Source organism: Medicago sativa, chromosome 4 (assembly GCF_051527215.1).
Source record: "Medicago sativa cultivar Bolivia chromosome 4, Bolivia_mono, whole genome shotgun sequence".
NCBI classification, from domain to species: Eukaryota; Viridiplantae; Streptophyta; class Magnoliopsida; order Fabales; family Fabaceae; genus Medicago; species Medicago sativa.
This window is the reverse complement of record NC_140752.1, coordinates 24,390,278-24,505,428: the sequence shown is the minus strand read 5'-3', so window position 1 is coordinate 24,505,428 and position 115,151 is coordinate 24,390,278. Positions and strand designations below refer to the sequence as shown.

At 34.0% G+C, this 115,151-nt stretch overlaps 5 protein-coding genes, 2 long non-coding RNA genes, 1 other non-coding gene and 6 pseudogenes across 19 annotated transcripts; 10 read left to right on the top strand and 4 right to left on the bottom strand.

Moving 5' to 3' along the window:
• Positions 1 to 6,482: 6,482 nt before the first annotated feature.
• LOC146927183 (pectinesterase inhibitor 9 pseudogene) lies at positions 6,483 to 7,298 on the top strand (annotated as a pseudogene).
• Positions 7,299 to 8,581: 1,283 nt separating this feature from the next.
• On the top strand, positions 8,582 to 19,804 carry LOC146927182 (short integuments 2, mitochondrial-like). Of its 2 annotated transcripts, none has more exons than XM_085700538.1 (7): positions 8,582 to 8,738; positions 13,802 to 14,097; positions 14,310 to 14,529; positions 14,948 to 15,018; positions 16,590 to 16,686; positions 18,653 to 18,867; positions 19,469 to 19,804. In XM_085700538.1, exons 2-7 carry the CDS (start codon positions 13,828 to 13,830, stop codon positions 19,715 to 19,717), a joined length of 1,122 nt encoding a protein of 373 aa, XP_085556664.1. In that variant the 5' UTR covers positions 8,582 to 8,738; positions 13,802 to 13,827; the 3' UTR covers positions 19,718 to 19,804. The 2 variants fall into 2 exon arrangements, with proteins under 2 accessions (XP_085556664.1, XP_085556665.1); XM_085700539.1 differs by lacking the exon at positions 8,582 to 8,738 and adding an exon at positions 9,375 to 9,498.
• Positions 19,805 to 28,010: 8,206 nt separating this feature from the next.
• LOC146927181 (uncharacterized) lies at positions 28,011 to 29,522 on the top strand (annotated as a pseudogene).
• A 1,392-nt stretch (positions 29,523 to 30,914) lies between these two features.
• LOC146927180 (pectinesterase inhibitor 9 pseudogene) lies at positions 30,915 to 31,771 on the bottom strand (annotated as a pseudogene). The gene has a single exon (XR_015005604.1). The product of XR_015005604.1 is annotated as a pectinesterase inhibitor 9 pseudogene (transcript).
• Positions 31,772 to 45,067: 13,296 nt separating this feature from the next.
• LOC146927178 (N(6)-adenosine-methyltransferase MT-A70-like) lies at positions 45,068 to 48,923 on the top strand (annotated as a pseudogene). The gene is made up of 5 exons (XR_015007942.1): positions 45,068 to 45,686; positions 45,802 to 45,825; positions 46,090 to 46,170; positions 46,528 to 46,700; positions 47,053 to 48,923. The product of XR_015007942.1 is annotated as a N(6)-adenosine-methyltransferase MT-A70-like (transcript).
• LOC146927179 (uncharacterized) lies at positions 47,797 to 48,373 on the bottom strand (annotated as a pseudogene).
• An 8,313-nt stretch (positions 48,924 to 57,236) lies between the features above and the next one.
• On the bottom strand, positions 57,237 to 58,003 carry LOC146927177 (uncharacterized). Its single transcript, XM_085707027.1, has 2 exons — positions 57,680 to 58,003; positions 57,237 to 57,629 (listed from the first exon to the last, which is right to left on the bottom strand). The coding sequence occupies exons 1-2, from the start codon at positions 58,001 to 58,003 to the stop codon at positions 57,237 to 57,239; spliced, it is 717 nt and encodes a 238-aa protein (XP_085563153.1).
• Positions 58,004 to 64,572: 6,569 nt separating this feature from the next.
• On the top strand, positions 64,573 to 65,526 carry LOC146927176 (putative N(6)-adenosine-methyltransferase MT-A70-like; annotated as a pseudogene).
• A 3,757-nt stretch (positions 65,527 to 69,283) lies between these two features.
• Positions 69,284 to 69,872, top strand: LOC146927175 (uncharacterized). The gene is made up of 2 exons (XR_015005602.1): positions 69,284 to 69,378; positions 69,724 to 69,872. It is a non-coding gene; the product is annotated as an uncharacterized LOC146927175 (long non-coding RNA).
• Positions 69,873 to 73,534: 3,662 nt separating this feature from the next.
• Positions 73,535 to 74,483, top strand: LOC146927174 (protein FAR1-RELATED SEQUENCE 5-like). The gene is made up of 2 exons (XM_085707025.1): positions 73,535 to 73,630; positions 73,749 to 74,483. The coding sequence occupies exons 1-2, from the start codon at positions 73,535 to 73,537 to the stop codon at positions 74,481 to 74,483; spliced, it is 831 nt and encodes a 276-aa protein (XP_085563151.1).
• Positions 74,483 to 75,748, top strand: LOC146927173 (uncharacterized). Of its 2 annotated transcripts, none has more exons than XR_015005601.1 (2): positions 74,483 to 74,672; positions 75,493 to 75,748. It is a non-coding gene; the product is annotated as an uncharacterized LOC146927173 (long non-coding RNA). The 2 variants fall into 2 exon arrangements; XR_015005600.1 differs by lacking the exon at positions 75,493 to 75,748 and adding an exon at positions 75,026 to 75,128.
• Positions 75,749 to 82,275: 6,527 nt separating this feature from the next.
• LOC146927172 (sucrose synthase-like) lies at positions 82,276 to 88,585 on the top strand. Of its 4 annotated transcripts, none has more exons than XM_085700529.1 (9): positions 82,276 to 82,492; positions 82,858 to 82,953; positions 83,293 to 83,402; positions 83,699 to 83,761; positions 83,870 to 84,062; positions 84,730 to 85,622; positions 86,013 to 87,354; positions 87,680 to 87,800; positions 88,088 to 88,585. In XM_085700529.1, exons 3-6 carry the CDS (start codon positions 83,311 to 83,313, stop codon positions 84,850 to 84,852), a joined length of 471 nt encoding a protein of 156 aa, XP_085556655.1. In that variant the 5' UTR covers positions 82,276 to 82,492; positions 82,858 to 82,953; positions 83,293 to 83,310; the 3' UTR covers positions 84,853 to 85,622; positions 86,013 to 87,354; positions 87,680 to 87,800; positions 88,088 to 88,585. The 4 variants fall into 4 exon arrangements, with proteins under 4 accessions (XP_085556655.1, XP_085556654.1, XP_085556656.1 ...); XM_085700528.1 differs by having other exon boundaries at positions 83,287 to 83,402; XM_085700530.1 differs by lacking the exon at positions 82,858 to 82,953.
• A 562-nt stretch (positions 88,586 to 89,147) lies between these two features.
• LOC146927171 (myosin-4 protein (DUF641)) lies at positions 89,148 to 94,139 on the bottom strand. Of its 5 annotated transcripts, none has more exons than XM_085700526.1 (3): positions 94,039 to 94,139; positions 93,704 to 93,762; positions 89,148 to 90,716 (listed from the first exon to the last, which is right to left on the bottom strand). In XM_085700526.1, exon 3 carries the CDS (start codon positions 90,641 to 90,643, stop codon positions 89,384 to 89,386), a length of 1,260 nt encoding a protein of 419 aa, XP_085556652.1. In that variant the 5' UTR covers positions 90,644 to 90,716; positions 93,704 to 93,762; positions 94,039 to 94,139; the 3' UTR covers positions 89,148 to 89,383. The 5 variants fall into 5 exon arrangements, with proteins under 5 accessions (XP_085556652.1, XP_085556650.1, XP_085556651.1 ...); XM_085700524.1 differs by having other exon boundaries at positions 89,148 to 90,709; XM_085700525.1 differs by lacking the exon at positions 93,704 to 93,762 and having other exon boundaries at positions 89,148 to 90,709; positions 93,954 to 94,139.
• An 8,442-nt stretch (positions 94,140 to 102,581) lies between these two features.
• On the top strand, positions 102,582 to 102,688 carry LOC146927170 (small nucleolar RNA R71). Its single transcript, XR_015009069.1, has one exon. It is a non-coding gene; the product is annotated as a small nucleolar RNA R71 (small nucleolar RNA).
• The last annotated feature ends 12,463 nt before the right edge of the window (positions 102,689 to 115,151 follow it).

Genomic DNA, 115,151 nt, shown 5'->3' with positions numbered 1-115,151 from the left:
GTTTCTCAAAGAATCATTTGTCAGCGGCCATTTCAGAAAGACATGTTTGTCTTTAGATGCAATGTTGAGAGCAACTTCCCTAACCATATTATGCATTTTAATTACCTCACATTTACCAGATTCTCTCAATAGACATGATGTCTTCAAAGAACCAATCAATACATGTAGGCGATGTCTTCCATCTCACAGTTTTTATTATTTTCAACACGCTTAAGCCCATTACCACTTCTAAATACATCTCCACTTTTTGAAATCCCAATACCGCGATGAGTAAGAGGAGTGTCCTTGCTTCATCGGACTCTAATGAGTTGTAACTCAACTCCAAAGGAATATAAACTGAAGCACCAATCTCCTCTGAACCAACATCTTCTAGTTGTCGTACCACATTTTCCCAATACTTGATATCTTTGTTTACTAATGCCCGTGGGACCGTTGCAATGGCTAGAGGCAAACCTGCACACTTCAATGGTAATTGAGGTGCTAAATTTTTTATCATGTGATCAATAACGTCACTGTTTGCCCTTTATATGACTATTACCAAGATTAATCAAAGAAATCACGGTCGAACGAAAGAGTTGCTTGGAGATTTGACAGTATCCGTTTGATCGGAAGAGTTCCTGTGTAATAAAAAAGGTGACAATTTACCTATTAGCTTACTTTTATTCATAAACAAAAATGCAATTGAACATATCAAATAATTCTCTAATAATAAGCTATGTTAATTTCTTTCATCTCATTATAAGACAGATAAGTTAGGATTAAACGTTTATTTAAGCTGATACAATCCTAAGTCATTCTATTCTCTTCGAAACATACCGGGCCGCCCTAAACGGACCGGGCCGCCCTTTTTGACAGCTCTGACATGGAAGCTTAATGACTTTTGGATTGATGCATGGAAAGATCAATAACTCATACTATAACTAAAGGACACATGTCATTTAGACATTGGTTGTAGCTTTTATTCATCTTTTTCCTTCTTCATCACTCCTCTTCATCATGATCTCCTTCAAGAACAACGGACAAACCCAAAATAAAACCCAACAAACAAACATTCTCTTTTTCTTCTTCATCATCATCATCATCATCATAAGCCTTCATGAAAAAACACAAAAAATCAATTTCAATCAAACCAAAAAAGTATACTTGTGAATAGCAGAGCCATGAGAGAAGAACATTCACAACCTTAGATCAGAAATCCCATTAAATTTAAGCAAATTCATAAAAACATAGAGAAATTTGGAAAAGTTTGAAAATTTAGAAGATGGATGGAAAGATGAGATCTTTTATATTCTCTTTGTCCTTGAATTTTTTTGCTTGTTTCTGCATTTGATTAGAAGAAGACAAACTGTACTACTCTGGATCTGATAATGACATTCTTTCAGAAGACGACAAACTGATTCAGAGTTTTCAACTTCTAACTCCACTCTCAGATGCTTCATCCTTCAGAGGCTTCAATGTTTCATATGCTTCATTCCTTCAGACACTTCTGAAAGTTCTCTTATGATCTGGATGTTGACTTTTTGATTGAACTTTTTTTCTTCTTTCAAGTCTTGTTCCAAGTCTTAATGTCTTCTCTTTTGCTTTAGATGCACTCTCATGCATTCAAAGTCTTCTTAAATTTCAGTGTCAATGATAGTTAAATTTGAATATTTTAATATAAATTTCATAATTTATATTACAAAATTCATTTTAAATAGCTATATTTTATCTCATTTAGTAGTTTTTAAAATATTTCAATTTTTATTCTGTATTTTTTCATATTTTATAATGGTTTTAAAACTATATGTTAATGCAATCACAAAACCTAGTTGTTTGCGGTGATGATATTTTATGTCGAATCTCGGGTCACTATTTTTTTTCTTTCCGGTGTGTATTTTTTTAATTATGTGTTGACTTCTAGATCTATTATTTTTATTTTAGTAAATATGCATTAATAATTAATAATTTTGATTATATTAAAATGAATTCGGAAAGGACAAAACTTACCTACAGTACCCTAAGTCTTGTTTTTACTGTTCCCAATAAAATACAAACACGTGTACTGTTTTATCTTTAGTTTTTATTTTTATTTTAGGCAAATTCTATGGTACACTCAATATATTTAAGTGTACCGGTACACTTAAATTAACAGTTAAATGAGTTGTTTTTTTTGAAGAAAAATATTATTTTTTTATCATTTATAATTATAATAACTAAATCTTATTCATCAAAAATGTCAACGAAATAAAATTATTTATTTTTGAATTTTTATCACTCATAATTGAGAACATTCATTATTTTTTATGATAATATGTAAAAAAATTACTATGGTTCTTATAAACAATGAAATAATGTTTTTTCTTACGAAATGATGTTCTATAAAATATAAATATTGACAAATAGCTATTTATTACATAAAAAATTATCGTTAATTTATAAAATTATGAAGCAAGAGTACCGGTACACCTCACTTTGTGAGTGTACCGTAGAAATTCCCTTTATTTTATTATCTTTTATTGGAGCATGTTAACTTCCGTTTTCCCTTTTCCCTATTCTGAGGCGAGAAATTCTATTATAGGCACAAACACAAATGTATAGTATTTGGGCACACACACATTACAAGATTTTTTTAAATAATGAAAAAGAAATTGATAATAAAATGATTTAGTATTTTAAGAAATGACATTTTTATGTGTGTGTGACCAAACACTATTTATTTGTGTTTGTGACTATGGAAGAATTGCTCTTCTGAGGCAATGAAAATCAACTACTGTACAACTCTAACATTATTTCCCTTTTCCCTGCATGAGTATTTTGCATGGGAGCAAACAATTCCAGCTTTCTTGTTCTTAAACTTGTCCTCTCCAACTAAGGATACATCTGAAACTCAAATACTCAAATGGTAGAAATAGAATAACAGTATTATAGTATATCTCATTTGGCTGATACATGACATTTTTTTGATTTTTAACCGATAATGAACATGCAAATAATTTCATGTACATGGTAGTATATGCATGTATCACAAGCAGAGGAAAATCATCAAGAACAACATGAAAGATTTGTTCAAAACGTCTAATTCTAAGGGGTACAAGAATCTAATGAAGTAGTAGCTTTTCGGCTAGGACAAACATAGACTAGAGATAGAAAAGTTTGGCACGAGGTTTTAAGAGGGTTTTAAGGTAGCATATATGAGAAACTGTGAAGTGGGAGCCAAAGAGAGCAATTTTGAAACAATTGCTGAGTTCTTGTTTGGCTTTGCACAAATTATTATGATTAGATTAAGTGCTATATGTGTAATTAACAAACCACCTTTGCTTTATAATCCATTATTGTATGAGGAAAACTTTGTAATCAAGTGTCTTGTGTTGAGTTAATGCCTCTATTTTGGGGTTGGCAATGTGATCATCATTACAACTAAGAAGTTAAGAAATTTAAATTTGTCAAAGCTCATATTTCATCCATGTTTTCCAAAACATGCAGAAATAAAGACAATGGCCTTCTGATAGAGACTAAAGAAAAGTGGGAAAGCATAGGTTAAATTTGGTTAAAACGCAACACTTGTGGTTTTAATATCCCCTCAAAGAAAGTATGTTGAAATTTTAGAAATAGAATATAATTTGTGAACACAAAAAGCTCTAAATATGGACGGTCTAAATTCTAAGGAAACAATGTGATATCTCAATTATTCAAGATATATGACTTTAGATTAGTTTCTCAAAGAATCATTTGTGGACCATTTCACATAGACATGTTTGCCTTTACATGTAAATAAAGACAAACATGCCTTTGTGAAATGACCGATAAATGAATCTCTGACAAACTGTTCAACAAGTCATCTTGAATAATTGCGTATTACCTATTTTTGGAGCTTTGTATGTTCCAAATACTTTATTTCTAAAAATTCCAAATACTTAATTTGAGTGGATGTTAAACCTAACGTGTTTTGTTTAACCAAATTTAACTCGCGCCAATTTCCCATTTCTATTTGGGTAGTCATTGTTCTCGTTTATGTGTTTTGGAAAATATGGATGGAATATGAGCTTTTACAAATTTACAGTTTCTTAGCTCCTTTAATTCTTCGTTGATCATGTTGTCAAGTCAAATAAGGGCATTAACTCCTCCAAAGAGACTTGATTGCAATCAATCTGAATTTTGGACTCTAAAGAGATCCCACCCAATGTTATATCAAACTTGAGTGAACAACACGAGTTGAAGTGCAGTAACCGACTTGAGTGGTGATTAAAACCAAATGTTGTAGATGTGTAAACAAAATAACACAACACACAAGGAAAACCAGAGATAATATCTGAATCACTAAAGAAGAAAGAATTTTAAACACTGTTTTGATTATGATTAAAATCCACACATTCCAAGTTTAAAAAATTGTTTTCACAACCAGGAAAAAGAATCACTTTTTTTTTTTTGTAACGGAAAATCATTATAAAAGGAATAACAAAAAAAAAAGAATCACTATAAAAAGAAAGAAAAAAAGGTGATATGATAAGAAAACAAGGTTTCGAAACATTGTTTTAATTATGATTTAAACCCACACATTGAAGACTGCTGAGATGGGTTGAAAAGGTAGAGAAAGAGAAAGAACACAATATGAAGCTCACCGTTCCTATTGTGCTCTTCCCTTTCTCTATTGTAATGTGCTCACAAAATAGCATAGTAGATGAGAGAAACTTTGACTAACCCTCACCCTCTACTGAAGGCTCTAGATGAAATGTATTGTACTTAAAATTGGGTTGTAACAGTACTCCTAATTTCTATTTGGTGTGCAATATATTTTAGTCATGTTTAGGCAACCTTTACTATTGAATGCATTCCAAATCAATTGCGAGTGCATTTTTTTATAGTACAATTTTTTCGATTGATTTAGCATTGCTTCTGAGTGTTTTATTAGTATATTGTGTTTATTACTTGATATTTCTTACTTGTGGTTTTTCTCTTTTTGATGTTGTCGAATGAGGAGAATCCGGTATTGAAGATTTGTAAAGCTGGTGTTACTCAACGCCCATATTCAGTAGGAGCTTCATAATCAAATCCACTAAAGTATCTTTGGTTTTGCCATCATAAAAAAAGGGAGAATACGAGTGCATTTCTCTTTTGTAGTGTTTTGCACGATGTCAAATATAGAAAACATAGGCTAAGTTAGATTTTATGTATATTGGAGCGATCTCTTTTATATTAAATGCTAACACCCTTAGGAATGCTTAAATATGCTCTCTTCGTTCGATATGTACAACGTATGGATCGATACATGTTTTAAGGATTTTAAAATATTTTTGACGAAGCGATTTTGGATTGATACATGTATGTATGGATTGATCCATAATGAACAAAAACTGAGAAATCTATTTTTTTTTTTTAATCAATGAGAATAGTTGAAAATAAATGACATCTTGTAAGTAAAATAAAAATGTGCTAAAATTAGAGCTCGCTCGCCTTTGTTGGTGTGGTAATTGTCTAAGGACAATGACCTGCTGGACGTGGGTTTGATGCTGGTAAAATAGGGGAGTTTTGAATTCAATTCTATCGTACTCCTTTCGGAATGAAATATAAGCTAAAGTTAAAATACCTCTCATTTTGGACGTGGGTTTTCTTATATTTTCCTCGATAAAATTTCTCAAAGGTAGTGCATAATCAACTGATTTCATTTAATACATTTTTCTGGATTTAATTTTCTTCTTTGAGTTGAATTTGAAACCCCTTTAAAAGCTGAATTTTCATCTCGTAAATGATTTTTGCTTTTATTTGTTTTGTTTTGTTTTCAATTTGTAGAGATTTTTTGTTTTTTGAGGAAGTAGAGATTTCGTTTTGTTTTCAATTTGTAGAGATTTCGTTTAATCCACTGAATAAAAAAGTTTTTTTTTATTACACTATATGATATTTTATTCTATCATCATGTCTCTCTTATGTCCGTTTTTTACAATTGTGTCTCTCTTAAAACAAAAGGTTTGACCAACAATATTACTTCACACACCACTTCACTCAAATAAGAAAAACATGCTTCTTAAAATGGGAATTTACTCCAAATCAGTATTAATAATTTCTTGGTATCTCATCAAGGAGGACAATCTTTCCCATGGGTCTAATGAATATCTATTATATATTCTACCTCATTGTAATATATAATGCATGCTTAGTTAACACAATAACACCGATGCTAATATCAGATTTTTGACCGACTAACTCTTATTAGTATTTTTTTTATGATAGTCATATTTGTTTCTCTTCTTGCTTAGCGCAACTCATTGCACGTATAATGGACTTCAATAAACTCAACATGGGACAATTACAGCAAAGAAAAGAAACAAAATAGCTAAGCATAAATTGCATGTGGGGATTTGACCAAAATAATTATGCAATGTGGGAACTCTCTATATAAGCAACAAACCCCATTAGCATTTTCATCAAATTTAAGCTTTGGAAATTCTCTTCTTTCATCATATCCCATTTAACTAACCAACCTAAACAAGGTTCAATTGTAACACAAAATGGCACAAAAATTCATTCTCACATCACTAGTCATTTTCGTCTCTCTCTTCATAGAGTCCTCCTTAGCCAAACATAACTCTCAAACAATAAACTACATAGAGTCATCTTGCAATGGTACCCTCTACCCTGATCTATGCATTCGTTGCCTTAACAAATTTTCCAGTTCAACCATAAATGGGCCTCAACACTTAGCTCAAGTTGCCTTATCCGTTAGCCTCTCTAGAGCATTGCAAACAAGAGGATACCTTTTGAATGTGGCCAAGGAACTCAAAGCTATTGATCATAACAACAAAGGGATGTACCTAACTGTGCAAGATTGTGTGAATCAAATCAATGATAGTGTTGATCAACTTAGTCAAGCCATCAAAGAACTAAAAAGGTTGAACAAATTTAACACCATCATTAATGATAAAGTGTTGTGGCACATAAGTAACGTTGAGACATGGGTGAGTACTGCCTTAACTGATGCTAGTAGTTGTGTACAATCGTTCCCTGGTCATAGAATGAGCAAAAGGGTTGCGACGATTAAGATTAAGGCGAAAAATGTTGCAGAAGTTACTAGTAATGCACTTGCTTTGTTTCAAAGTTATGCTACAAGGTATCGACAAGCAGCGGCTAGGACTGTCAAGAAGCCATGAAAATCTTTTAAATCGTACCTTATTTTATCACCCCTTGTTCGCCCATGTATATGATATACATGTTTTTTCTTTGGGTGGTTTTACATAGTTCTTCATCTAGTGTAATATGGATGTATATGAATGTATGATTAACTTCATTATTATTTATGTTAATAAATACTTATGCTGGTTTAGTTTAATTATTGAGTATTTTCATGCGTTGGTTAAGGTTAAATAATCTGAGGACTTCTAGCTAGCCACATTTTACATGAAGAAAGCTTAAAATAAAAGAAAAAAATTGTAGGTATGATTTCTCTTTTAGTGTGTGTTTGGTAGGGGGATAGATGGTTATCACAAATAGATACGTGAGACATACAAATCTAAAAGGGTTAAATATGTTTTTGGTCCCTATAAATATACTAACTTTTCGTTTTAGTCCCTCAAAAATTTTCCATTAACTTTTAGTCCCTAAAATTTTTTCCATCTTCACTTTTGGTCCATCTTTTAAAGTAAACTCATATATAGAGTACATATTTTTGAATAAAATTTTGCATATTATAAGAATCTCTCCCAAAAAAAATTAGAACTTTTTAACAAAATATGAATTTAATATGAATTTTTATATGTTTGAAGGTTAAAAACTCATAATTAATTTATGTTTTATTAAACAATTCTAATTTTTTGGGGGAATTTTTTTTACAATATTCTACACATTTCATAAAAAATACAAAAATTAACCTAAAAATAGGGACCAAAAGTAGTGATTGAAAATTTTATAGGGACTAAAAGTTGAAAGAAAATTTTATAGGGACCAAAAACATATTTAACCCTTTTAGTATTGTTAATTTATACTCTTTCCTAAATCATCTTTATTTCAACCTTGTTTTTATCTATCTCTAAGATTGATGACCATATCATATGGATTGATTTGAGACCTAATAACTGTTGTAGTGTGCATTGGGGGATCATCTTCAAGGAGAATGCATCATATTAGAGTGTTAGATTATAAAGGAAGGCACAATAATACTATTATGGAATCTTATTTTAAGTATGCTTTGAACTTAGTTAAAGAAGAAACTAATCTTCATTGTCCTTACGTCTATTTGATTAACCGCACTTGTATTTCAAAATGTTAATGTTAATTTATGTCCTTACGTCTATTTGATTAACCGCACTTGTATTTCAAAATGTTAATGTTAATTTAAACCCATATAAATAATATTCACCTTTGTGCAAAATTGATTGAATTCAACAACAAATCTCATACGATTGTCACAAAATGATTTTATAAACATCATTTCTCTAAAATAAGGAGGTAACACCTGATTTCTTTTTATATATAATTTTTTTTCTCTGTTTTTGAAAGATTAAATATGCATTTGATCTTTATAAATATTTAGAATTTTGTTTTAAATACAAAAAAAAATAAAATCATGCTTTATAGTCCAATAACGTTTTCCTTTAACATTTTTAAAGATAAAAAATGCTGACAATTCTTTTACAAAAGCTAAAAATGTTGATAAATTCTTCTCCCAGCCAAAGCAAAGCCACCGAACAACATCCACCACAACACCACCGTCGGCGAGCCGCGACCACTCTTCTCCTTCTCCATCCATCACCGCCGCATTTAATATTCTGGTAATGATTTGTAATTGTGTATGTGTCTTTAATGATTTAGTAATGTGAAATTGAATTTTTATAGTTTTCGATTGCTACTGAATGCTACAGAACTCTGAATGTTTTAGTAAGACATGAATGTTCTGCTTATTTATTATTATGGTTTAGAACATGAACTCTGATTGCTACTGAACTGTTACTTGTGTTTAAATAATTGTCTTGAGTGTGAGAGACTCAGTTTTAAGAATTCCAATTGAAAGCCTCTGTTTTAAATAATTGTCTTAAACAATAGTAGAATATGAAAGCCTGATAACTAGTTTTAGAGTTATTATAGGTAATTAAGAAAAGTTAACTTACTTCCTTTGTTTAATTTTTTATGAACCACATCGAAATGGGTCGTATTGTATCTATGAAACACAGATATTCTCGAATTAGGCGCGTGTCGGACACGCGTCAATGTCCGACGTGACACCGACACGACACCAATAATTACACTGTATTATGTCATTTTCTCAAATTATTATCTGTGTCGACGTGTCCGTGTCGCATCCGGTGTACGTGTTTGTGTTCGTGCATCATAGTATTGTACATTATATGATTTATATATTTTAGTTTATTTTTATAGCGGCCACCCCAAAATTTTAGGTCTGGCACCGCCACTGGCGATGACTCAATAACTTTTCTAAAAACTTTTCTCACCGTCGTCGACTCACCGCCGTTACACTCCGACGCAAGAGCACCTCAGTCAAGAACACAAAGCCATTGCACTTCTCTTTCATTTGTAATTTTCATGCTTATTCATTTCTTCATTCTTGTTATAACTTCTTTATTTCCTCGTTGTTTGAGTTTTGTTAATTTTGTGGTTAAACACAGTTTTTAATGCGAAACTAATTGCTGTGTGGACTAGTTTCTGTTGATAGTGTTCATTAGTATATAGTTATTATTTTGGTATATGATTGACTTTTGTACACAAGGTGTTTGTTGAAATGTTACGATGAATCTTCTTATGTTGAATTTGAGTAGAACTTGTTTTTAATTACTGTAACATGGTTGCAAGGTGATATTGTTTGTTGAGTATTGTTTTATCTTGGTTTTCGGGTGTCAAACATTGATTACGTTTGAACCTTTTAACCGGTGATATCTTATTTTTTCTTGGGAAGGGAAAAAGTAAGCAAAACCCTTGAGAATCGAGGTCCGGGAGTTGTTTTCGCTACGGGAAGGTGTTAGGCACCCATAACGACTATAGTATCCTATAGGAACCGTCTTTAATTTCTACGCGCGCGCTTTATTTTTAAATGCTATTTTGAAAGTGTTTATTTAAACCTAAGAGTTTCTAAGTGAAGAATTGGAGGGAGAAGAATGTTTTTGGATTTTTTATTTTAATTGAATTGAAGGAATTTTGTTCCTTGCCTACGTACCCGTTTAAGGGATCAAATCCAGCGTAGTTCTCTTCCAAAAATGTTTTTGTTTTTGTTGGTTGATTTTAAGTTTGAAAATGGGATTTTGAAGAATAGAGATTGAGAGGCCTCAAGGGCATGAGAATTAAGAAAAAGTGGGGTTTGATTAGTTATTTGCAAAGTATGGTCTAAGTATGGTTATTTTCCATTGAAATTTGATTAAGAAAATGAAAAAGGAAAATTCAATGGGATTTTGGTCCCAAGGTTTATTATGAAAATGATTTGAGTGAAGTTTGTTCATATTTTTTGGAAAGTTGATTTTTCTAAGTGTGAAGCCTAAGCATTCATCCAAACATACAATCCTAAACATACATCTAAACATGCATATTCCATCTATATACCTAAAGTGATGTGTGTGCATGTGTCGGTGTACATTATTAGAGTTCATTGTCCTTATTACATCATTGGTCTAGATACATTCTATGGTCTTGCAAGAAATTTAAAGCATAAGGAAAAAATTACAAAATTCCTAGATTTTACATTCTAAGTCTTACATGAATTAATATGGCAAGAAATTAAAGTGCAAGAAATAAGAGATGAAAACAAGATGTGAAGTGCTATGAAATGGGACATGAAACAAGAAAGGTTAGTAGCACACATGAAATAGAAGCTAGTATTGGAATGCATAATAAGCTATTGTAACTTGCAAGGAAAGTAAACTAACAATTTTAGCAAAAAGTGGCAAAAAGACTTGAAATTCAATATAATCCTAAAGCAAGCTCAAGACCTAAATTCTCACAACATTGGAAATTTTAGGTGACTTATTTTAAGGAAAGAAATATGAGAATCAAGGAAAATCACATGCCAAAGATTATAAGATTTTCAAGTCCTTTATGCACTTTATTTCACAAAAGCACTTCACATTATTTACAACACAAAGTCCACAAAAACCTAACTCAAAACAGCAAGCACATACCACATTTAATAGGCAAATTCACTCCAAGAAATCACATGTTCAAAGCCACAATTATGTAACAAAATTTCAAGTTCAAAACCACATCAAAACTTCACAAAAATGTTAACAAAAAGTGGCAAAGATGGCAAAAACAAGCACACATTATTTTTGAAGTAGGTTTGAACATGTAACTACATTCCAAAGAACAAGTATCAAGTGCTAAAAATTGACCATATCGACATTCCAAAACACTTAGAAATTTTTATCAAGATTCGAGTAAAAATGAATACAAAGTACTAATCAAGAATCAAGATAAAAAAATTATATATTGTGATCAAGATTTGGCATGTAGGATACATCAAGAACTATCAACAAATGCGTCAAGAAACTACTAGAATTTTTTGTGGAATTTTTAGAGAGGTTTTGAGCATAAGCAGGGGCATAAAAAAAAGCACTAGGCAGTGTGGAACTAGCAAAAAACATGGAGGAAAACGAATTTGTAAGGGACAAGCCCAGGCCCAAGGTTAATATGGGTCGGTTTGCACATGGGTTGTGGGTCAAAGAAAACCCAGGTTTGGCTCAATGTATGAGCACGTGAACAAGAACTCCTTCATGAAAATTAATTCCTCTTTCTATTGTAAAACAAGAATAGTCTTCTTCCTCAACTCTCACGTTTCAAACACACAGTCCCCTCCTTATTTCTTCCCCTTTCTTCATTCTTTTTTTTAAGAAATTGAAGCTCAAATTCTAAAAGATCTAACAAATCAATATCAAAACGAAAATCAGGAACAATACCTCTCTGTTCTTTGTTCGGATCTTTACCGTTCATGCGACCTTGAATTCAACAATGGCGGATCCTTCTTCGATCTGGACGGTACGTGATGAACAGCGGTGATTCTTTCCCTGAGCTCGGATTTGGATCCGATTCGAAGAAGAAGGAACTCTGATTTACGGTTCGAAGCTACGAATTGATTACGCCGAGTGAGTTAAAGCCGATTCCATTCTTCTCCCTCCTGCTGCTGCGATTCTGGTCTTTTGTGAGATTCGATCGGAGCTTGGTCTCGACTTGATTCTGCTCACCATCTTCTTTCATGTGTTCCAGCCTCCAATTCGTGGGTGTTGCTGCTCGTTATTGTTGTTGTACAGGTTCGGTTCCCTTGTTCCTTACGAGTCCAATTCACTTTCTTTGCTTTCAACCTCAATTCTGGATTCGGTTTGCTTGCTACGATTGAGGACGAGACTGATTCGCTTTCGTTCGTCTTCTTCACCACTTCGGCTTGATAAAGCTCTGAACGATTCGATGTTGCCGTATGAAGAAAACGAATTCGAGAACAGTCATGGTTCAGTCACCGATTGGAGTATATGTGTGTGTCTCGTTCTTGAATCTTGTGTTATTGATGGTTGAGGTTTGATCGATTCAAGAAGGAAAGGAAATTTTTGAGGATTGTTGATTGGATTTGTGAAAAAGTTTTTGAAGCTTTTTGGTTATGGAGGAATGTTATGGATGAAGATGATGATTGTGGTGGTTAGGGATGAAGATTGAAGGTGGTTAAAGGTTGTTGTGGTGGTTGAAGGTGGTGGAAGTGGTGGAGGGAAGTGGTTAAAAGTTGGTTATGGTGGAGAAAGAAATGGATACGTGAGAGAGGGAAAATTGATAGAAAAGTTTTGTGATTCTTTTGGAAAATGATTGAAAATAATTAGTGTGAAAAAATGATTAGTTGTAATTGACCTTGACCAATGACTTTGACCTATTTATAGATGACATGGTAAGCTTGGACCAATGATGGGCTGCCACATGGCACTTGACTTGTAACAAACCTTTAAGGACCAATAGCATTTGGACACATGGCACTTGAACTTAACACACCTAAAAGGGATTAAAATGCAAATAACAAACGCACAAGGACAAATATGAAAATTAAAACTAAAATTGAATTGAAAAAGTAAATTGAAAATTAACGTAAAGCGAGATGATTAGAAACAACGAAGCAGACAAGAGTTTTCTATGTGAAATGACCAAAACGTCCCTAGGGACTAAAACGACTAAAAACGACTCAAATGCAATTTTAAAATGGTTTTTTAACAAGGGATTAAAGCAAGAGTTTATATAAGCGAATTAAAAGACTCAGAGACAACATTTAGAATTTACACAGAGTTTTAACACATGAAAAGACTAAAATGCCCCTAGGGGCTAAACTGACTCAAAATGACTTCAAAAGCAATTTTTGAAATGGATTTTGACATAGAATGAAATGAAACTTATTCAAACTATTTGAAGGGACTCAACCAAATTTTTAAAAGACTGAAAGAAATTTTAACATAGGAAATGACTAAAATGCCCCTAGGGGCTAAACTGACTAGAAAATGACTCAACTGATATTTTTTGAAATGAATTTTGACATGAGATTAAAACAGGGACTTATGCAAACCAATTTAAAAGACTCAAACAATTTTCAAGGATTAAAATGAGTTGAATGCAGGAAATGACTAAAATACCCTTTCATGTAAATTTTGCAAATAATATTGAAATAAAAAATGCAAAGAAAGATGTAATTGATCAGAGACAAATCAAATGACAGATAAGAAGAAATGAGTTAGTATTTTTAGGTCCAAAATTAGGGTATAACAAGTATGCATAGTTTATTATTGATAACTTTGTTTCACTAAAAACTCACTTTTATATTGGGCCATCAGTTTGTTGACAGTTATAATTATAACTTCTGGGTTTTCAGTTTGTTCGCCGGCAGAGAAGAAGAAAATGGGGGCATTGAAGGGGTTGTTGAAGAAAGGTTTAGGAGAAATGGACTTCAACACCGGCGGAGGACTCATCAATTGGTTCCCAGGACACATGGCTGCCGCTACACGCGCCATCCGTAACCGTCTTAAACTCGCCAACCTTGTCATCGAAGTCAGAGACGCTCGTATTCCTATTTCCTCCGTCAATTCCGATCTTCAACCTCACCTTTCGTTGAAACGACGTGTCGTTGCACTCAACAAAAAAGACTTGGCCAACCCCAACATCATGCATGTAATAATCATTTTCTCGCAACACCGACACTTCTAATCAAATGCAGTGTCCTCGAACCCACACGTGTCACGTATAATTGATGTGGACGTGTCAGTGTTTGGTGTATGTGTTGATGCTTCGTAGCTGACCATTAACTAATTAACAATCTATTTTCTGTTAATGATTTGCCTAAATTATTGATTAATTGTGATTATTGTTTGATTACGGTGTAGAAATGGGTGAATTATTTTGAGTCGTGTAAGCAAGATTGCATTCCTATAAATGCTCATAGTAAAAGTTCTGTTACGAAGCTTCTGGAACTTGTGGAGTTGAAATTGAAGGAAGCGATTTCAAAGGAACCTACTTTACTTGTTATGGTGGTTGGTGTTCCTAATGTTGGCAAATCTTGTTTGATTAATTCTATTCATCAAATTGCACATTCTCGCTTTCCCGGTAAGGGTTTTTGATAATCTTGTTGTCATTGTCATTTCCAATTTGACTGGCTTGTTTGATTATGCTTTGGTTTTTCAATTTTGTTTTTTTAACATGACCCTATTTGGATTAACAACTTAACTAAGCGCTTATAGCATAAACACTTGTCATATAAATGCTTAATTATAAGTTATTTCTACAAGAAATGATAAAATAAAGTCTTCAAACTGTTTTCATAAGCTATCCTGGACAGCTTATGGAAATAAGCCAAATGTCATAAGCCTCCCAAACAATCTCACAAGGGCTTATTCCATTTAAAATGTTTGGTTTTAAAAATAAGAAAAGAATAAACAATTTTTTTTTAACAAAATAAGTTGATCAAACAAGATTTTTTTTATCAAACGTGTCCGTAGTAACATGTTTTGAATTGCTTTCTTAGTGCAGGAGAGGATGAAGCGAGCTGCTGTTGGTCCACTACCTGGTGTCACTCAAGATATTGCAGGATTTAAGGTATGGTAATATCTGTTTCTGTTGTCTCATTATTCACTCGGTGACTTTGTTCATGCGTAAATGAAATGTTCTTATGGAGGAACTAAATTGAAGTGTTTCCTTAGAGCATCACAAGTGTTGCATATCGTTGGCTTTGGATTCTTGTTGATTGTTTGCTCTGAAGCCCCGATACTCCAAAAATGGTGAAGTATCGTATCCGACACGTATCCGATACCGATACGCCCCGATACGTCCCGATACGCGTATCGGAAAAGTATCGGGCAATTAATATTTATTTTTTTGAAAAACAATGACCGATACGTGTCGGATACGTCCCGATACGCGTATCAGAGAAGTATCGGGCAGTTAATATTTATTTTTTGAAGGAAAAAAATGACTGATACGTGTCGGATACGACTAACTTGTACTCCGACACAGCTTACTTATACTCCGACACCTATACTTTTGTCTTACATATTTCTTTTAAAAAAAAAAGAAAAATAAAATAATAAGAAATAAAACTACAAGTCTGGCAGCGCTATCAAAATCATATTGTCTCTTCTAACCTAAAAAAATAGGGTTTCTCGTCACCACATAGCAATAGCTATTCCCTCTTCTAACCATTACCACTGATTGAATTCTACTCTGTTTCTCTTCTCTCTAATGTTATGTTTCTTCTGCTGTTGTTTTCGATATAAATCATATTGTACTTATGATGTTCTCTTTGGATGGTACTAATGATGTTTAGCTATATTCTATCTAATTTGTGCGGAAAAAATATGTAATTGTCACTTGTTTTGATCATTTTCATGTGAATGTTTGTTTATTATCATTTTTAGTTACGTTTATACATTGTGCGCTTTACTATTAATTTTAAATTTAATTTTTTTAATAACGTATCGAGGCCGTATCGTATCGGGAATTTTGAAAATTTTCCCGTATCACCGTATCGGTATCGTATCGTATCGGTATCGTGTCAGGTATCGGGGCTTCATAGATTGTTTGCTATCAAGGTTATTTTGAACTGACTTATGAACTGAAAGTTTCATGAACAATGATTTGAAAGGGCATAAGATATATTTGTGTAATAAACCATTACTAAGTACAACTAGTAAATTCTTTCAAAAAAAAAAAAAGTACAACTTGTAAATGTAATCATCAAAATTTTATGAAGTTTAGGTCTTGGTAGTTAAAAAATGTTTAGTTTTAAGGTCATTATGCTGAATGCATAATTGATGTATATTTGGCATTGATAGCATTGTGCCAAACTACAATTTGTTTGCGTATTCCAAAGAGTATTGCACACCTGGTCATTATTATGTTTGGGAAAACAGTTGTATTTTTTGTTTAGTTAGAATTCCTCCAGAGATTTAATTTTAGTCCTTCCCTAATCCTGAGAATTTGTGGTAATAGATTGAATATTTAAAATATGATGAAATATTATTTGAAGAGTATACGGAGACAAAAGGCTGCATATTCTATCCTTCTCCTTGATTTTGTTTTTATTATTAGTTTGCCATCTGTTTCTATTTTACGTTGATGGCACTACTGCCTATAATGAAACCATGAATTTCTTTGACATGATGTTTCAGATAGCAAACAAGCCGAGCATATACATCATAGATACCCCAGGGGTTCTGGTTCCAAGTATCTCAGACATAGAGACAGGGTTAAAGCTTGCTCTTGCAGGTACTGTATCAATTGATTGAAGTTATCTAGTAAAATTTAACATTTCTTGTTATTAATGCATCACTTTATTTTTTAAAAGGAAGTGCTGAAATTGTATTTGTTTAATTTTCACATGTTTGATTCCTGTAGATTTGTTCAAAGCTTGTTTAGACCTCTGTTGTGGAAACTGAATTATGAAATGGAATTTGGTAGACGATTTAACTTGTTTTTTATTGTACCTATCTGTTTCTCTTCAGTCTGCAATATAATTTTCAAATAGGTAAAAAGCTGAAATGATTACTATAACGTTAGGAAAATGCTAACGAGTTCCCCCTGGGACACTCTTTAAGGACCTTAAATAGTAAGTCTTTATGAAAATTTGTATATTCAATGCATTGGAAGTAGTAGTATTTGACTTTTTTAATAAATACTCCATCCGTTTCAAAATACATGTCCAAGTCAACCACTTCACATATGCCAATGCACAATTTTGACCGTTAATATCTTTAATTATCTAACGTAAAAAATTATAAAAATTTAATATTTTGAAAGTATTTGTCGAGACAAATCAAACATCTTACATGCTAATATTTGTATTTATACATTAGTTAAAAAGTATGGTCAAAGTAAGTCAAGTGAATAGTGCACATTGCAAAAATTGGACATGTATTTTGAAACGGAGGGAGTAATATCTTACTTTAGAAACCTTAAAAGTGTTTCAGGGGGCACTCGTTAGCAAGACCCATAAAGTTATTATGAATGAGACTTGATATTAATGTTACAATGGTAGTAGTTGTCTTTTTTAATAAATAATTTCTCAATTATTGTTTATTATTTGTGCTGTCTCTTGTTCACATTTTTTGCTTGCAAACACATTATTTGGTGTTTTCTGTTCTTGTTTGCATTTTGTCAGCTCGCAAGGTTACAATTTGAATTTGGTGTTTTATTTGTTAAACAATGCTTCCAAATTCCATTAACATTTGTACTGCCCATCTGTTCTCATTTCCGTGGCTTTAATTTTGAAGTTAAGATTACTGTTTTATTTAACTTGCTAGGTAACAATTGTTTATTGATTGGTAATTACTTGTAGTCCCATTTATTTATTGAGATTCTGTTTAAATTACTTGTATTTTATACAATCAATGTATTGGTCCCTATTACCCAATTTTTGGTGACAAAGTGATAGGAGGATGGTTCCCTATCATGTTGATGAAATTGTCATATTGCATATGTGGTACCTGAAACTGTCATTTAGAAACACTACTGAATTTCACTTCTAAAATTTAATAATTGTTGAGGTTTTAAATAATCATCATGATAACATCACAGCACATAGCTGGTTTTAATGTGTGAATAATACTTTGTGCCAAAAGAGGAAAATCATTCAGCAGTATCTTACTCTTGATTCTTAAACATAAATAGGCGTTAAGGGCACTCTGGGTCAATTAAACTCTATTGAGGAGGCATTTTCAATGACATTAAGGACACTCTGGGATAATAAACTTATTTTAAAAGAAAAACAAATTATGACATTTCAAACCACTGCGTAATTTGAAAAGGTGTTTTTTCTTTTAATGACGTTTATGATTGTCAATTAGATGGTCCGTGGATATGGCATTTTTGTTTTGTTTTTAAAATGACCAATGTTAGTAATTAGGTTAGTATTTTCCTCCTTTGCCTTAGAATTTGGACCTGGGACCTCCAACTCCTTTAACCCTTAGCTCAAACAAGTTGAGCTACCCAACCCTCTTGATATGGCATATTTCATCATTCTATTAATAAACCATCTCAAGAACTAGCAGTCTGGTTAGATCTTGATTGTTCTTACTTTTGTCTTTAAATCTCTCATTGTTATTACTATATTTTCACAGAACAATTTTGGCATTTAAATACCCCATCTGCATCTGTTGGGTTTCATTATATGATATAATCTGCAACACTTGTCTGTGTATACTTTGTCATGTAAACTTGGCCGTTTCATTGACAGGGTCTGTTAAAGATTCAGTGGTGGGTGAGGAGCGTATTGCTCAGTACTTCTTGGCAGTTTTAAATACCCGGGGTACTCCACTTCACTGGAAACACATAAACAACAGGCAAGTTGATGGGATTAACTATGAAGCCAAGGAAAATGATCGATACAACCTGAAAAATCTTAAGCAAAGGAGAGGTTCGCCTAATAGATCTGACATAGTATATGTGGAGGTAACAAATAGCAATAATGGAATTGACACTTTGAACTACCCATGCTGGAAATGTTCACACTGTGGTTGTCAAATTCCAAATATTACATTTTATCATGTATTGTTGTCTTGAATGATGTTAGGTTAATTGCTTTGTGGGATTTAATTTAAATCGACTGATAGTGTAAAATCTAAAAGGTTTTGATCTGTTTTGCCTATTTGAAAACTTTTAAAAGCTTATTGTAGTAATTAAAAACCTTAGTTTTTACTTTTTACAAATGCTTTACAATACTTTTATTTACATAAGTAGGGGATATCTACTGATGTAGCATCATTTCTGTTAATAGCTCAACGTGAAAAGAACAATTTGTTGTTGTGGGTCGAACACATGTTCGAGTGTGTTTCATATATATGCTCTTTGTTTTGTCAGTAATTGCAAATAATTTAGTCTTTTTAGGTTGATGAACCTTAGAAAGGTTCTGTTGAATTACGTTTCTCACATTTAATGTTGCAAGTTTGTGATGATGGGTCTTGGACAGTATATCAATGCGAATAGCTATCCTATTATTGTGATTTATTTTTGTTTTGTTGTTTCTGACTCATTTGTTCTTATTCTATCATAGGATGTTGTGGTGGGAGTTCAGAATGCACTCTATTCGACTCTAGCAGAATTTGACGGCAACGTAGAAGATGAGAGCGACCTGGAAAACCTGATTGACCAGCAGTTTGGTGCACTGCAGAAGGCATTAAAGATACCTCACAAAGCTTCAGAAGCACGGTTAATGGTATCCAAAAAGTTCCTTACTCTATTCAGGGCTGGTAAACTAGGACCTTTTATTCTTGATGATGTCCCCGATGCCAAACCTGTATAAAACGATATATATGATTCCTCTTATTTGTCTCCCACATGTTATGGCAATTTTTGTTGTAACTTGCAAACAACCATGGATTTAGCAATAGTTTGAGCTTCTTTCCCGTGGGTGTGTGTGTAATATGCCACATTCCTGCCTCCGGTCTCGACAAGATTGATAACCAATATACCCCATAACTATGCAGAACCTTAGAGCATGCATATTAGCATAGCTAGAAAGTAATGCCGGTGGATCGTTTGGGATTAGAGGTGTTTGCGCTTTGATTCGGATCGACTTTGAGATAAAAAAATATTCGATCTACATATGAAAATAACATCCAGCTTTGAGATAAAAAAGATTCGAACTACATATGAAAACAAGATCTGATCAATTAAGTGCTGTTTGAATCGGACCTGTTTATACGGATGTATAATGAACCAAATATTTACGTTAGAAAGTGGAGTAACAAATATGCAAAATATATGAGTTAAACAGAGCATAATCATTTGTAAAAAAAAGAAAAAAAAAGTGCATATTATAATCTATGTACATACGGTTTTGTTTTAAGATGAATTCAAAAGTTGATTCAATCCAAATGATTTTTTATAAGAGATAAAAAAGTTCAATAAAATTAAATTGTATTGGATTTATTTATTTTGGTTCGGATTACAATTTTTATTTAAATCGATGTGGATGTAATTTTGTAAACATCTTTTGTATAAATTTCCTACAAAAACAAAGTGAAGGTTAGCCTGGCGAAGTCGATTTATTACACCATTTTTTTTTTCTTGGACAGAAAACTCGTGTCCATTACACCATCTATTAATAAGCATTCAATCCTTAGTACTCCTTTCGTTTTAAAATGAGTGTTGCTTTAGCTAATTGCACACAGATTAAAGAATGAAATAAAGTAGTTAAATGTCATAACAATTTTACTAAAATAAGCTTACTTTATAAGAACAAGACAAACATAAAGTTGCATTGAAAATTGTGTGAAAGAGAAAAGTTGGAGTATTTATTGAGGGTAAAGTTGGAAGAAAAAAATTAAAGTTGTATTGGAAATGTAAAGTGACATTCATTTTGAAACAATTATTTTTTTGATTAAAGTGACACTCATTTTGAAACGGAGGGAGTATTTCATACAAAGTTTTTAAACGAGACTCGTTAGTCATCTATCAATAACTATATATCATTACAACTATATATCATTACATTTTATTTTTTAATATTAAAAATGAATGGGACCTGCATATCAATGTGATATTTATTTGAGGAGTAGTGATATTTTAACAACCATTTTGGTACAACCTTTGAGACAACTTTGTTGTTCTCTCTTCTTATTGGTCAAAAAGAATAGAGAGAAAAAGTAAGAGAGAAAATAAAAACATAATGTGAGTATGAGAGAGAAAGTTGTACAAAAGTTTTACCAAAATGATTGTACAAATATCATTTCTCTTATTTGAGACTTTCAAAAGTTGTACCAAAATGGTTGTTCAAATACTATTGTGTGTTGCTTTACAAAATTATCCCCTAATAAATGATAGGGAAAATATAAATTAAAGAATTGATAGAAAAAAGAGTAATAAACAGTTAAGACCTATTCAACAAGTTGGGCTCCTCACGTCTTCTTGTTCCGAAATGATATTTGCTATACTTCAACAGCTAGATATTCCTCAAAAACAAAAATTTAGAGTCATTTTATGGAGCAATGTGGAAACATAGAAATGACAAGGTGTGGAATAGTTTTGTGGAAACGGTGCAACAAATTAGTGACCGAGCTGAAGCTTTTTTTAGTTGTTGGAAGCATGCAAGAAGTGTGAAATTGTGGTCTTTCTAACAATGTGCAAAGCGAGATTGTAAAATGGACTAAGCCAATTGTAGGGAGATTTAAATGTAATGTTGATGTCGTCCTTGGAGCTTGTATACGAGATGCAGAAGGAAATTTTGTTATAGCAAAAACTGAGTGGATTACTCCTATAATCGATGTCGATGTGGGTGAAGCCATATGTCTTTTATTTGCAATACAATGGGAAAGAGAGCTCAATATGATGAATATGGATTTCGAGACGGACTTTAAAGTCGTACTCCCTCCGTCTCACAATAATAGTCTCTTTAGCATTTTTTCTTTTTCTCAAAAGAATTGTCACTTTAGAATACCAATGCAGCATTTATTATTTTTTCCCATTATTATACCCTTATTTATTGAATTTCATCCAACTTAACTATTCCACTAACTAAAATTGATAAGGGTATTTTAGTAAATGATATTAATTTTACCATCGAAATCAACACAATCAATCATTTCCTTAATAATCGTGCACAAACCTTAAACGACTATAATTTAGATACGAAGGGAGTAGCAGATAGGATATATGGAGGGGATGGTGTTTTTGATTTCATGGCAATAAGTAATGATTGTAGACACTTGTTGGCCATTGATTTAGCGAACTGTAGACATGTGTTGGCTACTAATTTAACAAACTCTGATGTAAAGTTCATCAAGGGACAAACCAATGGTATTGCTCATAGTCTAGCCAGGGAAGCACCACATCATGCTAGTCTCGAGATAAAGCTTAACATTCCACATTATATTACCACTTTGATCAACAATGAAAAGTTATAAGCTTCTTTATGTAAAAAAAAAAAAAAAAAGTTAAAGCTATAATTTGATAAAGCAACATTAATGTTTCATTGATATTGTAAATTGACTTATAATTTGACACAATTTTTTTTCTTCAAAGCGTCTTATAATTTGGGATGGAGAGTATTGCTCTGATCAGATGTGGGTCTCATTTCTCCATAAGTAGGGGTGGCCCTAAGCATTGATGGGAGGGACGGCCACCCATGGCACCATTTTTTAGGGGTAGCAAAATTATTATTTTTACTTAGTAATTAGTATACATAATTTAATTTTAACCCACTTCAATTAATTGTATTGAAAATATATTTTTATAGAATTTTGATTACGAATGAATCTTTTACGACAAAATACAAGAAGAAAGACATTTGAATAACTAAAAAGACACAACATTATTGATTCACACAAGCACCAAAAATCTTAGGACCGGCTCGGCCTTGTCCATAAGTAATTAAACACTTATAGTTAAACATTATGAGAACATCTTATATTATGCAATGAAACCTGAGGGTTTCCCATGCAAATGAAAATGGAGATCGAGTGACATGCATGTGCTCAGTTGTGACAGACATTTGATAAACAAATATTACAGTTTGGTACAACCCAAATGTGTTTTCTCCCACGAGCTACCTAGAATGAAAGAATTAAAAAGAGGTGAAAGTGAAAAAGAAAAATTTGGCAAAAACAATGTAACACTCACGTGGAACATTATTATGTTACATGCATTATTTTTTTTTTTTTTTGAAAGAATGTTACATGCATTATTGTGTAGTAAAAAAATACGTTGCATGCTTTATTATAGTACAGATTGTACTGTTTGTAATGAGTACGACATCTTATTGATAAATATATACACGGAATGGGAAAGCAGAATATAGAAAACCTGATAAAGGAATAGAAAGAAGAAAGCAGCCACAATACAAATATTTTTAGTTCATATATATTTATATTTATATAGAAATCAAGGTCATGGTGATGATATGGGAAGATGTAACGGTAACAATTGGTGCAGACAAGAAGAAGAAGTTGCCTGATGGTGTAACTGGTTATGCTAAACCTGGTCATCAAAAGTTATGTCACCCAAGTGCTATCCGTAAGAACCGGTATCATATGGTGAGAGAAAAAACAAAAAACTAGCAGGTAATATTGACATTTTGTCCTCCATTCTCTTCTATGCCAAAGTCTCAAACAAAGAATGTTATCGAGAATGTTTTTGCTACACAGGGCCGGCCTAAGGGCCAAACAACCCAAGCAAGGGCTTTAGGTCTCAAAATTTTGGGTGAAAAAAAAGGCCTCTAAAAAATTAATTTGGTTACCAGTATATTACATGATAGATAAATTACAAACATTTAACATAACTGATTACTAAAAAGGTCTCAATTACTCTTAGTCACGAATTCAAATTTTGGTCTCCACAAAATTGATTTTACATGAATATTCTGTTAAAAAATATATATTTTTAAAAGCCACATTAAAATTTTTGCTTTAGGCCTCTTAATCTGTAGGGCCGGCCCTGTTGCTACAAAGGATAAAAATTTGTGTTAAAAAAAGTGTAATATGTTGCTTTATGATGGGAAATATATGTACCTTGAAAGAACGGGATAGTTTTAATAAGGGATTGTTGATGATTTTGTAGTTGGAATAAAGGTACATAATGGAGCTTTTAAGGCGATATAAACGGGTCCTTGTCCACCGCAAAAGAAGAAGGAAATATAGTGTGTGTTTGTTAATCAATTGCTTGGCAAAGCATAATGACAGCGTAAAATGAAGTTAGAGTGTTCCAGGTCACATAACATCGATTAATAAAACCATTCTAATGCTAACAATATGGTTGACACTCGACTATTGTTAGCATATTAAAATGTTTTCTAATGAAGAGAAATAACGTTTTCTAATGTTAACGTTTCTAGATTAATAACATCGTTATTTCTCAATTTTTATATATTTTCAACCTCTAAAACACTCTCTTCCCCTCCCCTCCAAACTCTCAAACAAAGCTTTAATGTTTCATTACCTCCAATTAAGAGAGCCAATAGAAATTTGGGAAAAAAAACCATAATAAATGTTGCATTACGTGGTTATTATTGGATTGTTGAATGTTGCTTTCTTTTAAAAATGAATTTAATGTTTACTTTTCCTATCTATCATCTCTTTTCTTCTTGTTCGTAACTTCTCATCTGGGGTTTAAAATTGAACCAACTTAATGAAAAATCGTAAACTGAACCAACAAAGATCGAAAACCACGTTTGATTGGTTGTGTTCATGCAATTTTTTGATTATTTAACCACTTTGTTTGTTCAATTTGCCGTTTTTGTTTTGTCATCAGAATCAAACTAAACTGAACCGTAGAATTAGATAAACACTAATTTAGCCCAAACACTAACTCAGCCTATCAAACACTCAGTCAACCATTTTCTTCTTTTTTTCTTTTTTCAATTTACTTTATATGTACAAATATGTAATTGTTTTCGATTCATTTAAAACAAAAAAAAACTAAATCATATTTTGACTGTCTCTCCTCCAACTCGATCGTCTCTTCTCTGTTGTCTTTCTAGTTCTACATTTGTTTGATATGGAGTTAAATCTTTATGTTTAGCGGTTTTTTTTTTTTAAGTTACTACTTGAAGAATCTTATATGGTTGTGCTTAATTGATGCACCTTCTCACATCTTAATGTATTTGGAGTTAACAGGAAATTGTTGCTAACTAAAAAATTGTTGCAACAAATATAATCAAAATTGTTGACTAATCAACGAACTGGCCGAATCAACCAAAACCACATTGATATGCTTTGTTTGGTTCAATTTTTTTTATTTTAAAATCAACCGAATCAAATCAAACCGCATGTTTTTTTATCTTAGGATTCAGATGACTTTTAAAGAATACCTTATCCTTTTTTTTTCGAGAATTGGATAATTGTTTTGGGAAATTTTTGAAAGAGACGGGCGAAATTCGTCTCTAAAACAAGAAAAATCTGTCTCTAAATATGTCTGAGACGGAATCAGAGACGGAACAAGGCATGTCGCAATTTTCATGGTCGCTAATTCCCTTAGAGACGGAATTTTAGTTTCCGTCTTTGCTAGAGTGGGGATAAATCTGTCTCTAATTTTAATTTCCGTCACTAACAGTTCAATGAATATTGAAAAATTTCCGTCGCAATTAGAGACGGTAATCACCATCTCGAATAAGCAAAATTCCGTCTCTAAATTCTGGCGCAAAATTTATGAATTCCGTCTCTGTTCAACTAAAATTCTGTCTCTGCAAAGACAGATAAAAAATCCATCTCTAAAAATGATTTTTTTTTATAAATTCTGGCTCAATATTTCAAATATTTAGTGCTAAAATAATGTTTAAGATATTCATTATGTTTATCTAACTATCAAGAATGTCACAATTATACATCAAATTTGCAAAAGTGACATGAAATTACATTCATACAACAAAACATCACCACATGATATTAAAATAAAAAGTTTATCATCAACCCATCTTGTCATTTTACCAATATAAAATTGTCCAAAATGTAAAATGATCATGATATATTTTTTATCTAACAAAAATATATAAACAAAAGTAACCAAATTCAAGTTCAACCATCTCGCTGTTACCATTATCACGCTCTTCTTCCTGCTGAATTGAAGAGTTTATAATAGGCATAAAATTCCCAAACATTCGCTCCTAGCGCTCCATAATAGCAACTTTTCAACGCCAAAGACCACCTACTGTTACATATCTTTTTAATAATAGACTTGATACTTAATGCTTGTATTGCATCTGACAGTTCAAAATAACTTTCACAACCGTTATACAAGGGGGCTTGTGCATCTTTCAACATTTTAAAAAAACTTTCTGCTTGTGGGTCAGGATCCTCCCTTATTTGTTCTGGACAAGCAGACTCTTCTTGCTCAAGATAATAACTAAGAGATGGTCTAGCTGCATCCATTACCATTTGCTCAGAGTTATTGAAGTCTTCCTGTATCCCAATGCTTCCATAATAGGAGTTGTTTGAAACCACTGGCATAACCGAAGGCCTTTGTTCACCGTGGCTAATCCAATAATAGTAATCCTCCTTAGACCCCTTCATACAAAGATGTCTCATGACATTGTCAACTAATTGAGGCTTTCTACACTTGCATATTTTACATGGGCATCTCAACTTTCCTACCTTTTTTGAAATCATCTTGTGCACAAGCAAACTCAACAAACTCACAAACCCCAGCCAAAAACTCATTTGTAACTCTACTATTATCGGGACACATCCTATTATCCATCCACCTGCGATGTTCAGGAATCTCCATTCTATATTGAAAAATTGGTAGCATGTTAATTACAATAGTTAATAAATTTTTGTGTTTTCATTTCTCATATTGATAATAGCAAGAGGATACACGAAAATAAAATTGCAAAGAATTCACATTCACAACATACACATAAATACGGAAATGGACTTTATCATGTTCAACATCCAAACTTCAATAAGAATTGAACAAAATACATATCTTGATTAATGGGTAAATAACCACTTCCAAGTTCAAAATATTTGTCACACATAAAAAACAAAATAATGTCTAAGGTTAAAGTATATATATCTCCAACTAGATCTGCAATGTACGATCAAAACTAGGTCAGAAAAGGTGCTAGTTTAACCGACACTAAAAACTGAATCAAAATGAATGAAAAGTAATTTGAAATTAGATAGGGTAATTGAATCAAAAAGTATATTCGTCTAAACCTGCACCTGTTCATCCTTTAACATACGAAGATAATGGAAAATACATGGAAACATAATTCTTTTAAGTTATAATCAGGTAATGAGCATTTTTTTTTTATTGAATGATTATTAGCATTTGGTTACATCTTAATTTTAAGGTGAAAATCAGGTAATCCACATCCAGTAAAACATGGAAGCTGCAATCTAATAACATATAAAATCTCATTTAAAGTTCATTACCTGTCTGACAAGAATGACAAGCTCTTATGGCTCATATCTGAAAAGCTCCTCTACAGATTTTGTGTAAATGGAAATCAAATCTCTGAAATAGAAGAAAACAACATGTATTAGAATCTATGAACGTAACCAAACAGAAATATCTAATATAATTTTTATAGACCTTCGTTGACTTAGCAATTTCTCGCTTTCCTCCAGCTTCTTCTTTTTCCCTCAACGGTTTGGATTAAGCAACCAAACAACTATATGTTAGGCCAAGAACCCCGACTTCAAATCTCTGAAATAGAAGAAAACAACATGTATTAGAATCTATGAACGTAACCAAACAGAAATATCTAATACAATTTTTACAGACCTTCGTTGATTTAGCAATTTCTCGCTTTCCTCCAGCTTCTTCTTTTGTCCCTCAACGGTTTGGATTAAGCCACCAAAAAACTATAAGTTACGCCAAGAACCCCGACTTCAAACTACTAGCGAAAGACTTAACTTTTTAAAAGTTCAAGTACAATGACATTGAGAAAACTAAGAGCAGACAAATCATTAATAAGATCAGTAATTATGGTTTATCATACACATGGCATGTTATTAAATAAAAATGCAAATATTAAGAAATCAGAAGTGGAGCTTTTAAGATGAATAATACATTGAATTTTGAATACTTTGATATTCGATTAAAAAATTCTATATCTTGACTCTTTAATAAATGGCTTAGAGTTGTAATTGATAAACATGAAATTACCTAAGATTTCTTACAAAGAATCTCCAATTGGTATTAGGCCTTCCTCTTCTCTTATGCAGGGAGCCTATTTATATAAATATATGTTGTTTCAATAATGTATATTGTGATATTGGAATGTTAACTATGAGAAGCATCAAAAAATAAGAAAAGAGGAAGGACATTGTGCTTAAAAATTCATGCTCGGTCACTTGTTGATAGACAAGAAATCACCTTAAATGAAGGAGAGCCCATTGGACCAAATCAAAGATAGTTTTTGAATTCAACAGTTTTTTGGGATCAGTAGCAAGGATGTTAGATTTATGTCCTCTTACATACACAAATTGGAAGGCTATACCAAAGAAGAAGAAGACTATATGAGCCTATGTCAATGTATCAACTCTTCTAGTGTGTGTGTGGTTGTGTGTTTGAATACATTGTTCCTTTACTTATCCAATATATTTAATTATTTATGTTCTTTTTCTTTGCAGAAAATATACATTGTTCCAGAAAAAGGAGAGAATTTTGTATATGCCATTATAAATGATGCTTGGAGTTGGTATAAATGGTCGATTAAGAAAAATCATTTTAGTAAGTATAAATACTTGTGTGAGCGGCTGAAAAACCGTCTAGATAGCATACCAAAAGCACACTTTAAGAAATTAATGACTTATGGGAGATATGAAACTATTAAAGTAAGATAAATTTAATTTTATTCGTTTATTATTTTACATTATTATTTTCATATTTAATCAATTTAGTTCCTCATATGAATGCAGGAAATTAGTCATCAAAATGCTACGAATATAGCTAAACAGAAATGGAGACATCGAGCATGTCCCATAAGATTTACTATCATAAGGGAAAGTTTAGTATCTAACTTTTACTACTATTAGTGAATAATTAAATTCTTCTATTAGTAATGATTTTTCTACTATTAGTGAATAATTTTTTTTGGAAAAATAGTCACTTTGGTCCTTGAATGAGCGACGAGTAGTCATAATAGTCCCTCAATGTATCGAAATAGCAAAATAGTCCCTGATTGTGCACTTTGTTAGTCAAAATAGTCCTTGATATTAAAATATTTCGTTAATATTGTCATATTAGTCATTCAGTAGACTTACTTATTGTCATATTAGTCCTTATACGTATTTACTTATTGTCATTTTAGTCCTTATATCAAAAGAGTTATTGTGAGTATTAAGGGGTTATTTTAGGGACTATTTTGACTAACAAAGTGGACAATCAGGGACTATTTTGGAATTTTGATACATTGAAGGACTATTGTGACTACTTGCTACACATTCAGGGACCAAAGTGACTATTATCCCAATTTTTTTTTCTTTAGGTAGCGTGCAACCAAGGATGATAGAGAGCCTCCTACTCAAGCTGAAGTTTTTATTGAAACACGACAAAGTAAGAGAGAAGTTTTTATTGAAACACGACAAAGTAATAGAGGAAACCAGCTAGACCAAGTTACAAGTAACACAATTGCAAGTTTTTTCTTTATGATTTTACCTAGTTAGATATTGGCAGAAACGCAAAGAAAAAAAAATCAAGATTTTATCCTAAAAAATGATTTTATATTCTACAAATATTTAATTTTCTAGATAGTTAAAGTCAACAGTTACAATGTGTTGTTAGAATGTTTAAAGACAACGGTTTCAGTTTGTTGCATTTGACTATATGCAATAAAACCGTTGTCAAAAGAAAAGATAACGCCTTAGACCACAATTGTGAAAAAAGCATTGTTGAAGGTTAAGGCAACCCTTTTAGACAACACTTTTTATCCGTAGCAATGGACTGAATATGAAGTAGTGGACTGATTGGCTCCTTCTTGCTCAATATAGAACAATGCTTTACATTGCAACATGTGATTTAAGCTTCCTTATGCTACCTCAGTTGTTCTGGAGCCATCAATCTTCTCTAGTTAGGGATGAAAAAATAGCACTTATGGCAAATCAATATTTTAGTGAATCTAATCTTAATCACTTTTTTTTTTGCTAATACTAGTCTTGATCACTATAGTCTAGACTACGTTTATTCATAAAATTATCATTTGGTGATTTCATTTATCCTATTTCACTTCTAATTTTAGTCATGATTATGCATGTAATGTTTAAAATGGTCCAAACTAGTTTTTCTTTTTGTTGAAAAAAAGCTCGTCTAAACTAGTGTTTTTGAGAGGATGATCCACATACCAGTAAAAATAGGAAACAATATTGATAAAGACATAAAAAACTTTGACACCTTTAAAGAGAAATAGATACAACTGATGTAATAAATATGATATTTGTTGATGTGATAGGAAGAGAGATTGAGAAACTAAGGTATTGAATCAATGTATAAAATTTAAAGATGTATGAATATATTAACAACAATCAAGTCATATCTTACTAAGTAGAATTAGATACATGAATCTTACGGCGTCAGAGTTCAATCAAAAATCATGTCTATCTCTAATTCATTTATCTCTAAAACATTCATAGTAATTTTTTTATAGTTTTTGTAGGTCTACCCATATCTATCTCTAGTTATCTAACTCTCCTTACTATAAAATCCATATGCCGACATTGTAATCTTGTTCAGGCCATGGAAGTAGCCACCACACCGGGATCACATCCTCGCTCAACCTCCCATTTCGAAAGTCCTTTATCCCCCATCACACTCTCTCTCTCTCTCTCTCTCTCTCTCTCTCTCTCTCTCTCTCTCTATATATATATATATATATATATATATCGCTCTATCTCATCTTTCACTCTAATTGTAGATTAACATACAAGAAGTCTTTATAATACGATTTATTTTCTTTTATTTTAAACTTCTTCAAATTAAAGTGGCTAAGAAGTACTAGGAATAATATTTTTTCATTTACCAACGAATGAAATTACTGAATAATAAAATTAAACCAGCATAAGTATTTATTAACATTGTTTTTTGAGAGGATAAATATTTATCAACATAAATAATATTACATCAATAATATTACACTAGATAAATAACTATGTAAAACCACCCAAAGAAAAAACATGTATCATATATACATGGACAAACAAAGGGTGATAAAAAAAAGTATGATTGAAGTTTTTCATGGCTTCTTGGAAATTCTAGCTGCTTGCCGATACCTTGTAGCATAACTTTGAAACAAAGCAAGTGCGTTACTAGTAACTTCTGCAACATTCTTCGCCTTCACCTTAATCGTCGCAACTCTTTTGCTCATCCTATGACCAGGGAACGATTGTACACAACTACTAGCGTCTGTTAAGGCAGTACTCACCCATGTCTCAACGTTACTTATGTGCCACAACACTTTATCATTAATGATGGTGTTAAATTTGTTCAACCTTTTTAGTTCTTTGATGGCTTGACTAAGTTGATCAACACTATCATTGATTTGATTCACACAATCTTGGACGGTTAGGTACATCCTATTGTTGTTATGATCAATAGCTTTGAGTTCCTTGGCCACATTCAAAAGGTATCCTCTTGTTTGCAATGCTCTTGATAGGCTAACGGATAAGGCAACTTGAGCTAAGTGTTGAGGTCCATTTATGGTTGAACTGGAAAATTTGTTAAGGCAACGAATGCATAGATTAGGGTAGAGGGTACCATTGCAAGATGACTCTATGTAGTTTATTGTTTGAGAGTTATTTTTGGCTAAGGAGGACTCTATGAAGAATGAGAGGAAAATGACTAGTGATGTGAGAATGAATGTTTGTGCCATTTTGTGTTACAATTGAACTTTGGTTGGTTAATGTGATATGATGGAAGAAGAGAATTTCCAAAGCTTAAATTTGATGAAAATGCTAATGGGGTTTGTTGCTTATATAGAGAGTTCCCACATTGCATAATTATTTTGGTCAAATCCCCACATGCAATTTATGCTTAGCTATTTTGTTTCTTTTCTTTGCTGTAGTTGTCCCTTGTTACGTTTATTAAAGTCCATTATACGTGCAATGAGTTGCGCTAAGCAAGAAGAGAAACAATATGACTATCATAAAAAAAAATAGTAATAATAGATAATAAGTGTTTAATGTGTAATGAGTAATCACGATAGTCCTTCAATGTATCAAAATTTTAAATTAGTGTTTAATAGTGCACTATATTTATCAAAATAGTTCATGACGCTAAAATAATCTCTCAATACTTGCAATAATTCCTTTCATATAGGGATTGAAATGATAATAAGTAAGTACATATAAGGATTGATATGACAATAAGTAAGTATATTGAAGAACTGATATGACAATATTAATGAAGTATTTTATTATTAGAGATTATTTTGACAAACCAAGTACACGATCATGGACTATTTTGATACATTGAAGGACCATTGTGACTACTCGTTATATATTTTAGGACCAAAGTGACTATTACTCCTAAAACTTTATTAAGAGTTAGTCGGTCAAAAATCTAATATTAGCATCGGTGTTATTGTGTTAGATAAGCATGCATTATAGTACCATGATGTAGAATATAATAGATAATCATTAGATCCATACATAGGAAAGATTGTCCACCTTGTGAGAAACGAGGAAATTATTAATTCTGATTTGGAGTAAATTCCCATTTTAAGAAGCTATTTTGTTTCTTTTCTTTGCTGTAATTGTCCATTATACGTGCAATGAGTTGCGCTAAGCAAGAAGAGAAAATTATCATAAAAAAATAAAATGAGGTATAATATAGTTTCTTTGGTCGCTTAATGTGTAATGAGTAATCACAATAGTCCTTCAATGTATCAAAATTTTAAATTAGTGTTTAATTGTGCACTCTCTTTATCAAAATAGTTCATGACGCTAAAATAATCTCTCAATACTTGCAATAATTCTTTTCATATAGGGATTGAAATGATAATAGGTACGTATAAGGATTGATATGACAATAAGTAAGTACTTATACTGAAGAACTGATATGACAATATTAATGAAGCATTTTATTATTAGAGATTATTTTGACAAACTAAGTACACGATCATGGACTATTTTGATATTTTGATACATTGAAGGACCATTGTGACTACTCGTTATACATGTTGGGACCAAAATGACTATTACTCCTAAAACTTTAATAAGGGTTAGTCGGTCAAAAATCTCATATTAGCATCGGTGTTATTGTGTTAGATAAGCATGCATTATAGTACCATGATGTAGAATATAATAGATAATCATTAGATCCATACATAGGATTGATTGTCCACCTTGTGAGAAACGAGGAAATTATTAATTCTGATTTGGAGTAAATTCCCATTTTAAGAAGCTTGTTTTTCTTAGTTGAGTGAAGTGGTGTGTGAAGTAATATTGTTGGTCAAACTTTTTGTTTTACACGTTTTAAGGTATAAATAATCTCTTTTGATCATTAACATAAGAGAGACAATTGTAAAAAAGAAAAAAAATACATAAGAGAGACATGTGATGATAGAATAAACTATCATATAGTGTAATAAAAAAAAAAAACTTCATTTTCAGTGGATTAAACGAAATCCCTACAAATTGAAAACGATTCAAACAAAAAAATAAAAATGATTTATGAGATGAATATTGAGCTTTTAAAGGGGTTTCAAAATCGCCTTTCTTCCAAGAAGTCACTTGCTTGAAAATTTCTCTCTTCATCCTTGAAAAACTCGGTTCGGTAGTATCTGGCACGAAAGAAAGGGGATTCAAATTCAACTCAGAAGAAAATTAAATCCAAAAAAATGTAATAAATGAAAAAAAAAATGTAAAAAATGGTAAAAATGTTTTTTTTTTATCGAGGAAAAAAACAACCAAAATGAGAGATATTTTAACTTTTGCTTATATTTCATTTCGGATGGAGTATGATATAATTGAGATCAATACTCACCTATTTTGCCAGCATCTTCTAACCCACGTCGAGCAGGTCATTACTCATTGTCCTAGGACAATTACCACACCAACAAAGGCGAGCAAGCGCTAACTTTAGCACGTTTTTATTTTAAGTAGAGTAAAATTGGTTCTTTTCAACCCCTGCACTTCTCGGAGGCCCTTACTTATATGATATCATTGATAGTAAAGATAAAAAATAAAAATGACATTTATTTTAAACTATTTTCATTGATTCAAACAAATTTAGATTTGTCAGTTTTGTTCATTATGGATTAATCCATAAATACATGTATCAATCCAAAATTGCTTTGTCAAAAATATTTAAAAATCCTTAAAACATGTTTTGATCCATACGTCGTACATATCGAACGAAGAGGGTACAATTTTTAGTTCAAAACTTTAAAATTTCATTACCTATCAACTTCAGTTTCATTTACCTATCAACTTCAGTTTCATTTTTAATCATTCCTAAGGGTTGTTAGAATTTAAACCCATGAGGAGAGTCCAACCCAAAAGACTAGTCCAATAGGTAGGAGAATCTCATGACTTAAATACCATATCAAGCAGAACACTACAAAAGAGAAATATCAAGTAATAAACACTACATGCTATAAAATGCACCGGCAATTGATTTGGAATGCATTCAATAGAAAAAGATGCCTAATCATAAATAAAAACATATTGCACACCAAATAGAAATTAGGAGTAATGTTACAACTCAAATATTTAAAAGATGTTCATGAGAATTAAAATATACCAACATGAAAAATAAAATGCTAGAAGCATGGACAAAACAAATATATGTGGTACAACTAAGATAAAAGATATGTTGTATAATTTTGTCTACATATTCATGTGTATATGTGAATTTCTTAAAAACACCTTATATTAATTGATATAAAATAAATACCAACTAATATATGTGAACTTTGCCATAATGTCGATGAAGTGCAACCAGATAAGAAAGACATCTCTCAAGCAGCCAGCCACAGAGTTCAAACAAAACAAACCTGTCTGCAATATCAGTTACACAAGCGACAAGACCTCCACATGGTACTTTCCTCCACTGGACTCACACAGTCCACACTCGGGCCCACAAATAAGGCACATAAAAATGTTGCAAACCAAACCAACTTTACTATTCCATTACAACTCTTCTCTTCTCTTCTCTTCCTTCCATTTCTATTTCATTCATCTAAGCAAGCTACCTAGCTGTTTCTTTCTTAGGAGATATTTTTTTTTTATTTTTTTATTTAAGTTTTTGGCTTTGAATGTTTTTTGTCACATTTTTTTCCACTTCACTTCATGATATTTTTGTCACATTTGCTTCCTTCATCTCTGCTTGCTTGGTTGCTTGAGGTACCAGCACACTAATCCTTCTTAAGAAACCTTGCATAAACTTGGAATGTTTCTGTTCCCTTTCATTATGATTTAAACCCACACATTCCAAGTTTAGCAAATTTCTTCACATTCATACCATGATTTAAATCATAATCAAAACAATTTTTAGACACCTTCTTTCTTTCTTTCTTCTTTATAATGATTTGGTTATTAAAAAAAGTGATTTTTTTCCTGCTTATGAAAACAATTTTTAGAAAACATGGAATGGTTGTGTTTTAATTATAATCAAAACAATGTTTAGAAACCTTTCTTCTTTAGTGATTCAGTTATTATCTCTGGTTTTTCCCTATGTATTGTGTTATTTTGTTTACACATCTCAAACAAGCAAGATATTTGTTCATTTATGGCGGTGAGCTTTCCAAACGAATTAGGTGCAAAGACCAAAACAAATCTCCTCAAACTTTATGGCACCGTAAATTACTAACTCAAATGTCTAGAGTCAACTATGTGTTTCACAATCTAACTTGATACAAAGAATTTTTAGCAAAGGAAATCTTTCACCATTGAGTTCATGAACATAATTACGTCAAGTAAAAACAATACTTCAACTCTTTTTATTAGTTCTCGTTCTCCAAGTGTACATAAGTACGATTGAGGTCATTATATTCAAGGTTCTAAAATAAAGGTCATTAATAAAATAACTTCCTATTTCAATTTTGAAACTCTCAAACTTCTTAAATTCAAGGGTTAATTATGTTTCTAGTCCCTATAAAATAGCGACCTTATAAGTTTAGTCCTTACTTAATTTTAATAGCATTTTTAGTCCCTAATTTTGTTTTTCTGCACCGAGTATTAGTCCCTACTCAATTCAAATTTGTTTAATTTATGCTTAAACTCTTAAATTTTTGAACAATTTTTTGCAGACATGTTTAGAACATTACTAAAAGTTCCTCTGCAAAAAATTATCGCAAAATTTGATTTCTACATCCAGATTTTATTACTTTTTATCTTTAACTTTTGTCGTTTTAAAAAATTCATATTTAATTCATTTCATGTCAGAAAATTCTAAATTTTAGTAAACGAACCTTTCATAGTGTTCTAATCTTGTCTCAAAAAAATCGTTTAAAAATTTAAGAGTTTAAGGATAATTAATCAAACTTTGTTTTAGCAGGGACTAAAATTATAAGTAAATTTTTTTTATAGGGACTAAAAATGCTATTAAAATTAAGTAAGGACTAAACTTACAAGGTCGCTATTTTATAGGGACTAGAAACATAATTAACCCTAAATTCAATTACAAGCCTCTTGAAAATGATCGATCTGAATTTTTAACTCAAGAGTTGTCAATTTGGACAATTGCCCAAACTCAACCTTTAGTGTTTACATTCTCAAGAGCTATATTCTTAAATCCCCACTCAAGTCAATGATGTTATTGCACTTCAACTCCTCACGTTCAACGGATACAATATTGGGTGAGATCTCTTTTAGTCCAGATTGACTGCATCAAGAGTCTTGAGATGAGTTAACGCCTTATTTGAATTGGTTCCGATAGGGACAAAGAAAATAAGAAAATTGGTATGAGTTGACTTTGGTTAAACACAACAATTTTAGTTTTTTTTTGACAAAACAACAATTTTTGTTTTAACACATCCCCTCAAAAAAAGTATTTAAAATTTTCTGAAAATAAAGTAGAATTGATGATTACAAAAAGCTCCAAAAATGGGTAATATAATTTATGAGGAAGCACATTGATATCACAGTTATTCAAGATAAATTGTGAGCGGTTTCTTAGAGAATCATTTATCGGTCATTTCACAAAGACATGTTTGTCTTTATTTGCATGTAAAGAAAAGTGTCTTTGTGAATTGATGGACATATGATTTTACAATAAACTCCTATAAAACCATATTGAATAATTGTGATATTAATGTGCTTCCTTAGACACCCATGTTTAGAGTTTTTGATGTTCTAAAATTCTACTCTATTTCTAAAAATTTCAAATACTTTCTTTGAGAAGATGTTAAAACTAAAAGTGGTTAACCAAATTCAACCTATGCAAATTTTCTCACTTCCCTTTCATCACTATTGGAAGTCATTGTCCTTGTGTCGTTCTGTTTTGGAAAGCATGGATGGAAATGGGAGCTTTGACAAATTTGATTGCAATCAATATCGACTACAAGAGATCTCACCCAATATTATATCAAGCTTTATTGATTTGGAGGAGTTGAATAACAGTAAACTCGTTGAGTGGGGATTTAAGAGTAAATCTTTTGAGAATAAAAATACTGATTTTTAGCAATTGTCCAAGTTGACATTTATTGAGTTCAAATTGATGATTTTCAAGAGATTGACAATTGATGTTTAAAAAGTTGGAGAATTTTCAAATTCAAATTGGAAATTAGAGTAACAACCTTGATTTTGGAACCTTGAATAGACTGGCACTCAATAGTACTAATGTACACTTGGATGAACTAATAAAAAGAGCTGAAACCTTGCTTTTACTTGACGAAATTAATGTTTAAAATGTTCATGAACTAAGTGGTGGAGGATTTCATTAACTAAAGATAGGCTTTCAGGTGAGGCAATGTTGTGACTGACGACGAAAGAAGATTGTCGACGCCTGACCGGTTCCTTTGTAGCATGTGATAAGGTTAATTACAACAATATTTTGTTTGCTTGTTATTTTGTTTCTCTGATTTCATTTCTAACTTATTCACTATATATTGGCTTGAGCTGACATACTAAGACATGCGGTTTTCAACTAATCAAACTTTAAAATTTGGTATGATCATTTTTATTTAGCCTTTTTTTTATGTCCATTTTGATCCTTTTCTTGGCAGGTTCATTTTAGACGAATCATTGCTTGATGGACGTGCAATGGAACTTGGACGAGAATGGCATTTGCACATGTGTTTGGTCATATGCTAATTTTCACTTTCATTTTAAAAAAAAGGCTTAATTAATGATTTGGTCCCTTAAGTTATTTGTTGGTTACATTTTGGTCCCATAAGTTATTAACGTTACAATTTGGTCCCTTAAGTTACTTTTTTGTTTCGTTTTGGTCCCTTAACTATTAAAAGTTTCGTTTTGGCCCTTAACTTATTTTTTGGTTTCGTTTTGGTCCCTTAACTTATTTTTTGCTTTCGTTTTGGTCCCTTAACTCTTCCTCCATCAACCACTTTGGTCCTTTACGTTAGGATGAATGTATTAGAGTTAAGGGACCAAAACGAAACCAAAAAATAAGTTAAGGGACCAAAACGAAACCAAAAAATAAGTTAAGGGACCAAAACGAAACTTTTAATAGTTAAGGGACTAAAACGAAACCAAAAAGTAAGTTAAGGGACCAAATTGTAGCGTTAATAACTTAAGGGACCAAAACGAAACCAAAAAATAAGTTAAGGTACCAAAAGAGTAATTAAGCCTTAAAAAAATGTTATCAGATTAGCATAAAAAAAAGGGTTAATTATGTTTCTAGTCCCTATAAAATAGCGACCTTGTAAGTTTAGTCCCTACTTAATTTTAATAGCATTTTTAGTCCCTAATTTTGTTTTTCTGCACTGAGTATTAGTCCCTACTCAATTCAAATTTGTTTAATTTATGCTTAAACTCTTAAATTTTTGAACAATTTTTTGCAGACATGTTTAGAACATTACTAAAAGTTCGTCCGCAAAAAATTATCGCAAAATTTGATTTCTACATCCAGATTTTATTACTTTTTATCTTTAACTTTTGTCGTTTTAAAAAATTCATATTTAATTCATTTCATGTCAGAAAATTCTAAATTTTAGTAAACGAACCTTTCATAGTGTTCTAATCTTGTCTCAAAAAAATCGTTCAAAAATTTAAGAGTTTAAGGATAATTAATCAAACTTTGTTTTAGCAGGGACTAAAATTATAAGTAAATTTTTTTTTATAGGGACTAAAAATGCTATTAAAATTAAGTAGGGACTAAACTTACAAGGTCGCTATTTTATAGGGACTAGAAACATAATTAACCCTAAAAAAAACATGTTGACTTAATCATATTAGAACTCTTTTTACTAATAATCTGTATTTGGCATGCATGTAACATTATCTTGTTGGAATAAAGGGTAGTCCTGAAGTAAACAGAAACCTTGACACTGATGTTATTGTTGCTGAAGTCCGGGAAACAAGCGGCAAGGGAGATGAGGTTTGTACATCCACCCAGGTTTTTATAGTTAATTGACGATGTAACTATAGTTTTCTGGTTTCAAGGTTATGTATCATATTCTCTATAATCAGGCTTCATCTTTATCCAAAAAAATTGTTTTACATTGCAATAACCTTAAAATCGTATAATTGAATGTGATTGCGTGTATCAGTGTCACGTCTGTGTCAGGGACACCTGACACATCTTCAATCTAAAGTGTCCATGCTACCTTGGTTACCATTAATTAACCTTTGCCAAACTTGAATGTCCTAGCTTGTGTTGAAAAAGTTAAACCACAAAGACAATTGTGTAAACACTGCCAAGCAATGAAAAACAACTGAGAAATTCTGATTTTCATGGAAGGTATCGTTGCATCCAATATAAATCAAATTAATATTTGAATGAATGGAAGAAAAGTTCCGATGTAAGGCAAGCTTTCCAATAATTAAACATTGACATTAGTGTAAAGGGATTATTCCAATGTTCGATTAACTATCATATGTGATGGGCTGATGGCTTAATCCTCTCTAATGTTATGGAGTTACTTTAGAGAGCAGTTTATTGGGTCTTTTCTGGCTTGTGTTTCTCTTATAGTGAGATTTTATTCTGGCTCATTTTGCTTTTAATTTTGTAGGATGGTTGTTGTAACTGATTCCCCTTCCATTTTGTCTTTCCGCCACTAGTATAGTGTGAGAATGTCAGGGATGGCAATGGGTACCTAATGGGTAGTGTACTATAGTACCCATCCCCATACCCGCATTTGTAAAAAATGCCCATACCCGTGTCCGTACCCTCGTGGACAACAACTTTAGTGCTCTTCTCTATACCTTATGGGTACTTAAGTGCTCATACCCACACCTATTACCCGCACTTTAGCCATGAAAAGATAATAAAAAACACTACAATTGAAATAAAACTATGATCCAAATTTTTTTAAATCAACTCACAAAATAATATGAATCGTAGTATTTAGCCAAATAAAAAAACATCTAAAATATTTCTCGAAAGAAAAAAAATAGATACATTACATTAATTATACGTTAAAAAGTTGTAGTTGCATGTTAAAGTCATAATAAATTGTTACTAAAGTTTTTATTAAGTTGTTTTAGGTTTAGGGTTAGACTTAAATAGTTAAATAAATTAATTAATTGTACACCAAAAATAAATAAATTATATATTATATTGTATAAATACATATATGCGGGTTGCGGGGCTCGGTAGTACAATGCACATACCCGTGCTCATACCCATTCAAATTTGCGGGTAATTATCCATACCCAACCCTGGACCCATGAAAGCGGGGTTTTACCCTACCCATAGCGGATATTTTTTGCGGGTGCCCAAAGGATCTGAGTCCAATTGCCATCCCTAGAGAATGACCAGGAAGTTCAGTTTAGGGATGACAATTGGACACAGACCCAATGGACACCCGCAAAATTTACCCGCAAGAGGTAGGGTAAAACCTCTTTTTTAAGGGTATGGGCTTGGGTCTGGGTAATTACCCACAAATTTGGATGAGTATGGATGCGGGTGAGGGCACTATACTACCCAGCCCCGCAACCCGCATATACATATTTATACAATATTATAAATATTTTATTTATTTTTTGTGTACAATTATTTAATTTATTTAGTTATTTAAGGATAAACCTAAACCTAAAAACTAATACGGTAATCGTTTCATCCTTACCTTCATAAGCTCACGAGCTACAAATTTATGATTTAAATCAATTTGATGTTTATTTTAGCATGCACTTTTTTATATGTATTTTGAATGTTTTTATTTTAATTTTTGAGAAATATTTTGGATATATTTTTATTTGGTTAAATACTACGATTTCTACTATTTTATGAGTTGCTTTAAAAAAAATTGGACCATAGTTTTATTTCAATTGTGAAGTTTTTTATTGTCTTTTTATAATTAAAGTGCGGATAATGGATACGGGTATGGACACTTAGGTCCCCACAGGGTATGGGGAAGGGCACTAAAGTTGTTACCCATGAAGGTACGGGCTCGGGTACGGGTATTTATTACAAAAGCGGGTATGGGGAAGGGTACTATAGTACCCTACCTATTGGGTACCCATTGTCATCCCTAGTTCAGTTACCTTTCTTCAAAAAAGAAAAAATAGTTCGTACATTTAATAGAAAATATGTTTTTTAACCGGAGCAAAAAACGTGTTCTTACTTTAATTTCTTTTTTTTTTTTTTTTATAATTTTCATGTATGTATTGAATATATTGTATGGTTATGTCTAATTTTAAATATTTTTTTGAGCCAATGTTTAATTTGTTTTAAGAAGTTAAAATGACATATATTAACTCAAAAGCTTGGAAAATCCAACATAAGGAGTGCTGAAAAATCAGCCAACCAAGTAACAAATTACATCAAACACCAAAAGAAATGTGAAATCAAAAAAGGCTAAAGTGCCCTGATTACAAAGTCATTCCCGAACAAGCTAAAGGATTAAGCCATCACATGTAATAAGTAGAAGCGAAATTAATCTGATTCGCTTTCAGCCACTAGTAAGATTGAAACTTAATTTTGTCAAGAAGAGTTTTTAAAGAGTTCTCTTGTTGATGAAACACCCGAGCATTTCTCACTTGAAACCACATTAGATTGAAAACGGTTCTTTACGCAACGAATGCTAGGCTAATAAATTGACCTTAAGAGGAACATCCTTATTCCAAATTGCATTAGAGTGGTCTGCTGCCAAGACGTTAACTAACGGCATCATAGTTATAAGCACTTGTAACATTGTATTTTTTTGGAAACATGTAAATGCCAAAGCCACATGTCAGGAATGTTAGTCTGTAAAACAATATTTGTTAAAATATCACTACACTCCCTAACATGCTCTTCTTCCCAAGCTAACAATCGACGTTTCCCCTTCCACACTTCACCTTCCCCTCCCCATCCAAGAGAATACATTTCAGCCACCGTTGTCATTTTATTAACAGCTAAATAAAAAGACGACTAAATCTACACTTCAACACCACCCCATCAATCCATTGATCCTACCAAAATAAAGTTTGTGAACCATCTCCTACTCCTAATGTTTAATTTTAAATATCTAAAATACTATTTTGGTTATATTTTATCATGAATTAATAACGTTTTTTTATGTCATTTTACATTTATTAACCAGTTGAATTGTTGATTTTATCAAACACTTCTATTGGTTTATCATCTATTTGCTATAAGATATCAAGTATAAGTTATCTATTATTAGACATTAGCCATAAGTTATTAAGTAGTTTGCCGGTCATCGACTTCTTTTACCAAAAAGAATTTAACATATATTTATATAAAGGTTTGTGGAATATATATTTTTGTATTTATTTTTTTCTTCAATTTATAGCACTTTTTTTATTGAGCAATTTATAGCACTTTTGTACTTTTCTTTTAATAAGAGTTATTTAAAAAATTATATCACAAAAATATGGTTTCTACAGAAACAAAAAAAAAAATCATAATATGAGCCATTGATCTTTCCATGTATCATTAAGCTTCCATGTAATTGATTGATTCTAATGGAGTAATAGAGAAGAAATTGGGATCGCACTTTTCCATGACACCAAAGCATTTTTACTATACTCTATATTTTTCGAGTTAGAATCCTCTTTATTTGTCAAAATAAATGGATAATACAATTTGGAGAGAGATAAACACAAAAAAGAGATAGTGGAGATTTTAATTAAAATCTCATCATCATTAATTACTTTATATTTTTTTAAGAATTTTTGTGTCTTTATCTCTCCAAATGAAGAAAATGGAGACAATTGTAAATGGAGAAGATCTTAACTCATATTTTTCACTCTTCCTTCAATTTTCAAACCAAATCATTTAAGATTCCACAATCTTTCTGTCTTCTTGTCTCATCTAAATATCGATTTGCAATCGAAGGCTGCCAAAAGGAAGCTAATCCTAATTCAAAGGATGTTGAGAGGATAATGTAAAATCTCTCAAAAAAACAAAAGAGGATAATGTAAAAATTGTTTAGTTGATATTGTCTTTGGCATTGATTGATTAACTTTTTAGGTTTTGTGTTTGTATTTATTATTGATATTCAGTGCTCACAACTCACTTATTCTTCAACTTATTTTCTTTGGGTGTGTTTGTTTCAACGTAAGAAATTACATTTCTTGGAATGATATTTCAGAACTAATAATATTTTTGGAAATAACATTCCTATCATGTGTTTATAGCAAGTTGAGTTATATTCCCATGAAAATGTTTTTTTTTACACAATTCCTCTGAGAATGTTTGATTCACATCCTTTAACCATGAGAATAACGACAATATAACAAATCATGTGTAAATAATATTCCTGAAATATAACATTAATTGAAACAAATTTTCAAAATTTAAAACAAATATGAGAATGTTGCATTTTCAATCTCACATTATCGGGAATCATATTATAAACCTTGAAACAAACACATTTGTCTCTTTGTTTGTTCTAGATTTTTTGATTTTTTTTAACCATTATTGTGTGAGTTAAGTTTTATTGATGAACAATTAATTACTATCGATTAAGATTATAAATTTGTTTAAATTAATAGTTCTAAAATATAAATAAAATGGACTTTACATATATAATATAGCAAACCCAGCTATATTTTTGTTTCTTTACAATCTTACCATGTTTTCTAAGTGTTCTTCACAATTATACCATGATTTCTAAGTGCTACTTAGAATGTGTGGGTTTTAATCATAATAATAATCAAAACAATGTTTAGAAATCTTGCTTATCGTAATATTCCATTTTACCTAAGCTATAAAAATAAATATGTAAGAGTAGAAAATTAATTTAATGTAGATAATAAGGGTTAATTTAGTCACTTCCAATGAGAACGAAGGACACTTTGGACATAATGACTACAAGTGGCAAAATGGTAAATACTAGGATGAAGAGGGTGGCATTTTCGTAAATCATTCTTGATCCTTAAAGCTCACCCACTCCAATCTCCCACCCAAATCCTTCAATTTAAGTAAAAATTAACAAAATGTAATTTGTGTTCTTCCCTTTTCTCTCCTATCTTGAGGTGGGTTTCTTAGGCTTTTATGAGCATAAACTATGTTTTGTTGACTAATTTAGTGTATATGACTATATGTCTCGGCCTAATGGCCCTTTAGGCAGGAAGTTATTGATAATTTAGATTAAATATTTTGTAATACAATTGTTCATAAGAAATATATCCGACATAGTTTTTGCAATTCAAGCGTAAAAAAAAAATTCTATCAGCATCCACCATGGTGTTCTATTGCCTTGTATGTTACCGCATCGTCGAAACCATAGAGCTTTTGTATCGCCATTATGAAATCTTTCACCTAGATTTTAAATGTTCATATTGTCAAAGAGGATTTTCAACTCAGAAATCTTGACGACCATGAAAGTAACAGTCACAGATATGAAAGGATGATTCGGAGCGAAGTACGGGAATCAGCTAGTCATTTTCAAAGATAAGAAGAAATTGAAGCTTATAGGTTGGTTTGTTGGTTTAGGTTAATATATATAAGCTTATAGTTTGGTTGTGTTAGCTAATTAGAGTGGAAGCTTGGAGCATGTACTTCTTTTTTCTGTAGTCACTTTCTGCTCCAATCTTCAAGTATCTCTTTTGTTCGACTGTGATTTCCTTGATTAATCTCCTCCAAAATTTGACTTTATTGCCTTAAACACTCTTAACTTTTATAGCTTTATTGAACCTCAAATTTCTTTTATGCTGGAAATCATACCTTCACATGTCCATCTTTATGAGTGATGATTGTTTTAGAGTGTGCTAAACCTTGAAACCTCAAACTTAAACATCAAAACTGCAATGGCCGATGATAATGGTGTCGTTGAATTGGAAGTGTTTGTTCTAAGTGGAAAAACAACAATTATGGTTTTGAATATAGACAGGACTCGTAATTTTAGAGAGAATTTGCTGAAACTGCACAACATCAGCAACAAATTGCTACCAGTAGTGCAAATGTGAATGGTGTTATGGCTGTGATGGATAGGCCAGTTGAGGCCTATGTCTGATATGTGGATGCCACATGGTGACCTTCACATGTGACGGTTACAACCAATGTTTTCTGGTGGTGGACCTAGGAAAGAACCAAGACTAATGGGAATGTTGGCTGCACATAGGTATTCCATCGATGTATAGACTCCCATTGTGACCAAATGCATCAGTGAACAGAAACCAAAACATATGACAAGGATATGAAGGATCTTGAGGCTTTATTGAATAAGAAACTGTTTAGGGAGATTCAAATATCTAAAACTGGTGAAGAACTTTTGGATTTATTTCATCTGACCGACTGCAAGGAAGACTGCTATAGCCGCTGAGGTTCAAATTCATTGCTTACTTTAATAGGCCATACACCCAAATTTCTCTTGTTTTAGCACACTATGGCATTTATATATTTTAATCTAATTCGCTTGTTTACAATGTGTTCTTTCAGTACAAATCCAAAGATGGTTCTCAGGTGAGGCAATACTGTGACTGACTGATGAAAGAAGATTGTCTATGCCAGACCGGTTCCCTTGTAGCGTGTGATAAGGTTAATGACAAAACAATATTTTATTTGCTTGTTATTATTTAGTTTCTCTAGTTTCATTTCTAACTTATTCACTATGTATTGGTTTGAGCTGGCATTCTAAGACATGTGGTTTTCAACTAATTTGAAAATTGGTATGATCTTTTTTATTTAGCCTTTCTTGATGTGCATTTGTGATCTTTTTCTCGGCAGGTTCATTTTAGACGAATCATTTCTCTTCATACTGGCATTAATTTAGGAGACTGCTTTTTTCTTGATACTTGCCACACAATGGTATGGTTTTTACCTCTGGAATTTCACTTATGGAACAATGACTGTGAGACATTCACATGGAGCTGCCTTATGGAACAATGACTGATGATGAAATGCACGCTCTTATTGTCCTGCTTTATAAACACTGGCTTATTTTTCTATGGGTCAATGGACGTGCGAAGGAACTTGAACGAGAATGGTATTTACACATATGTTTGGTCATATGCTAATTTTCCCTTTCATTTAAAAAAAATAAAAGTTATTTGGTTAGCATAACCAAAATAATATTGAGGCTTCTTTTCACTAATAATCTGTATTTGGCTTGCATGTACACCGTATTGTTCTCTGCAGCATAGAGCTTAGGAGACCATTTTGTAGAAAACAAATTAATTTCACCGAATAATTATAACTGGACGTTCGGGCTATCGGCTCAATCACTACAAGGAACATTGTCTTGTTGGATTAAAGGGTTGTTTTTCGATGTAAACAAAAACAATGACCCTGATGCTATGGTTGCTTAAGTTCGGGAAACAAGCGACAAGCGAGATGAGGTTTGTATATCCACCCAGGTTTTTGTGGTTTATTATGCCCCTCAATGCTTTGCCTAACTTCGAAAAACGTAGTTAACAGTAGTCATTGAAGATGTATCTATAATTTTTTGGTTTCAAGGTTTCATATCATATTCTTTATAATCCGGTTTTATATTTATCCAAAAAAAAAATTTGTTTTACAATGTAATGGGCCCGGCCAAGACAAAACAAACTTACTAAAAGCCATTCACATGTTTGTGTGTGTGTGTTATTTTTTTCACTTTCCCTACACATTCGTGATTGTTGACCTTGCACGATCCATCTTGCAAATAGTTTAATCAAGCATTTGAGTATTTGAATTTAAATCTTTCAGATGTATCCTTTGTTGGAGACGACAAGTCCAAAACAAGAAAGCTGGAATTGTTTGCTCTCAATCTGCCATTCACAGTTGAGTGTGTAACGTCTGTTGATGGGTGCCGGCAAGGTTTAAAAGCAGCTTATCTGGATGTGGAGGTGCAGCCAGTATCACCTCTTAGAGCTTCTGCTATGGAAGTAAACTTTAGTGTTTCTGATCAAACTAGGGGTCCATTAGCCAGCACATCAAAGTCGACTGCAACACAGTTTGCTGGGCCTGCAGCTCCAGCAACTACCTCTGCTTCAGAGGAGGAGCAATGGCAATTGATGTGGACACTAAGTTTCTACTAATTCAATCATATGATTTTCATAGGGAAAATTCTTTCATAAAGCTCAAGGAAGAAACAGTATTTTGTCCTTTGTACCATTTTTAGTTTGTGCTCTTTTCTTGTTTTTCTTTACTTATGTGGAAAGATACGTTTTTGGAATCCTCAGTTTAAGTGAGGATGGTAATGTAATTAAACAACTTTGTACTTGAGAGCTATGTTTATTTTAATGTTATCAGTTTTGCATGACATGTTTGAGTTCTATGTTGATTCTTGATCCATTATCAGATTCTTGATCAAGTTTTCCATGTAAACATCGGAAAACTCACTCCCTCCCTTAACCTGAAATACCTTGACATTTGGCTAAAGAGAATACGGCAATTTGTGTAAAGGCCAAATTGAGTTTGCTAGTTTTAGAAAAGCTTGATAAAAAGGAGTTATTGGCATATTTAAGACTCGAATGCATATTTCTTATGAGCTCTTCTCGCATAAACAACATTCGGTTCAATTGAGTTGGCAGTATAGGATCATGATCCCACCCAGCTGCTTTCATCATGTTGATCAAAGGTTTAGAAAAATCATGAATTGCTTCCGCAGCTGCTTCCACAGAAGATGTAAAGAGATTTGGAGTTAGATCAACAGGGAAAATCCATTTCCATCTTCTGATTCTTTTGTCGACAAACCTTTACGCTTCAGATTATTTTCTAGTTTTGCCCTCTTTTGACTAGCCTCCTTAATCTGCTTTTCCAGTTGATGGGTCCCTGAATCTTTATTCTGAATTTCAGATTGAAATTTCTTAACCCTGATCTTGTATGTTTTCAGGAAGCTCTTGTTCTTGAATTTCTGCAGGCTGCAGCTAAACATGAATCTTGAGGAGAAACACACACTAGCTTTGGGAGTATTATGAGTTGCTTGCAGCTGAATATAAGCTGATTTCAGAGAAGAAATATTTGTGAAAATTTTAGAAACTATGGTTTCAAGTTTCGACAGCATCTGGTTCATGGCTTTTTCCATGGGATGAGGGTGCACCTTCCAGCTGGTAGCATAGCTAACACCAATAGAGAGACAGATGAACAACCTTTCTGTCACCAGAATCGAAATTAACACAGAACATGCAAGCTTTCAAAGAAGTTTAATCAAGGAGAGGTGTTCCATGCAAAAGAAAACATCGAGAATGTATGTCTGCAGGCAAGCAGACTCGGGGGTAGATGATGCGTGTGTGAAACAATGTGATATTTCCTATTTAAAAAATTAAAGATAACCATTTTCATGAGGGACCATGTATATGTTCTATTAAAACTTTTTTCATGACAGGAAGTTCAATTAAAACTTGTTTGTGAAAATAGTATCTATCATTAGTGATATAGTGAGTAGTTAATTTGGTCCCAAATATATTTTTAGCATGTCATGTGGAAAGGAACTATCACCATAACACTTTGATTGCTAAAACTTGTTCTCATCTCATTTGTCCTTCTTTTGAATTTCAATAGGCACATGGGTCATGGCATTGGATGCTTGTTTTGTTTATGTGTGTACATTCTCCTTTTCAACCATTTTTCTCATACTTTCCCTCCCTTCTCACTTATATCTATTGTCTATCACATGTGTTCCGTTCGATACCAAACAAACACTACATCAAAAACTCATTTTCTGTTCTGGTTTCTCAACTACTCTGTTTGTTTGTCCTTTACTAACATGAGAAGAAACAAGACTCTCCCTCTACCAAACACATGATATGTACTAGTATATAAACAAGGTAAAGGAGCAGAAGAATGGCAAAAAAAAAAAAAACTTGCCCCTTTTTTATTTGCTGATTTTCTTTTATTTCACGATTGAATTCAATGGCCTTCAGTTATTGACTTAACCTCTCTATTGTGTTTCTCCTTTTATATATATATCTCTAGATTGAAATTAACAAACTATTCCAATTATGCTCTCCTTCCTTACCTTTGTTGCTTTTATTTGATTTGAGTTTTCATATGATTTAAACCAAACCAAACTTTACTATTATATTACCCCTTTATGTTCCCTTGGTTTATTCACATCATAGTTTTTTGAAATGCTAGCTGCAATGTTTTTGTAGTGCTATTGTTTGTTTGTTCGTTCTAGATTTGATTTTTTTACACAAGTGATTTTTTCTTACAAATTGATTTTTTATGAAAATTTTGTAACTTTTCTCTGGTATTATTTTAAAAAGTGATGATTTTTAATAGTGATAATTTGTTTGTAGTGATATTTTTTTACTTGTATTGCTACCCGTGTGTTTGCCATGCCATCTAAGATTAATGTTCGTTAGAAACTTTGATTTTGAGAACAATACATCTCATCCAGAGCCTTCAATAGAGGGTGAGAGTTAGTCACAGTTCCTTCTCATAATCTTCTGTGCTATTTTGTGAGCACAGTACAATAGTGAAAGGGAAGAGCACAACAGAAACTGTGAGCTTCATATTGTGCTCTTTCTCTACCTTTTCACAGTAATCTTTCATTTTTAAGAGATAGATTATGGTTGTTTCCGGTATATATGATGATTTCGTAAGTGTTCAAATCTCTCTGCTTTATTTAACCATTATTATGTGACTGAAGTTCTATTGATGAACAATTAATTATTGACTAAGATAATAAATAGTTCTAAAATATAAATAAAATGGATAACATTCCAAAGAGATCAATTATATCACTGTTTCTTCACATTCATATCATGATTTATGTGTTATTTGTTAACCTGGAATGTGTGGGTATAAATTATAATCAAAACAATGTTTAGATACCTTGTTGTCATATTATATCATTTTTTTTCTTCTTCATAGTGATTTGGTTTTGAAAAAAAAGTGATTTTTTTTCTAGTTACCAAAACAATCATAATCGAAACAATGTTTAGAAGCCTTTCCTCTGTGTGCTGTGTTGTTTTGTTTACATATCTACAACATTTGGTTTTAATTACTTTTAATCTAATTCAGTGGTTCACTCATTTTATTATATGATTTGATTAATAATTTATAATTATCATTCTATTTCTTCTTTTAAATTTCAGCAAGATTCATTCAACCCCATTATAATGTATATTCTCAATTCTATTGGTTCAAAAGTAACAGAGTTAACTATTGAGCCTATTGTCAAGCAAGATATTTGCTCATTTATGATGGTGAGCTTTCCAATTGTATCTCATATAGATATAGAGCCCAATATAATGTATCTCCTCCAACTGTAAAACACCGTAAATTTTTAACTCTTCCCGGTTGGGAAAGGACACCTGACCTTAATGCCTTTCCATAAAGTCAACTACGTGTTTCATCGTCGAATCTAACTTGATACAAAGAATTTTCAGCAAAGGAAATCATTCACCATCAAGTTCCTCCAAGTGTACATTGGTATAATTGAGTGTCAAGGTATTCAAGGTTCCAAAATAAAGGTTGTTACTATAACTTCCAATTTGAATTTTGAAACTACCTAACTTCTTAAGCATCAATTACAAGTCTTTTGGAAAATCATCAATTTGAACTTTTAAACTTATAGCTGTGAACTTGGATAATTGCTCAAACTCAGCAAGCTTAGCATTTTCATTCTTAGATGTTATACTCTTAATTCTCCACTCAATTCAATGAGGTTACTACATTTCAACTCCTTTAGCTCAGTCAAGTTTTATATAATATTGGGTGGGATCTCTTGTAGTCCAGATTGATTATTGCAATCAAGTGTATTGGCAATGTGATCAACGAAGAACTAAAGAAGCTAAGAAATTGTAAAATTGTCAAAGCTCATATTTCATCCGTATTTTCCAAAACACAAAAACAAGGACAGTGACCTAAGTTCCGAAAGGGACCAAATAGAAGTAGGAAATTGACACAAGTTGAATTTGGTGAAGCACAACACTTTTAGCTTTAACATCCCCTCCAAGAAAACACTTGGAATTTCTAGAATAAAGTATAATTGTTAAACACAAAATGCTCCAAAAATAGGTAGATATCACATTTATTCTAGGTGATTTGTGAATGGTTTCTGAGAGAATCATTTATCGGTCATTTCATAACGACATGTTTGTCTTTATTTGCATGTAAAGACAAACATGTCTTGGTGAAATGGTGGACAAATGATTCTCTAAGAAACTCCTATAAAGTCGTCTAGAATTAATCAGATATCAATGTGTTTCCTCGATTTAAACTGCCCATATTTGAAGTTGTTTTGTGTTAAAAAATAATATTCTATCTCTAGGAATTCCAAATACTTTCTGAGGGAATGTTATAACCAAAATTCAAACTATGTAAATTTTCCCACTTCTATTTGGTTTCGGAAGGTCGTTGTCTATGTCTATGTCTATGTGTTTTGGAAAACATGGAAGAAATAGAAGCTTTAACAAATTTAAATTTCTTAACTTTGTTAGTTATTCGATAATCAAGTTGCCAAGCCAAAAATAGGGGCATTAACTCGACTCAAGACACTTGATTTCAATCAGTATCGACTATAAGAGCTCCCACCCAATATTATATCAAATTTGACTGAATTGGAGGCGTTGAATAACAGTAACATCATTGAGAGGGGATTTAAGACTATATAGCTTATAAGAATCAAATTTTGGTTATGTTTGTCATAAGTTTGAGTTGCGCTCGTTTTTTTTTTTTTTGGCTCTTTTATAGATATGCAGGTAGGTTCACTATGGGCATGACCCTACACCTGATGTCCCTCCATCAATGATGGGTGCGCTCCTCCTCCCAAACAGCCTCTACATGCTGAATATTGTTCTGAAGTGGAACTTGGGGAACCACGATGAATCAACCATGGGACATTCAGATGGATCTGCCTTATGGAACAATGACTGATGATGAAATGTGAACTCTTACCATTCACAAATGTTATAAGATTATCATAACAAAAAAACATGGAGGCTTAATCATATTAGAACTCTTTTTACTAATAATATATATTTGTCATGCATGTACACCATATTGCTCTCTGCAGATTAGAACTTTGGGGATATAAACACGTTGAGGAGATCATTTGACTCAATCATTGCACGGAACATTATCTTGTTGGAATAAAAGGGTAGTCCTGAAGTAAACAGAAACATCGACTCTGATGTTATTGTTGCTGAAGTCCGGGAAACAAGCGGCAAGCTGGAAGAGGTTTGTATATCCACTCAGGTTTTTACAATTAATTATGCCCCTCAATGCTTTGCCTAGTTTTTTGAAGATGTAACTATAATTTTCTGGTTTCAAGGTTATGTATCATATTCTCTATAATCAGGCTTCACCTTTATCCAAAAAAATTGTTTTACATTGCAATAACCTTAAAAGCTTGTACTATGGAGGCAGACTCTAGTGTTGCTACTCAAACAAGGGGTCCAGTTTTCCGAGCCTGCAACTCCAGCAACTATCTCGACTTCAGAGGGGAAGGCAATGACCATTGATGTGGACACTAAATAAGTTTCTACGTAGATGATGATAATGTAATTGAATAATTTTGTAGTTCTGAGGGGGTTACATTTATCAGTGTATCTATTTTAGATATAAATCGTTTTTGAAATATTGATTTCTTTTGATGAAATCTTGAGTTTATGTGTAAATTAAGTTACCAAACCTCAAAATTATTCAGTGTTCCATACACCCAAGTACTAGAAATCATGAAATCTCATTTGATCCACTTTATGCTAGGACTTCAACTTTCCAGTCATTTTAAATAGGTCCTGATCCTGTAACTAACTATAAACTATGGGTGATATCTCAAACTGAACACAGAAGCAATGGAGATTTACTGAAAAATTTAACTACATTGTTCAATGTCCCGATGTCCTATATTTTTTTCCCATTCAATTCCGTTGCTAAGCTGATCATAAAAATACAATTATAGGCTATGAAGCAGTGACACACAAGGACGTGACATTGACATGATGACATTGATCGTAATTTGAGAAAAATAGTAATTGAATGTGATCGCATGTATCAGTGTCATGTCGATGTCAGACACCTAAACACACCTTCAATCTAAAGTTTCCATGCTACGTAGGTTACCGTTAATTAACCTTGCCAAACTTGAATGTCCTAGCTTGTGATGAAAAAGTTAAAACCACAAAGACAATTGTGTAAACACTGCCAAGTAATGAAAAACAACTGAGAAATTCTGATTTTCATAGAAGGTATCGTTGCATCCAATATAAATCAAACTAATATTTGAATGAACGGAAGAAAAGTTCCGATGTAAGGCAAGCTTTCCAATAATTAAACATTGATATTAGTGGGAAGGGATTATTCTATTGTTCGATTAACTATCATATGTGATGGCTTAATCCTATGGAGTTACTTATTATTTAGAGAGCAGTTACTTATTATTCTGGCTCATTTTGCTTTTAATTTTTCAGGATGGTCGTTGTAACTTGTAACTGAATCCCCTTCTATTTTGTCTTTCCGCCACTACTATCTTCTTCAAAAAAAAGAAAAAATAGTTCGTACATTTTTAATAGAAAATATGTTTTTTTAACGGGAGCAAAAAACGTGTTCTTACATTTAATTTTTTTTTTCTTCATATATGTATTGGATATATTTTATGGTTATGTTTAATTTTAAATATTTTTTTGACCAAATGTTTAATTTTAAATATCTAAAATACTAATTTAGTATATATTATCATAAATTAATAATTTTTTTATGTCATTTTACATTTATTATCTAGTTGAATTGTTAATTTTATTAAACACTTCTATTCATTTATCATCTATCTGCTATTAGACATCAACTATAAACTATTAAGTAGTTTGTCAGTCATCCACTACTTTTACCAACCAAAAAAAAAAATAACATATATTTATATAAAGGTTTGTGAAATAGTTCATTTTTGTATTTATTTTTTTCTTCAATTTAGAGCACTTTTGTACTTTTCTTTTAAGAGTTTATTTAAAAAATTATATCACAAAAATATGGTTTCTCTTGTTTTTCTGACCGAAGCAAAATTAACTATTATCATTAATCAACCAATGTTCAATACAAGAAGGATAAGAATCAAAAATACGGTGACTAGCCCAAGAACAGGCCGCCCTAGCTAAAGTATGAGCAACCATGTTCGCTTGTTTCCTAATAAACTTCACCTCGAAGTTGGAATGTAGAGCTAACTGATAAATAATGCTAGAAACAATAGCACAAAATTCTGAATCACCATGACCCCGAGACTATAAAGCTTGCACTAGAGTAGATGAGTCGGACTCGAAGACAACCCGGTCCCATCTGTTTGCATCAGTAAAGTGAAGGGCCTCGAGTAAGGCTACTGCCTCCCCCTCCAAAACTGTCATATTTGCCCGCTGCCATTTCGTTTGAGCCCGAATAAATTGCCCGCGAGAGTCTCTAACACAACACGCAAAAGTTGTAATATGGTTACGGTCATGGAACGCGGCATCCACATTGCACTTCAACCACGTCTCGCTCGGTTTCTCCCAAACTGAGTTGTTGCCTTGCACTCTATTATGCCCGTGTTGTACAACCGGTAGTGAGGGCTGTTTATGAACCTCTTGCCATTGATGCCATGCATCTAGTGCCATCCTCCCAATGCTTGTTGATGTATGATGAGCATCATTCCAAATGACATCATTACGTGCAGCCCAAATTTGCCAAAGAAGTAAAGCCACCCGACCAGCAATGTCTCAGCTTTCTGAGCGACATATATCAAAAACAAAATCTGCCAAATTGCTCATAGTTCCAACTCGCGATTGCCGCACAGTCGAAAGTCCTGCCCAATACCAACTCTCACGTGCCACCGTACAACCCATAAAAGCATGCCAATCATCCTCAACAACAGTATCACACCAGGACAGATCACCTCACATTGTACATGTCGTGATTGTAATCGGAGACGCGTCGGAACACATCCCCTGCAAATTATCCATAACAAATTACGAGCTTTATGAGGGGAATTCACCTTCCAAATTCTTTGCCACTCTCCTTCAACATGGAATCGATCAGTATGTAGCAACTCCATCATAGCTAGTTTATAACCAGTCTTGACAGTATACCTCCCGTTACGTTCCATCATCCACAATATTCTATCATTCTGAACTTCAGCAAACAATGGTGTATCGAGAATAGCTTGCACCATATCATCTGGGAATAAGGATTCAATCTTATCGACATCCCAAACTCGATCCTCATCAGCTATCAAATCAGACACACTCAAGCTATGCACATCTTGGCTTTGTGGGGATTGAATCCAGCTACCTTGAACACCTCGAATTCATGGATCATTCATCACGCTGACCTGCTGCCCATTTCCAACTGTCCACCTACATCCATGTAAAAGTATCTGAAGCAAATTCCAAATACTCCGCCAAGCAAAGCTCTGGTTATTACCGAGTTTAGCACCCAAAAATGAAGAACGGGGAAAATACCTCGATTTAAAAACTCTAGCAACCAGAGATTCAGGTTTAGACAGAAAGCTCCATCCTTGCTTAGCTACCATAGCGATATTAAAAGCTTTGAAATTCCTAAACCCCATTCCACCAAAATCTTTAGGGCATGTCATACTTTCCCATGCCATCCATTTAATCCCTTGGTTGTTACTCCTTCCTCCCCTCCAAAACGCATTGATCATCTTCTCAATATCATCTATCACTGAACTCGGCAGAAGATAAATACTCATTATGTAGGAAGGAATAGATTGTAAAACAGACTTGATCATAACCTCTTTACCCGCCTTTGATAATGCTCGTCCCCTCCACGCATTTAATCGTTTCCAGATACGATCCTTGATAAAAGAAAAAACAGACCGCTTATCTCTACCAATCATCGAAGGTAATCCCAAATACTTTCCAGTACCCATCACATGCTGGACACCAATAATGCGTGACAATTCCTCTTGTGCCGCCCCACTCATGTTGCGACTGAAGAACACCTCAGATTTTGATAAGTTAATTTCTTGTCCAGATGCTGCCTCATAAGTTTTAAGAATAGTGAGTAAACGTTGTGCTTCCACCACATTGGCCCTGCAAAATAAGAAACAATCATCTGTAAACAACAGATGGGACACCACTGGTGCGCCGCGACATACTTGTACCCCATGAATATCACCTCTATTAACTGCCTTATGTATTAGAGTTGAGAGGCCCTCAGCCACCAAGATGAATAAATATGGTGATAATGGGTCACCCTGGCGTAACCCTCGGCCGGGTACAATAGGCCCCACCCTGTCAAAGTTCATAAGCACCGAATACGTAACAGACCTAACACACATCATCATCCACTGGATCCATTTCTCACCGAACCCCATTCCCATAAGCACGCCACGAAGAAACCCCCAATCCACTCTATCATAAGCCTTGCTAATATCAATCTTGAGAGCCAATTCCCCTCGCCATCCTTTCGTCTTCCTCTTCATTGAGTGAATTATCTCGGTAGCTATTAATGCGTTATCTAGTATGGAAGGCCCCTCGACAAATGCTGACTGCTCCTCTGACACACATTTATCCAAACAACGTTTCAGTCGATTAGCGAGCAACTTCGACACCATCTTATACAAAACATTACAAAGAGATATATGCCTAAGATCCTTCATGTTATCCGGGTCTTCGCACTTTGGGATCAAACAAATATTTGTTTATGTAAGGTTTGTAGGAAAGTAACCGCGATCCAACCAAGAAACTACTGCTTGAAAAATATCATCACCACAGACATGGTAGAATCTCTGATAAAAATGTCGGGTTAAAACCATCTGGACCTGGGGACTTGTCTGGTTGCATCTGAAAAAGGGCTTGACACAATTCTTCCTTTGTAATAGGTGTTGTAAGCATTACATTATCATCCATCGAAATACACTGACTCATCAAATCCAGCACCGGTTCGTGGACTCCCGCATTCACAGAAAATAATTGCTCAAAATAACTTTGTGCCACGTTACACATATCCTCTTAAGACATAGCCGTCCTCCCATCATCCGTGCGAAGCTTACTAACCTTCTTCACTTTGCCACGAGCTATCGCTGATGTATAAAAGAACTTAGTATTCATGTCCCCTTCCTTCAACCAGTGCATTTTCGCTCTTTGCTTCCAAAATGCCTCCTCCTGAACAAGTAGTCGAGCATGCTTCTCACGGGTTGCGACATATTGTGTATGTATCATACCATTCGGCTGGGCACGAAGATCCTCTAAAATGCGAACACATTGGTCAATTTCTTCCTTAAACCGAACTCTCTTCCTCCTACCCCAACTTTGCAACTTCGTAGAACAATTCATAACTCTATCACCGAGCTCCAACCCCCTAGTACAACCCCATCCATCCACCACCACCTCCTCAATATCGTCCTCTAAGAGCCAACAATTTTCAAATTTAAAAGAATATACCTCTGACGAACCGAAGGGATAGTATCAAACAGTATTGGAGTGTGATCTGAGTGAGAAGTAACCAAGTTTGTAAGTTTGACTTCTGGAAAACATTGCAGCCATTCAGAGTTTCCCATAGCCATATCCAATCTTTCTTCCAGCACTCTATTGGTACCCAGACTTTTGATCCACGTAAGTGGGTGACCATGCAATTTAATATCGGATAAGGCACAATCATCAGCCGCTTCACGAAAACCCATACATAACCAATTAGGATGAGGATGAATACCAGCTTTGTCTTGTTGAGACAGCAAGTCATTAAAGTCCCCAATGATACACCACGGAAGAGATGACATATCCCGCAGCTAGGGGTGGCAAAACGGGCCCGGACCGTCTGGCCAACCCGTTTAACCCGCCATTTTAGGCGGGCTGGGGTGAGATTTTGAGCCCATCGCACTAGTTGGCCCCGCCCCTGTTAAGCCCGCCAAAAAAGCGGGTCATAGCGGGGTGGGGCGGGCTGGCCCGCGGGCTTATTAAACTTTCTTTTTTTACTACCAGTGGCCGAATTTTAATTTACACACCCCATAAACAATTGGGCCAAATGATACCCAACCCAACCTCAATTCACCACTAGTCTACTACCTCTAGAAAAAAAAAACTTATTCGCCACCACTGCATTATAAAACTTTCATCCCAGACACAAACTCGTCCTCTCTCTCTTTCGCTCTCTACTCTCGGTCTGAGTCTGATTTGCTCTGATTCACTTGAGTCTTTTTTTACTATTATTGTTTTTATAATAGCAGCGTATTTGTTAATAACAATGACAAAAAAATATTTTAAAAAATAGACGGGCCAACCCGCCAACCCGCTTGTCCGCCTTTAGGCGGGGCGGGGTGTGAGTTTGAGCCCACCCCCTCAAGTTGGCCCGCCCCTCCCCACCCCGTTTTTGGCGGGCTAATAGCGGGTTGGGCCTAAACGGGGCGGGCTGGCCCGTATTGCCATCCCTACCCGCAGCTCCCGAAGTAAATCCCAAGCATCGCGACAACGAGCACGTTCTGGAAAGCCATAATAACAAGTTAATCTCCAATCACCAGCTTCTCTATCCTCCACAATCATATTAATGAAATTTCGAGAGTAATTTAACACACGACAATTAGAAACATCTTTCCAAAACACTGCCAGCCCACCGCTCCTCCCTTCCACATCAACTGCTAGGCATGAATCATATCCCAACATGACACGAATATTTTCCATGCTTCGTGTATTCGCCAACGTTTCAGAAACGAAAAGAATGTCTGGTTTGTGTCCCCGGGCTAGGTTTCAAAGATTTGGAACTGCACTCGGGCTGCCCAATCCCAGGCAGTTCCAACTCAAAATAATCATTTGTCCCGACAGTCCTGGCTGCCAGGACGTGCCGATAAAAAATGCTGGTTTGTCTGATTTGTGGAATCATCGACAAGTTGTTTGTCCTCTCGCATCCGCTTTCTCTGGAACTGATATTCCATGTCTGCAGTATTTTCTTTCTCACTAGTACGGTGCATTTGGTTTTGGTTATCAATCGTCGAGGAAATGACTGAACATGATGTACCTGACCTTATATCCTTAGTAAAAGTCAGTAAAGGAGCATTTGTATGCCTTAACTCCTTCACACCATTGCTGGCCCCACCTGACACAAGCGTAGAACTCGTCTGCTTACCCACCAATGTCGAACACATGGTCTCCCTCTCCACAGAATTCGGAGCTGCCTGCTGCCTACTGGATTCAGACTGTCCATCTGTTTCAGCTCTCCTCCCTCCCTCCTTCTTCACATCAACCTTAGAACCCCCATCTTCCCGCAACCACTGTGATGACACTCTTCCTCCCGGCTTCCAAGGATCTGCCCTAATAGCGTTTGACCACCGTTTTGAAATCGTAACATCTGGCTGAGAGAACCTAACCTCACACTTGTTCTCAATATGTCCTAGCACCCCACACACAAAACAGAAGGATCCTAACTTTTCATACTTGAAATTCACCACACACCATTCTCCCCCATTCGCTTTGATCTTCTTGCCTATCTTCAATGGTTGTCTGATATCAAACCTCACCTTCAACCTCATATACTCACGCCAGAAACTAGAGTTGTTATTTCCATCATACTCCAAAAACTCTCCAATATAGTTCCCTAACCCCCTTCCAACTTTCTAAAGAAACAAAAAAAATCATAATATAAGCCATTGATCTATCATTAAGCTTCCATGTCACTGATCCTAATGGAGTAATAGAGAAGAAATTGGGGTCGCATTTTTCCAAGACACCAAGGATATTTACTATACTTCATATTTTTCACTCTTCCTTCCATTTCCAAACCAAATCATTTAAGATTCCACAATCCTTCTGTCTTCTTTGCCTCGTCTAAATATCGATTTGCAATCGAAGCGTACCAAAAGGAAGCTAATCCTCATTCAAAGGATGTTAAGAGGATAATGTAAAATCTCCACACACAAAAAAATAAAAAAAAAGAGGATAATGTGAAAATTGTTTAGTTGATATTTTAAGAAATTATATTTCTTGGAATGATATTTCAGGAATAATATTCCCTCCGGTCCTATTTATGAAAAACATTTGACTTTTTTGATTCGTTCCATAAATGATGTATTTGGTCTATATTATAGACCAAATACATCAATTACTCAATTAATATAAAAAGTCAAATTTTTCTTATAAATAAGACCGGAGAGTAATATTTTTGGAAATAACATTCATATCGTGTGTTTGGTAAATATTTAGATTTCTTGTAAATGTTTTAAAAATTATTTAATTAAAAAAATAAAAATGGGAATAAACGTGAGTGATAGTAGAAAGTTATAGCAGGTTGGGTTCTATTCCCATGAGAATGTTTTTTTTTTTTTTGACAAAATTCCCATAAGAATGGTAAATTCACATTCTTTAAGCATGAGAATAATAATATGTGTAAATAACATTTCTAGAATATACTCCTTCTGTCTCATATTATGTGACCTAGTTGGCTCTATCACGTATATCAATGCACAATTTTAAACTTAGATATCTTTAATAGTCTATTAGAAAAATTATGAAAAATAGGGTCAAAGCATGTTGTGTGAACAATACACATTTTTAAATTAAGTCATTTAAAATGAAACGGAGGGAACATTCATTGGAACAAATTTTCAAAACTTAAAACAAGTATGAGAATGTAGCATTTTCAATCTCACATTATAGGAAGTCATATTATAAACCTTGAAACAAACACATTTGTCTCTTTGTTTGTTCTAGATTTTTTTATTTTTTTTAACCATTATTGTGTGAGTTAATTCTTATTGGTGAACAATTAATTACTATTGATTAAGATTATAAATTGGTTTAAATTAATAGTTCTAAAATATAAATAAAATGGACTTTACAACAAGTTTGTATACTATGGGAAACCCAACTATATTTTTGTTTCTTGACAATCTTACCATGAATTTTTTTAAGTAGTCTAACGGCTAAAATTCACCTTTTTTTAAAGTGAATAAGTGAGGTGTCCGGAGTTCGAACATCGACATCTACATATAATAATGTATGTCCCTGTCAATTGAATTATGTTCACAGAAACATCTTACCATGATTTCTAAGTGCTACTCATCAAAACAATGTTTAGAAACCTTGCTTATTTTATTTTATTTTTTAGAAGAAACCTTGCTTATTGTAATATTCCATTTTACCGGAGCTATAAAAATAAATATTAGTAGAAAAATAAATTAATGTACTCCCTCCGTCCTTTTTAGAAGAAACAAAAATATCAAATTTTTTGCTCCTTTTTATAAGAAACTTTGACCAATTTTCAAATATATTGAATGTTAAATTTCATTAGTACCCTTATTTAGTATGAAAGAGAATATTAAAAGTAAGTAAGTTGGTGTAATCAAGACAATTAATATAAGAACATTAATGGAATAAATTTAAATGGGTCATGTTAACTTGTGCCCTTAGGGCACAAGTTAAGGAACTTAAAATAGAATTAACAAATAAATTTTATATTTAAATGATAACTTTTGAAATTTTCAAAGCATTGAATGCACAACTTTTAAGAAAAAGTTTCTACATTTGGTTCCTTAACTTATACCCCAAGGGCACAAGTTAACATTTCCCAATTTAAATTTATACTCCCTCCGTTTCAAAATGAGTGTCACTTTAGCCAAAAAAATTTGTTTCAAAATGAATGTCGCTTTACATTTCCAATACAACTTTAATTTTTTTCTTCCAACTTTACCCTCTCAAACTTTTCTCTCACACAATTTTCAATGCAACTTTAAGTTTGTTTTTTCTAATAAAGTAAGGACAGTTTAGTAAAAGCGTTATATCCAATTATTATTTCATTCCATTTCTTAATCTGTGTGCCAAAGCCTAAAGCGACACTCATTTTAAAACGGAGGGAGTATAAGTATTAAATGCAAATAACTATTTTCAAAATGTTTCCTTGATCCATGTGATTTATGTTTTTTGTGTTTCCTTGATCCATGTGATTTATGTTTTTTGTTTAGAATAGAAGGGTTAGTCACTTCCAATAAAAAGGAAGGACACTTCACATCACACTTTGGACATGTCTCCTAGTAGTGGCAAAATGGTAAATAATTGAATGATGACTGGCATTTTCGTAACATTTGGACAAATTTGTAGAAGAAATAAAATCAGATTTTCTTCTTTCTTTCTTTCTCCCCCTTCTACCCGTAGCCAAGCCAAGAACCCTAACTCCAAATCCACCATTCTTGATCCTTAAGCTCACCCACTCCAATCTCCCACCCAAATCCTTCAATTTAAACAAAAATTAACAAAATGTCATTTCTTAATTTTTGTTGATTTTAAGCTCTTGGAATTCATTGATGGGTAATGATTTAGGGAGTGAAGTGCAAGTAAGAGCTTTTCATTTCATAGGAGCTTGGAAATTTTAGGTGGGTTTCTTAGGTTTTTATGAGTATAAACTATGTTTTGTTACTAAGTAGAAATTTAGTGTATATATTCATGGATGTCTCGGAATAATGACCCTTTAGCTAGGAAGTTATTGATAATTTAGATTAAATTATTTACTAAGTAGAGAGGCATTGTTCATAAAAAATTTATGTGATATAGTTTCTGAAATTCAATCGTAAAAAAAAAAAAAAAAAAAAAAAATTCCTCTGCATCCTCCATGGCGTTCATTTGCTTTGTATGTAACCGCCTCGTCGAAACCATGGAGCTTTTGGATCGCCATTATGAAATCTTTCACGAAAATTTTAAATGTTCATATTGTCAGCGTGTATTTTCAACTCAAGGAAATCTTGATGACCATGAAAATAACAGTCACAGATATGAACGGATGATTCGGAGCGAAGCACGGGAATCAGCTAGTCATTTTCAAAGATAAGAAGAAATTGAAGCTTATAGGTTGGTTTGTTGGTAGCTAATTTAGTTGGTTCAAAAATATGTTTGGGGATTGTTCCAAATTAAATAAACTCACTTACGTGAACAGAGAAGGATAGAGGATACGACTGTGATTTCCTTAATTAATCTCCTCCAAAATTTGACTTTAATGCATTAAACACTCTTAACTTTGATAGCTTTATCGAATCTCAAATACTTTTCTGCTGGAAATTATACTTTCACATGTCCATCTTTATGAGTGATGATTGTTTTAGAGTGTGCGAAACCTTGAAACCTCAAACTTCAACATCAAAATTGCATTGGCTGATGATGATGGTGTCGTTGAATTGGAAGTGTTTGTTCTAAGTGGCAAAACAACAATTATGGTTTTGAATATAGACAGGACTCGTATTTTGAGAGAGAATTTGCTGAAACTGCAAAACATCAGCAACAAATTGCTACCAGTAGCGCAAATGTGAATGGTGTTATGGCTGTGATGGGTAGGCCAGTTGATGGCAACCAATGTTTTCCGGTGGTGCACCATGGGGAGCACCAAGACTAATGGGAGTGTTGGCTGCACGTAGGGTATAGGGTATTCCATCGATGTATACACTCCCATTGTGACCAAATGCATCAGTGAACAGAAACCAAAACATATGACAAGATCTGAAGGATCTTGAGGCTTTATTGAATAAGAAACTGTTTAGGGAGATGCAAATATCTAAAACTGGTGAAGAACTTTTGGATTTAATTCATCCGACCGATTGCAAAGAAGACTGCTATAGCTGGTAAGGTTCAAATTCACTGCTTACTTTAATAGGCCATACACTATAGCATTTATATATTTTAATCTAATTCACATGTTTACAATGTGTTTTTTCAGTACAAAACTAAAGATGGTTTCAGGTGAGACAATACTGTGACTGACTGATGAAAGAAGATTGTATACGCCAGACCGGTTCCCTTGAAGCGTGTGATAAGGTTAATGACAAAACAATATTTTATTTTCTTGTTATTTAGATTCTCTAGTTTCATTTCTAACTTATTCACTATGTATTGGTTTGAGCTTACATTCTAAGACATGTGGTTTTCAACTAATCAAACTTTGAAAATTGGTATGATCATTTTTATTTAGCCTTTCTTGATGTGCATTTGTGATCTTTTTCTCGCCAGGTTCATTTTAGACGAATCATTTCTCTTCATACTGACATTAATTTAGGAGACTGCTTTTTTCGTCATACTTGCCGACATGATGGTATGGTTTTTATCTCTGGAATTCTACTTATGTTGACTTTTTTATCCATTTGGTTATGTCCGTCAGAAGTTTGAGCTGTGCTCTCTTTTGTTTTTGGGTCTTTTTATAGGTATGCAAGTATGTTCACTATGAGTATGACCCTACACCTGATGTGCCTCCAACAATGATGGGCGCTCCTCCTTCCAAACAACTAAAGTCTCAGCATGCTGAATATAGCTATGAAGTGGAACTTGGGGAACCACAATCGATCAACTGTGGGACATTCACATGGAGCTGCCTTACGGAACAATGACTGATGATGAAATGCGCACTCTTAATGTCCTGCTCTACAAACTCATTGGCTTGTTTTTCTATGGGTCAATGGACATGCGATTGAACTTGAACGAGAATGGTATTTACACATAGGTTTGGTCATATGCTAATTTATTTGGCTTGCATGTACACCATAATGTTCTCTGCAGCTAAGAACTTTGGGAATATCAACGTGTTGAGGAGATCATTTTGGTGAAAACAAATTCATTTCACTGAATAATTATAATTGGCTGTACGTGCCATTGGCTCAATCAGTGCAAGGAAATTGTCTTGTTGGATTAAAGGGTGGTCTTGAAGTAAACAAAACATTGACCCTGATGCCATGGATGCTGAAGTCCGGGAAATAAGCGGCAAGTGAGATGAGGTTTGGATATCCACTCAGGTTTTTATAGTTAATTATGCCCCTCAATGCTTAGCCTAACTTTGAAAGATGTAGTAATTAGTAGTCATTGAAAGCTGGAATTGTTTGCTCCCAATCTCCCATTCACAGTTGAGTGTGTATGGTCTGTTGATAGGTGCCGGCAAGGTGTAAAGGCAGCTTATCTAGATGTGGAGGTGCATACAGCATCACCTCTTAGAACTTCTGTTATGGAAGTAGACTCTAGTGTTTCTGCTCAAACAAGGGGTCCATTTTCCGGCACATCAAAGTCGACTGCAACACAGTTTGCTGTGCCTGCAGCTCCAGCAAATACCTTTGCTTCAGAGGAGGAGCAATGGCAATTGATGGACACTAAGTTTCTACCAATTCAATCATAAGATTTTTGTAGGGAAAATTCTTTCATAATGCTTAAGGAAGAAACAGTATTTTGTCCTTTGTCCCATTTTTAGTTTGTGCTCTTTTAATAGGGATGGTAATGTAATTAAATAATTTTGTACTTGAGAGCTATGTAAATAAATGTTGTCAATGGTGCATGACATGTTTGAGTTCTATTTTGATTCGAAACAAACCTGAACATAATCAATAAAAACTGTTGATTTGTTTTGATGAATCATATGAATAACGAGATTCAGTTTTTATTGTAGAAATTTTTATTTACGATTTTTGGCTGCCCATAAACCATTGGAGCTTTTTTTGTTTACACCCATGATTTTTAAAAGAGGGATGCTACCACACACCCTATGCTAAACTGCCACGTCACTTTTTCAATTAAACATTGTGAAAGGCTACCGGCACAACCGGTTTGGAAAAAAATGGCCAAATCTCCAATCTTTCAAACCACCGCCGCATCCCTCATCTCTCCCACCTTGCCAGCAATCGCTTCGTCGTTAGCCTTACTCTTTCTGGGATGATTTACTTTTGATGTTAATCTGGATTGTGGTTTTCAATTGTGAGAACAGCTTGCAAGAGATGTTCAATGTGATAATATTTGTTGTTGGTCCTAACATAACATAAAACATAAAAGAAGAATGAAAATTGAAAAAGCTTGCAGTAAAGGATTCGGATCTTCTCTTCGATTGTAAAACTAGTTGTGGCGGTAGAAAATCTAGAGAGAAAGACTATTCTCATAAATCATGGCTGATGTAAGCTGGGAGAAAAAGAGATCAGTAGTAGTCGAAACTTAGATCAGATTTTGGAGTGTGTTGTTGAAAAAAAGAAAGAGTAGAAAGATGATAGAAATTGTTAGATGGCTTGAGTGTCATCTGATGCTGCAGTTTTTTTTCTTCTGAAAGTAGAAATAAAAATTAAATATAGGTACAAATGCTGAACCGGTTAGCAGGTTAGTCATTAGAGTAAATGGGTAACGTGGCACCATATAACAGCGTGTGGTTAAAAGCGAGTGGTACAACAACTGACGCTAGCATTGCTCTTTTTAAAAACCTCCGTTTGATGGTCAGGATATGATAGAGGCAGGATATGATATAAAGCTAGATAGAGATAGGATATGATATGGACATGATAAACATTAATCTTATCATGTGTTTGCGCACATGATAACAAACAGGATATCATTATAATTAAATGAAAAAATTGCTCTCATAATTAATTAAATATTGTAAAAATGGCATGTTATTAATTATGATAGAAAATACATGTTACCATTATTTTAAAAATGACAATATTTTAAAAATGGCAGAATATCAAGATAATAAATAAGGAATGATTTTCTAATCCCATCAGGATAATTTCTAACCCAGCCTATACTCAGGATAAAAATTACAAAGGAAAGTCAGGATAGGATAGGAAAATGATTTATTTTATCCTATCTCTTTGGTGCATCAAACATGAGATTTAAGCAGGATATGATTAATGTATCATATCATGTCTCCCTATTCTGTCCATCAAACGGACCCAATGTCGGGATTTATCCATCCGGGAAACAACACCGTTTTGTTCAGATTTATCTATTTGTAGGTGAGAAAAATAGTGTATCCGTTCGTCCGAATGGATAAATCTAAGAGTATTGTTTATTTGGAGTGTTGGTGTTTATGTTATAATTGGCACTATGAAATAGGTCGTGTATATGGATTGTGAACACTCCTAAATAATTCATGCACCATTTCCAACTCCTAAACAAGATTTTCAGCACACTTCCAGCTGAATATAAGCTGATTTCAGAGAAGAAATATTTGTTAAAATTTTAGAAACTATGGTTGAGTTTCGACAACTTCTGGTTCTTGGCTTCTTCTATGGTTAAAGGGTGCACCTTCCAGCTGGTAGCATAGCTAACACCAATAGAGAGACAGATGAACAAGCTTTCTGTCAACAGAATCAAAATTAACACAGAACCTGCAAGCTTTCAATGAAGTTTAATCAAGCAAGCGGACTCGGGAGAAGACGATGCATGTGTGAAACAAATTCGACATATAAAAAATGTCAGCTGCTAAAAGTAATGTGCTATTTACATACTTTTGGTTCTAGCAATATTTAAATACTTGTATATACTTGAATTAAAGTTTACAATATTTGTAAGCAACTACCAATCTAGAAGTAATGAGCTCAAACTTATTAAGCAAATTCGTAACTATAAAATGTAACTTATAGTTTCCTCCAAGAAACTATCTTTATTTGAAAGAATATAAATGTCTCTCTTCTCAAGTTTCTTAAACCAGTGCAATCCTTACTCTGTATATAGCATATCCAGAAACCATAAAATCTAATTGTCTTTCAACCTTGGAGTTTAAGCATGTAGAACATCAGAAAATTATGGTTCTAATCTATCATTATGATCACAAAATGTGTAAGAAACAAACAAAGTTAGATCTGAGACTATGTGATACTACCACATTTGGGTTGACATAGTCCATGAACAAGTTGCAAAGCAAAACAGGAGCATTTAACTCAGTTAAAAAATGTTTGATTTCAATCAATCTAAACTGCAATGTTAGAAATAATTGTTTAGATAATTACATACCAACATCTGAAATTAAACACAAATCATTTGAATGTTATTTATTCATTCTAAAGTGCAAATTATTGTTTAGGTAATTACATGCCAACATTCACCAATTCATCATTTACAATAAACCAAAATAAAATAAAATGCAACATTTAGTTTCTAAAGCCCCTCCTCCTTCTTAGAACTTGATATTGGATTGCCGGTAGGGTCTCATCCGTAATCCTCAAAAGACAAGCACGTAGGTCTTCGTCTAACCATTTTCCAACCCATCCAAAGCCATGGTTCGAACACCCCTGATGATCTATAATGTATCTAGAGTATCTCAAGCAATAACTCCACATTCACCAGCCTAGGTGGTTCTCCCTTGACAGGGGGCAATACCTTAGGATCAGATATCCAATAGAACCAAGCCATGTATCTTGGTATGCACTGCCATGGTGACTCCACCTCTAAACCCCGATGATCCTCGTGTATAACGTGCAACAGAAATCCAAGAAATGTTGATCAACACCAAACACAAAAATAGGAGCTACCTCATTATTATAGGAGTATTAACTTAAGCTTTGACAAAATCAAGTAATAAGGGTTGTAATAATTTCACTAAACGGCAAACATGTCTTGTATCGATCGAAGTTTTGTTAGTACTTAAAAATTTCAAAAAAATTCTATTTTTGTATTGATTCAAGCATACCATGTACCAAGCCAAACTCTTCATTTTTTGGATTTGTCAATTTTTTTCAGTATGGATCGATCCATACATACATGCATCGATCCAAAATTGTTTTGTCAAAAATATTTTGAAATCCTTAAAACATGTAACAATCCATATGTTGCACATGTCGATCGAAGAGGGCATTTTTAGTTCAAAAACTAAAAAATTCTTTTGCTATCAATTTCAGTTGCATCTATATCTATCTATTTATTATTATATGAGCAATTTGTGAACTTTTGTGTGTTTGTATAGCCAGAAAACTACTCCAATATAAGCTCAACCTCTTTTGCCAATGAATCTCTTATTAGAATTCCCCACAAATTCTATACCGCACCAAAGCAACTGATTAAACTGCATTCTAGTTTCAACAAAATTGAAACAATGTGATATTTCCAAGACCAGAAATTCAATTTAAAAAAGATAACTATTTTCATGAGGGACCATATATATGTTCTATTAAAATTTGTTATGAGTTGGTTTGAATGTAGACCCAAATTTGTTCTTCGATTGGCACATGTTCATTGACCTAAAACTCAGGTAGAGTTTAGAATGCACAAATGCAATAGTTGTGCACAAAACACAACTTGTGCATATAAGTGCTGACAGTCAATTACAACCGTTGATATATTAAGTGCTGACCGTGCCGGAGTTCATCTCTGCCGCGCCGGAAAAGTGGTTGACGGCCATTTACTCCATTTTTCTCCTTCTTGGTGCATCTTTCTGTTTCTAAAGGTTATCTAGTTGCAACTGAGAATGTTTGTCATGATATCATGTGATTTGACTCTGATGTTGTTAACTAAGGCTTAGTTTCCGATTATGCAAGATGTTTATGTTTTTTTTATTTTATTTTGGGATTTTTGAATCTGAATTGAAATATCCTTACAATAGTGATGGTAAAATGATATATTTTGAATCTTAAAATAGGTTGCTGCTAGAACCGTGAATTGTAATTGTTCATACTTGCTTGCATACATTGCATAAGCTTGTAATTGTGTAAGTTTAGTTGCCTTGGTGTGTTTTCAATCATTTAACACACCTATTGAGATGTTGGATTTGAATTTAGTCTTTTCAATGTAGGATTTTCTCAGCAGTGAATATTAGCATACATCCTTTTTTCTTTTCATTTTTAATGAAGTGTCATGTTTGATCAAGGTTCCGTGATCTGAAAAGGACCATATTTATCTTGTCTCTTTAGTTATTGAACTCTCTGGTTTTGGCCAGATGAATTCTTTTAAGTGTCCCTTGTAAAAAAATCCTGACATATTTGAAATTATTTGTGAAAACAAAGCTTAAAATGAGAATAGAAAATATTTTCTCAAACCTAACAGGTCTTTGTATACTAGAATTCAATTTCTTTTTACTCCTTGAGTAACTAAGTATTCTGAATTATTTAGATAGGCCCTTTTGTGGTTCTTTTTGTCATTTATGAACCACATGGTCAGTTCTGCTTTTTTTTCTTCCTTACTTTTGATCTTTGGAATCCGCCTTTCAAAATGATATATACATGTTTTGTTAGGATTGTTTAAACACACAGGCAATATATTGATAGTTGATTATGGTTTGTACGGAGTTCTCTTTTGCATGTTATGCTTTTTAATGAACAAGGTTTCATATTTGTTATGGTGACAGTGTCTTTCAAATTTTAGGTATGCTAAGGAGGTTCCATTTGGTTAGTTTGATTAATTTCAGAACTTTTTTTCTTCTGATGTGAAGTTGATATTGGTGTAATGGTGTAAAACGAAGGATATGAACAAGATGGGTGAAAAGGGATGAAAAGGATATGAACATGAAAGAATGAAGCAAAATATAGAAGAATGAGATTGAATATTTAGAAACTACTTTTTTTTTTTTTTTTGGTTTGCTAAATAAAAATATGTAAATTGAATATTATGCAATTCTATGATAATTTTGAATATACTTTGTTATTTTAATTTGAATTGATCTTCCGTATTTAGAAAAATAATGGAAAAAAAAGGTGCATGTGATAACTTATAAGACTCCTACAACATTCCTAGTTCCATTCTTTTGGCTTTGGCTTTGCTCCATGTGATATCCGACAAGGCTCGTTTTTTTTTTTTTTTAGGGAATGTGATAAGGCTTGTTATACTTAATTGTCTTTTTAATTAATTAAAAGTATTTATGTTGAGTGCGTAGAACGAGCATCAACTTTTTTTATAAAAAGAAAATTTCCATCGTTAGTTGATCGAAATTTACCCAAACGACAATTGACGTCAAACAAAATCATTTTGACTTAGGAATATGATCTAATTGAACTAAGAGTTAACTAGGAACATGAACTTCGACGATCAAAACCTTAGAGATAAGTTGATTCGACAAACCACCCATTTGGAAACCTAGACTCACTTATCTTCTGATTGAAATTTACCCAAATGATAAACGATATCAAACAAAATCATTCAGATTGTTGGATATGACTTAATTGAACTGAGAATGAACCAAAAACTTTGAATTTCGACGAAAGGATAGTTTGTGCGATTTATTTGTAACAAAACTTCAGATCGTCGAAAATCGAGTTTGTATTTCGTCCTTAGTCCGTTTAGGTTTTATTAAACAGTCAAATTAAATATATAGAAGAGAAATTCTTAGTTGGACACAACTACAAAACAAAAATTAATTACATGTGTCCATATAAATTTTATTTAGGCTTGTGTCAACCCATAAATGAATTAAATCATTGTTTCATTGTCTACTTTTCAAAACTGGTAACCACAGTTAAATAAATTTAAAATCGTTGAAACTCATAAGTGCATGCTTGTTTGAATCATGGTTGGTCCAATTTTTATTTTTTTTTATTGCCAATTTTTTATCACTCATCTTCTTCGCCCGCGAGTTTAAAACGGGTCGTTTCGACCCATGATCTGACCCGACCGGATCTTCCTCGATGGACAGTGAAATTCAACGATTTTTATGTATTTTTGCTCGGATTTGGATGGCAAGGAGAAAACACATACATATTTTGCAAATTCACAAGCCAATCGCAGTTAATTTTTTTTAAGCTTCTTGCAAAATCAAATGAGGTTAAAATCTTTAATTTTTCAGGGAAGTTACATCTTTTCACACAGTAATTTAGAGAAATAATTATTCACACAAGAGAAGTCTCATCAAATTGTAAAGCGAAAAATGGATTATGCGAAAAACAACATCTCTGAATGGTGGAGGAATCTTGGACGACGGACAGCCGACGGCGATCAGAAATCAACCAAGAGAATTAATGAATCATAATCTAGAAACCAAACTAAGATGCAATCTCCAAACTTCAATGGAAATTAAAATAAAATTGAAAAAGTTTTTTGATGAAGATCAAATTTAAATTAATGGGTAGGTTGATGGTGAGGGGAAATTTCTGGAATTATGAAAATCATGATGAAGAAGGAAACGTGAAAAAAAATCTAAAGTGACAAACTACTGTGCTGATGTTACCAAGGTGTGAATTACTACTCTCAATGTTTAACTTTTGGGGGGTGTTTCTAGCAAAAACAATAAAACCAATATTTCCCAATATAATATGTTTACTTTTACTAATTATTTATTTTTAGCAGGTCACCGGACCCCACCAAAACCTGCAGCTGTAGGTAAATGCACAAGTTGTGTTTTGTGCACAAGTATTGCATTTGTCCATTCTAAATGGCACCATAAAAAAGCATCCAATGCCATGACCCATGTGCCTATTCAAATTCAAAAGAAGGACAAATGAGATGAGGATGAGTTTTAGGGGTGGCATTTAGCCTGCACAAGCAAAAGACTTGTGCACATCTAGTGGCCTGGAAATGAAGGACAGCTGGCGGTAAAAAAGCACTTTTTACCTGCTGGAATATTTTAATGAAAACATATTATATTATAAACTATTCCATTTATTGTTTCTGCTGCTCACACCCCCTAAAACACCATCAGTTATCAGCAATTACTTGTACACCTCCTGCTAAAATTGAAACATGGAGAGTAGTAATTCATATTTTCGTTATACACGTGAAACACCACCATAAATCTCATTTTGAGTTTTGTTTCCCTTCTCCTTCATGCTTAACATGCTTCTTCATCTCCATAGCCACCCATGCTCTTGATATTTCCAGATATGCTTTCTCCTTCATGCTTAAGTTAAAGTTCTTATCCATCAACAAAATTGTTCAACATTATTTCACTTTCCTTTATTGATCTGGAGATTGCAGCTTAGTTTGGTTTATAGATCTAAATTCATTTTCAACTTAAAGGTATGAACATAACTTTGTTTATCATTTTAAATGTTTTATTATGCTATGTGGTTGTTGTATAGAAGTAGTGGGTTAGTGTTGTTGGCTAATATAAGATTCTGAGTTACCATAACTGAAAGAATAAATAATGAATTTTTGAGTTAGTTTTTTGTCAATGAAAGAGGGTAAGAAGACAACAATGGCTGCAACACCAAGTTTATGAGATGGTGTTGTGCATGGTCGTGCTTAAGTTACACACGACCGTGCTCAAACTCACTGGAGATTGGATGCATTTTGTTTACTATCACCATGACCATCGTGCTCAATAATGACACGGTCGTGCTTGTCGTAATGGAAGTAAATATGGTTGGTTTATGCTAGGTTTTGTGAGAAAAATTTTGAACTGCAATCTAGCACGGTCGTGCGTTTTACTGACACGGTCGTGCCAAAATTCCATGCATGAAGTTATAATCTTGAATGTTTTGGAGCACGGTCGTGCTGATTATAGACACGGTCGTGCTTGACATCCTGGAAGTAATTGTTTTTGCTTTCTACTAGTATTGCTATGTAGTGTTGTATTTGTCTAGTTCCTGCAATTTTGTTCATGTAAAGGTAGTGTGTGTTTTGGTGAATTTGTGATTGTGATTATTCAAATCCATGTATGTATGATGAACAGGAAGATGGATATTCATGAAATTCTAGAAATTTTCGGAATTCCCAATGTAAGCGACATAACTGGGGGATGCAACCTTAATGCGGAAGGTTCAGAGGTAGAGGTATGTTGATGTGATTACATTATTGTGTAAATTATTTTTGAAGTTAGCGAAAATCGTAGTGTAATTCTGATCCGAGGATTGTCAATTACTAAGTTATTTTGCAATTTTTATTGTACAGGACATGGACAATAGCTCTTGTTCGGAGAGTGATGTATGTTCCTCGGATGAAGATGTCGAAGACATGTACAGTTCGTTGTATGGGTGCAACTTTGACGATGAAACATCGGTTGATTGCATGGCTGACCTTGACAGAATTAATTTTAAGGAAATAGGGTCGGATGAAATCATGAGGTACCATTTTCAGGATCGTTTAGTTGCATTCAAGTTTTACAATTTGTACGGTTGTGTACGTGGATTTTCCGGTAGAAAAAGCCGTGTTGTTAAGAACAGGGATGGCGATGTTGTTCAACAAACCTTTGTTTGTCATAGAGAAGGTTACAGGGTTGAAAGTAATGCCGCCGAAAGGAAAAGAGAGCAGAAGCCAACTAGTAGGTGTGGTTGCATGGCAAAAATTCAAGTACACGTTGACGCTGGTAGCGGTCGATGGTACATAAAATATGTTGACGATATTCACAATCACACCTTTTTGGATGGGAAGTATGAGGGAATGCTACCTGCACATAGGAAGATGAGCGATTATGACAAATACCAAATGAAAATGATGAGGAAAGCTGGCATTCCTACGTCACGCATCTATGGTTTTTTTGCTTCACAGGCTGGTGGATTTAAAAATCTTGGATATACAAGAAGAGACATGTACAACGAGCAATTCAAGAACAGGGAGAGGAAGAGTACAGATGCAGAGGATGCAATTTCTTCATCCAAGCAAGTTATCCTGGGTACATGTCCGTGATATGTGCACTTCAGCTATTGTGTCCCTCACCTTGTTTCTAATGTCAGTATGAGTATCTCAATGTTCTTCTTTTGATCTGGTGTGTAAGTGGAGCTTCAGCTGGTTCTGATAAGTCCTTTGGTTTGTCAGCCTGAGTGTGAAAATCCAGGAAGTTCTAACAAAGCATCAGTTCCCGATGCCACTGACATGGTAATTTTATGACCTGGTCTATTTGGGTTGGAAAACATAATTCAATGTAATTATAAGTGTCGGTGTCATATCGGTGTCGGACACGACACATGTCTGTGCTTCATAGCTGCAAACTCTATTATACAAGTTTTTATTAGCACATAAGTAAAAATAAGATGACATAGGGTGAATTTTCTAAACTATATTTTTCTCATGTTGAATAAATATAACATTGTTGATTTGAAAAGATAAATAACGAAGAATTATGAGTCCAATGTGAAGACAAACAATTGCACAACAAGAAATAGGGACAAATTATTATGATATTGTCATTCAGTGGATCATTCATTAACCGACATGAATGTTTTGTTTAGGTGAGTTTGTTGACCGACAATGGAAGTACTAAGGATGATCTGAAAAGGACCATATTTATCTTGTCTCTTTAGTTATTGAACTCTCTGGTTTTGGCCAGATGAATTCTTTTAAGTGTCCCTTGTAAAAAAATCCTGACATATTTGAAATTATTTGTGAAAACAAAGCTTAAAATGAGAATAGAAAATATTTTCTCAAACCTAACAGGTCTTTGTATACTAGAATTCAATTTCTTTTTACTCCTTGAGTAACTAAGTATTCTGAATTATTTAGATAGGCCCTTTTTACTTTTGATCTTTGGAATCCGCCTTTCAAAATGATATATACATGTTTTGTTAGGATTGTTTAAACACACAGGCAATATATTGATAGTTGATTATGGTTAGTACGGAGTTCTCTTTTGCATGTTATGCTTTTTAATGAACAATGTTTCATATTTGTTATGGTGACAGTGTCTTTCAAATTTTAGGTATGCTAAGGAGGTTCCATTTGGTTAGTTTGATTAATTTCAGAACTTTTTTTCTTCTGATGTGAAGTTGATATTGGTGTAATGGTGTAAAACGAAGGATATGAACAAGATGGGTGAAAAGGGATGAAAAGGATATGAACATGAAAGAATGAAGCAAAATATAGACGAATGAGATTGAATATTTAGAAACTACTTTTTTTTTTTTGGTTTGCTAAATAAAAATATGTAAATTGAATATTATGCAATTCTATGATAATTTTGAATATACATTGTTATTTTAATTTGAATTGATCTTCCGTATTTAGAAAAATAATGGAAAAAAAAGGTGCATGTGATAACTTATAAGACTCCTACAACATTCCTAGTTCCATTCTTTTGGCTTTGGCTTTACTCCATGTGATATCCGACAAGGCTCGTTTTTTTTTTTTTTTTTTTTAGGGAATGTGATAAGGCTTGTTATACTTAATTGTCTTTTTAATTAATTAAAAGTATATATGTTGAGTGTGTAGAACGAGCATCAACTTTTTTTATAAAAAGAAAATTTCCATCGTTAGTTGATCGAAATTTACCCAAACGACAATTGACGTCAAACAAAATCATTTTGACTTAGGAATATGATCTAATTGAACTAAGAGTTAACTAGGAACATGAACTTCGACGATCAAAATCTTAGAGATAAGTTGATTCGACAAACCACCCATTTGGAAACCTAGACTCACTTATCTTCTGATTGAAATTTACCCAAATGATAAACGATATCAAACAAAATCATTCAGATTGTTGGATATGACTTAATTGAACTTAGAATGAACCAAAAACTTTGAATTTCGACGAAAGGATAGTTGTGTGATTTATTTGTAACAAAACTTCAGATCGTCGAAAATCGAGTTTGTATTTCGTCCTTAGTCCGTTTAGGTTTTATTAAACGGTCAAATTAAATATATAGAAGAGAAATTCTTAGTTGGAAACAACTACAAAACAAAAATTAATTACATGTGCCAATATAAATTTTATTTAGGCTTGTGTCAACCCATAACATGAATTAAATCATTGTTTAATTGTCTACTTTTCAAAACTGGTAACCACAATTAAATAAATTTAAAATCGTTGAAACTCATAAGTGCATGCTTGGTACAGTTGGTGATATTCAAATGTGTAACTCGTTAACTAACCCGTTTTACGGGTCGGGTCGCTTGTTCAACTAACCCGTTTTACGGGTCGGGTCGCTTGTTCGAATCATGGTTGGTCCAATTTGTGCAAATTCACAAGCCTTTTTTAAGCTTCTTGCAAAATCAAATGAGGTTAAAGTAACTCGTTAACTAACCCGTTACGGGTCGGGTCGCTTGTTCGAATCATGGTTGGTCCAATTTTTGCAAATTCACAAGCCAATCGCAGTTAATTTTTTTTAAGCTTCTTGCAAAATCAAATGAGGTTAAAATCTTTAATTTTTCAGGGAAGTTACATCTTTTCACACAGTAATTTAGAGAAATAATTATTCACACAAGAGAAGTCTCATCAAATTGTAAAGCGAAAAATGGATTATGCGAAAAACAGCATCTCTGAATGGTGGAGGAATCTTGGACGACGGACGACCGACGGCGATCAGAAATCAACCAAGAGAATTAATGAATCATAATCTAGAAACCAAACTAAGATGCAATCTCCAAACTTCAATGGAAATTAAAATAAAATTGAAAAAGTTTTTTGATGAAGATCAAATTTAAGTTAATGGGTAGGTTGATGGTGAGGGGAAACTTCTGGAATTATGGAAAACATGATGAAGAAGAAGAAAATGGAAGAAGGAAACGTGAAAAAAAATCTAAAGTGACAAACTACTGTGCTGATGTTACCAAGGTGTGAATTACTACTCTCAGTGTTTAACTTTTGGGGGGTGTTTCTAGCAAAAACAATAAAACCAATATTTCCCAATATAATATGTTTCCTTTTATTAATTATTTATTTTTAGCAGGTCACAGGACCCCACCGAAACCTGCAACTGTAGGTAAATGCACAAGTTGTGTTTTGTGCACAAGTATTGCATTTGTCCATTCTAAATGACACCTAAAACTCATCCTCATCTCATTTGTCCTTCTTTTGAATTTGAATAGGCACATGGGTCATGGCATTGGATGCTTTTTTATGAGTGTGGACATTCTACTTTTGAACTACTATGTGTATGTTTTCTGTTTTGGTTTCTCAACTACTATTATGTCTGTCCTTTACTAATGTGAAGAATCAAAAGATTCTCCCTCTACCAAACACACGATACACATTTAATTTTGGCATTTTCTTCATCAAAAAATAGTAGGGTTAATTATGTTTTTGGTCCCTACAAAATGGTGACCTTATAAGTTTAGTCCTTACTTAATTTTAATAGCATTTTTAATCCCTACAAAAAATTTCTGCACTCAATATTAGTCCTTACTCAATCCAAATTTGTTTAATTTATGCTTAAACTCTTAAGTTTTTCAACAATTTTTTACAGACGTGTTAAGAACGTTATTAAAAGGTCCTCCGAAAAAAATATCGCAAAAATTTGATTTCTACGTCCATATTTTTGTTACTTATATCTTAAACTTTTGTCGTTTTAAAAAATTCATATTTAATTTATTTCATGTTAAAAAATTATAGATTTTAGTAAATGAACCTTTCATAGTGTTCTAAACTTGTATAAAAAGAATCGTTAAAAAATTTAAGAGTTTAAGGATAATTAAACAAAATTTATTTTAGCAGGGACTAAAATTATAAGTAAATTTTTTTTGTAGGGATTAAAAAAGCTATTAAAATTAAGTAAGGATTAAACTTAGAAGGTCGCCATTTTATAGGGACCAAAAATATATTTAACCCAAAATAGTATAGAACCTACATATCTACAAGTATAAAAACAAGGTAGCGGAGAAGAAGAGTAGCAAAAAACACACATGTTCCTCTCAATACACCACCACTTGCTTTCCCTTTGATTTTTTTCTCTCTTATTCTCTGTTAAAAGATCCAGAGTTTCCTCTTTTCCTTTTATTATTTTTACCATCTTTATTTTCTTTTATTAATTAGTTTGTTAAGTTTTATTTTAAAATATGCTATTTGCTGATTTTTTTTTTCTCTTTTATTTCACGATTGAGCCTTCGGTTATTGACTTAACCTCTCTATTGTGTTTCTCCTTTTATATATTTCTCTAGATTGAAATTAAAAAACTATTCCAATTATGCTCTCCTTCCGTAACTTTGTTGCTTTTACTTATTTATGTTTCCTTGTTTTCTTCACGTCATAATTTTTTGGAATGCGCTGCAATGTCTTTTGTAGTGCTACACCTTTTTTTTTTGTTCATTCGTTTAAAGTACTATTTTAATTTTTTTTTAGAAAATGATTTTTTATGAAAATTTAGTAACTTTTCTCTGGTATTTAAAAAAAAGTGATGATTTTTAATAGTGATAATTTTTTTAAGTGATATTTTTTTTATTTGTATTGCTACCCGTTTGTTTGCCATGCCATCTAAGATTAATGTTTGTTAGCAACTTTGATTTTGAGCACATTACATCTCATCTAGAGCCTTCAATAGAGGGTGGGGGTTAGTTAAAGTTGCTTCTCATCTGCTATACTATTTTGTGAGCACATTACAATAGAGAAAGGGAAGAGCACAATAGGAACTGTGAGCTTTTTATTGTGCTCTTTCTCTACCTTTTCAACTTATCTCAATAATCTTTCATTTTCAAGAGATAGGATTATGGTTAACTATTGAGCCTATTATAAAGCAAGATATTTGTTCATTTGTCGACCATTTCTCAAACATGTCTTCATGAAATAACCAATAATGATTCATCGAGAAACCGCTTGCATATCATCTTGAATAAATGTGATATTACATTGTGCTTCCTCAAAAGTTAGAATACCCATTTTTGGAGCTTTTGTGTTTAACAATTCTATTTTATTTATAGAAATTCCATATACTTTTTTATGAGGGGATGTTACGACTAAAGTGTTGTGTTTAACCAACTTCTCTTTGGTCCCTATCAGAACATGTGTCGTTGTCCTTGTTTCTATGTGTTTTGGAAAATTATAGTAATAACCTTGATTGTGGAATCTTGAATACATTAACACTCAATCAAATCAATGTACATTTGGAGCAACTAATAAATAAAGTTGAAACCTTACTTTTACTTGACGGAATTATCGTTGAGAATGTTCATGAACTCAATGGTGAAGGATTTCATTTGCTTAAAACTCATTATATCATGTTATATTTAACAATGAAACACATAGTGTTACTCGGGTCAGGTTTCCTATCCCATATTTAAAGAGTTGGAAATTTACGGTGCTATGCAGTGAAGGAGATACAGTATGTCATGGTCCACTTGCGCCTAATTCATTTGGAAAGCTCACCATCATAAAAGTCACCAACTGTGGAGAACCATATGTTAGTGGATTTAGTTTTCTAGAAGGCATTGTATTATTAAATGACAAGTATGCAAGTGTAGATAGTGAAATTCTTGAGTTTGTTTTTCGAAGACATCATAGTTAAATCATTTGCACAAATTTGATAATTTCTGCTATTTTGATTCAGGGTCTTCCATAACTGAGTATCAATGGTTGGAGTCTTCATGTTCTGCATTGTTTAACAGCTCTAAGGTATGTTTTTTATATTTATTTTAAGCTTATACTGAAACAAATGATAGGATTTTAATTTAATGACATGCAGCATACACCAACCAATTTGTCGATAAAATGATAAATTTTGCAACTTTACAGTTTTTAATGTGCATGTTTAAGCTACTAGCAATGTAGGATTAGAAATATCTACTTTGCAAATATATCATCATCTGCTATAATCTTGGAAGGTGTCTAATGATTATAGAAGTCTGTCAGTTTGGCAAAGTATAAAACTGAAAGTAATAAAAATAGAACTCGGAGTTGAAAAATAAATGGCAGGGAGGTTGAGCGACCTAGATGAGCGATCTAGATTATAGCTACAAGTTAAAATTCATCCAATCCATCACAGTATTTGTAAGACTAAATCAAACCATCCGGGATTATTAAAGAAGTTCCAATGGGAATAGAAAAAGGAATTGTTAAAAATGTCAATTTAAAAATATATTCATAGTTTTTCAATAAAGCAAAATCATTATTTTATATATTATAAAATGACATTGTACAAAAAAAAATGACATAAATTAAGACAAACAAATTTTATTAAAATGACATAATTTAAAAGGCTTAATTACACTTTTGGCCCCCTAAGTATCCAAAAGTTGCGATTTTGGCCCCCTAAAAAAAATATCTCTTTTTTGGCACCTTAAGTTCACTTTTGGTTGCAATTTTGGCCCCCCAAGCCAATTTTGACTCAGTCAACAGACACGTGCGCGCCACGTGTGTAAATTTATTTTATTTTATTTTTTTAATTTATAAAAAATAAAAAAAATATTTTTGTAATTAAAAAATGTTTTTTTTATTACAGAAATAAAAATGTATTTTTAATTACAAAAAAAATTGAAAAAAAAATCTGAAAATTAATAAAAAAATTGAAAAAAAAAATATTATAAAATTCTGGAAAATTGAAAAATTAATAAAAAAATTGAAAAGAAATAAAAAAATTCTGGAAATTTGAAAAATTAATAAAAAAAGATTAAAAAAAATAAAATAATCTAAAAAATTCTGAAAAAATAAAATTTCGAAATTTTTTGAAAAAAATTAAAATTCTGGAAAAATGAAATTTTCGAAATTTTAATGAAAAATTTTAATTAAAATTCTGGAAAAATTCTAATTAAAATTTTAATGAAAAATAAAAATTCTGGAAAATATTTAAAAAAATTCGAAATTTTCGAAAAAATTAAAAAGATTAATCATTTTTAAAAAAATGAAATTTTCGAAATTTTCATTAGTATATATGTCGAGCTTAGGTTTTTTCAGTGTATTTTTCGAAACTTCTAAATTTTCATTAGTATTTTTTCCGGGAAAATTTTCGTTAGTATTTTTTCCGAGAAATTTTCATTATGTGTATTCCGGTTTACAAAAAATTATGTGTATTCTGGTTTGTAAATACACAAAAAATTATGTGTATTCCGGTTTATAAATACACAAAAATTCCCGGAAAAAATACTAATGAAAATTTCGAAAATTTTTAAATATTTTCCGTATTTTCCAGAATTTTCAATTTTTTCAATTTTCAAGAATTCCGTTTTCAAATTTTCCAGATATTTTCGAAATTTTTAAATTTTTTAAATTTTTTTCAATTTTAAATTTTTTTAATACTAATGAATTTTCAAATTTTCAATTTTTTTAATCATTTTTTATTTTTATTAATTTTTGCTGAATTTTTAAATTTTTTCCGTATTTTTTCAATTATTTTTCATTTTTATTAATTTTTCAATTTTCCAGAATTTTTTAATATTTTTTTTCAATTTTTTTTATTAATTTTTCAATTTTCCAGAATTTTTTAATATTTTTTTTCAATTTTTTTATTAATTTTTCAATTTTCCAGAATTTTTTAAAAAATAATCAATTTTTTATTAATTTTTCATTTTTCCAGAATTCTTATTTATTTTTTAATTACAAAATAAAAAAAAATATTAAAAAATACAAAAATGCGTCCACGTCAGCGTTGACTGGGTCAAAATTGGGCTAGGGGGCCAAAATTGCAACCAAAAGTGAACTTAAGGGGCCAAAAAAGAGATATTTTTTTTAGGGGGCGAAAATCGCAACTTTTGGATACTTAGGGGGCCAAAAGTGTAATTAAGCCAATTTAAAACGGATGAAGTATATAATAGAGATAACAACGCCCACCACCACATCAGTTTACTACTCTCTCTCCACACGCAGACCACCACCAGCACTCATCTTCTCTCTTCATTTTCAACAAACTCCAACCACCGTTCAGCAAAACCAAAACTACCATTCTATTCATCCTACTCTCCTCTACAAAACGCACTATTCCTCTCACTCACATTTTCCGGAAACCACCGTGCCGGAGTTCGTTGTGCACCTACTTTATCTCTTTCTTTTGCTTTTGGTACTTCTTCCTTTAACAGATCTGGGCTATATTTTTTGTTTTCCACTGCTGTGATACTTGCAAAACAACAACGATCAAATGATAAGTTTAGATCTGATGATTTTGGTGTATTTTCTCATCAGTTTCACATGCAACATTATATTTCAATGTTTATCTTACTGTTAGTAAAGTGTTTTAAGATTGTTGCTTTTGTTTGTTTGTTTGTTTGTTTGTTTGTTTGTTTGTTCTTGTTCTGTATTGTTAATTTAAAAAAAAAAAGATGATTTTTTCTTACAAAATGATTGTGGTACTTTTTGTTAGGCTTTTGTGGTCTTCAAGCATCACTCTTTTATTTTTTAAAAGTGATGCTTGCTTTTTGTTTGTAGATATTAATGTTCTTGAACTTATGGTATTGACTTGGGACTTGAGAGTGTGTTCCTCTCGAGTTCTCAGATTCGATTCTCTTTGGTGTGTCAATTTAGGTGAGTTAATTTAGCTGCAACTTTGATTTTGAGTATAATCAATCTAGTTAAGCGTAACATGTTCTTCTAAGCCCATTGAAAAGGTAAAAAATTGCATCTTGGAATATTTTTCCTGCACTGTCTAAGGCAGATAAATTTTGGTTCAATTAAGGAATATGATTTTTAATTAATGTTATTATTCTTTGGGTAGTTGGTTGGTAAGGGTTGTCTAATCATGTAGAATTATTTCTTTCTTTCTTCTTTTAAACATTTTTTTTTAGTTTTTGTTGATTATTCTTATATTATTTGTTACATGGTTGCTTATATTGATTTGTGATGCTTTTTATGTTGCAGTTGAAGTTTTAAGCTTTTGAAGCAATGACTAGTCTTACACGTTCTACTTCTCTCCATGAGAGATTTGATGAATCTCTCACCGCTCACATGAATGAAATTTTGGCACTTTTGTCAAGGTACTGCTCAAAATTCTCTCCTTGTTTTTTTGCATATTTAGTTAGATCCGCGTTGAGTTTGGCGAAATCGCAATGGCACTGTGATTTGTTAAAGTTATCTACTGTAGTGTTTGCAAAAACCACAATGACACTGTGATTTTGCTAAAGTTACAGTCTTACCGAGTCTTACCGAGTGTAGCTTTTTCCAAAGTCATGGTGACACATTGTGATTCTGTCAAATTTACCTCGAGGTGAAATATACTCTGAGATTGTTGTAAAGATTTAAATTAACATTCAAAATCTCATGGTGTTAAAAGGATTGAAGCAAAGGGAAAGGGAATCCTACAACACCATCAGGTCGTTGCTGAGTTTGAAGAAAGGTAATGATTTTTGACATTCAATTCCTCTTGATTTTTTCTGCAATGGAGATAGTATGTTTTGTTATGTTATTAGTAGAACCTAACATGTTTCATTAACTCTTAATGTAGTTCTAAAGGCAACTTTGTGCTTGAGTTGGACTTTGAACCATTCAACGCCTCTTTTCCTCGACCAAATCTGAACAAGTCGATTGGAAATGGCGTCGAGTTCTTCAATCGCCATCTTTCTGCTAAACTTTTCCATGGCAAAGAAAGCTTGCAGCCACTGTTGGAATTCCTCAGGCTTCACAACTATAATGGGAAGGTATTTTTGATATACTTATTTGAAGCCATGCCATCAGATATTAATAATGTTTGTTATCTACTTTGATTTTGAGTATAATCAATCTAGTTAAGCCTAGCATGTTCTTCTAAGATAATTTATAACGTTGAGCCTTCAAATCTAATCATATTCTTTTAAGCCTATTAAAAAAGTATTTTTATTTTTTATTTTTTTACTTTTTCAATATGCTTAGAAGAACATGTTAGCCTACAATACATATCATCTAGAGCCTTCAATAGGAACTGTGAGCTTCATATTGTGTTCTTTCTCTTTCTCTACTTTTTCAACTCATCTCAGTAGCCTTTGATTTTTAAGAGATAGGATTATGGCTGTTTCTTGTATATATGATGATTGCTTTAGTATTCATATTTTTCTAATTTATTTAACCATTATGTGTGACTTAAGTTCTGTTGATGAACAATTAATTATTGATTAAGATGATAACTAAGTATAAATAGTTCTAAAATATAAATATAACGGACTTGACAACAAGTTTAGATACCATGGGAAAACCAGCAATATTACTGTTTCTTCACATTCATACCATGATTCATGCTACTTGTTTAACTTGGAATGTATGAGTTTTAATCATAATCAAAACGATGTTTATAAACCTTGCTTATCATATCGTATCGCCATTATTACACAGAAACTCTTCATGCAACTCATGCGTTCACATGTATACCATCAAATCTCCACGCAACTCTTCGGTTCGACCGTAATTTCCTTGATTAATTACATTTCCTATGGGGAGCTTGAAGGTGAAGGTTAACTCGCTTGAAGCAATCATTACAACAGAGGAAAATGGGATGACAATCAACATACTACTATGTTCAACTTGAAAACTTTGATCGTGTGGGACTGTGCAAATATTGAGTACTTATTTTTGTCTACCATGGTTGGAAGTTTTAAAAACCTTAGACAACTGGAAATTAAGAATTGTCGTTCAATGGAGGAGATAATAGCTAAAGAATTGTCGTTACAGATTACAGATTGTCCTTCAGTGGAAGAGATATTCAAATTGACTCCGAGTGACCAAAGCAGTATAGAAGATATGACTAAGTTGAAATATGTTTTTTTAGAAACATTACCAAAGCTAAAAAATATATGGAGTATGGATCCTAATGGAGTTCTGCATTTTCATGATCTAGAAGAACTACATATACATCAGTGTGGAAGCTTGGAGCATGTACTTCCTCTTTCTGTAGTCATTTGCTGCTCCATGCTCAACCGTCTTTGTATAGGTGATTGCAAGGAAATTTTTGCAAGCTCAATCGTCTTTGTATAGGTGATTGCAAGGAAATTGTTGCGGTTACAGAGAATGAGGATTTTATATTTATATCTCAACAATTTGAATTGAATGCCTTGAGCACTCTAACTTTTAAGGCCTTACCGAAGCTCAAAGGCTTTTATGGAGGAAATCACACCCTTGCATGTCCATCTTTGAGAGTGATGACTGTTTTAGGCTGTGCTAAGTTGACTGTATTTAAAACTCAGGAGCCTCTGATGTTGCTTCAAGAACCACATTTCGTTGTTGAAGAGGTATGTATCATAAATATTAACATATGATAACAATTTTCTTGAAAAGAACACATGTTTTGGGCTTTCAGTATTCAAATTTTTTTAATTTATTTAACCATTACTGTGTGACTTAAGTTTTGTTGATGAACAATTAATTATTGATTATGATGATAAACTTGTATAAATAGTTCTAAAATATAAATAAAATGGACTTTACAACATGTTTTGATACTATGGGAATCCCAACTATATCACTGTTTCTTCACATTCATACCATGATTTTTAAATGCTACTTGTTCAACTTTGAATGTGTGGGTTTTAATCATAATCAAATGTGTGGGTTTTAATCATAATCAAAACAATGTTTAGAAACCTTGCTTATCAGATTATATCACCTTTTGTATTATACAGAAACTCTTCCTGCAACTCTTCCGTTCATATGGATATCGACAAACCTCCACGCAACTCTTCGGTTCGACTGTGATTTCCTTGATTAATTACATTTCTTTGGAAAGTTTGCCAAACCATAATAACTTTCCAGTAAATGTCGCATTAACTTTCTATTGTTGGGGGATGTAAAGGTAACTGAATGTTCTCTCCTGAATGAATGCTAAGAGGTGATTGTCGAAGGATTAGGTCAGAAGTTTGATCTGCAGGGTCTTGATGCTAGATAAATAGTTTAAAATAGAGAACATCCTCATCATTCTGGATGATATATGTAACTACTCACAATAAACCAGAATAAGAAACCGACAAAATAAATGTTTTTATTGAAAATTGGCGCACAATTTTACCTTCAGACTTGAACCTCAAGTTGTGAAAAAGAAATCTTTGGGTGCACCCATTTTCAATAATAACTCTTTATTTTTTAAACTTATCAACAATTTGAAATTCATGAGGGCCAACACTTAGGGTGACTTCAAGACAAAGCTGCACTTCAAGAGCTTGGTGGAGATTCAAGAGGGCCAACACTTGTGATCGAGGTAGCTTTGAGGTCAATGGCTGATGATAACGGTGCCGTTGAATTGGAAGAGTTTGTTGTAAGTGGGAAGTCAAGAATTGTGGTTTTGAATATAGATAGGACCGGTCTCTGGAGAGAATTGCCTGAAACTGCACAACATCAGCAGCAGCAAAATGAATCTAGTGTGGATGTGAATGGTGTTATGGCTGTGATGGGCAGGCAAGTTTTGAGGCCTATGTCTGATGCGTGGATGTTACATGGTGACTCTCACATGTGAGGGTTACAACCAATGTTTTCTGGTGGTGGACCAAAGGGGAGCACCAAGACTAATGGGAATGTTGGCTGCACATGGTGTTATAGATTCCATTGATGTGATGCCATATAAACCAAAAACATATGACGAGGATATTAAGGATCTTGAGGCTTTACTAAATAAGAGATTGTTTAGGGAGATGCAAAAATCTAAAACTGGTGGGGAACTTTTGTATTTATTTCATCCGACCGACTGCAAGGAAGACTGCTAAGGTTCAAATTCAATGCTTACTGCTTACGTGTACACCGCATTGTTCTCTGCCGCTTGGAACTTTGGGGATATAAATGTGTTAAGGAGATCATTTGGGTGAAAACAAATTAGTTTCGGCAAATAACTAGAACTGGACGTACGGGCCATTGGCTCAATCACAACAAGGAAGTTGCCTTTTTGGAATAAAGGGTAGTCCAGAAATAAACAGAAACCTTGACACTGATGTCATTGTTGCTGAAGTTCGGGAAACAAGCGGCAAGCCAGATGAGGTTTGTATTTGCACCCAGGTTTTTACTTTTTATAGTTAATGTCCTTCAATGCTTTGCCTAACTTTGAAAAACGTGGTCAACAGTAGTCATTGGTAATGTATCTATAATTAGGTTTCATCTTTATCCAAAAAAATTGTTTTACATTATAATAAACTCGGCCAAGACAAAACGAACTTACTAAAAGCCATTCACATGTATATTTTTTTTTCACTTTTCGTCTCCACATTTGTGATTGTTAACCTTGCACGACCGATCTTGTAAATAGTTTAATTAAGCTTGGTAATAATGTTTTTCTACCATTTGAGTATTTGAATTTAAATCTCAGATGTATCCTTTGTTCGAGAGGACAAGTCCAAAAACAAGAAAGCTGGAATTGTTTGCTCCCATTCACAGTCGAGTAGTGTAAGCTGGAATTGTCCGCTCCCATGCACACATACTCATGCAGGGTAGGTTTTCAATTCTCATGACTGGTATATTATTTTGAGTTCTTTCCTTTGTATTCTTAAAAGTTAAAATAGTTTGGTTGGGGCCGAGTATTGTCTGGATTTGAAATGAATATTGATGTATGTAAGCAAGCTCACTTAATAATGCGTTTTTGATTTCTTTGACGAAGAACCTAATCTGGTTGTGGTTGTAGCTTTAGGGCAGAAAAAATCATCTATAGGCATAGAAATCTGAAGCTGTTTTTTGAGGTGTTCTTTATTATTGATTATATTCTCCATTGTTCCATCAGGTGGTTGTCTCCTGGTAATCAATTGAGTGGTGTAAGGTTAGTTGATGAAGGGCTGCTGGCAAGGTTTAAAGCAGCTTATCCATATGTGGAGTTGCAGCCAGCATCACCTCTTAGAGCTTCTGCTATGGAAGTAGACTCTAGTGTTGCTGAGCTGGTCAAACAAGGGGTCGATTTTCCGGCACAGAATCGAAGTGCTGCATTCAAGTTGTTCTTGAGAGCTATATTTATTTTAATGTTTTCACATGGTTATCAGTGCTGCATGACACGTTGATTCGAAACAAACCTGAACATAATCGATATAAATTGCTAAATCATTTTTGAAATCGCAATTTGTTTTGATGAATCATGTGATTCAATTTTTATTGTAGGATTCTTCATTTACCGTATTGTTGTTAGGCTGGCCATATATATTTACTCTTCGGAAGATGTAGAATTTAACATAAGGAAAAAGCAATGTAATTCAAACTACTATCAACAAAAGAGTGTAATTATTTTCTTCTTGTTTGTCTCATAAGTTGATTGCTTAATAGATGATTCTCACCTAATTTCTAATACATCTTATACACATCACAATAATATGCTCCTCAGAGCTCCCCATATTAGATAAATAGAGTACTCAGCACAAGGCCACCAACTTGGAATGAATACAAAAATGAATACAAAAATCTTTGGAGCAGTTACTTACGAGTTTACCATCACTTTAGTTCTATGAAGAAAATTAGTCTTTAAACTATATAAAATAATTAGCCTTTAAACTATATGAAATCCATCTGTCCAATTAGTCTTTGCTGTTATACGATGGACTTCCTCCAAAAACAGAGATACAAGGGACTAAAAAGACATTTCATATAATTTAAAGACTAATTTGACGGATTTCATATAGTTTAAAGACTATTTACTATTTTCAAATAGTTTAGGAACTAAATAGTTGATAGAGTGGAACTAAATTGATGGTTTTCTGCAAATTTATTTGACACAAGTTTTGCATTTTGAAGTGATAATGTATCACTCTTTGATTGGTTTAATGCAGTCTGCTGTGAACTATGAACACATGAATGTCTTTTTCCCCAAAGCAATGAAAACTTTTATACACCTTCCAATACCCCTCCCACATATACTGTTAGAGTTGCAACAAGAGACCTGGAATCCAGCATGTAATCTTACAAGCACTAAAAGGGATCTTAAAATTACAAACAAGACATTATCTTACAAGATAAGAAAATGATGATAACTGAAACAAAGCGCATACAGCCAAATGGATTTGGATTTGCTGAAAAGCATGCCTGTTTTCAAGAATCATTCAGCTACCTTCATACCAGAGAGATAAACTTTACTCTGAATCACACTTCCACCAATCCAAAATCCAGGCATAACCATCAATCCAACTTTCGGCTTTTCATCATTTTCTTCCATTATCAGATTCTTGATCACGCTTTCCATGTAAACATCGGAGAACTCACTCCCTCCTTTAACCTGAAATACCTTGACATTTGGCTCAAAAGAATAAGCCAATTTGTGTAAAAGCCAAATTGACTTGGCTAGTTTTAGAAAAACTTGGTAAAAAGGAGTTCTTGGATGTCCTCCACCCATCACATAATTTCGCTGATCTAGATTTCCAAAAAACGATGCCTCCATCTTTGGATGAACTACCATTAGGTATTTGCTCCTGCAGAATTTCCCAAAAATGGAATCTGGATTCTGACCTAGCACGTCCAAAGGGTCGATCTCCCTTAAAGCGAGAAATTGGTGAAAGAAGCTCTCTTTATTGACTGCAATATTGTCTGATTTGACAGAGAAGCTTTCTTGCTCGAAGCCACCAAACATTCTTTGGCATATGTAAGACTCGAATGCATATTTCTTATGAGCTCTTTTCGCATAAACAACATTTGGTTCGATTGAGTTGGCAGCAGCATCAAGATCCCACCCAGCTGCTTTCATCATGTTGATCAAAGGTTTAGAAAAATCATGAACTGCTTTCGCAGCTGCTTCAACAGAAGATGTAAAGAGATCCGGAGTTAGATCAACAGGGAAAAACCCATTTCCATCTTCTGATTCTTTAGCCGACAAACCTCTAAGCTTCAGATTCTTTTCTAATTTTGCCCTCTTTTGACTAGCCTCCTCTATCTGCTTTTCCAGTTGATGGATCTCTGAATCTTTATTCTGGATTTCAGACTGAAACTTCTTAACCATGACCTCATACGTTTTCAGGAGGCTCTGTTGCTCTTGAATTTCTGCAGCTAAACGCGAGTCTTGAGGAGAAACACACACTGGCTTTGGGTTGTTCTCCCTGTAGAAATGCTTAAGTTCAGATAGATTTTTCAGCTCACTAATAACTTGTTTGTCAGCAGTGTGGATTTTATCGGGATCATAGGGAGTATGAGCAGCTTGCAGCTGGATATAAGCTGATTTCAGAGAGGAGATATTTGTGAATATTTTAGATACTAGGGTTTCCACAGCTTCTGGATTCTGGTTCGTAGCTTCTTCCATTGGTTGAGGGTGGACTTTCTGACTGTTGTTCTCACGTAATTGGGCCTCTTTGGCTGCAGTGGGTAGCATAGCTAACGCCAATGGAGGGACGGATGGACACACTTTCTGTCAACAGAATCGAAATTAACACAGAACCTGCAAGCTTTCAAAAATGTTTAATCAAGGTGGCGTTCAGATAAAAACACTGAGAATGTGTGTGATCAAGCACATGGGAGTGAAAGCATGTTTGAAACAAATTTAACTTTTAAAATATGTCAACTGCTAAAAGCAATGTGCCGTTACACACTTTAATTTCTAGCAATCAAATTAAATACTTGTATCATTTCAGATGATGTTTCATGCTAGGTGGGTTTTAAGTAGTGTTTTTGGGACTTTCTCAGGAAAAAAACTCATCCAAACATGTTCAGCTGCTTTAAAGATATTAAATTATAAAACAAGGAAAATAGGCGTACTTTAATTTGAGGAAAAAAAGAAAATAATACCATAGTGTATCATACAAATTTCCATCAACACAGAGAAATAATCACTAAAGCAAATGATTACGACATTCTAAATAAAAATATACAAATTGCAATATAAGTAATCGTGGAAATAACATGTAAGCAAGCAGCTACCAATCTAGAAATATGAGTTCAAAATTATTAATCAAGGCCTTTCTTTTGTGTCTGATACCATACAAGTTATAGTTTTCTTCAAGACGCTTTCTTTACAAGAAAGAAAATCCATGTCTCTCTACTCAAGCTTCTTAGACCTAGAACATTCTATAGTTACAAGTCTACTCACTCCACATGCAACATGTCCAAAAAGTAAATATTCTAATTGCTTTTAATATTTCAGTTTAAACATCTAGAATGTTAGAAAAGTTGACTCTGAAATATAACATACAGGAAAGAAAACTGATTTTGTTAAAATCATAACACAAACACAAGGGTCTTGCATGGTAATTTGATCCAGAGGTCCAGTTCACAGAATCAATTACCTGCAACATGAAGAATATATTTCTAACTACTAATTGGCAACCAACAACTAATAGCCTATTTGAGTCACACTTGTCCTCTTCCTTACATCTCACTTCAAGTTCACTATGAACTGTCCCAAAATACAGCTATCCATATGTGGTTTAATCTTCTATCCAATGTCTCAAAATTCCACTATTCAGTTATAGTACTACTATATATGAATGAAAAAACAAAATCGGAGCTGCGACAAATAAAATGAAATTAGATATAATACATCGATTACTTTGAATTCAAAAATAGCAAGGCTTCACAAGCAAAATCTAGGGCCGGTTTACTTCCCATGTTTCATGTATTTAATTCAACTTATAAACATAAGAGAATACATATCCAGTATGCCCCTTATCATTTTCTTTTATAATGTTTTAAAACCGATACAGCATTTTCAGAATTTTCAAAACGACAAAATTGTTATATGGTTTCTAAAAATGCATTCTCACTAGCTAAGCTTCCATATTCTCTCTATCATAATTGTTTACTACATGAGTCTTCTATCCCCTTGTTAGCAATTCAAAATAAAGGCAATTTAGAAAATGGAAATGAAAATACTTTTAGGAAGTAAACAGGCCCCTAGTTTGCAATCCTAAGTCACCCGAAGCTTATGTTAGAACAAATTAATTAATCAACTAATCTCCTTATTGCATATCATGTATATCTTCTATTTTTTTTTTGTTTTTTAAGAAGCTAAACTAGCCCACCGAAATTGGCACCAGGGAGAATCGAACTTGAGACCTTGAGACCTTGAGGAGGAGCACACTCCAAGGACCCAAGTCAACACAACCAGGCCAACCCAAGTGGGTTATTAAAACATTTAGACTACATTTACAAATGAAACTGTGGGATATTTCAAAGAATGACTACATTTACAAAACTCTTGAACCTAAGATATTTCAAAGAATGTTTATGTCTCTCTCTACTTCTCAACTCTCAAGTTTCTTAGACCTAGAACATTTTATAATTACAGTTCTACAACCATCCAATCCCCACCCCACAAATAGCATGTCCAGAAACTAATGATTCTAAATGCAGTTCCCTGATTTCATAAAAATTATACCACAAGGGTCATGCTTGGTAATTTAGTCCAGAAGGCCAGTTCACAGAATCAATTACCTGCAACATGAAAAATATATTTCTAACTACTAATTAGCAAGTGACAACAGATAACCTAATTGAGTCATACTTGTCCTCTCCTTACATCTACTCACTTCAAATTTACTATGAACTGACCCAAAACAGAGCTATCTATACCGCAAAATCTTGGAAGTAACACCAAGAAAGTCCTCGTTGTCAAATATTGAATCCAGAGTCTCAAACATTTCACTATTTCAACTATCATACTACTATATGAATGAAATTTTTTGAAGTTGCAATGAACCTTGAATATAATACAGCTATTTCTTTATTTGAAAGTTGAAAGATTATCCATTTTTCTTATAGTTACAAGTCTACAACCATCCAATCCTCACACCAAGTACATAGCATGTCCTGAAACTTATTGATCTTAATCTTACAGTTAAAACATCTAGAATGATAGAAATGTTAAGTCCAGAATATAATGTACACGAAAAAAAATATAAATTCCCAGATTTCATTAAAATCATACCACAAGGCTAGTTAACAGCATCAATCGCCTATAACATGAAGAATATATTTCTAATTACTAACTAAATAAACTCAAAATTGACAAGGGATAACTATATTCTTCATGTCATACTTGTTCTCTCCTTACATTTACTCAATTCAAATTTACTATGAACTGACCCAAAACACGGTTATCTACATCTAGAAATCTAGGAAGTATCACCAAGAAAGTCCTCATGGTCTAATCTTGAATCCAGTGTCACTATGTTAGCTATGGTACTACTGTATAAATGAAAATAAAATTCAAGGTACACCAAATAAAATGAAATTGAATATAACACAGTGATTTGTTCGAATTCAAAAATAGCAAGGTTTCAAAAGCAAAAATTTACTTTGCAATCCTAAACTACACAACATGAAACTTATGTTAGAAAAAGTTGATCCATAAAAAAAATCCCATTTTAGCATATCTTCCAAAAAATAAAATTAAAATTATAATACACAAATGAAACATTGGGAATGTGGTTTCTACCTAGAAAGACTGCATTTTTCAGCAAGAGAACGAATTCACCATGTATAACACCCTTTAACCTACCATATTTGGGGAAAAACATGAAATCAACCCTAATTTTCAAGCAAAAATCAATATAAATGTACATAACTGATCTGAATCTGATGTAAAAAAACAGACCCAGAAATTCATATGGATTCTAATCTATCAATCATCATAAAATCAAACCCTAAATTGAAATTGAAATTGAAATGAAGATGAGAAAAAGTACATTTTTTTTAAAGAACAGGACATGTGTGAGAAACAAACAACGTTAACGAATCGAAGGAAAACGAGATCTGAGATTTGAATGATACCTTATTGTTGGAAGAGTGAAGATGGAAGTTGTCTTGTTCGGTTCAGTAAAGTAAAAGCTTCGTGTGGTAAGGTAACAGTCACAAGCTCAAATTAGAACCCTATTCCTAAGTGTAATTTATCGAAATTTTAGTGTTTTTTGTGATTTCATCGTTGGAATACCACGTTGTGTTGTTCGTCGTCTTGTGCGCGTTGTTTGATTTCGAGATTGGTTGTAGTGTTCGTTTGGTTATTATTGAAAGATCGGCTTCAGTCAATCACAGATTCAATCAATCATTTTGGCATCAATGTTGCAGATGTGGAAGCATGTGTATCCTAGTGATTTAGAATTTATCATATAATTTGTAGCATTTTGTCGTTGTATGCTATTAACTTGGTGTTGTGAGTTTGTTCGCAGATTCAGCTTTTACGTTTTTAGCAGTGTTGATTATGTCATTGTATATGATGTATTCTATCAATTTGAATGAATGAATATCGTCTTTCTTTTGTCAAAAAAAAAAAAAGAAAAAAATAAAAGGAAATGACATAAACAACTTATGAAATTGTGATAAACAATTGTTTGGTTAATTTTAGTTTGAACTAGTGAATGTTGGAGTTCAACTTAGACCAGTTGAATTCTGGCTTTTGATATAATATTAATTAATATACACGGTTGTGATTGTTTGTCAACTACCTGATGTCTAAGTTAGGTGCTATCCAAGCCTACTCTAAGACTGTCTGCACAGTAGTACTGTTGTCATTTTGTGAAAATGGTTGCTTGGGCCGGGTATAGACCTGGACTGATAAATATCCAAGCCTTTTGCCAAATTTGAGCCGGGTTAAAATTGTGTGAACAAGTTTAAAACATTAATTTCACCTTTAAATTGAGTACTATTGTTAAAAACATTAATTTCACCATTAATTCCATGGATTCACGGTTCCAAGTTAAAAACGATTTTATAAATTTTTTGATTTTGTGCAGCTTAAATAAACATTCCCATTAATTTCATCTTTTTTTGAAGGAACAGCAAACAGCAAAATCCAAATCCGTCGGAAAGGATTCTCGTCGTGGATCTTTGATTATTTACAACCCATTAAATTTGATTCAATTTCTAAAAGTGTTTATCAAATTAAAGTGATGAAAAGTGAACTGAAACTGAATTTAAATTTGGGGGTTGGAGGAAAAAGTATGAGTTGATGAAGTCATGAATTGAATGTCCTTATGTTTCCAGATTGATGATTAGTCTTAGTTTTGGGTAATGGAAAGAATATATGAGGTTTCTAGAGTGGAACAATTGGGAATCTGGAAGAATTAGGGATCTGGAGAGTTGTTTTTGTGCATCCTTAAGCAAAACACATGAAGCTGAGAGCGATAGTAGCAAGGTTGGATCTGGAAAATTTGTTTGAAAAAATTGTCTTTGTTTTAATGAACATTAAATTTAAGTTTATAGTTGGTTGTAAATTGGTTAATAGATCTGAAAACAATAAGAACTTTATAAATATTTTGTTAAGAAGGATTACTACCATGTATTCTTGTAATAGGGTGTATGTCAAGAACGAGTCCTATCTCGATTGCGCCGTATCGGATGTCTGCATCAGAGTTGGGTGAGTTGAAGAAGCAGTTGGAAGAGTTGCTCGAGAAGCAGTTTATCAAACCGAGTGTTTCTCCGTGGGGTGCTCTAGTATTGTTGGTTAAGAAGAAAGATAGAAGTATGAGGTTGTGTGTGGATTATCGGCAGTTGAACAAGGTGACAATCAAGAATCGGTATCCGCTTTTGAGGATTGATGATTTGATGGATCAGTTGGTTGGTGCGGAAGTGTTCAACAAGATTGATTTAAGATCAGGATATCATCAGATTAGAGTGAAAGCGGAGGATATATCCAAAACTGCGTTCCGAAAGAGGTATGGACACTATGAGTATTCTGTGATGCCATTTGGAGTGTCTAATGCGCCAGGTGTCTTCATGGAATATATGAATAGAATATTTCATCCTTTTCTGGACCATTTTGTGGTGGTGTTTATAGATGATATTTTGGTGTATTCGAAGTCTGAAGAAGAGCATGTCGAGCATTTGAGGATTGTGTTGGGAGTATTGAAGGAGAAGAAGTTGTTTGCTAAGTTGTCGAAGTGTGAGTTCTGGTTGCGGGAAGTGAGTTTCCTTGGTCATGTGATTTCTAAAGGTGACATTGTCGTGGATCCGTCGAAAGTTGATGCAGTGTTGCAGTGGGAATCACCTAAGTCTGTTTTTGAAATGAGGAGCTTTCTTGGATTGGCAGGTTATTATCGGAGGTTCATTGAGGGATTCTCTAAGTTGTCGTTGCCATTGACGCAGTTAACTCAGAAAGCACAAGCTTATGTTTGGGATGCTAAGTGTGAGAAGAGTTTCCAAGAGTTGAAGAAAAGGTTGACTTCAGCTCCAGTGTTGATTTTGCTGAATCCGAAGGAATCATTTGTTGTGTATTGTGATGCTTCTAAGATGGGTCTTGGTGGTGTGCTTATGCAGAATCGTCAGGTTGTGGCTTATGCTTCGAGGCAGTTGAAAGTGCATGAGAAGAATTATCCGACTCACGATTTAGATTTGGCGGCCTGATAGGGCCAAACCGCAAGTGCACGGCCTATCGAAGTAATAGTAGTAAGTAGAGTTATCGTTCCGCTAGGGAGTTGGTCAATCCAATTAGCTTTTAGAAATTGATTAGAAGAGAAAGAAATAAGAAGTTGGAGAGTGCAGTTTTTGAAGGTAAATAACAATAATATTAAAAAGCCTTGGGATCATTGGTTCATCATAATAACGAATCTTTTCACAAGCAAGCCTTAAACTTATAATTAAACGTTAATCCTAATTACTAAGGACAAGTCTCTCTTTAGCATATCACAGCTCCTCTCGAAGTCAGTGAGTGTATCCCTCCAACAACCACACCTATTCTCATGGGTGATTGCCTTTGGGACCCTTGAAGATCGAAACTTTATGTGTCCCAAGGTTTGCTAGACTATTCTCATGTTTCTCAAACCTTGTCTAAATTCACTTGTTCGGATATCAAAGCTCCGCGTTCGCTTTATGAATTCATATCTGTGATGACGAATTAACCATTATCAAACCCTCCGCGTTCGTTTCCACAGTTTGATAATAATTAATTCATGTTAAAACGGTGAATTTAGATTAGGAATTAGGGTAACAATTAATTAGGGTTTAAGACTTGGCTTGATCCGGATTACGTCATTAGACTTATCCAACGATCCCAAGACAAAAAAGTCTACTCACTCATGTTCATCGTAGACATGGGGGAAGAAGAGAGAAAATAACAGTAAAGTAAATTGCAAAGAAAGTAAAAGGGAATTAAAGACTTTTATTAAAATAGCAATTGAAATAAACAAAGTAAAGGTCAATTGTTTATGGTGGAGAGCTACTCTATTTATAGCTTTACATCTGACTTAGAAACTAAGCAACTAAAGGGATAAAACGGTAAAGCTGCAACAGGGTAACTTGGGCCCGAAGAAAAGCAGCAAAAGAGCATCCTGGGGACGGGCACGGCCGTGCCACATGTTGGCACGGGCCGTGCCAAGCTTCTGAGTTTGGGGGAACATATTTTTGTCCCGTATCTTCGTATTCTTGCGCTGTATTTGCTCCAGTCCTCTTTCTTTCACTCCAAGGCACCTTCCACCATATATTTATTCCTAAAATAAAAGAAAAGACAATTTGAAGTAAAATATTCTAATATAAAATAAAATAAAATGCAATAAAACTAAATCAAATCTAAAATAAAACTAAACTAAATAAGGCAATAAATATGACTATCTATGACTCATCAAACTCCCCCACACTTGAATCTTTGCTTGTCCTCAAGCAAAAGGCAACAGACATAGCAGCAACAAAAGATTGATTTATGGCAATATTAAGAACATAAGTCTCAAAGAAAGGTTTTGTTCCAAGTACACTAATTACAATTTCAAATATTCCTCATGAACCTATTCTACCCAACATCAAGTCTCAAGTGAGTGAGTGTGTGTGTGCAGTCCAACCCTTTTCTTGCTCCTGTATAAGACAGATATTATGAGGAACATGTTCTATCCTTAGTGCTAAAGTAACCGAGAAAAGTCCTTTCTTCATTTCATATAAGAGTGATGGGAATTAAAGTTAAGATTGAATTAATTTAACAATTAAGCACAAGGGGCTGCAGATGCTTAGGGGCTATCTATCCTCGTAGGAAGTCTTCTCGGATGTAATTGTCCTTTCCCCCTAGATTCAAAATCACCCTAAGCAGTGCTGCAAAATTATTATTTGTTTCATCTCCGCGTAGGAAGTCTTTTTGGATGTAATTGTCCTTTCCCCCTAGCGTTGATGAATTTGTTTCATTTAAGTTCAAATTAAGGAGTCACCACCACAATTAGGAAGTTAGGATGTAATTGTCCTTTCCCCCACATGTTGGTGCCATTCTCCCGACCCATTTAACATTAACAAATTAAGAAGAATATAACGATTAAGAACAATTTGATTAATTTTCCCACACAAACTTATACTACTTTTACTCTTAAGACTTTAAAGGGTCTAAGTTAACACTAAAGCTAGAACGTGTTCCTTAAAATACCTATTCATACATTTACTCAAGGATTGCAACCGGGTGCTTTTCTCATTGGAGAATTTTTCACATTAAAACAAGATATGGGTATAGCAAGAACATAAGAAACACAAGAAACTACTTTTATGTACAAGAAACAACCTTTAAAGAAGAGACAAAACAAAAAATTTTCATGCCATATTTACATTAAAAACAAGCTACTAATCGTGCCTCTTGCTATAAAAACAAAACAAAAGAATAAAGTTCAAGGGAGTTTGGGACACTACCCCCCCCCCCCCCCCCACTTAGGGGAAGCATTGTCCTCAATGATTCAAAAGAAAAGAAAAATTAAAATAGAAGAAGAAGAAGATGGAGTAGAAGAAGAATAGTAGGAAGAGTGAAGAGAGAAAGGAGGAAGAGGAAAGGGAAGAGAGGAAGAGGAAAGCTCACATGTTCTCATTGAGGTCCATAAGGAGGACCTTGGAGATTGAATTGGTGCATCATCCTTCGGAGCATTTCATTGTTTTCTTCCGACAAGCTGTTGCCCCTTTGGACATCATTTCTCAGCCCCAAAAGTTCTACACCTTGCCTTTGTTGCTCGGTGCTTATCCTCTCTATCTCGGTTCGCATCCATGCCCATCTTTCATCATCATTGAGCTCTCCGGCATTATGGTCATGGTGTTCCTCCTCAAGGTGCAAGTTAGCACCTTCTCCTTCGTCATGTTGCTCATGTACCTGTTCATTATCAACATACAACCAATTCTCCTCCACCTTGGTGTTAGTCCGAGATGGGTTAGGAAGCAAAAATAGAATAGGCACATTGAGCTTAAGGGCATATTGCATGGGTGGATGATGTGTAATGAATTTCATAGAGATTAATGTCTCTATGTTAAGCCTATTATTTCCCTGAATTTCATTTATCCCTTCCTCCTCGCTCACTCCAAACTTCCTAGCAATGAACGTGATAACACCCCCCACCACTATTTCAGCTACAAGATTAGGCTTAGTTCCTATTGAAGCAAGGTAGTCAAGTATGTAAAAACAAGTATTTACGGGATTATTAGTAAGCATAGCCCAAAGCATCAAGATTTCATCCGTCCTACATGTTCCTACTTCTTTCCTACCCCAAATGGTACACGCCATTACTCTTTGAAGGTACCTAAGAACTGGGTTGTGGATGTTACTAGCCTTGTTGGATCGTGAAACATATTGGTTTCTACCGGTGATGCGTGTCCAAAAGCTAGCAGGGTTATAATCTTCCAGCTTTAGAGCTTGATTCCAAGAGTCATGGATGAACCCCGCATTTGCGAAGCCCATTTCAATACAAAAGTTTTCAAGGGACATCTCGTAATCAATATTCAAAAGCCGGAAGGAGACTCTATGATCGGGGTCATCTAAATTCAACTTGTCTTTCGTGAATTGGATAGAACTTAAGAACTCATAAGTAAAATTTTCATACCCCCTCATAGGACTAAGCATCTCACCCCATCCTAATCTATTCAGCAAATTAAAAACGTTATCCCTAATCCCTAGGGTATTCATAGTATGAGAATGAGGGTACCTACAAGGATGCAAAGTTTTAGTGATAAGGATTTTATACCTTTCTTTTTGGTTGTATGCCATGATTCTTTGCCGGTGCTCTTTTCTTTGACGGAGGTCCTCCGGAAGATGTTGCCGGTTCCTTGCCACTCCTTCTTGAAGCCATGGACCTTTGACCTTAGTTTGACTTTGAGGTTTTGGTGAAGGTTAGGGTTTTGATGATAATTTGAGTGGAAAGGGTTGGTTTTGGATTGGGGTTGATGTTTAAGTGAGGTCTATGGTTTTAGATGTGGAGATTGGTTAAGGTTTTGTGGTTTTGGGGTTAGGGTTAATGGAGATAAGGGTTTGGTGAATTATGTGTTTGAGTGGGGGAAAGATGTTTTTGATGGGAGGGTTTTGTGTTGGATGAGATTTGTGATTGATTGGTGAAAGAATTGAGTGATTTGGTTGGGTTTTGATGAAGTTATGAAGGTTTGAAGTTTAAGAGTTATGGAGGTTTAGAGAGAGGGTTAGAAGATGAAAGAAGTTTGTGGTTTGAGAATGAATGGAGAAGAAGAAGAAAAATTAGGTTTATAGTGGCTAGAAGTCGGGCACGGCCGTGCCACTCTTTGGCACGGGCCGTGCCAACACTCTGACTTTGGTCCTTAGTTTTTGTTCACAAAACATGGCACGGCCGTGCCAACCTTAGCACGGGCCGTGCCAACTTTCTGACTTCGTGGCTTCAAAAATTTTCCATTTTTTTCGAATCAACTTGGACAATTACCTACAAAAACACTTAAAACAAAGAAAAACAAAACAAAAGCAATTAAATGCGTGGGTTGCCTCCCACGAAGCGCTCTTTTAATGTCATTAGCTTGACGGTTAGAAAGAGTCCTTAGAATGGATCAAAGATATCATATTGTGTAGATGACGCTGTAAAACGTTCTTTCACAACATGATCGTTAAGCATGCAACAAGAGTAAAGAGCGGGACCTTTCATAACGTTTTCCAACTCAAATCCTACCATCTTATCACTCACTTGAAAGAGTATCCTACCAAGTTTAACGTCAATGAGAGCTCCCGCAGTTGCGAGGAAAGGTCTACCTAGGATTATAGGGACGTCATCGTCCTCTTCAATGTCAACGACTACAAAATCAGTTGGGATGTATATCCCTTCTATCTTAACAGGTATGTCCTCGACAAATCCTACAAGTTTCATGGTAGAACGATCAGCTAGCTTTAATTCCATTTCGGTAGGTTTCAACTCTCCTATCCCTATCCTTTTAAGAAGAGACAAAGGCAGCAAACTAACACTAGCTCCTAAGTCACATAAGGCTTTGTTTATGGCTTCATTCCCAATTTCACATGGTATGGCAAAGCTACCTGGATCTCTAAGCTTAGGGGGTGCCTCTTGAATGATTGCACTAGTGTCCTTAGCCAAGGCTATTGTCTCATTATGCTCTATAGCCCTTTTCTTTGAAAAAATTTCCTTTAAAAACTTGGCATATAGAGGCATCCTAGACAAAGCTTCAGCAAAGGGAAGTTTAATGCAAATCTTTCTAAGTATGTTAACAAATTTTTCAAACTTACCCTCTAGTTTAAGCTTATCAGGATTTAAAGGGGATGAAGTTTTGTTTTCTTCAAGTGGTTTTGCTTCTTCTATCACAACTTTATCACTTAAAGGCTTGACACTTTCTTTCCCATTGTTTTTAACCTTAGCAAAAGTTTCGCCTAACTTACTACCCCCAAAAGATATGACATTAACTTGGGCTTTGGGATTGGCTTCGGTTTGACCAGGAAAGACTCCCGGTGTTTGGGAAGAGGTAGCCACTTGTTGGGCTATTTGAGCGATTTGGGTTTCAAGCATTTTAGAGTGAGTAGCAATAGAATCGACCTTGGCATTTTAGAGCCAGTTTGGTTTTTAAGTTCTTGAAGTTGTTTGTTTTGGTTGGCAATAGAATTTTCTAACAAAATCTCCAAATTGGATTTCTGAGTGAATCTTTGGTTGTTTGCATAACCGGGTGGTGCTACTTGTCCATAGGGATTTTGGTTTTTATAAAAATTTTGATTTTGTCTCATCCCTTGGTTGTATTGAGCATAATTCATTTGCTCAACACCATTAATAGCACTACCTAGTTGGCAATCAACACCAGCATGACCAGTTATACCACATATTTCACAAGAAGGAGTAGAAGCAGAATTGATAGCACTAACATTGAGTTTTTCAAGTTTTTCAGTTAGTGTATCAATTTTAGAAGCAAGGTGGTCATAGTTAGAGACTTCGTGTATACCTGCCTCCCTTTTGGAGGATGAAGAACTAGAGATGGCTCTCTCGTCGGTCCATTTGTAATGATTCTGAGCCATGTCTTCAATCAAGGCATACGCCTCCGTGTAGTTTTTGTTCATAAGTGCTCCACCTGCAGCTGCATCAACAGACATCTTAGTGGTATAAGACAAGCCATTATAAAAAGTGTGGACTATAAGCCACTTCTCTAGGCCATGGTGGGGACAAAGTCTTATCATTTCTTTGAAACGCTCCCACGCATCATAGAGAGACTCCCCATCTTTTTGGTTGAACCGCGTAATTTGGTCTCTAAGTTTAGTGGTTTTAGATGGTGGAAAGAAACGGGCAAGGAATGCTTGCCTCATCTGATCCCATAAAGCAATGGAACCGACTTCGAGGGAATGGAACCAAGCGCTAGCTCTATCCCTTAAGGAAAAGGGAAAGAGATGAAGTCTTACGGCCTCTTGGTTCTCCTTCATGGTTCCACTAATTCGTAGGAAAACAGAGATGTGAAGATTGGGGTCCTCAGTGGGGGATCCCGAGAATTGGTTTTGCTGCACCAAGTTAAGTAGGGCAGGCTTAATTTCGAAGTTGTCATCCTCAACCGTTGGGTACACAATAACAGCTTGTGGCTCAGCCGTAGACGGCGTTGCATACTCTTTGAGAGTGCGATTGGCCATGACGGTGTTATTTTGTGCGTCTCTCTTTCGTCTATGCAAATACCTTTCGATCTCGTTGATTATTGATGAAGTAATTTTTCTATCAATCAAAAGTAAGTATTTGTGTATCGTCTCCACAGGGAATAGTGCGTTATCAATGACAGTTTAACATCGATTATCATTCAAAGTATTAAGAGTACTTGTTTGTTTGAATTGAAATGTATCTAGCTAAACTAATTGCAAAAAGTAAAAGTTGAGATAAATAAGGATTGAAACTTGTTAGGAGTAGCGTTCCTTAACCAAGCGTCACACGTAACCTAATTGATCCATATGAATTCTAGCTTCATAAGCAACATTATCACAATCAATTCTAAACTATCCTTCGTGTCCAAAGTGATATAATTATTTCTAAGTTATCGTTTAAACATTCGTGTCCAAATTCCTTAAACGATAACAAGGTCGATCGGATAACCTAATCGACCGTGTCCAGCCTGGTTAAGTTATACGAAAGCATTTAGCTCTTGATTATGGTGATTATCGCAAGATTAACAAAGATGTCAAGTAAGTTAACCTAAGATATATTGCTATTCTAGCTCAAGATTCAAGAGTTTGTGTCCAAATCATCTTTGAATCTCATTGAAAGCATTAACACAAGAATAACAACAATATTGAATATAAATTGCTAGAATCATATTTTGCAAAATCAAAAGATTACATGTTAAGCAAAGATCAAGTACCTCTCATCCCAACAAAGGGGATTTAGCTACTCATCATCATGGAAGCCATGCAAGGATGGATTGAAAAGGAAGGATTCATTACACTTGTGATGTCTCAACAAAGTATTAAGATCCAACTTCCAAAACCAATCTTACTCAATGAAGAACTACCTTACTTCTCTCTATGAAAATATCTAAACTAAAACCTAAGAGAAGCTAAGAAAATATCAAGCTAAGATATGACAAGATTCTCTCCAAAGAGTAGCAAGTGGCTATATAAAGACTTCTGCCCTGCCTGAACTCGCAGATGCGAGCTACATCACTCGCAGATGCGAGTTGCTTGCCTGGACCAATGATACGCTGTCACGTCATAACTGAGGGGATCAAACCGCCCTAACTCGCAGTTGCGAGTAAGGGAGCTCGCAGTTGCGAGTTGCTCGCATCTGCTACTCGCAGTTGCGAGTGTGAGTGCGAGTTCCTTCTCTCCTGGATCAGCTTCTGCCCAAATAGTACTTTTTCATGATTTTGATCTTAAATCAATGTCTTGAGGCTAATTCCTGCACAAAAGGATAGAGTAATGATAAGTAAAGCGTAATAAGGCATTTAACGCTTATTTCTCGGCTTTTCCTTCGATATCTTGTAAAACAAGTAACAAAAAGTGTATGAAATATAACATGAAAATAACACTTTTTAGCACTTATCAAACTCTCCCCAACTTAACTCTTTGTTTGTCCTCAAACAAAAGATTGAAAATCAAACAAGTTAATAACAAGACACAAGTACAAAAGGCTTTGAAAACATCTTTAGATGAATGATTTAAAAGTGAATGCGCGGGCAAGTCTAAGTTTCCAACTAATCTAAAATTCTACTACTAACATGAGATGAGTCCTAAGTACAAAGTTCATGTCAAACATTTCAAAACAATAATATATTTATTTACGAACCACACCTAACACACTTCTATGAAAGTAGATAAACAATTGAAATCAAATGAATGAGGGTTATGAACACACATCCGGCAATCAAGTTAACATTCCAATCAAGTTATGTGTCCATCCAAAAATCGTTTCAAAAGGCATAAAAACATGGATCAAAAGGTCTTTGAGGGTTATAACTTGGCTTGGCTACAAAAGAAATGTCATATGTGGGGCAATTGAAATCAAAAAGCCTATCAAAGAGGAACATTCCTTGTATCAACCATTAAAATTCACAATCTTTCCTACCAATCATTACAAACCCTTGGTGCTTAAACATGAGGCACTTTGATCTTGACAACTTATTTTCTTTTTGGATTTTTCTTTCTTTTTCTCTTTTTCTTTTCATGTACACATTGCTTTTCTTTTCTTTTTTTGTATTTACAACAACATGTTGTCTTGATCAAAGATAAATTTACACCATAGTACTTGACATAAGATTTACATCTACCTTCTCTCCCCAACTTGAATCAATCAAATACCCTAATTGAATGTTCCTCTACTCTAAGGCAAAAGGGACAAATAACATTGAAATTTGAGGGTTCAATAATTAAAAACATATCAGAGTCCTAAAGTGCGTCAAGAATGAACTGAATTTTGAAAAATTTAAAGGCAACTTCATCAAGCATTGTGCTTATGAATTAACAGTTCATAATTGATGACTCCGATTCATTTGGCTCAAGTGGGTTAGCAAGTACTCGCTCTTCTCACAAGGTAGGCTATTTGTGGTCAAGTAAGTTTCACTCATAAACAAAAAGGTGCCTTGATCACTTCCATGCCTTCACACAATTTAAAACAATTATTGGATTTAACATAACACAAACGAGTTAAACAATGAAAGCCGGTCTCCTTGCATATGTACAAATATTTGAGGTTTCCTCACTTTAGGCTAGTACTACGTGGTTCACAAATAAATAAATTATTGTAAAGAACTAAATGAAATGAAATTTACGCAAAGTACTCGTTCCATATTCGAGTAAAAACCTAGAAAAACTGGAAACTTGTACCTTGGCTTTGCGCTTTAATCACAACTATGAATTGTTATCAATCATCTGAGATTTGAAATTAAGCAAAAGTGATACGCAAGAAACTTCCACAATTTTTAAATTAAAACCAAATGAAGTACTCGAAACATGCTAACACATTATTATTCTACAAAATAAAATTAAACCATACAAATATAAATACGAACTTAATAATACTAATTAAAACGAAATAAAAGTTACCAAACATCAATAACCGAGATACTTAACAAAGTAGCAAAATACGAGTACATGTGCTAAAATAAAAACCAACAGAATTTTGTTCACAAAGTAGCAAAAAGAAATAACAACTAAGGAAGACAACAAGAATTGACTGAAAGCTTAATAAAAAAAAAATCATTCAAAAAGAACTAGCTTTCAAGTCTTTTCTTCCTCCTCAAGACTGCATGCCATCATCATCAGACCCATGGGGGGTTGACGTAGCACTGTGGACCATCTCTGGATCATCCTGCTCATTATCACCACCTAGATCATCAACATGCATATCTGAAGAACCACCCCCTCCATAGACAAATGGCCTGTCCCCAGGCCAAGCACAATAAGCCTGAAAAGCCTCTGGCAAAGGAACCTGATGGTCTGCTAACTGCGGGTAACCGGCATGTAGCTGCATCCGGTACAAAGAATCATGCAATGAAGTCATCGCCCTCTTGTTAGCATCGAGGTAGTCCCATGTGTAAGTAAAGCACTGCCTCTGGGCTGGGTCCATGTGTGAGAAATCATCAGCTGATGTTGGAGCTTGAGCTTGGTGTGATGATGAGGAAGCTCCAGTACCTTTCTTACCCTTACCCTTTTTCGATTCACCCATGATGTAACGGGTAATGAAGGCATCATCAATGGGGTTTTTTATGATTTCATGATAATCAGTGGGCATCCGCATGTGGGTGTCTTTGATCAACCCCATGATTAACCCCGGAAATGAGAGACGGGTTTTTTGTTCCCCATGGCCTTGGAGCACCACCTTTCTCAGCTGCCAAGCAATAGTGCGTGCTATATCCACCTTGATGCCTTTAAGAATGTAAAAGATTAAAGGGCAGACATCAATGGTGCAATCAAGCATATGACTATTAGGCTTGACATTATGGAGGATAAATCTAAACATCAGTTTGGCTGGCGGTGTCATCTTCTTATATTGAGCAATGTGTTCTCTACCCGCACCACTCTTGTCATAGTTTTCCCCCTCTAGCATAATGAACTTTTTAATTTCTTCGTGTTGCTCGTCAAGGAGAAAATGACCTAGGTTTTGCTTGTTGTGAAAGTCATCAATCCCATTCTCAGTTTCCACATCTAGGTCAAAAGGATTTCCTAGGAATGTGTTAATGGCATCACGGTCAAACTTGATAGTCCTACCCCTCACAAAAGTTTGAAAAGTGAATGGATCGGTTTGGGGGTTTTGAGGAAGAGCATTGGCATAGAACTCACGAACCAACTCTTCGTTGATTTTGGTTATGGGGTTTAGGAGTCTAGTCCACCCTTGGTCAAGGAAAAGTTTGTGAAAGTGGCCATAAGGTCCCTCGGGTTTTATTCGAACAACTCTTTCAGTCCATAAGGACTGTTTAAGCAAGGTGTTGTACCTATTTTGGTGGTACCTAGTCCTAAATCTCTCTTGATCATAAGACTGGTTTCTAAGTGGGGGTTGGGGTTCGGATGTTTCACCTTGCTTTCGTTTACCGGAGTTAACTCTCTTAGATGCCATGCCTGCAAAACAACCAGAAAAATACCACACCACAATGGAATATACAATTAATACCAGTATGGAATAAAATTACACAAATTACAGGTTGAATCACAGAAACATGCAGCAAGTTCTGCTGCAACTCGCAGATGCGAGCAGAAGCACTCGCAGTTGCGAGCTATATGAAGATACTCGCAGATGCGAGTTGGTTTACTCGCAGATGCGAGTTGCCCAGAATTTGGCAAAAACGCATCTTTTTCAAACTCTTCTCAGTGCCATTGTTTTCTAACCCTAAGTAAGGCATTTCCGACCCTAGAATTGATAGAGAGATGAGCTAAATCATGGATTATGCTGGAAAGTCGAATTGATCCACAAAGAACCCTAATTTTATTAAAACTTTTTACAAAAAGGGTTAACAAAACAAAACAAAATTTGTGGATTCAATTGAAAAGGAATACGAAAATATGAATGATTTTGACTCATCTCAAAAAAATGGGCACTATTTCACAGAATTAGAATCAACAGAAAATCTTCTAACCTAGGGTTTCATACATGCAATTAAAACGAAAGTTAAAGGCATGGAATCACAACACAAACCTTTTAGTTAGCAATGGACTACAAGTGCAGAGTGGATGTTCTAACTTTAAAGCTTGATTTGAATGCAATTTGATTTTGTGCTAAGGGTTTGTTGTTCACGTAAGGCACACCAAAGTAAGAGAAAATTTTTGTGATTTGTTTTGATGAGAGAGAACCAAAACTGAAAATGAGATGATAATGGGTGGTTAAGTGAAGTAAATGAGAGTTGGTGGCCTTGGGTTTCGTAACTGCCCAAAACTGCAGCTACTCGCAGATGCGAGCAACCTTACTCGCAGATGCGAGTGTTTTGGTAGTCAACGCAGTCAAACTATACCTGCTTGCAGTTGCGAGCTGTTTTACTCGCAGTTGCGAGTACTAATGGTTCAGACTTTTGCTCTCTGTTTGGATTCTGTTTTTGGATGTTTCGATGCATGCGCATGACTCTAATATTTAATTATGCATTAAAACAATAAATAGACTCATAAAATTGGGTTGCCTCCCAACAAGCGCTTGTTTAACGTCGTTAGCTCGACGCCTTTTTCGTTAGGGCGGCCAAAATGAAACGGACAATACATCATCCTTTGTACTCCTTTGCTTTGGGAGGAATTCCATGAACTTTAAGAACAGATGATGTGGAGTCCATGACCTCCTTAACATTGGTTTGAACAAGGTGCAAATTTCATCAATGATTCGATCGATTTCAACCTTGTTCATCTTCTTCCCTCTTGTTACCATTAAATCTTCCTTGATTAGTAACCGTTCCTTTTTCTCAACCACCATTGCTTCTTCAATATCAACAGTTGTAACTACCTCATTGTGAACAACAATTTCTTCAACAATCTCTCCGACTCTCTCTAACATGTTTGGATTATTTTCTTGTTCTCTAAGAGTGGATTGATTGTTGGCTTGATTATCCATGATTTGTGCTTGAATCAACCCAATTTGAAGTGATAAAATCTTCAATCTTTGGTTGGTATCTTGCATGTTTATCATGGATTGTTGCATGAAGATATTCAAAGTATTTTCAATCATCGAATATCTCTCATCTTCATAAGAATGTTGCTGATACTGTAGATAGGATTCATACTCGGGTGGAGTATAGAAATTGAAGTAACCATGATCAGCCATGATTTTGGCTAGGTAGTGATCCTAAAATGGAAACAATTAACAAGAAACTTTTCTTTGTTTATCAACAAGGGGTTAGCACAAACAACGATCAAATAAAGAAAACTATTTACGGATTATATACAAATACTCAAAACGATAAATCAATCGTTCTATCTATGATAACTAAACACCATTCCCCGGCAACGGCGCCATTTTGATGAAGTAATTTTTCTATCAATCAAAAGTAAGTATTTGTGTATCGTCTCCACAGGGAATAGTGCGTTATCAATGACAGTTTAACATCGATTATCATTCAAAGTATTAAGAGTACTTGTTTGTTTGAATTGAAATGTATCTAGCTAAACTAATTGCAAAAAGTAAAAGTTGAGATAAATAAGGATTGAAACTTGTTAGGAGTAGCGTTCCTTAACCAAGCGTCACACGTAACCTAATTGATCCATATGAATTCTAGCTTCATAAGCAACATTATCACAATCAATTCTAAACTATCCTTCGTGTCCAAAGTGATATAATTATTTCTAAGTTATCGTTTAAACATTCGTCTCCAAATTCCTTAAACGATAACAAGGTCGATCGGATAACCTAATCGACCGTGTCCAGCCTGGTTAAGTTATACGAAAGCATTTAGCTCTTGATTATGGTGATTATCGCAAGATTAACAAAGATGTCAAGTAAGTTAACCTAAGATATATTGCTATTCTAGCTCAAGATTCAAGAGTTTGTGTCCAAATCATCTTTGAATCTCATTGAAAGCATTAACACAAGAATAACAACAATATTGAATATAAATTGCTAGAATCATATTTTGCAAAATCAAAAGATTACATGTTAAGCAAAGATCAAGTACCTCTCATCCCAACAAAGGGGATTTAGCTACTCATCATCATGGAAGCCATGCAAGGATGGATTGAAAAGGAAGGATTCATTACACTTGTGATGTCTCAACAAAGTATTAAGATCCAACTTCCAAAACCAATCTTACTCAATGAAGAACTACCTTACTTCTCTCTATGAAAATATCTAAACTAAAACCTAAGAGAAGCTAAGAAAATATCAAGCTAAGATATGACAAGATTCTTTCCAAAGAGTAGCAAGTGGCTATATAAAGACTTCTGCCCTGCCTGAACTCGCAGATGCGAGCTACATCACTCGCAGATGCGAGTTGCTTGCCTGGACCAATGATACGCTGTCACGTCATAACTGAGGGGATCAAACCGCCCTAACTCGCAGTTGCGAGTAAGGGAGCTCGCAGTTGCGAGTTGCTCGCATCTGCTACTCGCAGTTGCGAGTGTGAGTGCTAGTTCCTTCTCTCCTGGATCAGCTTCTGCCCAAATAGTACTTTTTCATGATTTTGATCTTAAATCAATGTCTTGAGGCTAATTCCTGCACAAAAGGATAGAGTAATGATAAGTAAAGCGTAATAAGGCATTTAACGCTTATTTCTCGGCTTTTCCTTCGATATCTTGTAAAACAAGTAACAAAAAGTGTATGAAATATAACATGAAAATAACACTTTTTAGCACTTATCAATTATTACAACTCGATTTCTGGTTTTTCGCATAAAAAATTGAGAACCCAAGAAGTTAGTGATAACAGAAAAATAAAAATAAAAATAAAAACAGAAAAAGAAAGAGAAGAAGAGAGAATTATAATCACTAAGAAAAAGCTAATTAAATTAGTTAACTCCCCGGCAACGGCGCCAAAAACTTGATAGGGCCAAACCGCTAGTGCACGGCCTATCGAAGTAATAGTAGTAAGTAGAGTTATCGTTCCGCTAGGGAGTTGGTCAATCCAATTAGCTTTTAGAAATTGATTAGAAGAGAAAGAAATAAGAAGTTGGAGAGTGCAGTTTTTGAAGGTAAATAACAATAATATTAAAAAGCCTTGGGATCATTGGTTCATCAAAATAACGAATCTTTTCACAAGCAAGCCTTAAACCTATAATTAAACGTTAATCCTAATTACTAAGGACAAGTCTCTCTTTAGCATATCACAGCTCCTCTCGAAGTCAGTGAGTGTATCCCTCCAACAACCACACCTATTCTCATGGGTGATTGCCTTTGGGACCCTTGAAGATCGAAACTTTATGTGTCCCAAGGTTTGCTAGACTATTCTCATGTTTCGCAAACCTTGTCTAAATTCACTTGTTCGGATATCAAAGCTCCGCGTTCGCTTTATGAATTGATATCTGTGATGATGAATTAACCATTATCAAACCCTCCGCGTTCGCTTCCACAGTTTGATAATAATTAATTCATGTTAAAACGGTGAATTTAGATTAGGAATTAGGGTAACAATTAACTAGGGTTTAAGACTTGGCTTGATCCGGATTACGTCATTAGACTTATCCAACGATCCCAAGACAAAGAAGTCTACTCACTCATGTTCATCGTAGACATGGGGGAAGAAGAGAGAAAATAACAGTAAAGTAAATTGCAAAGAAAGTAAAAGGGAAATAAAGACTTTTATTAAAATAGCAATTGAAATAAACAAAGTAAAGGTCAATTGTTTATGGTGGAGAGCTACTCTATTTACAGCTTTACATCTGACTTAGAAACTAAGCAACTAAAGGGATAAAACGGTAAAGCTGCAACAGGGTAACTTGGGCCCGAAGAAAAGCAGCAAAAGAGCATCCTGGGGACGGACACGGCCGTGCCACATGTTGGCACGGGCCGTGCCAAGCTTCTGAGTTTGGGGGAACATATTTTTGTCCCGTATCTTCGTATTCTTGCGATGTATTTGTTCCAGTCCTCTTTCTTTCACTCCAAGGCACCTTCCACCATATATTTATTCCTAAAATAAAACAAAAGACAATTTGAAGTAAAATATTCTAATATAAAATAAAATGCAATAAAACTAAATCAAATCTAAAATAAAACTAAACTAAATAAGGCAATAAATATGACTATCTATGACTCATCACGGCCGTTGTGTATGTGCTGAAGATTTGGAGGCATTATTTGTATGGTTCTAAGTTTAAAGTGTTCAGTGACCACAAGAGTTTGAAGTACTTGTTTGATCAGAAGGAGTTGAATATGAGGCAAAGAAGGTGGTTGGAGTATCTTAAGGATTTTGTTTTCCAGTTAAGTTATCACCCTGGAAAGGCAAATGTTGTTGCTGATGCTTTGAGCAGGAAGTCGTTGCACATGTCTGCTTTGATGGTGAAGGAGTTGGAATTGATTGAACAGTTTTGAGATTTGAGTTTGGTTAGTGAGTTGACGCCAGATAGTGTGAGGTTGGGAATGTTGAAGCTGACGAGTAATATTTTGGAAGAGATCAAGAATGGACAGAAGGAAGATTTGGAACTTGTAGATCGTGTGGTGTTGGTTAATCAAGGTAAGGGTGGAGACTTTAGGTTGGGTGAGAACGGTGTTTTGATGTTTCGTGATCATGTTTGTGTACCAAGAGTTCTTGAGCTTAAGAGACAGATTTTGGAAGAAGGTCACAGAAGAAGTTAGAGTATTCATCCAGGAGCGATTAAGATGTATCAGGATTTGAAGAGGTTTTTTTGGTGGCCTGGAATGAAGAAAGAGATTGCAGAGTTTGTGTATGCTTGTTTGGTTTGTCAGAAGTCTAAGATTGAACATCAGAAGCCGTCAGGTTTGACGCAACCGTTGTTTATGCCAGAGTGGAAGTGGGATAGTATCTCTATGGATTTTGTTGGAGCTTTGCCGAAGACTGTAAAGGGTTTTGATTCGATTTGGGTGATTGTTGATCGGTTGACGAAGTCGGCACATTTCATTCCTATCAAGACCGGTATGTCTGTGGCGAAGTTGGTCGAGATCTACATTGAGCAGATTGTTAGATTGCATGGTATTCCTTCTAGTATTGTGTCGGATCGGGATCCGAGGTTTACTTCTAAGTTTTGGGAGAGTTGCAAGCTGCTTTGGGAACTAAGTTGAGGTTGAGTTCTGCTTATCATCCCCAGTCTGATGGTCAGACGGAGAGGACTATTCAGAGTTTGGAAGATTTGTTGAGAGCTTGTGTTTTGGAACAAGGTGTCAGTTGGGTTGAATGTTTACCGTTGATTGAGTTTACTTACAACAACAGTTTTCATTCTAGTATCGGTATGGCACCATTTGAAGCTTTGTATGGTCGAAGATGTGTGACGCCGTTGTGTTGGTATGAGTCAGGTGAAAGTGCTTTGTTAGGACCGGAAGTTGTGCAAGAAACTACGGAAAAGGTTAAGATGATTCAAGAGAAGATGAGAGCGTCTTAGAGTAGGCAGAAGAGTTATCAGGATAAGAGGAGGAAGGACATTTAGTTTCAGGTGGGTGATCATGTGTTTTTGAGAGTGAATCCTGTAACCGGTGTTGGTCGTGCTTTGAAATGTCGGAAGTTGACTCCTCGTTTTCTTGGACCGTTTGAGATTATTGAGAAGGTTGGGGTTGTAGCGTATCGGATTGCGTTACCGCCATCTTTGTCACCGCCCGTCACACTATGGGAGCTGGCCATGCCCGAAGTCGTTACCTTAACCGCAAGGAGGGGGATGCCGAAGGCAGGGCTAGTGACTGGAGTGAAGTCTTCATGATGTGTTTCATGTGTCTCAGTTGCGGAAGTATGTGTATGATGCGTCTCATGTGATTCAAGTGGATGATTTGGAAGTAAGGGACAATTTGACTGTTGAGACTTGGCCAGTTAGGATTGAGGACTGTGAAGTGAAACGGTTGCGTGGCAAGGAGATCGTTTTGGTTAAAGTGATTTGGGTTGGACCGATTGGTCAGAGTGCCACTTGGGAATCGGAGAGTAGGATGAGGGTTGCGTACCCGGAGTTGTTTCCTTCAGGTAATTTTCGAGGGCGAAAATTCTTTTTAGTGGGGGACAGTTGTAACAGCCCGATTTTCGCTAGATTTATTTTATTTATTTATTTATATGTGTTATATGTGCTCTTGTATGATTAATTGCCTCTGTGTGTATTTTTGGTTGGGAATTGTAGAATTCGGTGTTAGAAAGGTATTTTAGTCATTTTGGGCTCAGGGGTATTTTGGTCATTTTACGCATAAGGGTAATTTTGTAATTTTGTTGAGAATTATTTTTAGTGCTTAATGAGAGTGGGTATTTTACTAAGTACTAAAGAGAGTGTAGTAATTATTTTATTTACCGGTAAGTGACCGTTAGTGTTATATTTTACCGTTAAGTGAGTAGTGACATTTTTTGTTAGAATAGAAATGGGTTAGGCCCATTAAGGTGTGGTGAGTTAAGCCCAATTAAGTAAAGCCTATTTAAACACTAGTGTTAGTAGTGAAATAGGGTTTTTACCAACAATTGTCATTTGGGAGAAGAGGAAGAAAGAGATAGAGATAGAGAGAAGATAAGAGTTTGAAGAGGAGATCTCAAGGAGGCTAGAGGGAGCTAGAGAACCAAGCTTTGGGAGCTAAAGTGAAGCCTTAGTTGGTGTTGAGGATAATTAAGGTAAGGGGGTTAGAATTCAAGCATAATTAATAGTTATTGTTCTTCTATAATTCTTTGGTTAAGTGGTTAATTTGATTTTTAGATGTAGAAATCCGTGCTTAGTTTTGAGGGTATGATTCTATGCATGAATTGATTGATAATTGTGTTGTTGTTGTTGAATTTGCATGACAAAATGGGTTTATATACATATAACATGTTCTTGAGTGAAATAGATGATGAATTATGTTGTAGTTGTTGAATTGATGGTAAATTCATGATTGATTGTTGTTGTTGATGTTGTGAGGTGTTGTTGTTGATGAATTGAACCTTGGGTACTCATAATATTGAGCTTGTGATGACTTGTGTAGTTTATTTGAGGTTTTCATGTAAATGGGTCAAATGATGATTTTTGTTGTAAGGATGTTTTGATGCAAGTTTTACATGATTTTGAGTGTCTATTCATGTTTAAAAATGTTTAAACAAACTTTGGGATCAAATTTGAGCTTTGGGAAGTCAAAATTGGTGTTTTGGGGTGAAAATGTGAGTTTTTCTCGTAACAGAACTGTCCCAACTCGCCACAGCGAGTGGGAGGCGAGTTGGAGGCGAGCAGGAGGTGCTCCC

Bases quoted from the DNA above. Each gene is read 5' to 3' on its own strand.
- LOC146927182 (XM_085700538.1), top strand. From the start codon at position 13,828: ATGGGGGCATTGAAGGGGTTGTTGAAGAAAGGTTTAGGAGAAATGGAC. The intron at 14,530-14,947 runs GTAAGGGTTTTT...TTGCTTTCTTAG, and splicing joins TGCACATTCTCGCTTTCCCG to TGCAGGAGAGGATGAAGCGA. The intron at 18,868-19,468 runs GTAACAAATAGC...ATTCTATCATAG, and splicing joins CTGACATAGTATATGTGGAG to GATGTTGTGGTGGGAGTTCA.
- LOC146927177 (XM_085707027.1), bottom strand. From the start codon at position 58,003: ATGTCATCTCTTCCGTGGTGTATCATTGGGGACTTTAATGACTTGCTG. The intron at 57,630-57,679 runs GTTCGTCAGAGG...TGGCTCTTAGAG, and splicing joins TGTTTGATACTATCCCTTCG to GACGATATTGAGGAGGTGGT.
- LOC146927174 (XM_085707025.1), top strand. From the start codon at position 73,535: ATGGATATTCATGAAATTCTAGAAATTTTCGGAATTCCCAATGTAAGC. The intron at 73,631-73,748 runs GTATGTTGATGT...TTTATTGTACAG, and splicing joins CGGAAGGTTCAGAGGTAGAG to GACATGGACAATAGCTCTTG.
- LOC146927172 (XM_085700530.1), top strand. From the start codon at position 83,311: ATGACTAGTCTTACACGTTCTACTTCTCTCCATGAGAGATTTGATGAA. The intron at 83,403-83,698 runs GTACTGCTCAAA...TGGTGTTAAAAG, and splicing joins ATTTTGGCACTTTTGTCAAG to GATTGAAGCAAAGGGAAAGG. The intron at 84,063-84,729 runs GTATTTTTGATA...ATTATTACACAG, and splicing joins TTCACAACTATAATGGGAAG to AAACTCTTCATGCAACTCAT.
- LOC146927171 (XM_085700525.1), bottom strand. From the start codon at position 90,643: ATGCTACCCACTGCAGCCAAAGAGGCCCAATTACGTGAGAACAACAGT.